This window comes from Rattus rattus, chromosome 12 (assembly GCF_011064425.1).
Source record: "Rattus rattus isolate New Zealand chromosome 12, Rrattus_CSIRO_v1, whole genome shotgun sequence".
Taxonomy (NCBI): Eukaryota; Metazoa; Chordata; class Mammalia; order Rodentia; family Muridae; genus Rattus; species Rattus rattus.
In genome coordinates this window covers 53,378,532-53,522,710 of record NC_046165.1, presented here as the reverse complement: position 1 = coordinate 53,522,710, position 144,179 = coordinate 53,378,532, and the positions used below count along the sequence as shown (strand labels likewise).

The 144,179-nt window shown below is 46.3% G+C and overlaps 1 protein-coding gene across 1 annotated transcript; it reads left to right on the top strand.

Moving 5' to 3' along the window:
- Nucleotides 1-29,213: 29,213 nt before the first annotated feature.
- Gfra2 (GDNF family receptor alpha 2) lies at nt 29,214-126,709 on the top strand. The gene is given in 10 exon segments (XM_032917909.1): nt 29,214-29,915; nt 34,877-35,191; nt 40,743-40,826; nt 63,765-64,119; nt 114,027-114,136; nt 114,843-114,983; nt 116,086-116,258; nt 124,041-124,094; nt 125,280-125,304; nt 125,307-126,709. Coding segments are annotated over 10 exon segments (1,392 nt in total). The 5' UTR covers nt 29,214-29,875; the 3' UTR covers nt 125,402-126,709.
- The last annotated feature ends 17,470 nt before the right edge of the window (nt 126,710-144,179 follow it).

Below are 144,179 nucleotides of genomic sequence, written 5' to 3'. Positions count from 1 at the left end.
CCACATGAGTCCTGCATACTCTGACCTTCTAGACTTCTAGACCTGCTCAGCTCTGCTTCTATTGTGACCCCAACTGAGACAGGATCTCCATCCCTTTTGTATCTCCAGAGTTCAGCATGGTACTCTCTATAGAGCAGACCCATCAAAGTACCCTAGAACACCCCTTTACAAGTTGGAAAGAAAAGACATTTACAGAGTTTAAGAGAGCTAGGAATCCAGGTGGTGTTGCAGAAGTTGGTCCCCACTGACCAAATGCCAGCTTGAGCCCTTGAATGTGTTACTTTCCTTGTAGGCAGGATTTAGATGTGTAGATATAACTAGAGGCTAGGAGTTAGGAGTGACATATGTTACCATGGGCAGTAGCCACAATTCTCTTTCCTGCCACACTTCATGTGACAGGATGCAAGAGGGATAGATTTCTAAGCTCTTGCATGAAGGACAAGCACTTTTTAAAAAACATTATCAGATTGTCATGGACATCATATGAGAAGAAAAATAAATTGTGTAAGATTTCGATTGCTCTGTTATCACAGGGTGATCTATTGCACCCTGAAGTGGATCTGTAGAGGAGTCACTGCCCTGATCTCACCATTTCTGTACCTGTGTGGGCAGTGGGCAGTCTCACTGGTGTGAAACCATTTTCCGTTTCCTCACCCAGGCAGCCGTAGCAGTTCCATTTTGGCTTCTCTCCTTTGGTAGAACAGTTATGCAGACTACAGGTCTGTGGTACTGTTTGGGATGGAGGGCATCAAGTCCCTTTGTTTTTCAACACATAGTTATGAATATATTTTCCACTGTATTAGCATGCAACACACACATATATGAATATGGGCATGCTGCAATTAATATTATCACTGGCAATGTATTCTGATACCTTGTACTTTGTTTTGTTAAAGAACACTCATTATGAACCACTGAATTGATTTACATGACCCTCCAGTGATATACATCCTCCAATGATACATCCTCCATCTTGAAAAGAGTCAATTCAGACTTTAAAGACTTTAAGGGGTTAGAAAACACAGGTAAATACTGTGGGCTATGGTAAAAGGCTTCCAGGAGGAAAGAGCCTTGACCAGCATCCTGAAGGACGGGGAACAGCTGGATCCACAAAGAAGAGCCATTGGAGAAGAGAGGACCGTGAGCAAGGCTTTAGAGGCCATTTGTAGATGTTTGAGTCTCTCTGTGTAGGAACAGCCAAAGGGGCCATGGGAAATAGACAGGCTAGGGTGATGTTTGAAATAGATAACACCTAGAACAGCTTGTGTGTCTGGAAAAGAGTAGTCTCTGACTAATCAAAACACACACCCAAATGACCCCTTAGAGCAGTGGCACTGTTAACAGCCTGACTTTGGAGAGACAAGAAAGGGGAGAGGTTAGTGTGTGACCAGAGGTGGATATAGGGAGGGTGGAGGTGAGAATGGCAGTGTTGGGTGAAGTCCATGTATTATGGGAACATTGCTGTGCTGCATACTTCTTTAAAGGTGTAGCCACAGGCCGGTGGGATTGCTCAGTGGGCTAGGGCACTTTCCTCCAAGCCTGATAATCTGAGTTTGAGCCTTGGAATCACATCATGGAAGGAAATAACTAATTTCACAACTTGTCCTCTGCCATCCATACATGCACTGTTGCCATGTCAATGCACAGCTTGGGTCCCAGAAAACTGACTGGGAGCAGCAAGGAATGAAGAAAAGACAGTCAAAAGCTGAGATTGCATGGACTGGGCTCTCTGATGGAGAAATCTCAGCTTGGGAGCTCAGTATGTTTGTTCTATACAATTGACAAGAAGGCAGGGCAATTACATACAGCTGACCAAGGAGGCAGGGCTATTACATACAACTGAACAAGGAGATGGTTTTATTACATACAACTGAACAAGGAGGTGGTTTTATTACATACAACTGAGCAAGGAAGTGGGGCTATTACATACAGCTGCACAAGGAGGCCGGGTTATTACATGCAGCTGAACAAGGAGGTGGGGCTATTACATACAACTGAACAAGGAGATGGTTTTATTACATACAACTAAACAAGGAGGCAGGTCTGTTACATACAGCTGAACAAGGAGTCAGGGTTATTGCATACAGGTAAACAAGGAGCTAGGGTTGAACAAGGAGGCAGATTCAGCTTGTCTTGGTAAGGAGTCTCTGTAGGGGAGCTTTCTTGTGGGAGAAAGCTACATCTGACATTTTCCTCACACACCATCAATAGTCATACTCAGACCCGAGAAAGGCTTTGCTGTCCCTCTGAGCCTCACCTAAGGAAGGTTCTGCCACTCCCTTGGGGCTGAGTCATTGATCCTTGACATGGCCGTGCCTTTTGTCAAGCTCCATACATTAACTCAGGACTTCAACTGCTGCACACATTGCCAATGAAATGTGATAAAAATTGCAAACTTGGGGTCACACACAGGCATGCGTGATATGACTTGTGGCCAACAAGAGCCACATATACAGAGATGGTCTTATGAGATTATAGTAAGATTATAGTAAGGCTGGGGCATTTCCTTCACCAGGTAACGCCAGTCTTGTATATTGTAGCACAATCCGTTACACTCGAGTTGGTGGTAATGCTGCCTCAACTGTTGCCACTGAGAACATCTCACAATTATGAACAACTCAGGATGCTTGACCATGCTAACAAGTAGCCACGCTGCTGACGTGTGCATTTATCAAGCTCCTCTTTTCATCGTAGCTATTTGGTGTTGTTCTCCTTATTTAAAAAGTTTACTGTACAAAATCGTGTGTGGTGTTAAGCCAGCAGCAGCCCTACACATCTTGTGCTTACTGTGTCTTGATTGCATCAAGAGGCCACGTAGAGAGATTGACCTGGGCCATGCGGGTTTGTGTGTGCACACTTGGCGATATTCCCACAGGGATGAAATTGCTGAGTGACACACTTCTCAGAAGGCATCCTTGTTGGCAAGTGATACTTCACTATAATTTCCAGCTCCTTAAGATTCTGAGCATCGCCGCTTCAGCTGAGGGTCCTGCCTACATGAGAGGGATGCAGTACCCAGCAATGGGAAGTGACGGGTGATCGAGGACCCACTGTGTGTTCCAGGAAGCATACAGGCTGACAACCTGCTTAGCCAGGTATGCTCAATATTGGAGCAAAGACTTTGAGGATAATGAGGACCTGGGTCTTTGTATAGTACCCCAGACTTCTTTTTCTGTGTGTTTTAAAACCTAATGTAGTATTGGGCTGGGGAAGATGACTTAGTTGACAAGGTGCCAAGCAGTACTCTCTCTCTCTCTCTCTCTCTCTCTCTCTCTCTCTCTCTCTCTCTCTCTCTGTGTGTGTATACTTATTTCTAGCAGTGGGAAGATGGAGCTCACTGGTCAGCCTGCCTAACTTGGTGAGTTTCAAACTAGTGAGAAACAAAGACAGATGGCACTTGAAGAATGGCAGCTAAAGATGTCTTCTGCCCTCTAAATGCACAAGCACACATGTACACACGTGTGCACACAGAAACTAATGAAGGAGCTATAATGATGTCCCCTGACACCACAATGGAATCACACCATAAGCCCAGGCTATGGAAGGAGGGATGTCCTCATCAGATTTCTACTCCATGATAAATGCCATGACCAACATGAAGCTGGGGAGGAGAGTGTTTCGTTGGCTCACAGATTACAGTGTAATCAGGGTAAGTCAGGCCAGGAACCTGGGGGCAGGAACCGAGGCAGAAGCCACAGAAGAACACCACTTACTGACTTGCTCTCCATGGCAGGCTCAGCTTGATTATTTACACAACTCAGGACAACATACTGGGGCTGGCACTGCCCACAAGTCAGTTAGAGCCCACCTACTTCAATCACCCATCAAGGAAATGCACCACAGACTTGTTTAGAGGCCAGTCTTATGGAAGGGTTTTCTCAATTGAAGTTCCCCTCTTTTCACAGGAATCTGGAGTGTGTCTAGTTGACAAAAACAAACAAAATGCCCCCCCTCCAAAATACAACAACAAAATAACCAACACACAGTGAGGACCACATTGGCCTAGAAACTTGTGCATGGGTGTGAGTGCCATTTGGGGTGCACTGGGGATGTATTTCTCCCATCTTTCCTAAGAAGGAGCATTTTTATTTAGACAACACCAATATAATGGAACTGTCTGAAGGACATGATCTACGCAATGAAATCTGTGGAATCTAACTCAGAGCTCTCTCAGTTTTATAATAGTGTAAAAATAAAAATTTTCATCAGGTAGAAATAAAAAAACCCCAATACTATAATTGTAACATTTACTGTGTGCTGATTACCTGCCAGAAACTCTGCGAGGTACTTCCCATCTCTTTTAATTCTCACAAGCATCCAGTGTAGTGCATCCTATTATTGCCCTCATTTTGCCGAGAAAAGCAAAGAGAGAATGAGCATGACTCAGCTGGTGATGACATTGCTACTGTTTCACCAGACCATTATAACAGCACCCCTCCTCTCTGGAAACACAGTTGTGTTATTCCCAAGTCCCTAATGGCAAAGCATTATGGGGTGACAACCCTGCTAGCCTTGTGTTGGTCAGTTTTTCATTACTATAACAGGATACTGGAGGCGAGATACTTATGAAGCAAAGAGGTTTACCTGGCTTAGTTTTAGAGGTTCCAAGTTCAAGGTTTGGCTGCCCATCTGGCTTGGTGTGGTTTTACATCATGGTTGGAATACGTGCAGAAGCGAGTCACCCACTTTCAAACTAGGAAGCAGAAAGTAGAAAGGCAGGCTTACTTTTTTAAAATAGCCACCCTTTCTTAAATACCAAGGGGTCATGTAAGAACTACCTTAAGCCTTTTTAAGGGCCCAGTGACCTAATTTCCTTTTAGCAGGCTCCTCCTTTTAAAGGACCCAAAACCTCCCAACACTGTTACTCTGGGGAGAAAGACTTTAACAGATAGGCTTTAGGGGAACATTCAAATTATATCCAAATCCTAGAAACACTAATCTCAATTTGTATGAGGCTGTCTTCCCTACAAGTACATATTTTCTTCTCTTACTCTGTACTCCCTTCCCCTGATTGACTTCTGCCAAAGCTTCTTACCATTTCAAGAGCCTTAGTAGAGGGACACTGAATGGAGCTAATGTTTAGGAGTAAAATAATCCCATCACTTCCTGTCTTCACCCATTTTTCCATTGCTATCACTGCATACTTGACTCTAGATGATTCATAAAGAAAAAGGTTGGTTTTGGCTTGTGGTCCTTGAGGCTGAATACTGACATCCGTGCCATTTTCATGAGGATCTTATGCTATTTCGCATTTTGAAAGGAAAAAAAAAAAAAAAAAAAAAAGAAAGAAAGGGCAAATGGGCTTGTGAAGAAGAGAAAGAGGCTCAAAGTCCTGAGAGAGCTAATGTATTACTGTAAGAAAAACATTAAGGAGGCTGGAGAGACTCTAGTCAGTAAGGTGCTTGCTGTGCAAGCATGAAGACTGGAGTTTCATCCCCAACACCAACATAAGAAAGCCAGGTATGATGTCATTCTCTTGTCTTCCCATACTGGAGAGGTTAAGGCAGTATGCCAGCTGAGGTTAATCAGTGAGCTGGATCCCAGTGAGAGACCCTATTTCAATAAGCAAGGTAGATGACTCACCTGAGGGTGACCTCTGGTTTCCACATGATCATACACACACATGCACATGTGTCTTGCATGCACCTGTATGCATGAGAGCATGCACTCCCTGTCCCCCAATACACACACACACACACACACACACACACACACACACACACACACATCACTGATATTCTCTCAAGGACTCTGCCCTGTGACCAAACGCTGTCCCCCAAGGGCCCTAACACTACAGAGCACATAAATTTCAACATGAGTTTGGAGGAGACAAGAAACTCTGAACTACACAGCTCTTCTCTGATCAATGCCCTCTTTGGTCCAGAACACAAATGGAAGCTGGGAGGAGGTGGGCAGACATTAGGAAGTGGCATTTGGCATCTGGGTTCCTTTTGTTCTCACATGAAGAGCCATCAGTATTGAAGGGAAGTTGTGATTTGAGTGAGAAATGTCCCCAATAGTTCTAGGTATTGGAATCTTTAGTCCCTAGTTGGCAGTGGCGTTTGGGGCGCTTCGGGAAGCGCTGCCTGCCTAGAAGTCTGTCACTCTGGATGAGCTTTGGATGCCCTCCTTTGCTTCCTATTGCTGTGATAAAGGTCACGGAAGGCATCTTGGGAAGAAAAAGTTTACTTTTGCTTACAGTTGCAATCTGTCAGGATGGGAAGTCAGGGCAGGAACTCAAAGCAGGAACTGAAGCAGAGGGCATGGAAGAACATTACTTACTGGCTTCCTCTCCATGGCTTGTTCAGTTCGCTTTCTTATACAACCCGCGACAACCTGCCCATGGGTGAAACTGCTCAGTGGGCTGGGCTGTTCCCACATCGATTATTAGGAACATGCCAATTTGATGAAGGCATATTCTCAGTTAGAGTTACCTACTGCTTTCCAGATGACTCTGCGTGTGTCAAATTGACAAAGCCAAGCAAGCAAGCAGGCAAGCAAATTACCCAGCACAGAGCCAACACAGTCTCGCCTATCTCCTGCTCACTCCTGCCTGTAGGCCTGTGCTTCCTTCTCTGGCCTGCTGCTGCCTTGCCTTTGTGCTATGATGGATGCTCATCCCTCTGGAATAGTAAGCTTTTAGCCATGGTGTTTTATTGCAGCAACAGAAAAGTAACTAATGCAGAAGTATATGTGTCTTACTACCTTCCCCTGGAGATTCTGTGAAAGGCCCATACCTCCACCAGCCTTTCCAGTCTCCCCTGCAGTCTGAAGGGCTTCTCTCATGCAACATGTGATCAAGAACCTAACTGTCTTACTTTTCTATTGCTGTGAAGAAACACCTCTAACAAGGCAACTTATAAAAGAAAACATGCAATTGGGGGCTTCTTACAGTTTCAGAGGGTGAGTCTGTGACTGTCCTGGGAGGGAACACAGCACATGCAGGCAGGCAGGCAGGGCTGGATGTTGGAGGTAGAGGGGAGGAAGGAGATGACTGGGCCTGGTGTGGGCTTTTGAAACCTCATAGTCCACTCCCAGTGACACACCTCCTCCAACCAGATCACAATTCCTAGTCCTTCCTAAACAGTTCTACCAACTAGGGACTAAGCATTCAAACATATGAGCCATGAGGCCATTTTCATTCAAACCACCCCAGCCATCAGTCTAGGGTAGGTGTTTTCCCTTATTGCCCGTTATTGACCTGGGGCAAGTCCCTTCACTGTCTCTACCAAACTGCAGATAATGATGGCTCAGATAGCTGCTATAAAAATTACACATGGTTTATGTAAAATGTTTAGCACAATATAGGGCTTCTATAAATGGCCCTGCTATAGCGGAATAAACCTATCGACAGGAGAACTGAGTTTCTATCCTGGCTTGAGACCTATTGGCTGGAAGGAAGGTTCAACCTCATGTTGTCTGGAGTCTCAGTTTTCTCATACATGGAATTAACAGATAAATCTACATGGGATTTGAGTCCCAGGGCTGCTGATGTCCCCACAAGTCGGGATGAAACACTTCCTTGTGCCCCTTCCCAGACTCAGCTTGAAATGCTAAGAACTAGAGTTCCCCAGTACTCATGTTTCTAAGGGGCTCTAATGAGTGGAGAACTCCACATTTATGAATGGGAAAACAAGAGCCCTGAGTTGCCTAAGTCCTGAGAAGAAGAGGTGAAGGGTGATAGGAGGGAAAAAGGTTGTATCTTAAAAGCAGGACAGAGTGACCTTGAAGTTGAACCTCCTCAGCTGCCAGTCTAGAGATGATGGCTGGCCCTGGTGTTCTGCACTTCTCAATTTAATTACTATAATTCTGAGAAGATTCAAGTCTAAGTCTTAGATTTCCTCCCTGAGGGGCTGTGCCTTCACTGCAGCCACAGACAAGGACACTAGAACACCAGCAGTCAACACTCCATCAACTCACCATGCACGGAGGGCCACGCTGACAGATGGGGTGTGTTCACAGTGTGGCTCCCAGCCTACATGAGCATCTTCCCTGACGCCAGACTCCTCTTTGCTGCTTAGCCACAGTTACAATTACATAGCTATGGAGATGTCTATTCCCACCGTGGCTTGAAGGAGAGCAGAGGGGGGAGAAGGAGGGCAGACTGATTTTGAAAGAGGCACAAAGAAGGCAGATTGAAAAATACTGGGGATGTTGGCATTGGTCGTTTTTGTGTCCATGTTAGAGGGGGCTTGGAAGTTGTCTGACTATAATCTCTAGGGGGTAGTGTGTGTGTGTGTGGGGGGGGGGACAGACGACAGACAGACAGACAGACAGACAGACAGACAGACAATGACTTCAAGCAAGAGGGGCAGGTCACACTGGTAAGATCTAGAGATACCTATCTTGATTGTCAACTTGACACATCTTGGAAGAAGGATCCTCAGTTGAAGATTTGCCTCCATCAGATTGGCTGTGCTCATGGCTCTTGAGGGTTCTTGACTGATGATTGGTAAGTGCTGTGGGTACTGGTATCCCTAGGCAGGAGGACCTGGGCTGTATTACAAAGGTATCTGACTGGGAGCCTGGGGTAAGTCTGTAAGTGTCTCTGCTTCAGTTCCTGCTTCCAGGTTTCCACTTGAGCGCCTGCCCTGGCTTCCCTCAATGATGGACTGGAATCCATAAGTTGAAATAAACTCTTCCTTTCCGGTTGCTTTTTGTCAGTGTTGTATCTCAGCAACCAGAAGCAAACAAGGCTACTTGGCTGCCACTTAGTAAGACCCTTACCTACCCACGGGGCCCAGACAGCCTGTTACCTCTTTGACTCTGCAAGTGGACTATGCTGGAATTTCAATGTGGATTCTTGGCGAAATTCCAAAACAGGATTGAAACGAATGATTTGTGAGTTCTTGGAAAAGAAAGATGATTGCTAGAAGCCAGCACGAGTTACTTAGAACAAAGCAGAACAACCCAGAGCCTTTTCTTCCTTCTGATGGCTGCTTGATTGGTAAATCAGCGAGGCAGGAACTTGTACTCTGCAGGGGTTGCTGGGGGTGGTAGCTGAAGACTTAGGCCTCTCTGGCTGCTGTCAGAATCACAGGTGGTCTTATTGGCCATCCCCCCCTTATTTTGCTATTTTTAGTCTGAGCTTAGTTGGAAGCAGAGGGGGTCTCTGGGAAACTAACAAGTAGGCTCTATCCTCACGCTGGGCTACTACCATATGAGTGGCGGTGGCTGAGGTTTATAGCAGGAACGAGCTGTGTCCTCCCTAAGAGGTGACCCAGGGCTAATGTGGAACTCTAAATGGGTCTGAGGGTTGGAAGGAAGGAGCTATGTATATCTGATTAAAGGCACATACAATATTTGGGTCCTGGGCAGACTTAATGTCCAAAGTTTTCCACCTTTGGGAGCCATTCTGACCCCAAGTTGAGTGGGAATTTATAACAAAGTCAAGCAGTGAGGCTGATCTCTGAATGTCTGCTTTCTCTGTGGCTAGGAGTCAGGTAGCATTGAGGAATGGTGTACAACCCCAGGGATTCCTCAGGATATCTGTGAATCAGGTCATCAGTGAAACATGGGGACCCAAAGCCATCGTGACTTGGATATGAGAGGACAGGAGACCTCCTCTGTAAGCTTGGGAAGCCTATCTGGGCTTGTCCATCCATGAGCAGGCAGTGTAAACATTAGTCCTGGCAGCCTTGCATAAGTGAAAACGTGAAGCTCAGTTGGCAGCGTGCTTGAGTGGTTCGAGAGCTGCAGAGTAATTCTCTCTAAAGGTTGCACCTCAAACCTCAATCTCCTCCACCGAGAAGGGCCCCTCGCCTTGCAGCTCTCTGCCCTGACCCTATTCAATTTCTTGATTTCATCTGTGACGTGGATAGAGGCACAGAGAGCAGGATTATTAAATTTTTAGATGACAGTTAGAAGGGATAATTGAAGTCCAGAGAGAGAGCTGAGTGTTTGGAAACATCCTGACAAGCTGAAATGAAGCCCGAAACAAACAAGATGAAATTTAACAGGGACCAATATTAAGCCCTATATTTAGGTAATAAAAATGAATTATGTAGGTACACTATCGGGGGAAGTATGACTTGGGAGAATTTCAAATTAAAATTCTATGGCTGGGCCGTTGGTAGTGTAGATTGCCTGATGAGGGCAGCAGAGAGAGCAGGCTGATTTTGGTAGCCCGGGATTGCTGGGAGATGAGGAATAGGACAGCCAGGGACAAGGAATCTGCATGGGACAGGTGATCTGGCAGACCTAAGATGGGCAGGCAAGGACTGGGTTGTGGCACTTGAGTATGTGGGTGACTGCTTCCAAGTGAGGCCACGATCCCTACACTGTGGGTCACTCTGTCTCAGACAGCCTGGACTCAAACAGGCTATGAGATCATTTTCGATGGCCACAAGCTCAATGGGGGCAGAGACTGTAAATAACGCAGTGACAGAGGCAGAAAAATAGACTGGGGGGAGGAGGTGAAAGGAAGGATGTGGGGAATCTTTTGACAGTTCTGAATTTGATACATGAATGTGCATGGGAGGTACCCTGGCACAGGCCTACACATATACATTGTATTATTTCTAATTCCTGGTTCTGATACTATAGTTTAGTTATGTAAATTGTTACTATTCCAGGAATGTGATCAAAGGGTCCATGAGACTGCTTTGTACTATTTTTACAACTTCTTGGGAATCTGTATAGTTTTTAATGTTTAATTTAAAAAGCTAAGCCCTCCTTTGCAATGAGTGTGGGGGTGGGGATGGGGATGGGGCAGACTTCCATTCTCTTCTGGGGAAAACTAGCTGTCAGGGCAATCTGGAATCTGGGGCAGCGGGGAGGTTTGTATCCAGGGAGTCCCCTGGTTCCTAAGTATTTCAAGAATTGTGAAAAGGGGGCTTGGGCCTTAAGGACTCTAAAGTTTCACTAAGAGGACTTGGGCATGGTAGCCTGAGTTTGTAATTACCAGTATTCTGGACGGGAAGGTAGATTTTCATGTATGAGGCCAGCCAGAACACAGTGAGTTCCAAGTGATCTAGACTGTAGGGTGAAACCTGACACAAACACCTCTCTTCAAGCCCCCCGGTGGTGATTTGAATAAAAATGGTCCCCATAGGATCTCAGGGAGAGGCCTGGCCTCGTTGGAGTAGGTGTGGCTTTGTCAGAAGAAGTGCCTTAGGGGGCCTGGCTCTGAGGTCTCAAATGCTCAAGCCAGGTCTACTGCGACCTTCACTTTCTGCTGCCTGTGGACCTCTCAGCTAACCTCTCCAGCACCATGTCTGTCTGTACCCCTCCATGCTTTCTGCCAAAATGATAGTGGACCAAACCTCTGAAACTGTAAGCCAGTCCCGATTAAATGCTTTCCTTTATAAGAGTTGCTGGGGGCCATGTGTCTCTAAGACAACTTGTTCATCTTAAACCCAAAACAACGACATCAGCAAACAAACAAACAAATGAACAAACAAACAACAAAGTAAGGAGGCATGCAGTTTTCAAAAAGGACCCGAAGGTAAGGGGCAGGTAGAACACATTCTTGGGCTTCAGGCTGCTGGTGGTTTTTAAAGAGGTGCTTTAAGAGCAATTCCTAGAAGTGACTGACTCAGTCTGGGCAAACTTTCCAGATATTCTCAGAGTTGTTAAAACAAAGCTCAGGTTTAGGCTTGGGAACCCAGGAGGGTTCAGTGTCTATCCTGTACGTCTCAGTCTCTTTCCGCTGTCTGGGCTGAGGTAAACCAGTTAGGAGGTCTCCCTGCAGGGAGGCTAGGCCTTGCTTCTGTTTATGTTCAGCAGAAGATAGAAAGTACAGACAGGTGCTGCCAGTTGTGCCTCCCCTGGCCATGAGTGAATGAATGAATGGTGCCTGCATGTGCTCTGACTGAGCTGGATGTCTGCAGACAGTTGTTTCTCTTCTTTCCTGAGCCCTGGAAAGGAGCATCTACAGGCTTGTGTGCCAAACAAGGGAACTGAAGTGGGAAGTTTTGCAGGTGACAGAGAGGCTGCCTGCCCCTAATGTCCTGGCTGTGAGCCAGGCTGCTTCCCATTCCTCTTCTGTCAGGGGTCTTTGGCTAGAGGACCAGAGGAGGGGCTTCTGCTGGGTGTCCCAGCTCTGGCCTGGACACCTCTTATGTACACCTCACCACATTCTGGGGGCCTCCACCCTATCTATTTTTTATCAAGTGTTGTGTGTGGGGTTCACCTATGTATACATGTGCCTGTGGATACATCTATGTGTGCATGTGCCTGTGCACACGAGTGTGTATGAGTATGGTTGTCTCAGGCTGACTTTGGGACTCTTCCTCCATGAACCCCTCTCCTTACTTTATTCTTTGATGTAGAACCTCTCAGTTGACCTAGAGTTTATGAATATGCCTTGTGTAGCTTGGTTAAGGGCTCACTTGTTTCTGTCTCCTCAACACTGGCTTTAACGCCAACCTGACATTTTCTTGTGTTCTGAAGATCCAAACTCCAGTTCTTACACTTGTGTGGCAAGTGCTTTAACCATTGGGCTATCTCTCCACAATCCCTGACCCCCACTCACTTCCCATTGTCTTTTGCTACAGAGTCCCTGAAGGTTCAGATTCTACAGCTGACATCCTGGTTGCCATGCTGCCTTCCACAGGAGTCCACAATCCACTCTTGTAGTTTTGTTCTCCTGGGCTTGCATTCTTGTTTCAATTATGCTGAGACTGAGTCCATGTGACAGCTCCGTTGACACTTCCATTTCTCTTAGTTCTAGCTGAGACCTGCTGTGTCTTATTGTCCCAAGGCCCAGCTTGTTTGGATGCTCAGAATGCCAAGGAGCTGGTACCATGTGCTGGTGTATTTTGATCTTTCCTGGCAGTGAATGTCCAGAAAGGATTCTGCCAGGGCAAAGGAGGGAGTTGCTGAAGGATCATGTGAGGCTCATTCTTCAGTTAGAGGGAAAAGTCAAAGAAAGGGAGGCTGACCATACGCGAACTAGCGAAGCATTGTGAGAGTAGAAATGGATTGTGTGTTGGGTTCTAGCTCCCCACACCTCTCCCATCCCTACGCTTCTCGGCTTCTGGAGGAAGCTGCTGCTGTACTGCCCTTCTTGGGATAGTGGGCTGCAAATTCAGAAGCTACTGAAGTTTAAATGAGTACGCTAACACGTGGGCACCGATCCTGGGCACGACACAGAGGTCATAGGACCTGGAGGAAACTGGGGAAGTTTGTGTCACCTGAAATTGTTCAGGGACAAATTGTTCCAAAACTTGGTGTCTTCCCAAAGAAGTACACGTACAGATAGAGACTGCCTTCTTCTTCTCTGGACCTTGAATGAATCTCTCCTGGTCCAGGTCTTCGGGGACCATCTATCCTCCCAATTTGGGAATGAAGAACGAAGACTACATTGAGCATCTCTGAATAGTGTTGGACAAATATTGACCCCCTCCTTGTCTTCTTTCCCTCATCTGCCAAATGGGTATAATGTCTTTCTTAACCACTCTGAAGCATCTCTCTGAGGGGGAAGCAAGATAGTGCCTTTTTAAAATTCATACACGGCTTCATTCCACAATGCATTTGAGGCAGCTTCTAAAAATACCTGTGATAGAAAGAGATAAAAATAAATACTATATGAAATCATCCACAATTGTACTCTAAGCACGTTTTTCTTCTTGTCACTCATAGCCATGTGGAAGCGATAACAGGAAGATTCTCAAACTCATTTCCAACTTAACCTTGGCCTTTGGGGGCTCTAACAGAAGAGCTGGTAGCAAATGGGAATCTCAGACCCCAAAGCTGACTAGCTATGAGGCCTGAGGTAGGTGTTGCTCCTAAGGGTTTGGGTGACTGACTGGGAGTGGTCAATTGTGATTCTTAACAGCTCTTGGTGAAAGCGTTCCTTCGTTTTTTCCGTTATCAGCAATGTCCAGTCTCTTCTGCCTGTGACCTCTCTACCGGGCCCTGTATGCTGATAATTAAAACATCTGAGTCTCCTCTACAGGGGATCAAAGGAGTCTTGAGGGGGTGAATGAATGCCACTGATCAGGCTTGGTTTGAGTTGAGGAACTTGACTCATCCCTTCTTGCTTTAATTCTTAGTCCGTAAGATGGGCATAAAGATTCCAACTTTTCCTCCTCCCGGGCAGAGTGGGGAGGATCTGCTCAGACAAATTGCTATGCAAATGCATGGAATCACCAGCAAGCTTCAGCACAATTGAAAAGTGATTTCTAAAATACCCAGGGCCATTTGAGCAGACGTGACCCATAGCCTGTTTCTTAAATACCCCACCAGGGGTTTTCAGTTTCTTTACAAAGACTGGAAATCCAGCCCACAATGTTTGGACATTCCCGTGGAGAACACAGAATGCCTGTTACTTTCAGAGCAAGGAATGAGCCTAGCACTGAGACTGGCAGTCAGTATAGGGTAAGAGTCCATTACCGTTACAGGCTGAATTATGTGACTCACAGGTCCGCAGAGAAGTCAGGCTATGACTGTCTGTACTTGAAGATAAAATCTGTAAAGATATGGCTGAATAACAATGAGAATGAAACTGAAGTTACAGGTGGGCCACTAATTCAGAGTGACTGTTGTCCCCACAAGATTATGAATTTTGGACACATCAAGAGACATTGGGGCTATACATGCATAGAGAAGGAGCATGTGAGACCAGGCATGCTGATACATGCCTGTGATTCTAGCATCCAGGAGACAGAGTCAGGAGGGATCAAGAGTTTGAGGCTACCCTCTGCTACATACTGAGTTCCAGGCCAGCCTGAATTACATAGTGAGACCCTGTCCCCCAAGCAGCGACAACAATAGCAGCAGCAGCAGCAGCAGCAACAACAACAACAGCAATTACTACTACTATTACTACTATTACTACTACCACTACTACTACTACTACTACTACTACTACTACTACTACTACTACTAGTACTACTACCACCACTACTACTACTACTACTACTACTACTACTACTATTACTACTTCTGAGCACATGTGGATACAGTGAGGATGTCATCAAAAACCATGGAGAGAGATCTGAAGAGAAACTAACTTTACCCACGCCTGAGTCTTAGACTTCTAGCCTCAAAAACTTCAAGAAAACAAATATGTGTTGTTTAAGCCCTGCAGTGCATGGTATTATTTTGCTATAGCAGTTTGGATAGACTAATATAAACATATGGGAAAGTATGAACTTCTTCTTTGTTTCTCTAGTAACTAGCTAGGACACAGAAAAGTCAAGGACATACAGAATGATGTGATTTCTGCTCCCAGGAAGCCTGGAGTCCAGGCAGCAGCCTTCTAGATGTGGGGCTGGGATTAACATCATAATGGAGTAGGTTGGCCCCTTATTATGTGTTCATGTGTAATACAGGATGACGTGATATCGAATAGGGCAGTGTTGACTTCTAATGGAAGTTTAGGGAAAATGTAAGTCAAAGACCATGGGAGGGGCAGAGTTGGTGAAGGGAGGGTCAGAGGATCAGGGGAGACTCAGGTTTCAGGGCAGTATAAGTCCAGTAAGCAGTGGCTTCATGGAAGATGCCCACTCTAGGGCACTTGGCCACGCACCAGGAGACTGTCGATGGAGCAGCCACCCTCTGCTGCTGTGCAGTCGCTGAGCCTTGGCTGGCCCTTCTGTGGTTATTTGTTGCTGCTTTTGCAGGCAGATGGGGACTGCTGGCTGTTCATCAAGTTAGCAATTAACAAGTAATTCATTAGACACCTAATAAACAAATTATTAACCTGGCAAGCCATGTCCAGCCTCTGACTGGGGAGAGAAATGGCTATTAATAAGGTCTTGGAGTGGCCGTTGTGGTTTGGTGGTTAAGATACTGGGCAGGGCGACAGGCAATGCGGGTTCTGGTCTCTTGGGCCAAGCTTTCTCTTTCCAGTTCTTCTTTGACTGCTCATGCAGTAGGGCTAATAAAACTCAATTAGTGGGCAAATGGAGTGTCAGGAACAGTCTGTCTGAATGCAGGACATTGGATTACATAAACCCAAAGCCCTCCGCCCACTCTATGCTATTTCTATGCCATCACCATAATTCCCCATCTGGCAAGCATAGTCAGACCTTTATGTCCTTGGCTTCTACATCCACTGATTTTTGAAAGACTACAGATAAAGTATGTGTGTGTATGTGTGTGTGTGTGTATGTGTGTGTGTGATGTAATATGATGTGATGTATATGTGTGTGTATGATGCATGTGCAGATGTATGTATATGTGATGTGTATATATGTGTGTGTGCTCATGTGAATGCATGTGTGCATGGAGGCCAGAGATCAACACTGGGCCTTGAGTATTATTCCTCAAAAGCCATTTACCGCTCCCCCCCCTCCCCGACTGGAAATCCAGACCACAGTGTTCTGACCTTCCCATGGAGAACACGGAATGCTTGTCATTTTCAGAGCAAGGAATGAAACTAGTACTGAGGTGTGTGTGTGTGTTTAATACAGAGCTTATGATATATATGTTTAATACAGGTTTATATATAAACATATATGTTTAATAGTATATATATGTGTGAGTATATGTATATATGTGTGTATGTATATATAAAATGTATATATATGTGTGTGTCTGTGTGTATATGAATATGAGCATGTATGTGCCATTGCATATGTGTGAAAGTCAGAGGACAAATTTTGGGAGTTGACATTTTTCTTCCACCTTATAGGTTCTGGGGGTCAAACTTAGGTGGTCAGACTTGGTGGCAAACACCTTTACCTGATGTGCCTACTCAGCAGCCCTTGTTCTTTTGAGAAATGGTCTCTCACTGTCTGGAGCTCACTCATTAGCTAGGCTGGCTGGTCAGTGGGCCTCTGCTTTCTCCCTCTCCTGAGCACTGGGACTATAAGTGTATGCCAACATGCCTGAGTTTGTCCTCTCTCTGTTTGCTTGTTTATTTATTTATTGTATGCATTCTGGTTACTGTCCCTCCACCCCTATCAATGCCCTCTTCTCCCAACCTATCTCCTCCAGATGTGTGACTTTCGTTGTGTGATTGCTAAATTAAAACCATCCATTGGTGCCTGGTAGGGTCACTGGTAGGCACACAACTGAAGGTGATGACTCCTCCTCTCCCTGCATCTATCAGTAGCAAATGATCCAGGAATGAGGGCAGGACCCCCAAGGTCTCCTCCACCCACTCTGGGCTAATAACAGCCCGATTCTTGTGTATAGCTAATCCAGGCCTCAACAGCTCTGTGTTCACAAGTGTAAGGGCTGTATTCCTATCTTCCAGCTCTTACATTCTCTCTTTCCTCTCCTTCATGGCTTTCTTTGAGCCTTAGTGAGTGGTATAACTGTCTTGTTTCGGGCTGGTCACTCTCTGTCACTTATTCTCAGCATCTTGTTGCAGCCACTTCATTCAACACCATTCACTGGGAAGAGAAAGTCTGTTGATTAAGTCCGAGAGTAGAATTTGTCTTTGAGTATGCGCATAAGTATTTAGAAGGCAGCTCTATGCTGTCATTTTAGCTAAAAAACAATGTTCAGTTGGTTCCCTTCTCAGGTCTGTGACTTCTACACCAGTGTTTTTTGACTAGGTTTACAGTAGCGAGCATAGATTCTTTCCTGTGGAATGGACCTCATTCCAAACCTCAGAGTGGTTGGTTACTCACATAACAGTTGCACCACTATTACAATAGCACAAGTGGGTACATCTTGCCTGGTAGACTGGTCTTGTTGGGTTCACAGCCCGATAAAATTGTTGCCTTTATCCTCTCAGTCCTGGGAAAACAAGTAGACCCCGCCACACCCAACTTGTTTTTAATGTGAGTTCTATGGATTGAACTCAAGTCTCACGCCTGACTGAACTATCTGGTTTCTTGCAAATAGATTTTTTTCAAAGTAATTTGTTGTTGTGGTTGTTCCAGAATGTGCTATGAGGACTGCTGGGGATGGGAATAAAGACATTGTTGATTGCTTTTCTTTTTTTTTTTTTTTTGGTTCTTTTTTTCAGAGCTGGGGACCGAACCCAGGGCCTTGCATTTCCTAGGCAAGCGCTCTACCACTGAGCTAAATCCCCAACCCCTGTTGATTGCTTTTCAACTTGCTTTTTGAGACATGGTCTGTCACTGGACCTGGGTTCATTGACTTGGCAAGTCTGGTTGGCCTCAAAGCCCCAGGGATCCCTTTGTCTTTAACTCCCTTGTGCTAGGACGGTAGCTATCTTTTAATGTGGGTTTTGAGAATTTGAACTCAAACATTCATGGTCATGTGCAAGCATTTTACTGATGGAATCATCTCCTCAGTCCTGCACAATGTAAAGCAGTCGATGATGGGGCTGGGAGCTTTAGAATTTCTCAGTAGAAAGAGGACTGCCAGCTAGAGGGGGAGGAGGAGGGGCCCACAGGAGGGCATGGACTTAAAGCATGATTTCACTTCGTTTTTTTTTTTTCTTCTTCTGATAATAGAAATAACATGTGCTCCCCCCACCCCCAGTTCTGCAAAAAAGGGGAAATTGGAAAGAAGAAGATAGAGATAATCTCTAATCCTATCACCCCCAGATAACTGCTGTTGACATTGTCATGTGTGCCTGGGGCGGGTTTTGACAGATACAGGTAATGGGAGGCTATTCTAGGTGGAAAAGAGTCACAAGTGAAGCATTATGGGAGCCTAAGGAAGGTGATGGTCACTTTGGGCACAGACCAAAGTGGGGTGGAGGTTGAGCGGCAAGATGTAAATAAAAAGCTGGAAGAAAGGAGAAAGTTCTGGAAGCGGTGCCAAGGGTCAGAACGCAGGGATAGGTGGGTGGGAGGAAATCATCGAGACTGGAAACCTCAGGCTCAGGCTCAGGCTGGGCACTTTTCTCTTCAACAGCACCCATGATATGATGGAACTTACTGATATAACTGTCCCTTTCAGAGATGCTGGAAAAATCTCTTTGGGAAAAACAGACAGGTGGAGGCCAAGAGGGCAGGGGTCCATTCAGGTGTGTCTCAGGAGACTAGCGATCTGTCCTGCTTTGACTCCTACCTAACAGGTGTTAGCTAAGCCTTCAGATCCTTGCCTCCTCTCTAGGGGATATGTGATCCACAGGTATATTCTTTGTGTCATTTAATAAATAGCAGGGGAGTTTAGGAAACAAAACTCTTTTTTTTTTTTATAAGCCAGCAAAGGGGATGAATAACAGACATTCCAAGGGCCCTTGTTTAATGGATGAAGAAATTTAGGTACAAGGAGATAACGTGACTTACACAAGGTCATAACTCTAGTGACAAATTCAAGTTGAGTTCTTGGATTTGTAAACTGTGTATAATTAGTGAGCCAGTTCCATGGTATGTATGGTATGGTACAGTCTATGTAGTATGACTTTGTGGCAAAATGGATATGTTTTTGGAAACAGTATCTATGCATAGTATTTGCTCATTAAAGACTAGGAAGAACCTGACATTTGTCCTCCAGTATATCCACAAATCAGATGATTGTCTGCCTACCTGCACATCATTGTTGGTCTCCCTAGGCTATTGCAAGGCTTAAATGAACTAATACAGGTAATAAAGGTTTAGCACAGTAAAAGCTCAATCAATGTTAGTTATGATTCCTGTGATAACTCTCAGAAGTAGCTGGAGTCTGGTAGTTCCTCTTCAGTTCTCTGCCATAATCAGTTGCTCTGCAGTCAGTAAGAATGTGTATTCAGTCTGAGGTCCTAGAAATTTTTAGGCCCCAAGAGTGTCAGATTCAAACATCCTTAAAGATTACTCTGCTTAATCAAATACCCAAGTTCTGCAGGTCATAGAATATCCTTCTCTGGTACCCTGTGATGGTCCACCCCCCCATCAGATATACTCCTTTGTCCTCATGTCTACTGGCCCTGATGTTACTGGGTGGACTGTACTTATTTGTGTGTATAGCCACATCTCCTTTCCAAACCACTGCATCCTGTTATATAGAACACAGAGGCAACATCTTGCAGGTTTTGTCTCTCAGTGTGGCTGAAGTTGAGTAAGTAGGCAGTACACTGTTCCATTGAATGCATTTAGAGGATAGCATGGGGCAGGGCTCCTGAGGCCTACTCTATCTGTCTTGGGCTTTATGAAGATAGTAAGGCTGGGCTGGCTACTAAGCAGGTGATATTGTTCAGGGAGGCTGGCACATCTGTGTAGTCTACTTAAGCACTCCCAGAATACACATCAGAAGTATAGTATCATCCAATGTACCCTTCTGCCTCCCACTTCTGGCTATTCCCTGCAGCCAGAGTAAAGATCTCATTTCCATATCTGAGTTCAAAAGAATAGTGGATGGAATACCTGGCGTGGACATTGTGACCAGAGCCCTGAGTGACAACTTTGTGAAGAAACAGCTGCTCCCTCACAGCTTCTTAGCAGGGATTTCTTTTAATGAGTAGTCAGAGTCCAAGAGGGGTGGTCTTTGCCCACAAACCCCTTACTTCCTATCCCTCCTTCATAAAGATGGGCAGGCATAACAGGTTAGCTTGAGTACCATTTGAAGGATGCAGGAAATGGCTGTATGGTCACCTCACAGCAAGTCCCAGATGGATGGTGACTCAGGATTCATCGAACTGGCACTCAAACACAGAAAGTGAACAAAGAAAGCTCCAAGTGCCTAATGCAGCTGTTTTATGAGCTGCCATGAGTAGTCTCAGCTTGATCAATGAACCTCAAGTATGTGGTAAGGGAGGGAGTGGCCCAAGAAGGCTGTGGATTTGCTTCTTCCTCTCATTCCAACCCTTTTCTTCTTCTGGTGACTGACTTTGTCTGTGAGAGAGCCATTAGCTTGCATTAAGGCTCCGACTCCGTTAACATTTCTTCCAAGTGCACATGTTTCAGGGAGAGAAGTAATAAGAAGGCATTGAGGAATCCAGTGATTGATTGCTATTGATGGAAAAAAAAAGCCCTGATCAGCTTTGCAGGTCCTGGAATATACGCTGCACAGGCAACTTGAACTAAATAGATTATTCCTTTGTTTAGGATCTGTTTACCAGACTTGCTTGCAAAGCTGCAGCTGGCAGAGAGGGAACAGGCAGTGGTCAGTGTCACAGAAGGTGAGGTATACACTCAAGATGTATCTGGCCAGGTTGTCCCTGCAGTGGGATCACAGGGGTGGGGGTGAGTGGGGGTAGGGGGGTGTGGGGATGGGTGGTGGATCAGATGAATGGAGAAACTGACTCTATTAACTCTTGCTTTCTCTTCTGCCCTATTGCTGTTGTCACTCAGCAATGCATGGGGGGAAGGGAATTATTTTTCAGGGAACAAGAGTTCTCTGCAGTTTTCTAATCGCCAGTTTTCTGTGTCCTGAATCCTTCTCATCTATGTGTGTGTGTGTGGGGGGGCTCTCAGGCTCAGAATTTATATTGCAGCTTCTTTTTCCTTCTTCCAACTTAGAAGAACAATTATTGAGGTCCCTGGGTCAGAGCACAGAGGCTGGAGGATTACACCCACTAACATGTAAGAAAGAGGAGGCTCATTGGGTCAAGCAGGAATTCTAAAGGGTTTGACTCCCATTAATGTGCTAAATCTTTATAGAATTAGACTTTAAAGTCAAGAGCATAAACCAATCTAGTTGGAGTTAAAAGAATGTAAGCAGTAAAAGGAAAAAAAATCCTCTGTTCAGGTTTATCAATTTTTCCTATGGAAAACAGGAGGAAGCAATATATTTATTGTATGAGTCACTTAGATCCCAGAGACTTCTAGGATAGAAAAGAGGAAGTGGCGCCAGGCCCAGAAGAGGCATCATATGTCCATCCACCCATCTGTCTGTCTGTCTGTCAGACCATCTATCTAGCATTTCTTAGGGATTTATGTACCAACTTCTGAGGGTGTGGTGATGATGCAGATACAGGTTCTGCTTGCATGGAGCTTTGGGTTGAAGAGGCACAGACAAAACCTCTTCATGGTGTGAGGCGTGCTAAGAGGGTGTCACCCACAGTGGGACCAGAAAGCCTCTGTTTCTCTACCTGTGAAAGGAGAATCTCCTCCATAGAGACCCATGAGCAGTGGGCATGGGAAACTCATTCCTGAAACAGATGCTGGAAGGTGAGCCCCAGGACTCACTGCTCGAAGATGTGAGCTGCCTAAAAACCCCTTCACAGTTACTTGCCCCTGCAGGGTGTCTCATAAACTTCAAAGTGATGTCAATGTTCAGCATCTCCCTTGATCATCCTGCCTTAGGTTGACAGGGTAGGCAACTGAAATCCCAGAGGACTATTGCCAGCTCATTTCATGGGCAAATTAGATGGAAGGTGAGTGGAGGGCCCCAGACACTCTACAGACAGGCAAGAGGATATCTCGGTACACAAACCCTCCTCCATTGTTGTGACAGAAACAACTTCATGGAAGAAGGAAGGATTTATTGCAGCTCCTGGGTTTCGGGGGTGGGGTGGGGAGGGTATCAATCTATTTTGGCAGGGGAGGTGTGTTTGGGGTAGGTTTGGCTGTGGTGGCAGTTGCTTGTGGTAAACCTTGTTTGTGTCTTGCTGGGTCAAGAACTAGAGGGTGCTGTGCTAGAACCACAGGTGCATATCATCTCTGAAGCCTGCCCCACACATTTCTGCTAGTTAGATCACAGTCTTAAGGCTCTACCACCTCCCCATATAGAGCTGCTAGTTGGGAATCGGGTACTCAAACCCATAGACCTGAAGGGAACATTTCAGTCTCACCCCTTCCCTTGCCTGGCAAATCCTTCTGAGATCTCACCATATCACCGTGTTGTGAGCATTGTGCTGCCCTTATACAATCAACCTCCTCTCTGGGCTGGCAGCATTTTACTTGGAAGACTGCAGGAGGCTGAGTTTTCATTGCTATCAGAGTAAAAGCCATGGCCCAGCTGATCCCTTCCCCTTTTAAGAGTAGGGAGAGAACAGGAAGACTCTTATAGTGCTGACATTGCCGTCCTGGGGCCTACCTGGTGAATGTGGTAACTTCCTGATAGTGACTACACTTTAGAACCAAGGTGATGAGGCAGCCTTGTTGAAAACAAACAGTATATACAGCAGACAGGCACCCAGAGGCAGCCGGCTGTCCACAGGGTTGCCTTCCATAATCTCCTGATCACAGTGGATATTATTCTTGTTCCTCACAACCCTGAGTTCCTTGGGCCTAAGAACAGGTGATGGTCATGATTCTTCGTTTAATGATACATTCTTTTGTGTTTAAACACTCTTTCTCACATTTCTGTACCATAGGAAACCCAATAAGATAGTAGGGAAACACTAGCTCAGAGAAGTAGAGAGAAAAATTCTGGATAATGGGAAAAGAAATCCTCAGGACAAGCGGTCAGGGCAATAGGGGAGATATGCAGATAAATGCACATTCGATGAACTCTGGGCACTCTGGGCAGAGGGGAAGACGCTTTGGTTTAGAAAGCAGCACTCTTGTTCTCATTTTGTATCTAAAAGCCCTCGTGAGCTGCTTTTCAGGTCCTGAATACAGGGCTAGGGCCTTTGAGTGACAGTCTGTCCCAGACCTAGTGCTGATGCTCCACCTACCTTGCCAGGCTTGGCTAAATAAAGACCTGGTCCCAGTGGGGAGCCACAGGGGTTGAGAGCTCTCCCAGGGGTGCCAAGAAGCAGGAGCTGTTCAGGAGTCTTGGCAGAAGCAGCTACTGCCCCCCATCTGTCTTAACTGAGTAGCCTGGCAGATGGCCAGTGCCTAGAGAGGCTGAGGGGTTGTTCCAGGCAGCTAGGGGCTGTCAAATCCAACATTAGTCCCAGCACCAGGCTGGGTGTGGTAAATCCATGCTATCCCCAGGCAGCAGAGCAGGGAAGGTAACAGGCAAGGCAATGTCTGAGCTTTTGTCTTGCCATAGCTCTGCAGAAGGGCGGTTTCCTGGCTTATTAACGCTGTGATGGGCAAGCCTGCAGGCAGTAAGGAAGGATTGGGGTGCAGCCCTTTTTGGAAGTCTGGTGAAAGGAGTTCAAATGAACACCAGCTGTGCCCACCTTGATTCATAACCTAAAGACATGACCCAAAGCGCCTTGGGTACCTTTTCTGTGTCCACTTTTCCCAACAGCCACCTGTCCTGAGAAAAATCTTGAGTGATGTAAGCACATCAGCAGGCTAGATTTTTGTCTTTAGTAAGAGTTTATTCTTTACCTCAGGGTGAGAAGGACTGCTTTCTGGTCTTGGATCTGAAGCTTACTGGCTTATGTCATGACCTTGAGTGGGCCATGACCTTAGCTACATCATGAACAGTCTTCAACCCAAGTCCGTCCATTTTAAAGGGAGGCTGGTTTTGGTCATGTCTTCCTCTGGGATGCCATAAGACCTGGATGGGGAGGGTGAGGCTGTGTGAGGTATTCTAACTCCATCAGAAGGTACATGGATTAAGGTTGCAGCTCCATCCTGCTCCCCTCTCTCTCCAAGCAAGCAGGTTCTTCCTTCTCTAATGGGTTATGCTGGAGCTTGAAGAGCTCCTTGGGCCGGGTGAGGTCACAGAGCAGTCCCTGGTCTTGGGAAGAGGCTTAGCAGAGAGATCCCACCCCTTGCAGAGATCCTACCTCTACAGGGAATGTGAAGCACAGAGAATACTGACTGACATCAATTAGAGGAATCAATGCCCAGGAGTGCAGTATGCCTCTCTTCCCATTCTGGTCTCCTGCACCCTGCTGTGAAGCCTTACTCACTCTGAGAGAACTGAAGGTTTAGTTAACCCCCCAGGCTAGCTCCTTTTCTCAGGGCTGTGCCTTGGGATACTAGTTGGAGTTCTGTCATCATTAGAGAGCAACAGAGGCTGGAAGAGAGCTGGGTAAGCTCAGGACACAGGACTACATGGACAGGTTCCTTCCTAGGTCCAAAGTACAAATAACAAAAAGGGTTTTAATTCATTCTCATGATTTTTTTTCCAGACAGGGCAGGGGGAAAGGGATTATCTCAGATGTCCTTAATGCAGGCACAGAATTTATAGAGCCGGAGCTGCTGTCATTTTGTTTATTCACATGGTACCCAGATTGACTAATGCAGAACCCTAGATACCAGCTACCTGACTTTATCCCACTTTGTATGTGTCAAACCATGAACCTGACCCATGGATTTATTATAAGAATTAATGGAGTGTTAAGTTGTATCACGCCATCAAGTTAACTACTAATTTTCTTTTTTTTTCCCACGACAGAGCCCACAAAATGAGAGCTGTTGTCTTTATTCCAGCCTGGCGATTCTTGGGTAGATGGCAATTTCCCTCCTCCCCTTCACTGTAGTCCAAGCTGTCACCAACATCCTGCTGATTCATCTTAGAATGCACTGCCTCTGACAGTCATCTCCTGCCCATGCCCACTGCCATCTCCTGTTAAGGGCCCTCATTACCTCAGGCCAAGACTGTCACAACTGTCTCCCAACTGGTCTCCATCTTTTATACACTTGTCACATCAGTATCACTAAAATTATGATGTCACATACCTGCTCAGCCCTTTAGTGGCCCCCAGGGGCTCAAGTCTAAAGCCTGTGGGCTGTGGTGCTCTACCGTATCTGCCAATTGGATCTATTAGATCTCCTCCTACTGGGTCTCTTCCACTTGTGCCCTCGGTTCCTCTCAATGACTGGATGTCTCAGTCCTTCCTTACCACAGTAGCCTCCCACATCACTCCCATGTCTAAAATGTCCTTAGCCAAATCTGTTCACAACTCCAGAGGGAATCTTACTTCTGTGAGATCCCTTTGAACAGTGATCCCAAAATCTAGTGGCATTTTCTTTCCTCCCCTCACTGGGATCCAGTTTGCCCTTGACTTGTTCCCTTTCTTTTCATAGAGCCTTGACTAACTCCATCTCCAAATGCTTCTCTAGCAGACACCTCAGCCCTACTCCCACAGTCTTTGGAACAGTTCTGAGGATGGGTAAGGCAAGCTTGTTCTGGGTGGCTAATGGTGAATATCCTGGTTTAGGCCGCTGTCCTGTTGAGTGCCTTTCTGGAGTTCCTTGTGTGTCTTTGCACAATGGGGTGCCATCTTATTATTTTTAAAGTTCTGATTGGTTTTCCTTTGGAGAGTAAGAGTCCCAGCCTTCTTCCTAATACCAAATGAAGATCTTCTGAACTATGTGTGGTGGTTACTCTGGGCCTCCCCACTCCTTGCTGTTCTTGCTCTTGAGGGAATCCTCTCCACAGGACAAAGGAGAGAAGGCAGGAAGTTTCATGTGTTCTCTTTCCCTCCCCCTGCATGTTAGATGCTCTGTCTGTGTCTAGGGGGTGGCCACAGGTACAGCAAGGTGGGGTCCATGAAAGCTTAGGTGTGAAAGTGCATCATGTCTCATCTCCCAAAGGACACCGCCCACCTCCATAACTTACTCTGGCAAGAGCTGTTTCCATCTTCTAGAAAGTGCTTTCTGCTTCTATAGAAACCTTGATATTGTCTAATCTCTGCTTCTCATTACTCTTAGCTCCTGTAGCCTCCTTCCCACTATGAACCCAGGAGGAAAGGGGTGAGTTAGGCATTCTATCGGCAGCTTTGGGTGCAGTGTTTTTAAGAAACATCCCCATTTTCTACACTAGCTAATTGAGGCCCAGAGAGATTAAATTGCCCTCTGCCTAATTAGTTCTCCTCAGCAGATCCTGGCAAATGCTGAACAGCAGCTTAGATTGGCAGTTGGCAGACGGTGGTGGATCTTGGTGCAGATGGGAGGGAAGAGGGGGTTCAAGGTAAGTGTGTCCCAGGGCAGATGGTGGTGGTGAATACTTCCCATTGTCCTTTGTGAGGCCTGGGTGGTCCTGAAGACCTGAAGCATCACAGTCACTTACCTCCTACTACCAGAATCCCCTGACTCTGTTCCCATGGGAACTCAGCAGAGCTCATCCTTGGCTGTCTTCTACTGATGTCTCAGCCCACTTAGCTTTTTTTCAGAACCCTCTCCTCTTAGTACTCAACTAGGGCTAAACGAAGGTAAGGTCTAAGTAGAGGGGGGATTGCTAAGCAGTAATTTTGAAGCCTCTAGGGTATCCTTGAAGGAGAGGCCTTTAAGAGAGGTGGGTTAACCCCTGGATTATCAGAAGGGCCTGGAAGTAAGTGAGCGAGTGAGAGGTTTAATTTATTTAGTGGTGAAGCTTCCAGCCTCTGACTTCTGGGCTAAGAGTCCCCAGAGATTATCTCCTTGCTTTTCATCTTTTAACCTACACTTGACTGACATCAGATCCTTAAGTTCTCCAATTTTTGGAAAGAACCTAGGAGACTCTGGGAAGTAAAAAACAGCAGCGGCCTGGAGGAGGGACAGAGAGAAGCCGGCATTCTATTCATTGGAATGCTCCCCTACTCAGCTACCACAGGGGTGTTATTATGGGATGTAGGGTCTAGGACCATTATTTCTCAATGGCCAGATGAGATCCCTGTTCGGTGCCTTCCCGCCTAAATCCACAAGATGGAAGTTGCCCCTCCAGGTTTCCCACTAGCAGCTAAGGTTGCTGGTTTTATGAGTTCCGAGCTACCCTCCTCTTCACACTAAGTACACTAAGCAAATTCATAGCACTTCCTCTATCCCACCACCTTAATATTTAATAATGTGTTTTAAAAGCTACTCCCAAATAAGCTTGGGATGTTGACCATTTTCTTCTTCTTCTTCTTCTTCTTCTTCTTCTTCTTCTTCTTCTTCTTCTTCTTCTTCTTCTTCTTCTTCTTCTTCTTCTTCTTCTTCTTTTCTTCTTCTTCTTCTTCTTCTTCTTCTTCATCTTCTTCCTCCTCCTCCTCCTCCTCCTCCTCCTCCCCTTCCCCCTCCTCCCTCCCCTCCTTCTTCCTTTTTTTTTTTTTTTTTTTTTTTTTGGCAGTGTAGAAAGTTGAACCTGGCCCCTGGAGCCGCATACAAGACATAGGATTGAGAAATGCCAGGGCAGCCGAGGGTGTGCCAGAGAGAAGCATGGAACTGGGGTGCTCAGTGCGCGTGGGCTGTATGATCCCAAGAGCGCTGCTGCGTGTGTGCACCGCCCGTCTGCCTTGCCACCTCTGTCAGCAACCTCACTTCGCCTTCAACCCTTTTCCAGCCAGACGTCTCTTTTTTGGTGCCTCTGGACTTTTATTGTTAATTCTTATAACTAAAATACGCCGGTGAGCTGGGCCCAAAGACAGATGGATCAATTGTCCCCCTTCCCGGCGTGGGGAGGAGTCTCCATCCGGAAGGGTCCCCACCCGCAGCTTCGGGAACCGGGAGTGGCCATAGTTCCCTGACTAGCTCTAGGGAGGAGTCCAGGAGATCTCTGTGTGCGGGCTAGGGGTGGGAAGCTGAGGCTGGGTGCCTCCTGTCTTGGGGCGCCCCAGTGGGGTGGACTGTCAACCTGGGCTGGATACTTCCCGCGCGGTTGTGGCTGGTTCACTGGCCTTGGAGGAGGTAGTTGGGACCCTAAACAGCCTTCTTTCTGGTCTGGTGAAGGAGAGACCAACTGGGGAAGAGAGATCTGGACTGGCCGGAAAGCTGGTGTGTGTGTGTGTGTGTGTGTGTGTGTGTGTGTGTGTGTGTGTGTGTGTGTGTGTGTGGGGGAGCGTGCAGGGGTGGGGTGGCAAGCTAGGCACCAGTGTGTAGTAAAAGTTCCTAAGCTCCGCATGCAGAACACACGTGTAGGAGCGCGGGGTTAGAGCCAGGGAGACAAGGCTGGCCTACAAGGGTATCTTGGGGTTCCCTAGTGCTTTTGGGGAGATGCTCAGACCGTCTCCCAACGAGGAATAAATCAGCTACCGGAGAGTGGTGCTCTCTCATCCAGACCTGGACCACCATGCCAGTGTTTTTCTACTGCCCTGCCCCCACGCCTCCAGGATGGCTCCAGCACCCGGGTCTCAGTGTCCCCCTAGCCTCGCTCAGGCTTCCGAAACCTCATGGCCCTGGGGGGTCTAGTGCGGAGGCGGTGGTACTTGGAGAACGCAAGCCTTCGCCTAGCCAGGAAGAGAGGCTGGATGGAGAGGAGGGGGCGGGAAGCTTGGTAGGTTTGAGCGTGGACACTGGCCGGGGGGATCTAGTCGGTTTCCGGCCAAGGCACAGGCTAATCCCAGCAAGGGCGGGCAGTTGAGCCTAGGGAGCCAGAGGTGCAGCTCACCCCTAGGCTACCGTTCCCGGGAGCCAGCAACACTCCAGTGTTGCTTCCATCACCGGCGAGTCGCTCGCTACCACCGCTGCTGCAGAGTGTAGCTGCTCCGCCGCGCTCCCGCGCTCTGCGCTGCCAGCCGCCAGGGAGCCGGGGCGCTGAGCCCCGCGCCGAGGAAAGGGGCGAGGCGCGAGAGCCTAGGCGAGGGAGCCGCGAAGGGGGAGGGAGCGGGCTGAGGGAGGAGCAGGGAGAGAGAGAGAGTAGGGAGGGGAAGAGAGAGAGCGTGAGGGAGAGCGGAGACCGAGAGCAAAGAGCGAGAGCAAGGGAGAGGAGAGGAGAGGAGAGAGGAGAGGGAGGGAGGAAAGACACGCAAGCACAGGCACACCGGCTCTGGAATTCCATTAGAAAAAAGTGAGCCGAGCAAGGGTTAGCGGGAGAAGATTTTTTTTTTTTTTGAATCTTTTTCTTCGTCTTGGTGCCAAAGAAGCGACTCTGGTCTCCCGTCCTAGAAGCTCCTACTGGATTGCTCCTATTCCGTCGGTGGATTTCTTTCCTATTCGCATTTATTCTGACCCCCTCCCTCGCTGCTTCCTTCCAGCCCTTCACTTTCAGATCGCCTCGCCCCCACCTCTCCAGTCCCCTCCTGGGAAGTGCAGGGGAATTGGACCCACGGGGACTCACGCCTTCCCGGACGCGCGAGCGAAGGGCTGGGCTGACCTCAGGACCAGGCTGTTGGCTTAGAAGGCAGCCAGACACATAGCTACGTGTGTTTGATTTCAGTGGCAAGGGGGGACGTCGAGAGGCAGCCCACCGCCCGCCTCCCACCCCTCCCCCTCCAACCAGCAGTGAGAATCCCAGGACTCGGGATCTTCAACCGGCGGCCGCCCGGCGGGATCTCTGCATTGGATTTGGGGGTCGTTATTGCTCGGCTGTTATTATTATCGTTATTTTATTTTTATTTTTTAAACCTAAGGGAGAAAGACACATACACACAAAACTGTGGGATTTATTTAACATGATCTTGGCAAACGCCTTCTGCCTCTTCTTCTTTTTAGGTGAGTACCTGCAGGTGGCGAGTCTGGGGGCCAAAGGGGCTGCGTGCGTTCAGCCGCCCACTGGAAGCTGGGCATGCGGGGATAGAGTTGGGGGCTGCGAGCGGGGCGCCGCGGGAGACACCGAGAGAGCGCGCCGAGCTGGGGGTCGGGGCTTGGGGCTCCGGGGATGCGAACTGCCCGGGAGGCTCTGGAGGAGGGAGCTGTGCAGGGCTAGCTGGTTGCGCGGAGGACTGAGAAGGAGACTTCCAACATTCAAACCTTCTCCGCAAGCACTCCCGCGCCGCGCGCGCACACACCGATACACACTCTTACTTGCAGGCCGTGATAGCGCTCATTTCCCTCAAAATAATGGGTTCAATTTGCAACAACTTAGGAAGGAAAAAAAATGCAACTCTTGGTGTGAAAGAAAAGAGGGAGGGGAGAGGCTGGCGGGAGCTATCAAGCCTGTCCCTCCTTTCTGTGGGTTTCTGCAGGAGGTCCAGGTTTGGATGTTTGCGGGTAGCCCTTGTAGTCACCTCCTACCTGCCAGTCAGTCTGAGGAACGCACCCTATCTCTCCACTCTCGGTAGCACTTTGCAAGTTTTTTTTTCCTACCCACTGCCTCTCTTCCCAAGCCAGATGGGTAGGTGGAGCTCAGCCTTGCAAATAGGTGTTCAAGGCCTTCAGAGCAAAGCCTTGGGGCCTAGGGTTAGTGGCATAGGAAAGTGGAGGCCAAAGTTTGCCCCTTGGAAAGGAGAAGATGGTGTGAGGAATGCCAGAAAAGGGCAAAAACAGATCTTAACAAAGACCACTTACTAGTCATCCTGTAAGCCCCCTCCCTCTCTGACAGGGGGGAGTGGCTGCCCAGTGGTTCTGAGCTCCAGCAGCGACTCCCCCCTCCCCTTATACTTTGTAAAATCTCAGCTGCTTAGGAAGCAAGGTCTAGGGATAGATAGCGATTTCCTCTCACACAGGTAAAGAAAAGATGTTTACAGGCTGGAGAGATGGCTCAGCCGTTAACGGCTAGGCTCACAACCAAAAATATAAAAGATGTTTACAAGGCTATGTGTGGACCCAGGGTCCCCAGGCAAGGTTACTGTTAGGGAATTCTGAAAAGTGTGTGTGTGTGTGGGTGTGTGTGTGTGTGTGACATCTGCTTTCAGTACAGGTGCTGTTCCGCTTGCTGGCAATCCAGAGTGAGGTAGCTACCAAGCAGGGATCAAGAGATCTCCCTTACCTTCAGCAGAAAAGGGCTCTGGAGAGTCCAGACAGGGAGGTAGACTTTGCTTATGGAAGATGTGCATGGTCTAAGAAGTGCCCTCCAGGTTGGCCCTGCGGATTTGTGGTCAGGGAGAGTCAATATTGGCTGTTTCTTGGATCCTTTGCCTGCTCACAGACTTTCTACCTCCCAGCTTTGCATTCCCAGGGGATATAGCCCTGCCCTGGGGTGTGGTCTTCACCATACTTGCTTTCCCCACATGTCAGTAACCCTGTGGGTAGGAGGGACAGGGTAAGAGGGTTGAAGATGCTCTGGGCTCACTCTCATCCTGCCGCCCTTTCCAGCAGCCTTGGAGAAGTGAACTCTCATTCTGAATGAACTGTCACAAAATTTGACCTTTTTTTTCATTAATGGCCTGAAAACGCAGCTTTCTGGGGTCTTAGAATGATCAGAGTCAAGAAGAAAACATTGCATTCCAGGTAAAACCAGCCAGATTGCCTGCTGTTGAGTTGCACCCCTCCCTCATAAAGGATGCATGCTTCCAGGTATACGGGTCCCCTCCGAGGGGCAGTAGTAGATGAATATAGTCCTCTCCAGTGTCAGACCACAAGTTGCACATCGGGTGATCCTAGCTGAGGAGTCAGCTCTCCTCAGAGGTGGCAATGGGTATCCTGCCCATAATGGGTGTGTACGGGTGAGTGCACGTATGTGTGTAGAATATGAGCAGGGCCCACCACTGCCTGCTCCCCAGGGGCGAGATGGGAAGTGGAGGAGAGGGTTGCCTGATACCTCCTTGAGTTATGACCCTTCAGTTCCCTATCCCTTGAGAAGTCCCTCTCCAAAGCTGGGCACAGGTGACAGAGCAGGGGATTCTGAAGGGCTCTGATGGAATGGGATGATGGTGTGAAGGAAACTTAAATCCAAAGGCCTTTTCCTGGCCAGAAGACTACAGTTGGGAGCCACTTGGAAAGTCTGTTTGATGTGGAGGTTCCTTAGCCGTTTGAGATTTCAGTCTTAAGTCAGCAGTTTGGCTGGGGCCATGGTGAAGAGTGCCCCACCCCCTTCAGAGGCCTTTTCCAAAGGTTCTGAGTGAGATCTAGTGTCAGAGGACTGTGGTGGAGAGAAAAGGCTTTTTAGCCCAACCATCCAGATTTTCAATGTTGGCATAGGATGCAGTGGAGAGAGAGAACAGAGTGGGCAGAGGACCAAGCCCCCGCTGGTCTTCTAGCACACATTTTGTCTATTGAGGGAACTGTAGATGCAGGAGGGCAACCTGGACTTCCACCTTCCCCTCCCCGGTACTCCCTAGAACTGTTCTACACTGTGTATTCTTGATAAATCCAAGTTTCCTTCCCGCAGGCCATGAAGGTAGCCTTTTCTTCTGATTCTTGGCTAGCCTCTCCAGGTTACTGTGATTTCCTTCTCTGATTGGGCTTGGTTGCTTCTGGGAGTTTTGGAGCCGAATCCCAGAGATAGGGACAGTCCTTGAAAGGATGTCCTGGTCCTCTGCAGAATATATCCTTGCCTTTCATGAACACCAGTTGACAGGATGAGGAAACCCTTGATACTGGCATGGGAGCCAACAGAGGCTTGCGTTAAGGACGTCAAGGGGACTCTTGGCTCTAGCTGTAGACCAGGCTGAAGGAGTTGCTTTCTTTCTGCATTCCCTGAAATGCAGACTGACGTTAAACTTGTGTAAATTCTGAGCCCATAGAAGGCCCAGGATGCTGGCGTGTCTCATCCTGAGGCCCTGTGTCCCATTCTGTGTTCCCCTTTAGCTCAGTCAGGTGGAAGGTGAAGTCCTGTGGAACCCTGGGACAAAGTCAGTGAGAATGCAGAGCTGGCTGGCTGACCAAGAGAGCAGCTGACAGGTGCACGTTGGGGGCGTGGTAGTTCAGCTGTTCCTGGGTGGCCCAGAGGCACTGGAGTCCTGCAAAGGGATGCAGGAATCTGCTGAAGCCTTGAAAGAAAGCTGCCACCTCAGCTGTTGTGGAGGACACATCTCAGGCTAGTGCCTGGGCAGATCTTGTTTTCAGCAACTCCCACTTTGTACACGTTTTGACCACTTGTCTTGTTTTAGCGTGGTTGCGTTCTTCCGCTCTTTCTGTTCTGGGGTGGGGGTATGGTCAGCAAGAGAAGTTTTCCTTTGCTGTAATTGGAGCCTCCTCCATTGGGAGTCCAACTTCCTTCCATCTCCTTTGCTGTTTCCTACTGGGAATGATCTCCACCTCACCCCACCAGCTCTGGGGAGTGACAGGCTTGCTGTGTACAGCTCTACCTGTAGGTGTCGCTGTCTCCCTGCAGTAACTCCCCCATGAACAGGGCCTCCTAGGGAGAAGGCCTGAGAGTGGCAGCTCTGGATGTGGATGGGTTAGGGGGATTCTGCAGTCTTCTGAGACTGACCTAGAATTTTATTCTGTTTTGAGGTGGGAGGGAGTGGAGGAAGTCTCTCAAATTATTCTTTGGGTCTTGCAGAAGGCAATCTTTGCTCTGGCAGAGATATGTGGCTTTTTGAGGGGCAGGGCCTGGAGTTAGGGCTTTAGGAAGGACAGGGAGACAGGAAGATGTCATCTGTATCTGGAGGGAACCATTTTGGAAGCTTGGCTTTGAAAGGGTTGGGCTAGCTTCACTCTGCTGCTCTTCATGTCCAGTCCTCAGGCTCCTCCCTTCTGGGAACACTGTGGGAGGCAGATAAGAGGGGGGTGGGCTGAAGTCTTACTCAGGCTAGAAGGCAGGGCTTGAAGCAGGAGAATTCTTTCCTTTCTCGAGTTGATTTATTATTTTGCTTTTGGGAGGGAGGAAGAAAACAAGAGGAAGAGAGAGAAAAAGAGAGAGAGAGAGAGAGAGAGAGAGAGAGAGAGAGAGAGAGAGAGAGAGAGAACATATTTAAATGGAAAAAGGAAAAGGTAGTGAGGTCTGTTGAGAACAGAATCCTTGGGAGACAGGAAGCAGGACATGATGGTGGAGGTGGGAGAAGCAGGTCCTGATGGGGAAGGAGCACAAGGGAGTGGATTTGTTCCTGAGCTCTGGCTAATGCAGTCTCCTTTGCATGGGGCTGGGGAGGAACTTGGCCATGCAGACACTTTTTCAGGCCTCTGTCTGGTGTGAAGTTGGCAGATACAAGCAAGGCCTGAAAGGGGTCTCAGCTTCTCTCTCCTGGGCCTCCTGGATTGAGTTAGGCTTGCTTCTGGCTGTCTTCTAAAGGCACGATGATACAGAATGATGAGACTAGGCTGGAGGGGGCTTTCTGCTTCTCTGTGTGTGACCTTGAGCTATCTCCCTTCGTTGGATCCGAGCTTTCCTGGAATATGAGGTTGAATATGAATATGAGTGCTGCCTAAGGTCCAGACAGGCTCTGAGGGTTAACTGACTTTTGGAGCCTTCAAATCAATACCTTGGATGGAGCGGGGGTTTGTCCAATGGGAGTTGAGGCAAGATCCCTTTGCATAACCCTTGCCACATCATGTTGAAGCCATGCCATTCTGTCTGGACTATTGGCATCTTACCTTACCAGCAGTTTCAGTGAAGGCCTTCCTGGATTTATCATTCTGTGTTCCACTGCCTAGGATTGTGCTCAAGAGGAAATGAATGTGAACCATGGTTGTAGGGGAGTATGGCCAACCAGGTTGGGTCTGTGTTGACCTTGGTCTTGGTGTTCTTTTGTGTAAAGTGGGTGAGAAGTTCCTTCAAGCCTTAGGCCTACATTGGGGTCAGAGACTGTGGTGGCCCTCATTCATGCTTGTCTTCCCTTCCCACTACCCAGACGAAACCCTCCGCTCTTTGGCCAGCCCTTCCTCCCTGCAGGGCTCTGAGCTCCACGGCTGGCGCCCCCAAGTGGACTGTGTCCGGGCCAATGAGCTGTGTGCGGCTGAATCCAACTGCAGCTCCAGGTACCGCACCCTTCGGCAGTGCCTGGCAGGCCGGGATCGCAATACCATGCTGGCCAATAAGGAGTGCCAGGCAGCCCTGGAGGTCTTGCAGGAAAGCCCACTGTATGACTGCCGCTGCAAGCGGGGCATGAAGAAGGAGCTGCAGTGTCTGCAGATCTACTGGAGCATCCATCTGGGGCTGACAGAGGGTAAGCCTGGGTGGGTTCCAAGGAAGGGTGGCAATGGGTAAGGGGGCTGTATCTGGCCAGGGATCCAGAAGGAAGGAAGAACTTGCTAAAAGGGTGACCTGATTTGCTCTCTATTTTGAATCTAGAGACAGTAGCTACCCCTCCTAGGAGGTCAATGGTGATTGAGGAAGGGAGATGACAAGGGTAGAGAATGAACTGGATGTCGGATGCCAGCAAGGGCAGCAGGAAACTGTGCCCATGAGAGGAAAGAGACACCAGGCAGATGTATAAGTGAGAATGGGAGGTATCAGCCCCTGACACTCTGATGCCCTCTTCTCTGGAGCAGAGCCCAGAGTCTCCTTCATGTGGTCTCTGGGTCCAATGGCTGACGTAGGCACTTTACACAGAGCTTAGGATTTCAGGAATGGACATAAGCAACAGGTTCTATGACTCCAGGCAAGCTCTCTTGAAGCCTGCCCAAGGCAGAACTTAAAAGCCCCTCCCCCAATGACACCTCGTCAGTACTCCTCAGTCCAGGCAGGGACTTGAGATTTCGAGCCTTCGGATGATTGGTCAACTTGGCAAGATGTTTATTTACTACCTCAGCAAATATGTATTGAGAGTGCACTGTTTGCTGTGCTTTATCGGAATAGTCTACGATCTGGTGTAGCCTTTGCCTTTATGGGACTTAAGGTCTAGGGTGGGTTCAGTAAGTGAGGTGGTGCTTGCCCTTAAGTGTTATGATGGAAAGACTCAGAGTATGGTAGGGACACCTCAGAGGAACATCAAAGCCCTTGTTATAAAGTTAAAGAGTCAGGGTTTGGGGTGTGTGTGTGTGTGTGTGTGTGTGTGTGTGTGTGTGTGTGTGTGTGTTGTCTCCAGGCTGGGATGGAATCACACTACCCAGGGAAAGGACACACTAAGAGAGGGTTGGTGGAGGGAGAGCACATCAGGGTCAGGCCTGAGAGTTGAATCTTCATGAGGAACTAACTATAAGTAGCTGGACAATCTAGAGCGTGGGTTGGAAGGGTCAGAGGCTAAGAGGAAAGAGATCTGGTGGAACAGAGGAAGCCTGAACGTTTTTAATTCAGATTTCAAGGGATCTGATCAGATTGATGCTTCAGAAGAATTTCCATTGTAGTTTGGGGACAACAGTCAGTTGTAGGGATTGTGACCCACGGAAGAAGTAACGGTGGCAGGAACAGGACAGGGCAACCAAGGAGAAGATGGAATCTAAGTGCTTCTTAACAAGGAGAATCAACAGATTTTGGCAACTACTGCCTATGAGACAGGAAGGGAGAGAGTGGAAAAGGAAGGCACCCCAGCTTCCTGTGCTGCACAGTAGAAATGGGCAGGGGGCTTGCTGTTTCTCTGGGGCTCCCTACCTGTCATTTGTCAAGCCCTGCAGATATACAGGCAGAGAGCTCAGGGGAGGATACGGTCACAGAGCAGTAGGCAGTGGAAATATCCCTGGACCACTGTCCTTAAGGGACAGGCTGGAGAAGAGAGTGCAGAGAAGGCTCTGGAAGAGAATTGGGAGGACCATCAAGGAAACAGAAAAGACTCAGTAACAGCTCACACACTTTAGGTCAGGCAGGAGAAAGACTGAGGCATCCCTGTGCCACTCTGGTAAGCCTAGGTGGCTTCTAGGGGAAGGGCCGTGGTTAGGGGAAGAATGGAAGTAGGGGATTGGACATGATGGACATAGATAAGTTTTCCCAGATTTTTTCTGTGAAGGGGACAGAAGGATGATTTAATTTTTCTTTTAAAGATGTCTAAACTCCAAAGGGGGGTGGATGGAGAGGCTAGGGGACGGCAACAGGAAGTTCTCTGTGCATTTGTGCCTCTGGGGGTGAGGAGAGGAGGTGGGTCCAGGGCTAGTGCTGGGCCACTAACCTAAGATGAGAGTTTCCTTGCAGAGTACCAGAAGGGAAGGATGAAAGGAGGAAGTAGAGTCCCGAGAGAGGGATCTCCAGCAGTCACCAAAACGGCTCAGATAGGCTCTGAACATATGCTAGGAAATGCGGGTATTTAGTAATGGTATTTCTGCTGTCGAGATCAGAATAGTCCTGTGGCTTTAGTGGCCACCTCTCCCTAGCAACTGCATTCTGAGAGCTAGAAGCACCGAGGGAGGTAAGGCTGTCCTAACACACATGTACTTCTCCATACATGACACAAGGGACCGTTTACCTAATGGTCTGCCTCTAGCATGTACATCGTGATGCCTCCTGCTTCTGGAATTGGATAGTTCTGCTGTTTGTTTTCATTTTCAGAGCTTTTAAATAAGTATTTTTTTTATTATTTTTAATTATGTGCAGGTGTGTATGTCTGCATATGGTTATGAGCACATGAGTAGAGAGGTGCCCATGGAAGCCAGAGGCATCAGATTCTCCAGAGTTAAAAGAGTTTCAGACAGTTGTGAACCTGCTGAGAACTGAACTATGTCTTCAGACAGCCAGCAGAGGTGGGCTGGCTTGGGCTGTGTAACAGGAGACAGGGTAGGTGATAGGAGAGTTGAGTAGAGGTGCCCGAGGGTTGATTGGCTTTCTTAGCAGGAGCAGTGCTGTCACCTTGGTGGCTTCCTTTGGCATTGTTCAGGACAACCTGTGATCAGAAGCAGATGAGGCATTTCTCTGTGGTGGTAGCAGTGAGCACAGTGCTTGTTCATTTGCTTGGCAGTGCCAATCAGTCTTCAAGGCCCCTTTGGACTTGAAATATCTCACTATACATCTCTCTCTGGTTCCATGTCTTGAGATGATTTTTGAGTTAATTTTCTCAATGACAACCTGTTAGCACTACTTACTATATGCCTCAAAGGAGAGGATATTGGCCCCACTGAAACTAGTACCTATGCTCTCCAGTGAGGGTTCCAGAAATACATCCCATCTTGCCCCTTCCTACAGAAGCGTGCCTCTTCTCTCTAAGAGATTGCTTCTTCTCCTAGATCTCAGGGCTGGAGATTCCCCATGAAGAGAAGCCAGGAGGCCTTTGAACCTGTGAGTGATAAGGTCTACTCAAGAGTTAGTTATTCATGGTAAGGTTGAGCCATTTCCCTAGACGAGGCTGTGGGTACCTTCTCCCTGCACATTAATAATACTTAGTTGGGCTGGGTCTGGGGCCAAGGGGAGGGTAAGACCCACTGAGAGAGGACAGGAGAGAGGAGAGATGATTGGAGGGATCTTACTCCAGTTTCTGGTTTCTCTCTGATGCTGAGATGGATGGGACTTGCTTAGGTTTTTGCTTCCTCCACCCAAGGCCAGGACCTACACATGTAGTAGGAGCTGAGGTTGCACTCGAGGAAGGAGAGCTACTGTATCAGGCACATGGCCTCTGAAGAGGTGGCCGCTGAATTTAGGGAGTCAGAACTGTAACACATTAGAACTGTAACACATTAACCTTGGTTGTAGGGGAAGCTGAGGCACAGGGGTAGAATGGCTGTCCAGGGCATACAGCAAGTTGGTAGCTGAATTCAGGGGCCTTACACAAGGTTTCCTTCAGTTGTGCTGAGGGCAATTCTCTGGCTGGGACAGTGGTGTGGGGGTCTCCTTTCTCCTGTCATTACAACTGTGTATGGCCATGGTGGATATCACCAATGGCTGCTCCAAAGGTGACTCTGAAGTTCAGGGCCCCTAATCTTTAGACCATGAAGAGCAAAGGCCCACCCCAAGTCACAGTTCCTAGGACCTACATCCTGGATCTGGCTTCAGTGGCCCTGACATTTCCTGGTGCACCCAGCTGCAGGACCATTTAAATGACAGTGGGTTTAGAGAGATTGAACTCTCGATCAGACAATGGTATGTGCTGCCCTACAACCAGACACATGGCTGTGCTACACATGGCTGTGTATGGCAAGGTGGCAGTTGGACCATGCTGGGGAACAGTCCAGGGGCAGCAGAGCTCTGACCATAGGGCCTATCGAAGGGCCACACAATATTTTAGAGAGTGGCATAGAGTGAGAGAGCACTGGGCTCTAGGGTCCCTGCTCTGGGTTTAAAACCAGGCTCTGCTGCTTACTAGGTGATGAAATTAAATCACTCTGGAGCAAGTTACTTATCTCTGTGCTTCTTGCTCCTTGTCGCACAGTAGGTGAGCAATAGTACCTGGCTTGCAGGGTGGCAAAGAAGTGGGTTAGTGTGTCAGAAGTATGTTTGGTGTGCAGAAAGTGCAAAACAGCTTTATGTTTTCCTCCTTACAGCAACTCCCACGCTCTTATATTATTTGACTCTAATACAAGGCAGTGCCTGGGGGCCCCACCCCTAGGACTCTCCTAGGGAAGAATAAGTAAGCCTCAGTGGGTAAAATGGATGGCACTTAGACCATGAAAGGCAATGGATCAAGTTTCGATTCTAGTGGGGCACACACTGTGTGTGGTGGGTGCTGCCTGGCACCCAGCATTTCCCATGAGGCAAAATGCAGGTTAGAGATCCTCTTAACAGGAGGAAGAACGCTTCTTCCCTATGCTCTGGGTGTCTGTGGCCAAGGTTCTGTAGTGAGGAAAGTACTTAGCAGCTGTGAAGCATTCCAGAGCTAGCTGGATCTCCAATCCTGGCTCTCTGTGGCCTCTTGGGCTAGATGAAGGAACCTCTTGCAGAGGTAGTCTCTGCTCCCTCTGGTAGGGACATCCTGCATAGATACTGCTCACTCAGGCTCTCTGTAGGCCAGGGTGCCTGCCTGTGGTGCCAGGCCCTGCCGGATAGAAAATCAATGTATGAGGCTGTGGGTCAGCCCCTGTCTGCCCCTCCCCATCACCACACACACAGTCTGAGTGAGTTTGCATTGATTTCTCTTCACTGGTCAGGTCTCCTGAGGATATTTCCCTTTCTTGCAAGGTGTTTGCAGAGGGCATGGGATTCTTGATAATGTGGTGGGGGTCTCCTGGGCATCCTGGGCCATTTATTTCCTGTCATTCACTTGCTTTTCTACTACAATCCTCCGATGTCCTCAGAAGCTCCGAGGAGGCACACGAGTTAACAGGTAGAGGAGAGGTTAGAAGCATGTGTGTTAGAGGCTAGGCAGATAGGAGCATGGGGTCAGACCCGTTACCTAGTGGCTTTTAATGTTTCCAGCTAGACTACTTTTCTGATGACATGATGTGAAGCAATGGGGGAAATTCTGAGTGTGGATCCCCAGGAGACCAGTTTAGTACTGGGTCTGCCGCATGAAGCTGTAGGACTTCTCCACCCCCAGGTAAACATTGCTGGGTTACCCCAGAGCCCTCTCTTGTGAAATGAGGAAATTGAATTAAAAACATCTTAGTAAGACCCCTGTCTCCAGACTCTGTGATGTGTACTTGACCTTCTGAGGGCTAGCGTTCTTCCCAGACTCCTTTGGAGAGGGTTGGTCCTGCAGGGAAGTCACATGGCAGGCAATCATACCTGGTCTAGTTGGTGAGAAGTAACTTGTCTCTGCAAAATGAATTCTCACCCCTAACTCACTGTCACAGTGTTTTCCACCTTGGCAAGAGCTGCCCTCGTTCTCATCCTGGGGTGTGTTAATGAAACTGTCTTAGGTAGAGTTGCTGTCTGAGGGGGTGCTTTGCCTGAGGGAAGTCTCATGTCTACCTTTCTTCCAGGTGAGGAGTTCTATGAAGCTTCCCCCTATGAGCCTGTGACCTCGCGCCTCTCGGACATCTTCAGGCTCGCTTCAATCTTCTCAGGTAAGTGACCCTTGCCCACTTCCTCTTCTCCCTGGGGTGTGGCCCATTCATCTCTTGGACTCGGGTGCTTTTCCTGGTCGTCTCTTGGGTCTGTGCTTCACCTGCCTGCTCCTCACCAGTTTTCAGCTCTAGCTCCTGGCTTCTGGGAAGCCATCTGGCCGTCTTCCTGCAGCGGTGCTTGGAGTTAAGCGTTTGCCTGATTTGTTGGTGGTCATAGATAGGTCTTGAATCTGAAACCCAGTGCTGTTCTGATGTCTCCTCGGCCATCTTACTCCTGCTTCCATTTCTGCTTCTGTAGCTCCTCGGTTTGGCATTTTCTTTGGCTGTGTTGCTCACTGACCTCTTTGTGCCTCAGTTTCCTCGTTTGTGAGGTGAGGAAGCCCCCCTCTGCTTGGGTGAGCAGTGAGTCAGGAGACTGTAAAGCACATGGAAGGCCGAAGGATTCTTGTGTTCTGGAAATACTGGTTATGTTTGTTGGTATAGATTTAGGGTGTCATCTTAAACATCCAAATCCAAAATGCTCTAAGAGCTCAAGTGTGTCGAGTAGTGAGATGATGCCTCAGGGGCAAACTCTACAGCTGACCTGATGTGATGGGACATAGCTTATAACGTAAGGGTGCCTCAGGTTGTGTGTATCCGTATGCACGACGCAGTATCATTTTGTGTTTGGGTCCCAGCTCTATACATCTCATTATGTATATGCAAATATCGCCAAACTGGCGACCATCTGAAACACTGAGCTCGCCTGGTCCTTAGCAGCTCAGGTAAGGGATCCTCTGTTATATTTGTGTCACCACTACTCAGTTTGCTCCAGGTTTTCTTTCCATTTAGTGAGCCACCAGAGAGGCATCTGCAGCAGGAATCTCCTACTCCTGGGTGATTCCCTCGAGGAATGAGAAAGACCATGCTGGGCTCTCGCTTTACCTGGTTGGGTCTATGATTAAGAATGAGAGGAGAGATTTAGCCAATAAAGCACTGGCTTTGCAAGTGTGAGAACCTGTGTTTGATTCCCAGCGCCCGTGTGAAACAGTTGAGCGTGCATGGCTGTGCAAACTTCTCATCCCAGTGCTGGAGAGGTGGAGGCAGGAGGATACCTGGGACTTGCTTGCTTGCCAGCCTAGCCTGTAGGGTGAGCTCCAGTCCAGTAAGACCCTGTCCCACTCTGTCCCCAAGAAGGTGGTTAGGACTGCTGAGGATGGTGTCTAATGTTATCCTCTGACCTCTATATGCACACATACCTGTACGTACATGAACACACATGCACATACTTGTACATACATAAAACCTGTGTACACACATACACATTAAAAATATTAGCGAAAAGAGCTATATGAGGTTTGGGACTCTTTCTCCTTTCCCTCTGGCATTTGGGAGACACTGGAGCTGGCATGCTCCATCTGTACTCTTTTTCTTTGCCTCTCTCTGTGATTTGTGATTATGTGTATGTGTATTTGATTGTGTGCATATGGGTAAGTGTGTGTATGTGTGATTGTGTGTGTGTGTTCAGCTCTTACAGGTTCTCTCTCTCTCTCTCTCTCTCTCTCTTTCTCTGTATGTGTGGTCAGCTCTTACAGACTGTGTGTGTATGTAATTATGTGTATGTGTTCAGCTCAGTTCTTACAGGTTCTCTCTCTCTCCATCTCTCCCTATGTGTCTGTCTTACTGTCTGTCTGTCTCTCTCTGCCTGTGTCTCTGTCTCTCTCTGTCTCTCTGTTTCTTTCACTGTCTCTCTCTGTCTCCCTGTCTCTGCTTCTCTGCTCTCTCTGCTCTCTCTCTCTCTCTCTCTCTCTCTCTCTCTCTCTCTCTCTCTCTCTCTCTCTCTCTGTGTGTGTGTGTGGGGCCAGCCTTTACAGGCTCCAGTGGCCAGCCCACAGCTCACTCTCTGAGTTGCTGAACATAAGGATGTGAGCTCCAGGCTTTAGAACCTTCTAAGGCTCTTGTTGCTCTGAACTCTCTTAATAGCAGCAATAGGGACATTTTGGCTTTGCATTGTAGAATGTTTAGCATTGTCCCCAGAGTTGTCTACGGACGCACTTATATATCCCCAAGGTGTGACAAGCACAAATGTCTCCAGACACTGTCAAATGTTCCTGTGGGGTAGAGTCATTGCTTGTTAAGAAGCACTGCTCCAAGCGGTGAGGCAAGGCTTCCTAGTCTCTAGAACAGTGCTTCTCAATTATCTTTATCACTACCTCTAAGGAGCGAGAATTGTTCCTTCAGGTAGAGAAATTAAGATTGTGTCAGAGGCTTGAGTTTTGGATGACAATCAGCCACTTGGAATGTCTGTTTACTTTTGTTCATCCAAGGACCAAATTATTCTGCTTTGACATGCTCCCTTCCCTTCCACTGGGGATGCCTCCTTTACATGATCCTGAGGGATGTTCCTGCTGGGAGAGATCCTGGGTTCTCACAAGAAGGGAGTACCAGCAGGTGTGTTCCTTGAGTCCTAGCACTATAAAACACTGATGTCACTAGTTCTCAGAGGAAAGGTTCACTCCATATCACAGGTTCTGAGGTTTTAGATCACAACTGGTTCACTTGCTGCTGGAGACCCATTATAGTATGTTGGGATGCATGTGGCTGTGGCATGGAGCCAAACTGCTCCCGTCATGCCTGGGAAATGAAATAGAAGAAGAGAAAGAGATCAGGACCCTGTAGTCCCTCTGAGGGCACACTCTCAATGATCTAAAGACCTCCCACTAGGTCCCACCTTGTAAAGTTTCTACTCCTTCTCATAGTGACAATCTGGGGTCCAGGCCTTTCATATGTGAGCATTTGGGGCTATTTAAAGTTAAAAAACTATAGATCTAGGCACAGTGGCACATGCCTTAAGATAGAGGCAGAATTGCTAGTTTGAGGCCAGCCTGATCTACATAGTAGATTTAAAGACATCCTAGACTAACAGAATAAGACTCATCTCAACAAAACAAAAAAAGATATTTAACCTTTACTGTAGTAACTAGAGAATGGTCATCTGGACACAATCTTGAGTCTTTGTGGTGGTGGGGGATGGTAGAAGTAGATGAGGATCTTAAAGCTGGGCAGTTACATCACCCTGCCTTTAGGTTCTACTACTGTAGGATCCTATAGTACCTGTTAGTAGCTTTGGGCTTAGAGCAGGCTTCCTTCTGGCTCTGCCTGTGGGTGATAGTGATAACTGTTTTATCATTTTGCCCATCCTATGTGGCTAGATCATAATGATTGACTGACTAAAGCCCCTTCCCACTGACATTCTGAATCTCAATTTCTGATTAGTATAAATCCCCATGGGTTGGTTCTTCTGAGACTATGCTCTGAGGCTCACACACAGAAGAGGACGTTGTTGGCCTATGTCTGCTGTGGTGGGGGCATATTGGGGGTCTAAATGCATCCAATGTACCTGCTACCCATTGGTCAGATACCAGTTGATTTCTATAGTGTAGAGAAGTGCTTTTGGGTTTGATGTGTGAATGCTGGAGGTCTGTGGTCCTCACCTTAACCTCAGCTCCTATTGCTTCCTGGATTATCTTCTAGCAGAAAAGTCTTTATGTAATAGACACTTGCACTCTGTGACACAAGGCTGTTGACAAGACAAACGGGGAGATCACTGGTTATGGAGCCAGAAGCTTGCTAATGGCTCTGCTGCTTAGTGATAACCGAGTCATGTATGGCTCTAGAACACTGTGTTCCAGTCCACTGCCCACCATTAGGACCAGGCATTGGAGGCCGTGGGACTGCATTTTAGTTTGGGTGTGACATGTTCCCATGTGTTTGAAGCCTGGTGGTGCTTTTGGGGAGAGGGTAGCATGATTGGTGGAGGTAGGTTATTCTAAGTAGATTTTAAAATCTAGACCTGCTTCTAGCCCTGGCTTCCAGATTCCTGACCCATGCTATGTGCAGCATGTTCCTTCAAGCTCCCATTTTCATAGACTAACCTACTCAAGCCCCCTTACATTCCCTGCACACATGATGGATTGTATCCCTTTAAACCACAAGCTAAAAGAAACCTGTCTTCCTTTGTGTGGCTTCTGTCAGGTATTTGGTCATGATGACAAGAAACTAATGCACAGTTTTGTTGACTCGACAGACAGTGGACTGTACCACAGAGTTTTAGGCCATATCCAGCCCAGTTAGCCATGAGAAGCAGGTAGCAAGATGCTGGCTGGCTCTGTAAGCTGCACATCCATTGATGTCTTCATTTGTCTTGTCAGCACCCTTGAGGAAGGTTCAGTGAGACCAACCCTGATGTTGTTTGAGGGAGCAGCACTCTCTGGAGAGGCAGCTAGGTGGGGGGCTGGCCAAAAGATCCTACTCTAAAAGGTCTCTACACTGGTCCTACTTCAAAAGACTAAGGAAGCCCTTATGGGGCGTCAGCAGAAAGAAGGTAGGAACCAGAATCAGTAAGCCAGGCGCCTGTGTGATGTGTACCAAACACCCATAGGAATTTGGACATATGGCTTCCCAGCTCCAGATCTGAGATATTTTTTTCTCCCTTGAGGGATAAAGACATGAGTTTGAGCTCCCTCATCCTTTGTCCCACAAGCTTGGACCTCTGGCTGTCATAGGCCCCTGCTTGGCTCTCTATAGATTGGTGAGTCCTTGGTCAGTGTGGCCTGAGATCCTGTACCCGAGCACTGAGTCTTAGTGGGTGCTACCCTGTAGGATGACATGTCATTGACAGGAAGTGGCTCCCCACTTTCACGTGTCTTTGCTTGGCTGTGTGCAGCCTCTCTACCACTTTTCTGAGGCACCTGTGTTGGGGAGCATCAGCTCTGGGTGACCCCCTCTTGGGTTTACTACTACAAGCTGTGGCCTGTGGAAACAGAGAGGTCGTTGTGTGTTAGGACGTCCTCTTGCCTTTATCTTCTTACCATTTCCTCAGCGAGGTTTGATGCTGTGTTTGTTATAGAGACACTTGGAGCATGAATTCTTCATCTCTGTTGGGGTTCTTGGAAAGTCCTTCTGGGAATCAGTTGACAAGGAAGGCTGCCAGAATTCTTATAACACCCTCTGCATGCCTGAGACCTTGGGGAGGGTATAGCCTAATCCTTACCCTCCCTTCTTCATAGTCCTACTTGATGCCCTGGGTTCAATGATAGATCAAACAGTCCCAGCTCACGGCCAGCTAGGGGCAGTGTGTCTGTTACTGACTGACTGACCAATAGCAACAGGGATGTTGAAGCATCTAACTTTACTTTAACATGAGATGAGAGATTTCATGAAGAAGTTGGGATTGCTTTGGTCTTTGAATTTGAATTGTCCTTGAAAACATACACCAGAGCATTTGGAGAGGTATCTGGTATAGGGGTCATGGGCATGGGAGTCATGGATCAACAACAGTCCTGGGAGCAAATCCTGTCTTGGTTGTTGAATGCATTAATCAGTTTTCTATTATTGAGACAAAAGACCTGAGACAAACAGTTTGGAAGGAAGGAGAGTTTATTTGGGCTCATGCTTTCACTCCATGGTTGCTTGATCCTGATGCATTGGACTTGTGGTAAACAGTAGCACACCATGATGGAAGTGTGTGGTGGAAGGAAGCTCCTTGCCTGATGGTAACTGAAATGGGCCACAGTCCTAATACCCACTCTGTGGGCATGCTCTCTGGCCTGACTTCCTCCCTCCGGGCCCCATCATCTAAAGGTTTTATCAGCTCCAAGCATCATCATCAACTAGAGAAGTGGCATCTGGGCTTTTGGAGGACTTTTAACATGTAGAGCATAACAGATTGTGTGTGCTTGGGCCTCACCATGGTTTTTTTTGCACTGAGGTGGCTACATCTGTAAACTGGGCATATGCTGTATACCTTCAGGTGTGGCAAAGAGGCTTTAGTGAGAATGGCCTAGGGGATGTAGCTTTTACACATGGAGACCAAGTTGGGCTTACTAGTCGGTCACCTTCTCTCAGCTGGAGCTGGGCAATGGGGGGTAAGAGGCTGTCTAGACAGGATGCAGGGTGCTGAAATTGAGGGATCACCTTGTCTCAGGCTTCTGTGATCCCCTAAATGCAGCTAGGGAGGCAGGCAAAGGTGGAAAAGGTAGAGAAGAAAGCGAAAGCTTTTAAGCAGAGAGCTCCTGTTGAAAAGATTCTAAGACGACCTGGAGCTAGCAAGTGTGTGGGTTCACTGGAGGATGAAGGATGTGCCTGTGTGTCAATGAACAAGGAGTATGGTTTGGGTGGGGAAGGGTGTCTCTGACAGCTATGGGGCCCAAACTAAGGAACACAGAGAAGCGATAGGTAGATGGAACTATGTCATTAGGCTTTGCCTCTGCATTCTGGGTGGGACTCTGGGAATCTCCACAGTCAACATCCTATAAAGGCATTGCTTAAGACAGAGGTTCGAAGCATGTTTGCAAATCAACTATACTCTCTGCTTTCTGTTAAGAAAATTGGGGTTCAGAGAGAAGGCATGGGCACAGACTAGGGTGGAAACCTTGAGCTCTGCCTACCATCTCCTTAGAAATGTGCATGGGCCAGCAGAAATACCCATCTTCTGGGATTTTTACAAGGACCAAATGAGATAACACAGGTAAGCACTTTGCCTGGCGTGTTGCATGGAGATGTTAGCTATTTAGAAACGATCACAGAGTAGCTTCTCCAAGGTCAGATGGTAGATGGTGGCGGGGTCAGTCTAGATAGTATTTGAGAGGTTGCTGTGGACCTCTTGTTGACTTGGCATTACCTCGAACAGCAAACAGAGCTTGTGGGGGCTGGAGAACAGAGGTGATAGGGGGATTTTTTTTAGGGGACAGTGGCACCCTAAGGCTTAGTTGAAGTCTCATATAATGATAGCTTTCCAGTTACTAGTTGGGACAGATAGTGGATTGTGAGAGACCTGAGCTCAGAGGCTTTCTGTGGTTTGAGGGTAAAAGGTTGACTGTTCTACTCTAATTGGCCATCTAGCTTGGATGGATCACAGAGAGGTCTAGGGACATTCTTGTGGATGGCCCTCATGGTCTCCTTTTTGGGGTTGTGGAGTAGGAGACAGCGCATGCCCAGGCATTCTTGTGTATGGCTGAGAGGGAACGCTGCTCTGTTCTTGGTTCCACGGCACATTGCTTCATCATGGTGTTCATCCTTAGGTTTCAGGTACATGTGCATGTCTGTCTCCTGTGTGTGTATCCTTCCCCATGCCTCCTGGGTACATGCCTCTGTGCTTTGCACCTCTTACACCACCCTGGAGAGCCTAGAATGAAGGATGACATGTGGACTTTGAGGTTGGTTAGTTTTAGCATGGAATCCTGGTCTTGCTCTACTAGCCCTGTGATGGCTGGGCTACTTAGCTCTCCTGAATCTCATTTTCTCATCAGTAGATAGGATAGATCACTTGACTTGTGCATGGTAATGACATAAGATAGCTTCTCATGTGGTAGTGGCACATTGGAGCCCCCTAGATGGTGACCATTGAGGTCACTGTCTGGATATTGGAGGAAGAAAATGATTCAGTCTGAGTGTTAGACCTGCCCAGGAAAAGGTAACTGAGGTTCCCAAACAACTCTGGGATGTTTCATGTGTGCTGGATCTTATGAGTTTCTGAGGTGCAGAGATAACGTATACCTTGCTGGGGCACAAGAAATGGTCACAGAGAAGGTGGGGTCCAGGTGGCTCATGAATATCATTTAATTCAGTCAGGGTGTAGTGTGTCCTGGAGAGCCATGTAGTCCACTGCTGCTTGTGCAAGGTGAGACCTGTACCCCCAGTGTACAAAGGAGTGTCCACTCAGCTGAGGCACCCTATAGATCGTTCACTGTCCATGTGGTTCAAACCAAATGCTGCCCCAGGATTTCAGGGGAAGCAGAAATCGGCAGTGCCTGGGGGCTATCATGGAAGTCTTAATAGATGAGAAAGGGGAATCTGGGAGTAACATTTCTCTTTTCTTTCATTCTTGTCTCTGTATACCTGTGTATGGAGGCCAACCTTAGGTGCTGTTCCATAGGTACAATGACCTTGTTTTTGAGATAGGGTCCTTCATTGTCCTGGAGCTTGCTGGGTAGGTGAGATTACAGGGTCAATGATCCCAGGGATCTGCTTGTCTGTGCCTCCTCTCATACTGGGATTACAAGTATGTGCCACCATTCCTGGATTTGTCATAGTTGTTCTGTGGTTTGGACTCAGGCCCTCATGCTTGCATAGTAAGGATTACTGACAGGTCCCCCTCTCTGCTCTGGCATTTCTGACAGCATTATGGCTGGGAAGCCTGGCTAAGTTTGTGGATAGGGAGACCCCATGGTTTCTGAGCATAAGCTCAGGGAGCATTGGGTACTGCCTATTGTGGGAAAGCAGTGCTTGAGGCAGTTGCTTGGTCAAGAAGGCTCAGCCCTAAAGACGTGGGCTGGGCTATCCTTGGGAGAAGGGCTTTATCCCTAGGCTCCAGAGTCAATACACTTTGAAGAGCTCTTCAATGGCTCTGGAGGGAAGGTGGGGCCCTGTTGTATGTCTAGGGAAACCCCTGTCATTGGCCTGTTTCTTCTAGCTCCTTGGCCCACTGTGGCAGGTATGGATGGGCTATGCAGAGTGATGAAAGGCTCAGTTTTATTGTCCAGCAGCCAGACTGTACAATCTCGAGACTCCTGTGAGGCAGCCACAGAAAGGAGGACATCAGCAGGTGGTGTTGGGGGAGGAGCTGGAAGAGCAGAGCCCCTCCCTGCCCCCTTCATGGTGGCTCAGGCAATAAACTGCTTATCCTCAGGTTGTCTCTATCCTCAGGTTGTCTCCCTGAGCCGAATGCAGAAGTGTGTTATTTAAATTTCAAAATCACATTCTTCTTCTAACAGCTGTCAGAGACTCTGAGTGTCAATGGAGGTTGGGCTTTAGCAGTAGCTCTGTCAACCCTTCTGTCTCCCTCCTGACTTTTACGGAGAAGTCTGCTAGCCAGAGAGAAGAAGGGTGACTTGGTGGGGACGAGTGACCCATGGCTGTGGCCGTGCTGATAGGTGGCTGGGACCATCAGAGAGTTAGCCAGCATCTCTACCTAAGAGTACTGAAGCTGTAGAGATCCGGATGCTTCTCTTCTCTTTCTATTTTCTGTAAAAGGTGGGGGGCTGTAAAAGGTTTCTTCAGTCTCCCATCAGTGGGTGAAAGGATTTGCTGGCACTGAGGTGTAATCAGGGCATTGGTGACTTCATCGATGGTTGCCTTAGTGTTCAAGGAAGAAATTCCTGGGAAAAAGAATCATCAGAGAAGAAATGTAACCTTCAGGCATGAGTTTAGTGGTAGACCTTCAGGGGCTGAGGCTTGGGTGGGTCTTTTTGCAGGTGAAGGTATTTTTCTTTTGGTTCTTCATTGCGTAGGCAGCCACCTGATTGCTTCTTTTGTGTTTGATGGGCTCTGCTGGCATGTGAGGTGGCTCTTGGCTGGACACTTTCTGCTATCATCAGTTCCTAAGCTGGCTTTCTTGGGATTCTGTAGTCTGTAGTTGGTCCCTGCTCAGTCACTAACTGCATCTACTCCGGTTTATCCTGATAGAAGTCAGGAGTGATGTGAGTTCCCACACTGGATTCACTCCTCCCCACCACATCCACCCATCTATATGATCCTGGGCCAGCAGGGAGCATAGAGAAAGGACCACAGCAAGTTCCATGTGGTGACACAGAGTGGAGTGAGAACAGGGATAGTGTGTGTGGCATGCATGTGTGTATATGTGTACATCCGTGAGGTGGTGTATCTGTGCCAATGTGTATTGATTCATGTTATGTGTGTGAGTGTGTTTGTGTGGTGGTGTGTGCATGTGTTAGTCTTTTGTATGTATAAAGATATGTGTGTAGTGAGTATGTTGTGTGTGCAGTTATGTGTATGGAGTGTATTTGTAGTTGGATATGTGTGAGTTAATATGTTGGGTTGTTTGTGTGACTTTATGTGGCTAGTAGAATTGTGTCATGTGTTTGTGTAGTGATGTGTGTGGGGTGTTGGATATGTTTAACATGGCATGTCAGAATGTGTGTAGTAGCGTGTATGGGAGTGGCTGTGAATTTAGGGCAGTGACTTTCTGTCTGCAGATAGAAAAGGAAGGAGAGCGATAGGCCAGAGCCAGGGTGGTAGAAAGATAGAGATACACACATGAGGTGGTGTATGAGACATGGCTCTCCCCAGGTCAGAACAGAATCCAAACTGCTGCCCTTCAGGGCACTCTTCCCAGCCCCCTTCCTTGTCTTTCTGGAAAGTCCTTAGAACATGGTTTAGGGATGAATCCTGGGGTGATTTAGAAGATAGGAAGACATTTTGGTTTGGCCTACAGAAACAAAAACAAAGACCAAGAAGTAACTGGCCTTAAGAGTATATATAATTCGGGGCATTCTTACCTGGGGGCTGTTTTCATGAATCCTCTTCTTGAGGATTCTTGTTCCCAAATGTTTCCAGAAACCCCTGGTGTCCCATGTCCTTATTTAGGTGTAGAAGATGCACCAATAACTTGAGCCAAAGACTCTCTTTACTTATGGAACTGAAGTACTATAGATAGGGAAAAACAGAAACAGGCCAAGGAGCAAGTAACAGGAAAAATATAATTGTGACAATTGCTAAGCCAACACTAAAGACAGATGTTGGATGAGATTATTATGAATACCCGGCTATGACTCCCAGAAAGAACCTACCCTGGGAGAGATCAGGGGAATGGCAGGTTTGAAACAGGAAGGAAAGGCCCCCAGTGGGCAACACATGTGTGATGGCGGGACCTGCAAAAGGCCATGTGGCTACACTCCTGAGTGTGGTGGAGAGTGGTGTTGTGGGGGAGGGGATGCTGAGGTAGGTGGCACTGTAAGTCATGCAGACCAGGTAGTCAGGAGTTTTAATTGAAAAGTGATGGGGAGCCCTTGGGAGGATTTTAGATGCTTGAGCAGCACATTACGACACATGCTCTTGAGAGTTACTCTTGCTCAGTGGGAGAGAGGATGGTGAGGAGGAAGCAGGGCTGAGGTCAAGAGTGGGCCAGTCAAGATGTTAATGCTGAAGTCCACGTCCCGGACAGACAGTCAGAAGAGACTGGAGCAAACACAGGGGCTTGTGATAGGTTGCATGGGCATATGGAGCTAGAATTATGGCTCAGTCACGTTTGGGCTTGTACATCAGTGTTGCTGCCATTTACCAGGATGGTAGTGATGAAGGAAAGGATGGAGTGTGGTGGAGAGCTAGAAATCAAGAATTTGGTTTAGTCTACATTAGGATGAGATGTCAGGTAGATTTTCACCGGGAGATGCCAAAGTCAGGGGGGCAATGTGTAGAGAGATGTTGGTATACAGATGGCATTTTCAGTGATGGAAGCAAAAAGTTTATAGTCTGAGAGAGAGAGAGAGAGAGAGAGAGAGAGAGAGAGAGAGAGAGAGAGAGAGGCAGGCAGAGACAGACAGACAGACAGACAGAAGGAGTAAGGCTGGGATCTAAAAAGAAGAGGACTAAGGTGCAGGCTGCAGAGGGAAGAATCATCTGGGGAGTCAGGGATGGGGTGGGAGTCAGGGATTGGGTGGGAGTCGGGAAGGGGTGGGAGTCGGGGATGGGGTGGGAGTCGGGGATGGGGTAGGAGCTAGTTGGAAAAAGGAATTGAAGGTTACCACGTGTGGCCAAAGTCAAGCAAGAGAGTCTTGGAGACATGGCCACATGGAGCTATTCCAATCTTCTGCTGAACCCGTAGGGAGGGTGAGATGGGTAGTTGGATTTGATGGGGAAGGGGAAGGGGACATCACCCTCTCAGGCTTCATTATGAAGAAGAGCAGCTTAAGAAGGGGACTGGTGGGCCAAAATGAGGGTTTGTTCTGTTTGGGGATAGGACAAACACAATGGCCTTGTGTTTGTTCTCTGCACTGGTTGGAACATGACAAGGAAAACTTGGAGGGCACAGAGGGGAGTGGAGGGGGCGAGAGGGATGTCCTTGAGCAGTGAGGAGGAATGAGAGCCACATGGCACGCACGAGCACAGGAGGCCAGGTGGCCTCTGGCAGGGACACTGCTGCTCCATAATAACAGAAGGCAAAGCTAGGTTGCAGGTGAGATATGCTGGTTGTTGCCAGGGAAGGAAGGTGAGGGAGTTTCTCTTCAGCTCCTTTGTTTCCTTATAAAACAGGAAGTGATGTTCTGTGTTCTGAATGTTTGTGCATGCCCTACATTCCACCCAGATCATGTGCTGAAATCTTAATTCTGAAGGCGATGATGGTATTAAGAGGGCTTCCACTTACTATTTTATGTGATAGTGTGTGTGTGTGTGTGTGTGTGTGTGTGTGTGTGTGTGTCTGCATGAGTTTATGTGCACCATGTGTGTGAAGGTACCCGTGGAAGCCAGAAGAGGTCATAGGATTCCAGAGGAAAGTGAGTAATGAAGGGTAGGTAGGTCCCCTTGACTTGAACTAATGCTCTTTAAAAGGTTGCCCAGAGAACTCCCTTGTGCCATTGGACAAACAATGGTATAGGGAGACATGATTGTCCGTGAGCAGAAGGTGAGTGCTTGCTAGCTAGACGTTTTAGATTTCCCATCCTCAAAACGGGAATTCTGTTACTTACTGGCCACCTGATACGTGTGTGTGTGTGTGTGTGTGTGTGTGTGTGTGTGTGCGTGTTTGTATGTATGTATTTTTGTAGCAGCTGAACACACAAAAAAACACAGTGTTGTCAGATTAGAACAAAGAGAGAAGAAATACCAGCCTGGGGAGAGTAAGTCAGGAGAAGCTGTGAGACAGATTCTTTTAATAGGATTTTTGAGACCTGAGTACAGGAATTTCAAGTGAGAACAGCCATTTTGGGTGGTGTGTCTTTGAGTGACACTTGGTTGCTGGGCCAGCATGGAGATGGAAGATGGCTTTCCTCCCCTCCTTCTGGATTCGTGTGTTAGAAGAGGAGCCAATGAGGTGATGTGTTGGCCTGGAGGACTAGAAAGTTCAGCCTGTAAAAGGAATATTGAGGATGGAGTGGGTTGGTGGATGGGGTCATCAGGATAATGACCAAGTCTCAGGGAAGATGACAAATTTTGCTAGAATAGGAATTCCTGAGAGAAAGCTGTGGATGTGGAAGAAGGTGGTTCAAGGTTGGGATGTTGGTACAGATGCCAGTGAAAACAAGCCTGGATCATGACTATGGCTATGGGGAGTAGAAGAGTGGGGAAGAGGTAACATGATATTCAAAAGCATTCAAATTGATTCTCGTTGATTTCCATTGCCTTTTGCCGTTCATAAAATTGACTTCTGGTGAGCTGGTCTGATTTTAAAATGTCTGCCTCCTCTAAAGGGTACTCAGGTGGTCGTGGTTTTGTGGGGTCACTGGGCTTGAATTAGGAGTCTCAGGGCATGTCTGGGGAGGGCTGTGCTCTGGACATACAGAGTAGTGGAGGATGGGGAATCAAGTCTTCTTAGGACTCTTGGCTTTGGATGACAACGGAAGGAATGAGAGGTGGAATGCTGGAATAGGTCCTGTTGTCTCTTGGGGGAAAACTAAGGTACTATTTTCTGTAGATTGATTAGGAGCTTCAGGGGTGGAGGACAGATGTGAGAAAGGCTCTAAGGTCCTGCTTTGGCCAATTTTCTGTATGAAGAAGAGGAGCTCTGGAGATGGCCGTTTGTTCACGGAGTGGGAGACTGAGAGACTGTCTTTTCTTTGAGCATAGTGTATAAAGGCACATGGACCCGACCTGTTCCATTGGCAAGGTGTGGTGGATGTTGCCAAGATGGAGAGATGGGAAGAAGTACTTTCTAGCTAGGGATCTTATTTTTAAGCAGACCCTTGCTGCTTATATGCTATGAATAGGATACTCTGAGGGCCATTAGTAATGAGCTTTTCATTACTATTAGAAAAACACTAGCAGCAGAAGATTATACAAGAAAAAACTCATTTAGCGCAGAGTGTGGGCAGGTCCAAGTCCAACTGGAAAGCAGACGGCAGTACTTCTTCATGAGGGACGGGCACGGAAACAAATAGTTACATCTTAAACCTGAATAAAGAGGCTGATGCCAAACTCAGGCTTTTATGACAAGCCTCCTTCTCTCTAAAACCACTAATCCATATGTGCTACCTTCCAAAAGCATGTACTCAACAAAGAAGAGACCGCCCAGTAACCCCCACCTCCAAAGGTTCTGCCATCTCCTAGTAGCAGGGGATTAACCAAAGTTTCAACCCATGGGCCTTAGAGGACTGTGGACCGTGGATACTTTAGTCCTCACCATTCTGCTTTACCTTGGACACTACCTGTATGTCTAAAGGAGAAGCACTGTGGCCCCATCTTGCAGACAAGACAGATGAGGTGAAGAGAGGTTCCTATAACCTCTGCACACTTTTTCTGCTAGCCAGAAACCCATGTCTAGTTTCATCTCCCACACTACTTCTGAACCAGGGTGCCCACTCTTAACAATAACCAGAGGCAGACAATGAAACCTAGGAAGCCAAGGGAATTTTTTGTCTATCTAGGGTCCCCATCTCCTTTGTTCTAGACTTCGAGCTCCAGGCAGCTGGGAGCCTTCTCAGGTTAGTGTTGTTATGGGTCCAGTGGTCCTTGACCTGTGATGGGAGAGAGTTCAGAGACTGATGGCTGTGAAACTGAAGCTGCAGTTGGATGACCTCTTGAGGACAAGAGATTATAGCACAGGCTCCCTGCTTCTGTCTATTCTCCTGCCCCTCTGCTTCCCCCTCTGTCTTTCCAGTCAATCATCCTGCTCTGGTAGAGCTGGTTATCTTTATCTCATTGTTAGTACACAACGCTATTTGCTTGAGGTCTGTTGATCATCCACTTGACTCTCCTTCATGTTTGGAACTCTTGAATTCATGAAACTAGACCCTCTTGATTTCTTCCAACTCAGGTTCCATCGATTTTCAGTCTACTAAACATGGGCACACATGGTTTTGCCCACTTCCCCTTTAATCTCTCTTCTCATGATCAACCTAGGCAGTCTTGTTGAGTTAGGTACCCCCATGTTAGTAATGGCTAGTTGGGTGTCTCTAGCCCAGATGGCTCTCTGATTTTTCTGTCTTGTCACTTCTTCCATTTGGGCACTTAGGAATTCTCTCATACTAACCAGGTTTCATCCTGAAACAATTCTGCCCTCCTCCTTTCTTCCTAGTATTCTTTGTTTAATGAATCATCACTATCGACCTGGCATTTGAAATGCTAGTCTTCTCTCTCCTCCCACTCAAAATCCAGCCAGTCCTGTTTTGCTGTTGTTCTCCACTTAATGTGCAGAATGAAAATGGGCTACAGTGACTATCCTCCCATACCCTCCCCTCACCCTCCCAAGCCTTCCCCCCTCCAGTGAGACTCAAACAGCCCAGCACTCATCGCTTTAGCCTGCCTCACTCATATCCCTTCTTAGTGTACCAAAAGTATACTTAGTATAGCTCATTCCATGTATTGACGAATGAGTTACTGTGTCTCTTCCTTCCGGTGCTTATCATTAGAGTAGAGCCTGAAGTTCTTACCCTGTTCTACAGGAAGCTTCAGACACTCCATTCTTCTTTTTTAAATTGGGAACATGCCAAACCCATGCCTGTCTCCAGGCATGTGACCCCCCTTTTGCTTGTAACTCTCGGACCTTGGATTTTCATGTGTGCTGCTCTCCTGGTCATCATTCTCCAAATGACGCCCCCTCCAGGAAAACATTCCGCATCTTCGTCGTTCCTTTTTCTTCTTTTCTGAAGTTTCCCCTTCCCTTCAGTACACTTGCCAATCCATTACATTGCTTTATGTGTATGGGTCTTACTACCAGTTTTCCTGTCACTGGGATGAACACCCCCTGGAGGGCAGGGGCCCTGTCTTTCAAGGCCTTGGTGTTTAGTCAGTTCCTGAAAAATATTTGAGTGACTGCTGATGGCCAGGCCATGGTGCTGTTGGTGGAGAGCCTTTGTGTGCACATGTGTATAAATGAGGCTGGGCACAAATGACCCAGTGGGCAAGAAGGGAAGTTGAAGCATCTAGGTCCCTGTGATTTGTAAGTATCCCAGAAGGCTGAGACTCTTGTTTCTGCCATCTGTGTGTGGTTAGAAAGTCTGTCTTGATGGTTGTGGGTAGGGAGGAGATAGGAGGAACAAAAGAGGTCTGAGAACTGTCCTCAGGTGACAACAGAGCTCGGTGGCACTGCTCAGTGGTGAGCTACGGGTACTAGGTGTGTGCGTTTGCAAGTCCATGAATATATGTTTGGTGCCAGTGGTCAGTAGCTCCTGGGCCTTGTCTCTAGGTTGGGCTCAAACTTTGGAAACCAGCTTAGAATCATAGGGTAGGCACAAAATCCAAGTGCCAGCCACAAGGCCTGTGGCTCAGTGGGTCTTTGGATACCTGAGATTATGAAGTGTGAGCACCTCCGCTCATAGAGTTTCCTGGTCGAGAATGCACGGTGCAGCTAGATTATGAGTTGTATATGATACACAGCTAAAAGGGAAAATAATAGCTTTAGTATGTCAGCTCCAGAACTAATGGGATATTACCATGTAAGAGAGATCTGTAAGAATTGAAGAACTTAAAGACTGAATTGATTAAAGAAAAACTTAGAAATTCCACTTAAGAATTAAGAGAGTTAAGCCAGGTTTAGTGGTTTAGGATTGGAATCCCACTGTGTGGGAGGCTGAGGCAGGAGGATCACATGTTAAAGGGGGTCTCTGGACCATAAAATGAGTTCAAGACCAGTTTGAATAACTTGGTCAAAATGGCTAGGGGAATAGCTCCTTGGTAGAACACTCACTCATTCAACGTACAGTACCTCCCTTATCCCCACCTCCTTAAAGAAAAATATCATTAAATATTTACTGAAGCTATAGTGTCAACAAGGCTAAAATTGGGTGGGCTGGGTGACTGGTTTGGCAAACTCAACTCTATATTAGATGCAGAACGGCTATTTAGGGACTATCGGTGCCACGACATGAAAGGTGCTATGGTATCTGGGGACAGCCTAGTTTTGCAGATAGACCAGCTCAAGAGAGTACTCCTGGCAGGCAAAGAGAACTGAGGCTGGGGTATGGGAGGCTGGTGTCAGACCTTTTGTGGTAAGGTTCATTACCCATCTTTTCTCATCCCTTGCAGAGGGAGGAACAAAAAAGTCTCTGGGGGTTTAAGCTGCTGTAGGAGAGATTTATTGAGGTTTTGGAAAGTGCCAAGTGCAATCGAATCCTGCCACCCTCTCCCCTGGGCAGCTGTGCACCATGTACATCTTGGCCCATCTCTGCTCCTCTTTCTACAGGCCCAGGGGACTCATAGAGGACATGAGTGGCAACATCTGTCAGGGATGGGCAGTCCTGGATCAGAGGGCATTCACTTTTTAGTTTGCAAGTCTCTGTTGAGGTCTGTGTGGTCTGTGCTGTCTGCACAGTGGAATGAGTGGAGACTGAGAGGGCCCAGGCTTCCAGAGTCTTTATCTCTGTTTCTGTACATTTTTATTTTTATTTTTATTTTTAAGGTGTAGGCTGAGGTTGAGGGCCTCCGGAGGAAGAAATTTATGTGTGGTATCCTTCCACTTCATCCTCAGTGGGGACTTAACTTTCCAGGCACTGGGAGAGAGGCCATGGGGGTGGGATGAAATATAGTAGGCAGGAAGAGGCAGCCTGTGCCACAAAACTGTCACCTAGGCCTGCATGCACCTGGCTGTGTGCTGAGCCCCATTCTTTGAGCATGACAGATGCTTAAGTCAGTAGGCAGCTAGGCCAGTTCTGAGGGGGTAGCTTTCACAGTGGAGCACCCACCAGCCATCTCTGTGCCCTCTGCAGGCTCAGGGTGGGGATCTTCCTCACAGGCTGCACTTGCTGTTCACACTGCTGCACTTCTTGATTTTTTTTTTCTAGGAAATTTACCAAGTTGAGGCCCAGAGGTTTACATGTCCCACCCCATAGCAAACGCTTTGACTATTCAAGCTCCAAATGGAAGCCACTGGGGCTATAATTACACTGGCATTAGCTATGAACACTGCTGTGAGGAGGGGAACAGAGCACCTGGGGGGACCTAGATGCAGCCACAGGCCTAAATTAGCTGTTGCTCTGCTAGCAGTTGTCAACTGCTTCTCTGCAGCCACCCCCCACTCCCCCTTCTCCCTGGCCCCAGGCCACTCTCTCTCTGTTCCTGCCAGCCAGCAGGCATCTAACAAGTGCAGGGAGCACTGTCTGGTACAGGAGAACACCCCCACAGAGGCAGGCCACACCAGCCTTTGTGCTGACAGGCATCCTTGGGTCCTTGCACAGCCTGCGGAATAGTTGAATAGCAACTCAGAGGATTGCTGCCGAGGTTGAGGCAATGGCATGGCTGAGTCCCCTGCCCAGCTGACCAGCATTCTCTTTCTTGTTTCCTTGCTCCTTTTCTCATTTCTAGGCATGCATTTTTTTTCTGTTCTTCTCAGCCTTTGACTGTCCCCTTTGCCTGGGACCTCTTTTCCTACTTACTCCAACACACTTTGTGAGTTTTAGCATAGAAAATCAGTATGTCCATGTTCCCCCCGACTCTAGACAGGCCCTTTGCACTCTTCCAGGAGAACTCAGCATTAGCATTTATACAGATGGGTGGCATTTCTGTCCCCAGCTGGTGACTGGGGAAGTACCTGGTATATACATGTGTGTGTGTGTGTGTGTGTGTGTGTGTGTGTGTGTGTGTATGTGTGTATTCCTGTACATATTATGTGTGAATTTATTGAGATCCATATGTAGTTTATGTATATAAGTGGTGTATATGTTCTCTCTGTGTGCATGTACACATGCAGACACAGTGGCTGTGCATTTAAAGGCCAGATCAACATCCAGAGTCTTCCCCAATCAATTCTCCACTTTATTTTTTTAAATAAGATCACTCTTGGACTCTAGAGCTTATTTCGACTTCTGGTGATGTGCTTCAGGGCCCTTCCTCCCTGCCCTCTCTGCCCAGGAGTCCTGGGCATCCAACTCAGGTCTTCATGTTTGTGTAGGTGATACTTTACCTGTTTTACCTGCATCTCCTCAGCCAAAAGCTGTTTTTTTTCTTTGAGCAGAGTCTCCTTCTGTCACCCATGAGGGCATGGGACTCGCTACCCAGCTGAGGTTGACCTTGAACTTAGGACAACCATCTTCCTCAGCCTCTCTCTCGAGTGCCGAGACTGCAGAAATGAGTTATCAGACCTTGCTTCAGCTTTCATTTTAAAGCAATTCAATGTTTTTAGGGTAGGTTCACCCTCAGGCATGATTGAGGGAAGACATAAGATCCCCATAACACCCTGCTCCCCACCCTCCTCACTGCCAACACCCTACTCCAGGTGATGCTTTGTTACAGCCAATAGCAATGGTACTGTGACCACCAGAGTTTATAGCTGCTGGTATCAGGATCCATTCTTGGTGTATCCCTTGCATTGTACCTGCTGACCATTGCAGGATCATGTAGAGTTTTTCATTGCCTTGAAAATATCCTGTGTTTTGCCTACTCATCACTCCCTCCTCCAACTTCTGATAGCCACTGATCTTTTCACGATCTCTATTGTTTTCCGTCTCCCAAAATGTCATGTTCCCGGTATCTTATGCCCTGCTGCTTTCGTGAGTTTCTCATGGTGTGACAGCTCATTTCCTTTTATCACCAAATAATCTTCTGTTGTCTGTACTCCCTTCCTCTTTATTTCACCACAAAGAGAGGGAACATTGCTCTTTCCAGTATTACAAGGTTGCTGGTGGCAAAGCAGTGATGCCATCAAAGTGGATGGTTCACCTCTGAGTTCTTCTACTTCTGCCTTCTGATCCCTTCTTGCCTAGGCCACCATTAATACTTGAATAAATGCAGTCTTGTCTACTGTTCCCTGGTTTATGCCAATTTTGCTTTTTCAAAATATAAACAAACTTTCAAGCATTTGCTGCAAACCAAGATTGTTCATGTTATATTTGTTCTTTATATGGAATACTTACTCAGCATTCATGTATCAACCTTTTGACACATGACGTATGCGTTAATTTGATACAAGAAATGAGTTATGTATCTACACTGTGGTTGCTGTGCTGTGTGCTATGGGGAGAACAGACCATTTGGGGGGGGTAAATGTAGTACAGGAAGTGATTTGGATTGGTAGATGAGAACTTACAGATCAGCTAACCTTTGAGCAGAGACCTGAACCAATTAATCCATATTGCTGTATGATCATGGAATGGAGAGCCTTGTAGACCAACAGCATACCAAGCACAGAGGCCCCAAGGTCAGATCACCATTTACCTTTCCCAGGAGGATCAAGGCAGCTGCTACTGGAGTAGAGTGACCAACAGGGAGGAGAAAGAGGAGGAGAAGGAGGAGTGGGAAGAGGAGAGGAAGGAGCAAGGTTAGACAGAGCAGTGCTTCTTAAAAGAAACGTAACATGCCATGCAAATGGAATTCTGAGTGTTCTAATACTTAAATTAAAAGGAAAAAGAGATAGGTGAAATTAATTTTGATACTGTTTAACACTTCATGTCCAAAATATTATTCATTCAACATATAATCAAGGTAAAGAAATTATTACTGAGATACATATTTTGCTTAACAGTCTTTTAGAATCTGGTGTGTGTTTCCTAATCTTCCAGTTCAATGTCCAATGGTTACAATTCTGGACAGTGTTCATGATAAAGCCATCGAGTGAAGCCAGTGGATATCCTGGAACACTAGTATTACATATCCATGCTTTAGATTCTTAGAGTCTACACCAGTTGTGATGAGAGAAGATTATTGTGGGGTGCTATGAAAACTGGGGTCTGGGCATGGTGCTGACAACTTGGAGGAAGCTGGTAGTGGCAGTGAGAAATGTGTTCTGGGCATGTTTTGAATGTAGACTTCCCGACTTTCCTAATGTGCTTTGTGAATGAGAGAGGAGTCAAGGACTGAGTAAAGGCATTGATGGAACTGTGTTGTATGGCCGCTTACAGAAAGATTAAGTTGACTGTCAGTTGAGCCACTGGGGTCTGGGTTTGTCACAAGGGTGTTGGGTTTTCAGGTAGTGGTGTTAGGTAGAGGCAAACAGATGAGTCTGAGGTTTTCAGGAGAGGCCTTAGGAAATAGAAGCTGTTTGATGGTTTTTAATGGCATGGGATGAAATGATAGCACCAGGTGTCCAGAGAGAGGGCTGGGTCCTGGGGAGCACAGACAAGAACCAACAAAGGTACCCCAGCACTGAGGTATCAGGGAGGCCAGAATGAAGACAAGTGAGGAAGGAGGTTCAGGTAGATAAAGATGCTGGGAAAGGGTAGACCTGAGGGTTCCTATGAGTGGTGAGGGAGAAGAGCAGCTGCCAGGCTGGTGTGGGTCTGAGGGAAAGTGAGGAGAACAAGACACATATGAGGGGGACAACTAGTGGGTCATTTTAAGGGGAACAGAAAATGGGGCAACTTAAGGGAGCTTACGGGACTCATATGACTATGAGGAGAAATATCTCTCTGTTTCTCTGTCTCTGTCTCAGTCTCTCTCTCTCTCTCTCTCTCTCTCTCTCTCTCTCTCTCTCTCTCTCTCTCTTTCAATTAATGATACCCACTCACATAGCCAATACTCCAGAAGACAGGGCAAAGTCATGATGCAAGGGAGAGAAAGTTATGAGTAATTTCTCATGTTTACAAGGTTACTCAGTGATAGGTCCTATTTTTGTAGACAAGGAAACTGAGGCCAAAACTGTTTGTTCAGACACCCAATGAGCAGCTAAGCCAGGACTTGAGAATGGGCTCAGTTCTACAAGCCCTAGTGTTGGGTCTGGTTCTGTCTCTTGCTTTCCTCTCTGGAGTGGTAGGCTCTTTAGTTGGTGCTTCAACATAGCACATAAGAGAACTTTACAGGTCTGGGACTTTATAGATGCTTAATGAACAAGCAATCAGAGGACCAGGGACTACATATGCAGATGTACAATCACCATGGATAGCCATAGAGGAGTCCTAGTCTGTACCAACCTGGTTTTGATTCTTCTGTACACCATGACTGGTTCTTGTCTATAGAGAGATACACAGGGAAGACGGAACATGGTTGGGGGAATAGATTACCTCTGGTCTAGGCTGATTGTTCTCCCTAGCATGTGATGGTGCTGAGTATTGCTCTAGTGTTCTGTCAGTGTTCTGGATGGCTATAGCAGCACCAGGACTCATCCAGAATTCATTTTCTTTATCTGTAAAATAGAGGTTAGGTTGAATGATCACCCCTGTCTCCCCAGAAGATCTCAGCTGGACATGTGCAGATTGGGGCCCTACCCTTCCCTATGTCCATATCCAGTGGGACAAGAGAATCTCTCTAGATAGGAACTACATGGCTATGGAGTCAGATGGTTTCTGTGATAGGTGGTACAGCTAAGGTCTGAGGGGTTGGGACAGCCACTATAGAGGTGCCTTGTGATTCCTGAGAACCCTGCTGTGTACCTCAGACATTTCCTCACAAGGTGGTCAGTCGAAATCCACAACATTAGGGCAAGAGAGCCAGCTCATCTGCCTCATGGTTGGTCATACATCCAGCAGTGTCAGAGTTCAACTTGGGGTAGCCTTTCCTTCATGCTTAGAGGACTAATGCTTCCCTTTCTGTGGCGGCAGCAGCTATATCCCTCTGGATACAGGTTTTGGTGGTTACAGGGGTGGGTGCATCATTGTTGACAACACTCAATGATGTGTGTTCCTCATTCCAAATGTCAGTGGTGCCACTTCCCCAAAATCCTGTTGAACTGCTGGGAGATAAGATACATGCATGGGCTCCAAGTTATGTGGCTTTGAGCCAGACACATTATTTCCTGTCCCCCATAAACAGGGCCATGACACCTGCTTCCATATTTCTGAAGCAAACAGCCACTTCCAAGTGTATGAAGCTGGGCTTAGTTTAAGACTCTGGATTGAGACTCTCCTTCTGAATCACTCTTTGTCGTTGCCATGGACCCCTTGCAACTCTCATGTACATTGGGCAGATCAACATCTTCAATGGTCCCTACAGTCATATGTTCTTAGAAATTATCCTTACTTCAAGACAAGGAAACTGAGGCACAGAGAGGGCATATGGGAGAATACCACTCTTGAGCGGCCATAAATATCCTTTCCTTGTGTCCATGTATATCACTGACTTGTGTTCCCCTTTGCCTTCCAGGGACAGGGGCAGACCCAGCGGTCAGTACCAAAAGCAACCACTGCCTGGATGCCGCCAAGGCCTGCAACCTGAATGACAACTGCAAGAAGCTTCGCTCCTCTTATATCTCCATCTGCAACCGTGAGATCTCTCCCACCGAACGCTGCAACCGCCGCAAGTGCCACAAGGCTCTGCGCCAGTTCTTTGACCGTGTGCCCAGCGAGTATACCTACCGCATGCTCTTCTGCTCCTGTCAGGACCAGGCATGTGCTGAGCGTCGCCGGCAAACCATCCTGCCCAGTTGCTCCTATGAGGACAAGGAGAAGCCCAACTGCCTGGACCTGCGCAGCCTGTGTCGTACAGACCACTTGTGCCGGTAAGAGCTGCTGAAGCTATGGATGTCTACTAAGGGTGCTCATGTGCTTGGCCTCTGTTACAGGGTCACTTGGATTATGATCATAGATGAGCCCAGCAGAAGGTGTTGAAAGGTTAACATTGATTGATAATGGGCAAAATCATTTCACGTATCCATTCATCTGTCCATTTATAGCAGATTTATCTGTTTGTCTCTCACCCAGTTATTCCATTCAGCACAGGTTTATTATCTGTCGAGTGAGCTCAGCTTCGTGCTAAGTAATTCAAGGGAAGACACAACAAAGTACCCAAGGAACTTATAATTTCAAATAGTGAATTTCTAACAGAAGGAAAGGACCGTCAGAGGATTTTGTTCCATTTTTAAGGAAGGTCTGTGCCTATGTCCCAGCAGCAGAATGTGACCTAAGAGCTGGTTCATTGAACACTGAGCGCAAGGCCAAGCTCGTGTTGGGTGAGGACTAGGTTCTGCAGTCTGACAGTGCTGGGTTCAAATCCTGACTTTGACACTTACAAGCAGTGTGACTTTAAGGAAATGTGGTCCCAATTCAGTGGAATGTGACTGGGACTCCCAGAAAAGGGAGAATAGGAGAGGGCCATCTGCTTGAGTCTAGAAGTCCCGAGGGAGGTCACTGAGTTGATGGAGGCTTGAGAACTGAGGAGAGGGTCCAGGAATGAGTCAGTCAGGAGAGACTTGAGGAAGAACTTGGGCATATGGGAAATTCAGAAGTCGGTGACAGGGGGCTGCTGGAGAAGGGATGATTGCAGTTGTCTCAATTGTCTGCTGTGTTCTGGACACCTCTGAAGGCTTCGTGCTTGTAACCCACTAACCCTGCAGAAAGTCTCTGATGTAGGCATTGCTGCCATTTTTGAAGGGAAGGAAACAGACTGAGGAAGAAAAACTCTTGCCCCAGGTCATGTAACAGATATTTCATAGCTATGATTGTTTAAGACTCTTTCTTGCTACTTTGGCTGTTAAAGTATGTAGCCTGAATGACAGCAGGTATATCACCTTGGACTAAGGTAGTGTCTGTAGGGATAAAGTGGATTTTTTCACTAAAGATGATAAGAAGACTTGCCCTGCACCTCTTTCTGCATTCAGAGTGTGACCACAGGGAATACTCAACAACACACTAATTGGATGACTGTGTGGTTTGTTTCCTAGTTGAATAACGATGGGACATTGTAATTATTCTGTGGGGATGGTGTTGTAAATGTAATGTTTGAGGGACCAGGGTGACCATTGCCTTCCTGTCCCAGCAGTGTCTCAGGTGTTTGAACTAATGACTCCTGAATTCAGTCATGTAGTTGAGAGAAGGGATGGATATAGGTGTTCTTGGGTGCTTGGTTATGATTAAAGTCCAGTCATGTAATTAGGAGGGTTAATAGGGCCTATGAAGGAGTCCAGGCTGGAGATGTCCACTGACTGGAGCATCCTCAATGGTCAGGAGAGAAGTGGAGCCATTGGTGTGGGAAGCAGGCTTGACTCTACTGGGAACACCCATGCATACACAAGAGAGAGACAAAGACTACAGCAGAAGACAGGAAGGCTGAGGAAGCTACAGAAAAATGAGGAAGTAGTGACTCAGAATCCTGAAGGAAGGTGGTTCAAGATTATAGGATCTGCCAAGCCAGGTCCTCAGATTGTGTGCACGTGTCTGTGTATGTTGAAAGTCAAATGCAGTGGCCCAGGCTTGGTGAGAAGCTAGAAGAAGAGGAACTGGGTCTAAACTGTTTTATTCAGAAAGCAGAGGTCTGAAGCCAAGTCTTCAGGAGGACATAGAATGGAAGAGAGTATCTTTTGGACCCTGGAGATCTGGGCCAGTATACAGCTGGAACGAGAAGCTCCACTTTTGTTTGGTTTGGAAAACAAGCTCTCACTGTGTTTAGAGAAGGGATTGAGCATAGAGCTAGCTGTAGGCTCAGGGAAAGCCTTGTAAAGAAATGGACGTTTTGCATCTGCTTTTAAAAAGAGCATGCATTTAGATACAACCAATGAAGCAATTTGAAATAAGCCTGTGCCTACTATAATAGAGGAGTTGGCAGTGGCAACCAGGAGCCCTAGAAGGCAGGAGCAGGCATGTTCACTGCATAGCCTGGCAGAGCTCTGAACATTAGTTCTTAGCTTCCTGGTGACTCAGATTAAGGGGAAGCTGGATGGACCATATAATTCTTAAAACGCCTTGGAAGAAGAGCGAATTCTAATTCTTAGGTGGAGACATAGTCTCCCCTGTGGGCTAAATGCTAACCTGAGCTTGCCAGACTCTGTCATCCACAGTACTTGGAACAACAGAACAGATGAACAGCAGAACCTTGAAAGAGTTGGTCTGAGCAGCATGAATCCAGGCTCGGGACCTTGCACCTATAAGTGGGCCAGGCATATCCACAAAGCCTGTGGGGTTCCTATGCAGGTAGATGTTTAGGGTCAAGCTACTCAGATGCCTTGAGTTAGTCTCCAGCAGACATGTGACAGGCTTTGTGCTTACTTGACAGGTTTTTGTTTGTTTGTTTTTTTTCTGTAAGGAAGGATAACCATAGGATATTTGGCTCCAGTAGTTGAAGTCATGTGTGACTGGAGTGTTTTGGTGGCTTCTTAAGGAAACAGAAAGATTTTTGTTTATTTTTCTGGACATGGGGCAGCCATGATCAGGAGAATTTTGTAAAAAACAGCACAGTGTGGAATCAGAATAGATGTTTAAATACCATTAGGCATTGTGAAGGTCCAGATGGAGGACTCTGAGGAATGAAGGACTGACCAAGAAAATGAGCCCCTTGCATTGGGATGTGGACTTCAAGGGTCAAGGACCACTATCTACAGGGATCCATAGACAATACTGCATCAAGATTATTGACTTGGGGTTATGACCTGATTTATCAGGCTTTGGGTAGGAAGTTCATCTTGCCCCAAGATCAGGTCATGTGATTTCCTTTTTCCAACCAAGATGTTTCTTGAGCCTGTTTTTGCCTGTCCCATCACCATATCTTCCAGTGTGCAGATGTCACATGGACTCTCAGAGAAAGAAGGGCAGGAATGAGGAAAAAGCCTGCATCTTGGGTCTGACAGGGCAGTTGGGTGATGTCAGAGCACAGCCAATTTTCCTGCATGGGACTTGGCCCTCAAGTCAGAGCGAAGCTGGGAGGTATGTGCTGAGGAGAACCTAGAGATGCAGATGTGGAATGACAGGCAAGTGGTGGATGGAGTGGGTGGCACACCAAGTCGGGGAGACTTTTGTGTGATCTAAGTAGCTTTCTACTGGGCTATATCTTTCCCTGGATCCTTGGTTTCTACACTAATCAAGCGAAGATGCTTATCCAAGTCATTTCTTGGGATCTTTTTCATTGCTTGGATCTGTGGGCTAAAGTCTTACTACTTGGTTTCTGGGCATTTCTTGTTCCTTCTGGTACCAGCCTCAAGGGCTTTCTCCCCAGGGTCTTCCCAGGATGGAAAGAAAGAGGGCACTATCTTCTATCTAGCTCCTACATGTCTGACATCTGACCCATGTATCACTGCCCAGCAGAGCCTGGTGGTCCTGTTGGTGCTAATCTCAGTTCTGTGAGGTTAAAGATGAAAGGTCATCTGGAGAACATCAAGTTGGGCTTTGACTCTGCACTGTGCCCAGGAAGGTGTTCTGTGCTCTTCCTTTCTCTGGCTTGGCCTTTTCTAAGTTTCTGCCTTCCAGAACAGGGGCACACATAGTGGTGCCAAATGTCATGGGGGTTTGGAACAGGAACTGAAGACCCTCTCTTTCTTGGGTATGTTAGTTAAGCTGGTTAGATGGGGACAACAGAAAAACATCTTTGGGGATTGAATCTTTGGGAATGGAGTTTCCATCCTGAGAAATCCCCTGTAGCCTCCCTCCACATTCTACTTCACCATGCTCCACTTCCGTAACATTCAGTCCTGCCTCAGCCAGTCCTGCCTCAGCCAGTCTTGCCTCTTTTTCTGTGATGGGGGCCCAGGTATCTCCAGGCTTCTTGCTGAGTCAGTCTTGGCCCAGGAGCTCTAGAGTGGAGGGAAGTAGCTTTGTCAAAGCCTAGTTGGCATGACTTGGGGGTTGGTCTATTGATTTGCTGGGAGGGAGGCTAGACTAGTAGCAGCCTGAACTTCACTTGTGTGAGGTAAGGTAGATCCTGCTGTACTGCCTTGTTAAATGTCACTACCAGTGAGCCTTTTGACCTAGCATTTGGAGAAGCATTGACTAATCAGAGCTATCTTGAAGTCATTGGATGCCCTTCTGAATTTTCCCACTGATCTTCTAGGCTGGGTCAGATAGACTTTCTGGGAGTACAAACTTCATGCAATACTCAGTGTACCTGGCTGGGAGGTCATCCTTAAGAGTCCAGGTTCTGCTCTCTGCTTTTGTTCTATTTCCACCCTAAACCTCAGGGCTGTGGACTTAAACTAACTGAAGATCTAAAAATGAGCAGGAGAGACATTTCATTTAGAAGCATCTGATAGGGAGTCTAGAGAGCTGGGAGCTTTTTGGAACAGGTCTGTGGAAACTGACTGGATTTTCTTCAAGTTCCAGTAGGTCATGAGCTACTTTTACAGTTTTAAACACAACTGTTTATATCTTCTTGGCTTGCATCCATTAAGGATATGCTCAGTTGCATGCATGTGTGCATGCATTTGTTATTGTGCATGCATTTGTGTGTGTGCTTTTGTGCATGTGTGTGCATGTGTATGTGTGTGATGTGATGGCTGTGTGTGCATTTGTGTATGTGTGTGGGGGTGTGGTGGCTGTATGTGTGTGTTTGCATGCATATGCGTGTGTGCATGTATGTGTTGTAGTGGCTGAGAAGTTGTGGGGATGACAACTGCTGTATTACTATCTCTTGCAGGCCACATTTGGAAATGGCTCCTGAAGTTCTCTGTCCCTCCTGGTCTGCCAGGGGACTATAAATAACCTCTTGCTGGACCCATGCCATCTACAGAGCTGTGATTTAACCTCTGGGTGCTGAGAATGTGCATAAATAGACTCCAGCCTGGGGCTATCCCAGTAGTCCTGGGCCACTCTTGTGCTGTGGCTCCTGTCTTTGTCCTAAAGGAGAAGATGGCTGGGATAAGCAGTGCAGGGAGGTAGTTTCCTTCTCTCAGGCTGTTCTGAATTGGGGTTTGGTTCTTGACCTCCTGGGATGTGCTTCTCTGTGACTCCATAGGATCGGTTAGCTGGTGTTTTCAGAAGACCATCTCTAAATAGAAAGAAAAGACTTATTTCCAAAGTGGTAGAGAGGCTAAGGATTTCCAAGCTTTTGTGTTTGTTTGTTTGTTTGTTTTTAAAGAAGACCTTGTGTATCTTGATGTGATATGCCAAATTTTGGGTACACATTCTGGAAAGATCCTTAGGTCTCCTATAGCTTTAGAATCTCGGTCTTCTCTGGTAACACCATCAATTTCCTGGGGATGGATACAGAGTTTCCCTCTTGCTATGGTAGTATAGAGAGCTGTTACTGACTAGTGATGTCTGCAGCTGGCCTGGGAAGTTAGGCTAGGCCTTGGCTGGAACCCAGCCAGTCCTTCTTAAGGCAGTCAATTGCTTCTAGCAGGGAGAATGGGGGTCTTGTGACAAGACTACATTCATTTCATAATACCCTGCTGGTCATCTGTGTCAGGCCTAGCATTGTAAGAATTGGAGAGTTCATGACCAGGGAATTGGAGGTCCTTGGAGTCTCATGGAGCCACTGTATTGGCTGGCTCTGCAGAGACAGTGGGGACCTCCATCCTTAGATGAAGGGATTTCTTTCACTAGATTTTTCAGGGAACCCCCATTTTTCTTTGCTTCCTCATAGGTCCATGCTGGTGTTACTGGAGAACATCCCTCTTAGGGAAACTGGGATCTAGCCTCATTTGAGGGCCTTCCTGGCCTGGATCAGAGAAAAGCTTCACTGCTGAGATTTCCTGAGGAGGGAGGAGCTGTGGGCCTGCAGTGTGTGTGTGTGTGTGTGTGTGTGTGTGTGTGTGTGTGTGTGTGTCTCCTTTGTGTGTGTGTGTGTGTGTGTCTGTGTGTCTGTGTGTCTGTGTGTGTCTCCTTTGCCTAGCAGCTTTCCTCCCCAGTGACCCATGATGCTTTCATGGAGCCCCTGTTCTTCTTCATTCCAGGTCAAGGGAAGGGCTCTTCCTGGAACTTCCTTTGACATGTTGATGCAGGGTAGAAATGTCAAATATTACTTTACAAAAGGCCTGGGGATATCAACTCAAATATGCTCCAGCTTAGATACCTAGATTATATGATAGAGTCTCTGTGACTTCCTGCTGTGGTTGCTTTAGGCAAAGCAGCATTGAGGAGGGGGTGCCTTTAGCCTTCCTCATCCATCCCCTATTCTGGACACCTGGGCCCCACAAAACTTACACCCAGCACTGATGAGGTATGGTCCCTGGGTCGGGGAAGGCTCCCATTGAAGAGCTGTGATTAAGGCCCTGCTCATCTCAGTGGGTGGAAGAAGAGGATCAACTTGGGGATGCTGAGGATGCAGAGAGTGTCAGGATATAAGCCCACATGGTCTATTCTCACCAGAGCCTCTCCTATAGGTGTGTGTGTGTGTGTGCATGTGCATGCGTGCTAGTGTCTGCATGTGCATGCATGTGTGTGTGTGCCTATCTGTGTCTACTCACACTGGGCCAGACTGCCTAAGCTTTCAGCTACCTTGGCTTCAAGTTGTTTGTATTGTATCTATGATTGTTTCTACTCTCATTTGGGGTGAGCACCCTGCCTGGTATTTTAGTCACTTTTGGATGCTATCAGAGTACTATACACTGCATGACTTAAACTATGCTGTTTTCTACCAGTTTGGGAGGTGGAAAGTCTCTGATCTGGATGCCAGTGTGTTATATTCCTAGTGAGACAGTCTTCTTGGTTATGTTCTGTAGTCTTGTCCTTGGTATGTGTGTGACACAACACACACACACACACACACACACACACACACACACACACACATGCGCCAGAGAAAGAGAGAGAGAGAGAGAGAGAGAGAGAGAGAGAGAGAGAGAGAGAGATTTTCTTTTCTCTTAGATCACTAATCCTATCATGAGTAGTGCCCACCTCCATGGCTTCTAATACTACTCATTCCCCAAGGGCTCCCTCTGCAAAGTGCACATTGGGGTTTAGGGTTTACGCTTCAGCTCACCCTTTGTCAAGCCTGTCTCATCCGCACTGCTTATCCCCCTTCTGGCAGCTGCCTCCTTGTGTGGATTTTCTATTGAGCTTCTCTGTATCCTTCACTTGGTACTTGGTGTTTTCCTTCTTGATTAGACCATCCCCCCCTTTTCATATCCTTATGTTACCACTGTGTCAGTTTACTTATTTAATGAGCGTGTGTGGTGCCCTTGCTCTGCCCCAGGCACTGTGCTAGACTTGGAGGTACTTTGGAAATCACAGTAGGCATGACCACACCTCTTTGGAACAGTCTGATGGAGGAGACAGTGGATAAGTAAGTAGACAGGTTTATCCAGGTTGAGCATCCCATATCTGGAGATCTGAATTGCCAGATGCTTTATAATTGAGACCTCTCTGAATAGCAATGTGACTCTACAAGCAGAACATTCCATACTTGACCTCAGGAGATGGGCTGCGGTCCAAACACAAGAGTGCTAAAAATATCTCCAGGATGTCTGTTTAGCATGTACATGAAACAAAAACAAATTTCCCTTTTGGACTTGAATCCCTTCCTCATTATCTCTTAGCATCTACATGCAAATATTCCCAGATCTGAAAGCTGAACCACTTCTGATCCCAGGCATTTTGGATAAGGTATACCCAACCTTAATAGAATACTTACAGTGAACAGGGTATAGAAATAGAACATTATAAAGGCAGAGAGGTGGTGGTGGGGGTGGCTTATCTGTACAGAGGTCAGGAAGACTTAAAGGAAATGACATTTGAACTGAGACCTCGGGCTGCTGAGATGGTTTGTGGGTAGAAGTTTTTGCCACCAAGCTTGATGATGTGAGTTCTACCTCTGGTGGAAGGAGAGAACCGGAGGCAAGTTGTCCCCTAGAATCTACACATATGCCATGGCATGTGCGCTCCCTGCCACAAAAAAGTAAATGTAATAAATTTAAACAATAAGCTGAGACATGAGGAGCAGAGCCAGAGACAGATGTAGAAGAAGAGGAGTATTTATGCAAGGGCATGTGCCATGGACATAGGCTGTGGGAGGGGAAGACTTAGCACTGCCAAAAGGAGGGATGCGGCTGCAGCTTAACTTCACAGAGGCAGGCTTGGGGTGCTCTGGAGAGGAGTTCCGATTGATTCTGGGGACAGGTGGAAAGGCGCTTTTGGAGCTGAACAGTAACATGATGAAGACTGAGCGAGAAGATAGCTGATGCTGTGTAGGGAGAGCAGGAGGGGCACACGTGACCGCAGGACCCTGAGAGCAAAGGATGCTTGCTTGTATCACTAGGTCAGCAGTGATGGTGGCTCAGAGTAGGGTAATATGGGGATAAGATAGGGAGGGAGGTTTTAGAGGGCATGGGAGTGTATTGAAGACACCCCAGGATGAATGAAGGGGTACATATATACAGTGGCATGGAGCCACTTTTTCAGATGGTCAAGAGCTTGGGTTGAAGGTAGATCAGGAATTCTATTTGGGACACGGTAGTACTTTGGTGCTTCAGGACAGCTCTGGTGCTTGACTGGGTTGGTAAATTTGGGGGGTCAATAGCAGGGTGGCAGTATCTAAACTGAGGGATGTTGAGTTCCTCCTGGGAAGTCTCTGGTGGGAGAAGAGGCAACGAGGACATGTATGGTTTGAAATATGGTTTGACTTCTGATATTTCTATCCTATGACAGGCTTATGGGGGATATAACTGCATTTTAAGTTGAAGAGCACTCATGTTATAATGGGGACTCTGGCACACCCCCACCTGGCTCTGAAGGACTTTGATAGGGTCATCGATGACTTTGCCTCTCGAGGTCCAGGCCCAAGTCCTTCAACTGTGGAAGATATCTGTCTCTGGGTCACTGCTTCAGGAGCAGCGTAGGAGGCAGTCTCTGCTTTTCAGCCCTTCTAGTCTTCCACAAGGAAGCATTTAGTGTTTTATCAAAGAGCTTTGATGGGTGTTTGGGGCTCTTGTGATGGGATTTTCTCCAAGGACTTTCCTGTGCCCAACATCAGGGGCTTTGCCTTTCTGTTCAGTAGAGCTAAGATAGCCTTTACCTTATGAGTGCTGTGAGCTCTGTTGTCCTTGAGCTACATGCTGGCTTCATGTCCTCTGACAGTTGCTTACACATTGCCATGATGCAATACTTGACAGAAATAGGAGAATGATTTATTTGACTCATGATCCGCCATTGTGAGGATGGCGTGACAGACTAGTTAATGACAGTGGGAACGTGTGGCACAGGCTATTTACCTCATGGTAAACCAAGAAGCAAAATGTGGCAGGAACTAGGGAATATAATCTTACCCTCAAAGGCCTACTCCACGTGACGCAGAGCCTCCCAAATTAATGCTAGCAATTGGTGAAAAAGCTTTAAAAACTGTGGACCTATGGAAATAGTTTCAGATTCAAACCATGACAGAGTCCTTTTAGGGGTGTCTTGCAAGACTCAGAGGACTTTCACCAGCAGTGCTACAATGGAAGGTTCTCTGATTTGGCTAAACATCTTAGGCTGCTAGTGACTCCCACCTTCTTACTGATGTATGGGGACTCTTTAGGATTTTATACGAGTCCCCTTTCATACAGCTACTCATATAGAGACATTTGCAATACCTGCTTCCATCCTGCCCGACTCAGGTCTTCCCAAGCCAGTGAATCCTTTCTGTCCTTGGTGGGCTGGACTTTGGGTACCAAGATGTGCTTAAGAAAAGAGTCAGAGAGCTGTATCATGAGTGGGTCAGACAACCCTGAGTCTTGGTCATGAGCTGCGTGAGTATGCGGACATTTTTTTCCTTTACTCGATTGAACAGCCTCTGTTTGTGAGTGCAGTGGGTTGGTAGCCTATTTCTCTCTGGGTATTCAAAGGTGCTTCTAGGATTGTTAGGGCTTTAGGTGGAAGGCTAGCCCTCACAACCGACAGGTCACTAGAGAAGCCCTCTTGGAAGTGATTTATCTCCTTAGTTTGTAGTTTTGTATTCTGGTGTGATCCTTCTGTTTCTTTCAAGGGAATGTATCAAAGAGGTCTATGGCAGAAGAGGCAAAGGGGCCAGCTTATCCCAGCCCCTCTGTACTTTCCTAGCAAGTTTGGTTTTCTCTGGAAGACAATGAGGAGTCATGAAGTAGTTAAGCAGGAGGACAACGTGACCCAAACTGCTGTTTTAGAAAGATGCTGCTGTGGATAAAATAGTTTGAGGCTGGAGACAGAGGGTCTGATAGGAGGCCTTGCTGTGGCTTGTGATAAAGGGGAAAGGCAGGTTGTGAACAAAGAGAAACTGGTCACAGGGATGACATAGGATCCGTTGAAGGTCAGTTTCTGAGGATTTACTGGAGGTGAATAGTAATGGGGAATCCAGGAGGCTACCAAGGTCTCTAGTGTGGCAGTTGACTGGTTGGTTAAAACCATTGCCTTGAGAAGGGAGGAGGAGAAAAAGGAATTTGCTAAGAAATGGCACAGGTGAGGAGTGGGGAGAATGTTTGGGTTTCAGAGCTCTTGTTTGCAAACCTTTGAATGTGCAAGTGTCAATGTCAAATACAAAAGGTATTTGTTATCTGGGAGTTCAGCGGAGAGGCAAGCACTTGGGTGGAGATGGTGGGATTAAGGGAAATAACTCATGAAAGGCTGTGAGCAGCAGCCTGGTGCATGGGCACGTAGAGAACATGAGCTCCTTCAAAGAGCTCTAAGCTCATTTGGGGAGGCAGGGCTTGCCCCTGTGAACCAGCAGCCATGAAGAGGAGGCCTGCTTTAATTAAGAGTTGTGAGGATTAAACTGCACGCTGCAGGCAAGCCCTGGAGAGCTAAGGAGGGCGGGTGCTGAGGAGCATGAATCCAGTAGCAGGGCCAGGAAGGAGGGGGTATGCCTTAGGGCAGAGGCTTCAGGGAGAGAGGGAGCTGAGGAGGAAGAAGGGCATGGCTAGTGTGCACCTATCCCCCCGCCCCTCTGTGTGTGTGTGTGTGTGTGTGTGTGTGTGTGTGTGTGTGTGTGTGTGTACACGCTCTCCTGCACAGAGGAGAAAGGGCCAACAGAATGAGAAGAGCTTGCTGTGGAGTGAGGGAAGGCTTGAGGCTGTGCCTTTGAGATGACTTGGAGGACTTTTAAAAGATGTGAGCTCTCCTCCCCCATGTGAGGTCTCTTATCTGCCAGCTCCCTAGCTCAGCAGGTTAAGGATACCCTCAACTTGTTGCCTGATAGAAGGACAATGGAGTCAGGTGGTACAGGCCCTAGTATATTGTGAGTTATACTAAATCCTAATTAGTCATTTTGGCACTCTGTGTCTACATCTAAATTCCATAGCCATTGATTTAGTCACTCATAGATGGAAGGACTGTACATATACACACATATATCCTTGTGTGTGTGTGTGTGTGTGTGTGTGTATGTGTGTATATGTGTATTCATTCTATCTGTGATATATAGGATTATATACATTAAATACAGAACATATACCTTTTTATATAAGTGACTATATATGTATATGTATATATGTATATATGTATGTATATATTATATATATGTCCTTGGATGTCCTGGAGCTGGTCTCCTGGAGACACTGAGGGACACCTATGGGGACCCTCTTATAGCTGATGTGGTGACATTGAGAAATTAGATCAAGTAGCTTTTTTAGGTGTTCAGTCCCTGTCCTCAGAGATGCAGAAAGAGTCAGAGGCCCCTCTCAGCTTTAGGTGACTGTGGGGTCCGAGGTGTGTCATAGTCCTTTTCGAGGTAGTCTGTCAGATTACCATCTCCTGTCTTTCTGGGCAGTGGCAAGGAGCCAAGTGTGTGTCCTAGGGTGATGCTTGCTTCACACCTATCACCTATTTTTTTCCTGTTTTAAATTCTCAGAAGGACATTGAATTAGTTTTGGTTTTTATAAAGGTACTATGAATTCTTGTAAAGAATAATTGAAAGCTGGGTGAGGTGGCTCACATCTGTAAACCCAGCACTTATGGGGTGGAGGCAGGAGAATTATAAGTTCCAGAACAGCTAGTCTGGACTATCTAGAGATCTTGTCTCAAAACCAAAAATAAGAAAGAGACAAATAAACTAAACTAAACAAACAAACAAACAATAACAACAACATCATGAAAGATCATTCAGGTCAGACACAGGTATAAATTATCCTTAATACGAATGCCCTGAAATAAACTTTGGATGTCACTTTGGGGGAATGTATATTCTCAGACTATATTTAAAAGGATGTTCATACATTTAAAAAAAAGTGATGTCACATGTGCTGTTCTGTAAGCTATTTTGTGTTCTCTAAATAGGTGGTCCACATTTTCCCCCGGTCAGTACAGTATGGCGTTTTTCCCGTGTGAACTGTGTCTCCATGAATGGCTTTCACAGCTTGTCTGTCTCCTTGTTTGTACACTGCTAGCATCTAAGGAATGTGTATCTGGGTTAGACGGGAGGGGACAGCCATATTCTAGGTCCTCTGGGGAGGGGATGCTCAGAATATCCTCAGAGAATTTTCGGGACTGGTGTGCTACTTTCCCTAGGTGAAGGGGAACCATGAGCTAGAATTAAGCAGCTGCTATTGTCTTTATAGCAGGCATGAGGTTTTCCTGTTTGTTGCTGGGACTGCTCTCTTTGCTCTGTGGTCATTACAGAGGGCAGAGTTTGCTTCCCTCTGACTACGGCAGTGCTCTGCCAGTACTGGTCTGAGCATCTTTAGAATGATTCAGAGACCTTCTTAGCTGTAATCTTGAGACTTTAGGAGAGATGATGCCCAAAACAGAATAGTTGAGAAATATATCTGTGTGTTGATATCATTAAATCACCAACTGGCTAGCTGTGTCAGAATGGGACTCTTGAGAGACATATTCAAAGGGGGCGAGACTGTCGATCATACTGGGCCTCTGAGGTCTGAGGTATACACATTTTTTGCTCTGTTTTCTTAAGACTTTTGCTTCTTTGGGAGGTGTCTTATTTATTTTTAAAATAATAATAATTGTCATCCTTGTTGTCCTCATCGTCATTGTCACCACCATCATCATGCCTTTTGAATGTCTCACTTTGCAACCCAAGCTAGCCTGGAACATACTGTGTGGTCCAGGCTAGCATTACTCTTGTTTCAGCTTTCCAAGTGTTAAAATTATGGTTCTGAGGTCCCTTTAACCTCCACCCCTCATCACCGATACTAGGGGAATTTTAAATGAGTAAGGGTGATTGCCTGTCTTTGGGTACCTCTCCCCTAGTTCTTCAGGGACAATTTGAAATCCCCCAGACACCAACAAGTAGTAGACATCAAGCTGATGAACCCTGAGCATGGAAGACTCCAGGTTAGAGCTGTAGTTATTAACTATGGCTTCCCTTTCCTGTGCCCCATCCTTTCCATGTACCTTCCTTGCTCCTCTCAAAAATCATGGTGTTTTTTTCCTTAATGTACACATACATGCATATATATATGTCTAAATATATAGATACAGCATGCTCAGTCTGTTAATATTTCTTGTGTGTGTATTATTTCAGCTCTGCCCTTGGGTATTGCATAACAAGCTAGATGGCACAGCCCTGAGGAAGACAGTTTTCCTCACTCTCTCAGTGTTACTCCTCTGCCTGTATTTCTGTGTCTAGGGCTGAGTTTTCCCTCTTCCCCGTTAGAAGGTCTACTGCTGTTATCACTGGTTTTCGCCAAGGCTGCCATATTGTTGAGGTATGAAGGTAGTAGTCCCTGTCATTTCCAGGAGACACGTTCCCACTGCAGATTTCTTGATCCTCTGGCACTCAAAATCTTTCTGCCCCATCTTCTGCTATGTTCCCTGAGCCTTAGGTGTACAAATTGTGTGGCAGGTGTGTCAACTGGGGCTGCGTACCGCACAGTCATTTGTTTTTATGCTCTTGGAGTAGCTGTGGTTTTCTATAACGATCTCCTGTTGGAAAGAGAAATGTTTTTTCTGAGTGGTGAGAGCCACACTTCTCTGTGGGTGTAAGGATATAGCTTAGGCTGCAGTTGTGTATTACACTGGTTTAGTATAGTGAGTCTGGTAGGTTCTACTCTAAGCTCCATGACCTCACCATCCCCAGGTAGTTGGCTAGGTTTCTAGTACCAGGCATGATTTCCCTCCTATTGAGTGGATCTCAAGTGTAATTACAGAGCTGTTGGTTACGGCCAAGTTATGAGTGTCATCATTGTACCCTAAGGGTTGCCGGGCTTCACTGGCCACTGTTGTTGTTCATAGGTATTATAGCTGGGAAGTACTTATTAGTTGTTCTCCTCTCTAGTAGCATCTCCCAAATTATAGCACTCCCTCATTTTGCCCATTTCCTGCTTCAAATCTCTTTTTTTTCAAATCCTGCTATTCTGCTCTGTAGTGCCCCACCCCATGGGCCCTTTCCTGCTTCAGTGGTTACTCAGCGTATCTGCTTTCTACTTGTGTGTTGTGGATCCCATCTCTGGCCCTCATGCTTGTACAATGAGCACTCTGGAACGGTCTCTCCAGGTTAGAATGCTGCAGGGTTTAAGAATGTAAAGTGCCCAGCCCTACTGCTGGCCTATAGACCCTGCTCTATCCTAGTGGGAATGTGGGTGGGGGTGGCAGAGGGCAGCAGGTTAGGTAGATATGGGCAGAGTAGAGAGGCAGGGAAAGCTTGATGCTTGGCTACTCACAGAGCTCTCGAGGTGGCGTTTGGCGTTTAGCTGTGGGCAGAAGGTCGAAGACCAGTTGGACCTCAGGTCAGCCTGGGCCTCGCAAAGGGGAAACCTCTTCTTTCATCTCTAGCCAAGTGAATCTGACAGACCTTTGCGTCCCCACAGTACTGCCAGAAGCCATCCAGCCCACATGGTGCTGACTGAAGACTGGGTGGGGAGAGCTGGGGATCTCAAGGAACCCATCAGCCGGGGTTCTTCAGCCTTCAGTTCTCTTCCTTTCTCTAGGAGGCTCAGGCCTCCTTTAGTCTCCCACCCATTCCTCTCCCCTTTGGATCAAACTGCAGAGGTCAATGGCAGAAGGGAGCGGGGGTGGGGGGGGTAAGCAAAATGATGATGACTTTGATTTTTTCCCTTCTTCTGTCGGAGCCTGGGGAGGGCGGTTGTTTTGCTTCCTGGACCTCAGTGGCGAATTCTCTGCCAGACAATCATCACAGCGCTTTCATTGCCTTCTGATGCTCCTCTAACTGCGCAGGGTCGGCTATTAAATGGTCATCAAACCTCAGCCTCTATCCCATCAATAGTCATAAAGTTGGGGAGATAAAAGCCATCAGTTTTCCATTATAGCTGAAAGCAATACTGTGGATGGCTATTTTCTGAATGCTGCAGATAGATGTATTTTAACTAGAGCATGGTTTCCAGTGGGCCCAGCTCAGCTGTGGGCCCTGCTGGACTGGGGATAACTTGCCAGGTATAGAAAATGCAGGCGTGGCTGGGCTGTTTCTTGGTCAGTCTCCTCTCCTTGGAGATTCAGATGGGCAGATCCTCAGGGTGGGGGCAATGGGTGGAGGCTGCACTGGTGCCACTGTATACTCCCAGTCTCCGTATTAATGAGATATAGTGGGTCGGTGTGGAAAGTTGTGATAATGTCCAGTTGGATGGAAAACAGCCTCCCCCTTGCAGGATCCCGGGCTTCTGAGGGGCCAGGGGAGGATACGCTGGAGCACATGCTCACCTGTGGGGAGTTTGGTGGAACCGTTATGACCTACAGGCTGGGCCCAGTTAGATGTGGAATGGTCCAGTGTAAGGAAACTGGCACCAGGGTTGGGAGCACCAGAGTTCCTGCAGGGTACGTGGTGCCTATAGTGTCTTCGCAAGCATGCCATCTGGAAATGGATTTTGCAATTACATAGTTTGGCAGTGAGCAACCATTGGCTATGTTTGTTGAATGGATTTTCACTCTCCCACCATGCTCTAATCCCAGAGCTTCCGACAAAAGTTCCAGAAGAATCTGGGCCCTGGCAACCCCTCATGCCCACTGCTGTTGGTTTCTCCCTGAATATGTAACTCGCTTCACTTTTCCTGTCTCTGGGCTCTTGCAGGTGCAGACCCCTTGTTTGGATGTCCTGCTAGTGCTGTAGGGAGTGCCTAATCATATTAGAGGTTCTTTGTGGTTACCCCCTCTTTGTGCATCTCATTCTCTTCCAGAAAGTTGCCTTCTCTGTTTCCTGCGCTGCCAGACTGATGCACTCTGGTCCCATCAGAGCAGTTCTTAGAGGCTTCACAGTTGTTGAGTGTGTGGACTTCACTCTACACTGCTCCAGGGACAGCTCATGTTTCCTGGTGTTTTTGACTCTACTGCAGCTGACTCACTCTTCTGCCCAGCTGTAGGGATGTAGACCCATCTGCTGAAACTTTGGGTCTGGGGCCTGCGGGACTCATATAGATGGGAGTCAGTTTTCAGTCTGTGTTTCTGCTCCTCTGGCCACCCTCATGGGGTTGATTTTTTTCCCCCATGGGACTGTCAGTATTTGTTGAGTGCTTCTGCACTAGGTGGCTTCCATGTGCCATGGCTGTGACAACTACTGGCATCAAATTTGCCTAGGGATATTCCCTTCTACCTCTCCCCTAGTGAGGACTCTCAGGACCACAAGCCCCTGTGCTCTAGTTCCCTTTCATTTGTATCCTAGCAGTGGGACTCAGGACAGCACAACATTGAGCTTCCTGTTCCACACTGAGGATCAGTTGGTCCACTTAGCAAGCCCTGATTATCTCTAGCTTTTGACCTGTCTTCCTGGGGTCTTCAAAAAGTTACCCTTTGTTTTAGCCTTATGGACACTGAGGCTTTCTAGTCTCAAAATCTTACATGCTTCCTGGAATGGCTAGGTGACGTGTGTGTGTGTGTGTGTGTGTGTGTGTGTGTGTGTGTGTGTGTGAGAGAGAGAGAGAGAGAGAGATTGAGAGAGAGAGAGAGAGAGAGAGAGAGAGAGAGAGAGAGAGAGAGAGAGAGATAATTTTCCCATTCTTTTCCCTCTGCTGTACTCTCAGGATGGGAAGACTCAACTGTTTTTGCCATGTTGTCTGTCTACATGGGACTCTCCTCATAGTGTCACTGAGAGATCTGGACCTGATGGCATAGTGGCCTGGTGGCTTAGTGCTGTGGTGACCTGGTGGCCTGGTGTGACATGGGTGCAGTGAACATGTATGGAGTTCTTCAGTGCTCTGTCTCCTAAATTAGAGACGTAGTAGGCATCCTAAGCTTTAATTGAGGACATGGATCAGCCCGGGTGACTGGGTAACGTGTGCACTCGGTGTCTCTGATGTCTATAGAATATTGTAAACATACTGTAGATTACATAGTACATGTTACACATTACTCTGATTATTGCCAGAGCTGGAGTTGCTCAGTTGTTTGCTTTTCTTTTGGTTTCTGTCTTCTCTGTGCCTGCCACTGGTTTGCGGGAGGTTTTGTCACATGTGCGTCCCTTGGTCACCGTTCTCCTTTGTATGTTTTCCAAGAAACAGAGAATGAGATAATGGAGTGTGTGGGAATTGAGTATGCACTGGGGGTTTGAGGATCTCAGTGGAGGGAGAACTGATTTTCTTAGGAGCAGAAGATCTCTTTTAGTGGACAAACTTCATCTTGTCTATTCAGGTGATTTCCTTGTACTTGGAAATCTGCCAGATGAGTGACCTACAAATGTGTTGTATGGTAGAGACCTTTCTATTAAAAACATATTTTAAGATGACTTTGGAGGCTTGTGGGAGGGATGCAGATTTGGCCATTAAGATGGATCAAGTTAGCGGACCCCTCAGATTCCCTCCACGTCTCTGTAGGACGACATTGTCCTTAGTGTCCCCAGATGGCCAGTATTAGAATAACTTCCTCTGTCCTTTGCTCACCTTCTGTGGGTCCAGGAGTCAGAGTGAGGATAGCTTTGACTTCATTGTGTGGAATGGTGACACCAACACAGATCATTGGTTGTTGCCTTGCCAATGGGATTGCCTTGCCAAATGATGCCTGGGTTGTCGGTGATGGTAACAATAACAACCATTCTACCCAAGGCTACTGGGGTCTCAGGCAGAGATGCTGCCTTATGAAACTTCCCATTGCAGACAGCAGAAGTGTAAGGCTGAGTGAGGGCTGGCAGCATTGGAAAGGAAGAGCCCGGGTCAGAACTGTCAGGTCCTACCTGAGCTTAAACCTAGCCATCTGAAGCCTTAGAATATTTTTTTAAATTACACTTTATTATAATGTTTTTCAATTACATAAAAACATCACAGACCAAAATTAATCAGACCCAAAATCTTTGTGAGTCAGTGACCTTCTATACCATTAGAAGAGACTTTCTGAATGGAAGTCATGGAGGGTCACATTAAATTTTACACTTTTAGTTGAGTATATTAAATGTACTCTGCTATTATCCAGAACAAGAATCCTGTGACAGAATTAGAACAAGAAAAACGAGTAGCTTATGTTCTTTGAATAAGTCATATCCCTTATCTGCATCCAGTCATCCCTCAGCTATGTATGTTTAGCCTCTCTCGGCCTGTTTTCTTCATGCTTTGCTGTACTCACATGTACATTTGTTTGACTATGTACTTAAATTGTTGGCCAGATCTGCATAGGTTGAGAGGGCACACAGTTTTTTCTTTCTGAGACTGTATGGCCCCACTTGACACGATATATTCTTTTTTTATTTTATTTTATTTTTTTTTATTATTAACAGGTATTTCTTATATACATTTGAATATTTATTCCCTTTCCGGTTTCGGGCAAACATCCCCTCCCCCTCCCCTTCCTTATGGGTGTTCCCCTCAACCCTCCCCCATTGCTGCCCTCTCCCCAACAGTCTAGTTCACTAGGGGTTCAGTCTTAGCAGGACCCAGGGCTTCCCCCCTTCCACTGGTGCTCTTACTGGGATATTCATTGCAACCTACCAGGTCAGAGTCCAGGGTCAGTCCATGTATAGTCTTTGGGTAGTGGCTTAGTCCCTGGAAGCTCTGGTTGGTTGGCATTGCTGTACATATGGGGTCTCGAGCTCCTTCAAGCTCTTCCAGTTCTTTCTCTGATTCCTTCAACAGGGGTCCGTTCTCAGTTCAGTGGTTTCCTGCTGGCATCGCCTCTGTATTTGCTGTATTCTGGCTGTGTCTCTCATGGGCGATCTGCACTCACATTTTGATCATCCGTCTTGAGTTTCATTTGTTCTAGGCATCTAGGGTAACTCAAGCATTTGGGCTAATAGCCACTTATCAATGAGTACATACCATGTATGTCTTTCTGTGATTAGGTTAGCTCACTCAGGATGATATTTTCCAGTTCAACCATTTGCCTCAATTTCATAAAAGTCATTGTTTTTTGATAGCTGAGTAATATTCCATTGTGTAGATGTACCACATTTTCTGTATCCATTCCTCTGTTGAAGGGCATCTGGGTTCTTTCCAGCTTCTGGCTATTATAAATAAGGCTGCGATGAACATAGTGGACACGTGTCTTTTTTTATATGTTGGGGCATCTTTTGGGTATATGCCCAGGAGAGGTATAGCTGGATCCTCAGGCAGTTCAATGTCCAATTTTCTGAGGAACCTCCAGACTGATTTCCAGAATGGTTGTAGCAGTCTGCAACCCCACCAACAATGGAGGAGTGTTCCCCTTTCTCCACATCCTCGCCAGCATTTGCTGTCACCTGAGTTTTTGATCTTAGCCATTCTCACTGGTGTGAGGTGAAATCTCAGGGTTGTTTTGATTTGCATTTCCCTTATGACTAACGATGTTGAACATTTCTTTAGGTGTTTCTCAGCCATTCGGCATTCCTCAGCTGTGAATTCTCTGTTTAGCTCTGAACCCCATTTTTAATAGGGTTATTTGTCTCCTTGCTGTCTAACTTCTTCAGTTCTTTGTATATTTTGGATATAAGCCCTCTATCTGTTGTAGGATTGGTAAAGATCTTTTCCCAATCTGTTGGTTGCCGTTTTGTACTAACCACAGTGTCCTTTGCCTTACAGAAGCTTTGCAGTTTTATGAGATCCCATTTGTCGATTCTTGTTCTTAGAGCGTAAGCCATTGATGTTTTGTTCAGGAAATTTTTTCCAGTGCCCATGTGTTCCAGATGCTTCCCTAGTTTTTCTTCTATTAGTTTGAGTGTGTCTGGTTTGATGTGGAGGTCCTTGATCCACTTGGACTTAAGCTTTGTACAGGGTGATAAGCATGGATCGATCTGCATTCTTCTACATGTTGACCTCCAGTTGAACCAGCACCATTTGCTGAAAATGCTATCTTTTTTCCATTGGATGGATTTGGCTCCTTTGTCAAAAATCAAGTGACCATAGGTGTGTGGGTTCATTTCTGGGTCTTCAATTCTGTTCCATTGGTCTATCTGTCTGTCTCTGTACCAATACCATGCAGTTTTTATCACTATTGCTCTGTAATACTGCTTGAGTTCAGGGATAGTGATTCCCCCTGAAGTCCTTTTATTGTTGAGGATAGTTTTTAGCTATCCTGGGTTTTCATTATTCAGATGAATTTGCAAATTGTTCTGTCTAACTCTTTGAAGAATTGGATTGGTATTTTGATGGGGATTGCATTGAATCTGTAGATCGCTTTTTGGTAAAATGGCCATTTTACTATATTAATCCTGCCAATCCATGAGCATGGGAGATCTTTCCACCTTCTGAGGTCTTCTTCAATTTCTTTCTTCAGTGTCTTGAAGTTCTTATTGTACAGATCTTTTACTTGCTTGGTTAAAGTCACACCCGAGGTATTTTATATTATTTGGGTCTATTATGAAGGGTGTCGTTTCCCTAATTTCTTTCTCGGCTTGTTTCTCTTTTGTGTAGAGGAAGGCTACTGATTTATTTGAGTTAATTTTATACCCAGCCACTTTGCTGAAGTTGTTTATCAGCTTTAGTAGTTCTCTGGTGGAACTTTTGGCATCACTTAAATATACTATCATATCATCTGCAAATAGTGATATTTTGACCTCTTCTTTTTCGATCTGTATCCCTTGATCTCCTTTTGTTGTCTGATTGCTCTGGCTAGAACTTCAAGAACTATATTGAATAAGTAGGGAGAGAGTGGGCAGCCTTGTCTAGTCCCTGATTTTAGTGGGATTGCTTCAAGTTTCTCTCCATTTAGTTTAATGTTAGCAACTGGTTTGCTGTATATGGCTTTTTACTATGTTTAGGTATGGGCCTTGTATTCCTATTCTTTCCAGGACTTTTATCATGAAGGGGTGTTGAATTTTGTCAAATGCTTTCTCAGCATCTAATGAAATGATCATGTGGTTTTGTTCTTTCAGTTTGTTTATATAATGGATCACGTTGATGGTTTTCCGTATATTAAACCATCCCTGCATGCCTGGGATGAAGCCTACTTGATCATGGTGGATGATTGTTTTGATGTGCTCTTGGATTCGGTTTGCCAGAATTTTGTTGAGTATTTTTGCTTCAATGTTCATAAGGGAAATTGGTCTGAAGTTCTCTTTCTTTGTTGGGTCTTTGTGTGGTTTAGGTATAAGAGTAATTGTGGCTTCATAGAAGGAATTCGGTAGTGCTCCATCTGTTTCAATTTTGTGGAATAGTTTGGATAATATTGGTATGAGGTCTTCTATGAAGGTCTGATAGAATTCTGCACTAAACCCGTCTGGACCTGGGCTCTTTTTTTTGTTGGGAGACCTTTAATGACTGCTTCTATTTCCTTAGGAGTTATGGGGTTGTTTAACTGGTTTATCTGTTCCTGATTTAACTTCGGTACCTGGTATCTGTCTAGGAAATTGTCCATTTCCTGTAGATTTTCAAGTTTTGTTGAATATAGGCTTTTATAGTAAGATCTAATGATTTTTGAATTTCCTCTGAATCTGTAGTTATGTCTCCCTTTTCATTTCTGATTTTGTTAATTTGGACACACTCTCTGTGTCCTCTCGTTAGTCTGGCTAGGGGTTTATCTATCTTGTTGATTTTCTCAAAGAACCAACTTTTGGTTCTGTTGATTCTTTCTATGGTCCTTTTTGTTTCTACTTGGTTGATTTCAGCTCTGAGTTTGATTATTTCCTGCCTTCTCTCCTCCTGGGTGTATTTGCTTCTTTTTGTTCTAGAGCTTTTAGGTGTGCTGTCAAGCTGCTGACATATGCTCTTTCCTGTTTCTTTCTGCAGGCACTCAGCTATGAGTTTTCCTCTTAGCACAGCTTTCATTGTGTCCCATAAGTTTGGGTATGTTGTACCTTCATTTTCATTAAATTCTAAAAAGTTTTTTAATTTCTTTCTTTATTTCTTCCTTGACCAGGTTATCATTGAGTAGAGCATTGTTCAGTTTCCACGTATATGTGGGCATTCTTCCCTTATTGTTATTGAAGACCAGCTTTAGGCCGTGGTGGTCCGATAGCACGCATGGGATTATTTCTATCTTTCTGTATCTGTTGAGGCCTGTTTTTTGACCAATTATATGGTCAATTTTGGAGAAAGTACCATGAGGAGCTGAGAAGAAGGTATATCCTTTTGCTTTAGGGTAGAACGTTCTATAAATATCCGTTAAGTCCATTTGGCTCATGACTTCTCTTAGTCTGTCTACGTCTCTGTTTAATTTCTGTTTCCATGATCTGTCCATTGATGAGACTGGGGTGTTGAAATCTCCTACTATTATTGTGTGAGGTGCAATGTGTGTTTTGAGCTTTAGTAAGGTTTCTTTTACGTATGTAGGTGCCCTTGTATTTGGGGCATAGATATTTAGGATTGAGAGTTCATCTTGATGGATTTTTCCTTTGATGAATATAAAGTGTCCTTCCTTATCTTTTTTGATGACTTTTAGTTGGAAATTGATTTTATTTGATATTAGAATGGCTACTCCAGCTTGCTTCTTCTGACCATTTGCTTGGAAAGTTTTTTCCCAGCCTTTCACTCTGAGGTAGTGTCTGTCTTTGTCTCTGAGGTGTGTTTCCTGTAGGCAGCAGAATGCAGGGTCCTCGTTGCGTATCAGTTTGTTAATCTATGTCTTTTTATTGGGGAGTTGAGGCCATTGATGTTGAGAGATATTAAGGAATAGTGATTATTGCTTCCTGTTATATTCATATTTGGATGTGAGTTGTGTTTGTGTGCTTTTCTTCTCTTTGTTTTGTTGCCAAGGCGATTAGTTTCTTGCCTCTTCTTGGGTATAGCTTGCCTCCTTATGTTGGGCTTTACCATTTATTATCCTTTGTAGTGCTGGATTTGTAGAAAGATATTGTGTAAATTTGGTTTTGTCATGGAATATCTTGGTTTCTCCATCTATGTTAATTGAGAGTTTTGCAGGATACAGTAGCCTGGGCTGGCATTTGTGTTCTCTTAGGGTCTGTATGACATCAGTCCAGGATCTTCTGGCCTTCATAGTTTCTGGCGAGAAGTCTGGTGTGATTCTGATAGGTCTGCCTTTATATGTTATTGACCTTTTCCTTTGCTTTTAATATTCTTTCTTTATTTTTTGGCGTTTAGTGTTTTGACTATTATGTGACGGAGGTGTTTCTTTTCTGGTCCAATCTATTTGGAGTTCTGTAGGCTTCTTGTATGCCTATGGGTATCTCTTTTTTTAGGTTAGGAAGTTTTCTTCTATGATTTTGTTGAAGATATTTACTGGTCCTTTGAGCTGGGAGTCTTCACTCTCTTCTATACCTATTATCCTTAGGTTTGATCTTCTCATTGAGTCCTGGATTTCCTGTATGTTTTGGACCAGTAGCTTTTTCCGCTTTACATTATCTTTGACAGTTGAGTCAATGATTTCTATGGAATCTTCTGCTCCTGAGATTCTCTCTTCCATCTCTTGTATTCTGTTGGTGAAGCTTGTATCTACAGCTCCTTGTCTCTTCTTTTGGTTTTCTATATCCAGGGTTATTTCCATGTGTTCTTTCTTGATTGCTTCTATTTCCATTTTTAATTCCTTCAACTGTTTGTTTGTTTTTCCTGGAATTCTTTCAGGGATTTTTTAATTCCTCTCTGTAGGCTTCTACTTGTTCTCTAAGGGAGTTCTTCGTCTTTCTTGAAGTCCTCCAGCATCATGATCAAATCTGATTTTGAAACTAGATCTTGCTTTTCTGGTGTGTTTGGATATTCCATGTTTTGTTTTGGTGGGAGAATTGGGCTCCGATGATGCCATGTAGTCTTGGTTTCTGTTGCTTGTGTTCCTGCGCTTGCCTCTCGCCATCAGATTATCTCTAGTGTTACTTTGTTCTGCTAATTCTGACAGTGGCTAGACTGTCCTATAAGCCTGTGTGTCAGGAGTGCTGTAGACCTGTTTTACTGTTTTCTTTCAGCCAGTTATGGGGACAGAGTGTTCTGCTTTTGTGTGTGTAGTTTTGTCCCTCTACAGGTCTTCAGCTGTTCCTGTGGGCCTGTGTCTTGAGTTCACCAGGCAGGTCACTTGCAGCAGAAAATTTGGTCTTACCTGTGGTCCCGAGGCTCAAGTTCGTTCGCGGGGTGCTGCCCATGGGCTCTCTGAGGTGGCAGCAACCGGGAAGATCTGCGCTGCCTCTTCCGGGAGCCTCCGTGCACCAGGGTTCCAGATGGCCTCCGGTGTTTTCCTCTGGAATCAGCAATGTGTGTAGAGAGCAGTCTCTTCTGGTTTCGCAGGCGTGTCTGCCTCTCTGAAGGTTTAGCTCTCCTTCCCACGGGATTTGGGTGCAGAGAACTGTTTATCCGGTCTGTTTCCTTCAGGTTCCGGCGGTGTCTCAGGCAGGGCTCCTGCCTCACCTGGGCCCTCTCCCACGGGAGCCCAGAGGCCTTATACAGTTTCCTCTTGGGCCAGGGATGTGGGCAGGGGTGGGCAGTGTTGGTGGTCTCTTCTGCTCTGCAGCCTCAGGAGTGCCCACCTGACCAGGCGGTAAGGTATCTCTCCCACGGGTTCTGGGAGCAGAGAGCTGCTGCGGGCCGGGATCCGCGGGTGTGGGGCTTCACGACACGATATATTCTAATCATAGCCATTTCCTGCACTTTTATAAACCTTTTCCTTTAGAGCTGGGTAGTATCCCATTTTATATGCATATACCAAATTTTCATTATCTGTGCATCTGTTGATGGGCACCTCAGTTGAATGTCACAGGGAATGAGTGCATGCAGCCTTTCAGTCTCTGTTTAACAACAGAGAGTTGGAATCAGATAATACCCTCCACAAATCCGGTGTCTCCTGAAGAAAGACTTGGCTTATGTATGGAATTTGGGAGTGAGAGTGAGTGAACATAGAATCTGTATTACCCATCTCATTTCTGTGACTAAATACTTGGCCAAAAGCAACTTATAGGAAGAGGGTTTGTATGGGCTCATGGCTTGAGAAAGCAGTGCTTGCCATGGAGGGAAAGACGAGGTGGGATCTACTCATGGTGGTGGGAGCATGAGGCTGGGACTCCTTACATCTTGGTGGATCAGGGCAGAGAATAAAGAGAATATTGGTGTTCAGTTGACCTTGTCCTTTCCCCTTCTTTATTCAGTCTGGAGTACCATATCATGGGATGTGGGTTGGGTCCGCTTTTCCCCAGTTAAAATCCAGAGGAATGTCTCCCAGGTGATTCTCAAGCCAGTCAAGTAGACAATAAAGATTGACTGTTAATCATCACAGGATCTGAGGAGAATTGTGGGTTTAGGACTTAAATAATAAGGTTTTTATTTTCTCCCTACCCAGCCAGGTAGATAAGTGAGGACTTTTGCATCTCATCGCCATTTGTATGTTTTGTGATTCTGGAAGTTTGTGTAGGATGCTGTGGATGGTATATGTATTTGTGAGTACTGTGTGTGTGTGTGTGTGTGTGTGTGTGTGTGTGTGTATCTGTATATGTGTTCAGTGTATGAGTGTATTTGTGTGTGTCTGTATGTGTGTATTTGTGTGTCTGTGTGTGTATGTGTGTGCTTGTGTCTGTGTATCTGTATGTGTGTGTCTCTGTGTGTCTGTGTGCAAGTGTACGTGTGGTTATGTGTGTGCGAGAGAGGGGGGAGGGAGAGAGGGAGAGGGGGAGGCAGAGACATGGATATGAGGACAGTGCTTCAGGGGACAAACTGAGGAAAAGACTTCTTACTCAGCTTTAATGCAGGCTCTAGCCTTTGCTCTCTCTGACTCAAGTGCAGGCCAGAACTGGAAAGGAGACCTTGGGTTGGCTACTTCCTTTCTGGACATAGCTTCTTCATTAATGGGGTGAGGAACTGGGTTAACTGATTCCATATGTTGCTTCTTAGCTAAAACACTTAGCTAAACTCCTTTGTACCCCATCTCTTTTGTGACTGGGGGTGTATCTGCAGCTCTTTCTCTTCTTTAGAGTTTCTGGGGTAGCTTAGTCATGACTGGTAACCTTTCTAGGGCATACTGGGTCTTGCATCTCTGAGTTAGCTGGATTTCACATATTTAACAGCAGGTACTGGCACCACCTTTTGTGTAACATAGATCTGAAACATAGGACCTTGCATGTTAGGGAGAGATATGGTCCTAAGGCTTTTGGGCTGGAAGATCAGAGAGAGGTTTTCTGGTGGTTCATGAAGCTCATTGTGAGGTCACTGTCCTGAGCAAACCAGAGTGTAGAGTTCTTGAGGGAGGTTATCTGTGCAAGTATGTCTGTAGATTTGCCAGTGTGTCTTCTCAAAGGATCTACGAACTGTAGGTATTACCTGTAAGGAAATGGTCACGCATTTAATAATCACATTCACATTCCATTTAATGGGGAGGCTACACCTGAAAAACGTAGTACTAGGCAATTTTGTTGTCATGTGAACATCTTGGAGCACAGTCATACAGACAAAGATGCTATGATGTCACGGAGTAATGGAATCTTGTTGGGATTAAGTGCTGTCAAGTGTTGACTCAAACACTGTGTTATAAAATGCATCTCTACACTGAAGCTGAGATCCTCTTTGGTTATAGACACAGAAAATCTGGAAGGAGGCAGAAGGGTAGTGGTTTCTTAGCCCCAGTTTTATCTTCTAGAATCTTTCTGCAACTTAAGAATTGCTTACAGATAATCATGGGAACTCCGCATGGATCTGAAGTGGAGGTGCAACCCTGGCACCCCATAGCATGTAGGCATCTATGAAGGAAGACCTGTCCAAAATGCTCCAGGCTATGGCCAGAATAGGCAGATAGGCTAATTTATTGCTACATCAAGGTGCAGAGATGAGGTGATAAAGTGGCTGCCATATCCTGATCCGGCCCTGTCACAAGGTCCAGCTTGCTCCCTGGGGCTGGCAGATACATACTTTGGGTCTTGATCTTCTACAAGTGCTAGGCATTGTGAATCTGCCCGCTGGCTATTGACCACCCTCAATGTACATAGTAACAAAAGAAATCTGAACATGCACAAGATCCTCATAACCTTCACTGTTTCTCTAGGCAAAGACCATTGACTTCACACATCAGCCAGTTGTGGTTCTGATCCCTGATCCCAGTCTCTCCTAAAACATATGGAGACAAAATCTTGGGTTGCGGGGCTTAGGAATCTATTTTTTCCCCTGTGCTTTCTGGACAGTTTTCTTTTTTGGAGAGGGCTGAGAATCATTACAGGTTCGGGGCTTGTTCCTGGGGTCAATTCTGTACCCAGGCTGGGAAGGAAGTCCCCATGGGGTTAGGGAAGTCTGAATTTTCTTGAAGTCTGCCCATGGTAGATGAAGTATACCTGGGTTGCAGCGTGGCCCAGATTTACCCATCATCTACCTTTATGAACTATCCAGACCTATTTTAATCATCCAGTTTTTTCTTATTGTTCAAATAACCTCATTAGCATATCCCTGGGAAAACAAATCAAAATATTTTCTGAGTCTAGACAGACCTTGGAAATGGAATGTCATTTCGATTAACTGTGTTAGGATCAGAACAGATGGGTTCTCAAAGACTGAGCAAAGACCCAGCATGAAGGCTTCAGTCTGTGGCCAGGGGGGCCTTAACAATATCTGCCTTTCTTCCTTGGCTGACCATTACCCTTGTCCTGTGTGAGACCAAACACTCCTAACCTTGGGGAGTTAGGAAAGGAGTGTAGAAACCTGAGAAGTATACATGGTTCCTTTTTGCCCTGTCTCTTCAGGTATTGTGAAGGGAGCCCAAAGGCAGGCTCTCACACAGTCTTCCTGGAAGAGCTATAGAAGTGGGGGAATTAAAATAGAATTCACTCCCCAGGATGTCACCTAGAACTGTTAAGGTGGCCCTTACCAGGGGCCAGTCACAGCTGGGCAGTAGAAACTGGGACCCTTGGAAAATTAAAATGCTGGTCCTGATGGGGGCTATGCACACAGAAGACTGAACTTCAGTCTGATTCAAGATGGGATTAGGATGGGATCCATGAAGGTGGAAGGTTGGGCCTCTCCCCAAATTCACGTCTACCCAGAACTTCAGAACTTGCCTTGTCTGTAAACAAACTTTTCAGTCAGAATCGGTTAGGGTGAGGGTATCTTGTTGTAGACTGGGCCCCAAATCCAATGGCTGGTGTCATTGTCAGGAGAAGGGAGGATGTAGGAACACAGGAGAAAAGTTTGTGGAGCAGACCCAGAGATTGGAGAGATGACACTAAAAACAAGGAATGCTATATCATCTGCAGCTGGAGACGGGAAAGATCCACCATGGAACCATCAAAGGGGGCCTGACCTTCAAAAGGAGCTTGAGCATCTAGTCTCCCAAGTTAAGAGAGGACTAGGAACTGTCATCTCAATCCACACACTTCGTGGTAAAGTTTTAGGTTTGTTCCAGGAAGGTAATAGAGTTGGGTAGGTGCTCCTACACTTCATGGGAGTCGCCAGGCAGAAAATAATGAACGGTTGTCACTGTGTGTTCTCCTTAAGATGGGACATGGCAGATCTAATAACGAATATGGGGCTTATGGGAGGGGTGTAGATGGGAGTAGGTGCTGCTAGAGAGCTGGGGAAGGTTTTCCCAGGAAGGGGTGCTGGAGAAGAGAGATTCATAGTAGAGTAACCTAGGTGGAGGAAATGGTTAGAGGAAGCACACTTTTGAGGACAGAGATCTAGAGAATGTGTGTGGGCTGTCACTGTAAGTCACTTTCTTCAATATAAGAAAGTCTCAGAAGCCCCTGGGTGGAGTCTAGATGTGGCCCAAGGAAAGAGCTATAATGTTCAAGGTCAGGTAGCTGTGGCACTGCCTTTGTGACTATTAGCCCCATCGTGGTATCTCAGTAGGATTCTGTTACTACTGCCCTGTTCCCTACCCTAAAGACAATGCTCAATGGATGCTGAACAGCAGCCAACTCTCCTATTCCTCTGAAGGAGCAAACAACCTTGTCCCTGCTCTGCTTATAGACCAGAGTTCTAGTCCAGCTTCAGCACACTGCAGTGGAGCTGTGAGTCAGCGAGCAACTGCGAGTGTTGCCTTTCTTTTCTGTCAACTGGGGCACTTTGTCATACCTGTCTCTCTCAGGGTGTTTACTAGTGTTAAACATATTAATGCTTTTAGAAGTGCTTAGAGAACATAGTAAACACTCAAAATTGTTAGCTATGATTATTTATTATTAGTTTGGTAGGTTTCTCAGCAAATGCAAAGGCAGGGCTAAAAAGAAATAATTATAGAAAACACAAACAGCATAAACGTGTCAATGTGCAAAGTACAGGTTTTAGTTCAAGTACCTGGGCTGGCTCAGCCTGGCCCTATCCCCAACCTGGCACTGAGCACTGGGCTTCCCTGTAGGGCTTCCACTCCGGCCTCCTTCCCTCTTGAAGCTACTCTGCCTGTTCAATCTCACTGACTACAGCAGCCCATTGGTTTATAGTCAGAGCTGAATTTTGGGATTGGGAGGCTTTAGAATTTTCTTTGCTGTAGGTGGATACTAATCTCTATCTCTTTAACATCTTTAGACTGGCTGGGTAAGCTAGTGGATGCACAGTCCTTCCTCTATTCTCTTTTGGAGTAGGGCCAGTCAGGAATGATGAATTTTCAAAGAGTCGAGGTATGAAAATATAATATTAATGTTCTTCATTGTCAACTCGAAATCTATAGAGCCCTGGGGGACAGGCCTCTGGACATGCCTGACGGGGGATTATCTTGATTATGTTAATTGAAGCAGGAAAACCCACTCATTGTGAGAGGCATTGTTCCCTGGGATTAAATCCTGGGCTGTACAAAAAGGAGAAAGTGAGTTCAGCACAGCATCCACTAACCGGCCCCACCCATGTTTCCTGACATGGATACAGAGCGACCAGCTGCCTCAAGCTCCTGCAGCCAGAACTTTCCCACCAAGATGGACTGTACCCTGGAATTGTGTGCCAAAAACACACTCTACTTTAAGTTGCTTCATTGGGGCCATCTTACCACAGCAACAGAAAAGTAATTAATGTAGTCTTAAGTGGGAGAAAAAAATCTTAATTTGGAAAGCCAGTAGTCTAGAGTTATGCTTGGGTCATGCAGTATCATCATAGCCTTATTGAGACATGGAAGGTATCCTACAGTCAGTCAGTCAGTCAGTCAGTCAGTCAGTCAGTCAGTCAGTCAGTCTCTCTCTCTGTCTCTCTCTGTCTCTGTCTGCCTATCTACCCCCCCATGTGTGTGTGTGTGTGTGTGTGTGTGTGTGTGTGTGTGTGTGTGTGTGTGTCTATCTCTGATGCTATTATACATCCATTGGTATTTGCGTCACAGGGGTGTGTTTTGAGAGAGGGTATCCGGACTTAGCAATTCCTAAGCACCCAGACACTGTTACTCTTGATTGCATTTATGTTTTGTTCTGTGCACATAGACCCACCTTGACACCATACCAACCCATTCCAGATCCTTTTCGTGCAGACCAGCAGCTACCTGATCTTGACATGTTATGCCAGGTTTGTCTTAGAGTTCAGAAGGGCTCTGATTAAGGCTTATCAATGTGTTCATCAGCCCATTACTGGCAGATGGACCAGGACACAGAAAATTATATCAGCTTTTCAAAGAGTAGCCCTCCTGTCTGGCCATGTGGCTGACTACCTTCCTTACTGCTGTAGACTTTTGCATATCAGAGGTCATTGCCCTCCAAGTCAGAATGATTATTACTCACTTCTATTCTTGCTTTCCTACATGACCACTTCCAGAAATATCTGTATAAATGCAGACTTCCTATTAGAACATACACAGAAGACTTAGTCAGGGGCAGTAAGAGGGAACTCGAGAAATGTTTAGGTCCTATAGAGGACCATCTGCAGGGTCATACACACTTCCTTGTAGGAAGTAAGAGGATTGTTCCATGGGGCCTGAGGTCAGAGGTTATCGGCATGAGTTACTCCCAGCACCCACTCCTTGCCCCTGTGATATTGAGGATGTAGTACATCTGTGTAGGCCACCCTCTTGTTTCCCAGGTCTGGGCTGTGGTTTCTGGCTTTCTATCCATTTTGCTTTTTTCTGCCTTGTTTGGCATTCTCTGCTAGGGCTGTTTGTTGAGTGAGCCCCTGCCTTCTGTCCTGTCAGGTACTTCACCCTGGATTACACCCTATGATGTCATTTCTTATCTCAGATCCCTTTTCAGAGGTGGACTGAAAGAACTGCTTTGTTTTACAGGAAGTGCCAATGTCCATTTAGGATCAAGGCTTGACCTTTTGTCAGATGACAGAGAAGAGCATGAAATGAGCAGTCTTGGGATGTACCTTCTGAGTGAAAGTTTCTATTGGGGCCTAAGGCTTTCCAGGTTGGCCCAGAGATTCCCTTCTATTTATGTTCTTAGAGAGAATGAAAGCTTGGTGGTGGACACTCAGGGCTTCCTTCTTCCTATGGTGGAGCCTAGCTGTCCTGAAAGGGCTTCTGCGTCCTGATACTCTAGGGGATCTTCTGATTCAATTTTCAGAACCTACCTACTCAACCATTCTTGCTGATTAATTTCCAACTCTCTGGTACCTTTGGCCTTGCTGGGGTCCCATGCCCAGTCATGTCTCAGTTCCCATTCTGGATTTTCTTTCATTTGTATCTTGTTGTGTCCTGCATCTATCTTTTGGGCCTTTGCCATGTCAGGCATGTATGAAGGATGTCAGTAGACATGAGGAGTTTGTATGGTACTTGAATGTGAAGGCATAAGATAAAAGTATTTGAAAATACTTAATAGGCTAAGGAGTTGCCTCCTTGCTCTGTCTTGCATGGTGTTATGTCATCACACAGCTGTCAGCATTTTTGGTTGAAGACTGCTTGGATGAAGCTAGATGTTTTAGTTTAGATCCTCAGAAGCTCCAGGGACCTGATGCTTGGTTCTGCGTGGTAGAAGTTTCTAGAGGACAAAGGTTTTAGTTTGAAAGTGAAATGTCCTCCGGATGTGTTTGAATCATTGGTCTCCAACTAGAGGAATAGTTGGGAGAAGTTGTGAAGTCTTATGTATGTAGCATCCTAATGGATTCAGGGCCAAAGGGGTGGGCTTTGAGGATTATAGGTCTGCCCAGCTTCTGGTCCAGCTGTCTGCTTCCTGTTTAATAACATACAGGCAAAGTCATCCCATAATTTTTTTGATGTCATGGACTGACACATTCCAGCCTCCATACCATCCTCACCACGATTGACTCTGTTTTCTGAATTGTGAGCCAAATAAACACTTCCTTCCATAATACGATTCTTTCAGGGATTCATCACAGTCACAAGATGAGTGACATAGCAAACACTTTATCTTTTGGGTCTTAGTGACTACTTGCTGTCCTGGCCTGAGTCATCTGCTGTGTCCTCTCTAATCTGTGTCTGGTCCACTCTATGATGGGAGCTGACCATCAGTGTCTAGACTCTCTGTAGTTCTATGCAGTCATCACTATACACACAGCCCCTGGGCTTTCCTGTGACATCAGAGGGAGAGAGATAAAGGGAGAGATGAAGAGAGGACTTGAGATGCAGAGCTTAGGGAAAGGGCTTCTGATTGCTGTGATGTGGTATGGTAGAGGTGGGGGTGGGATGAAGGCTTTTGAACTAACGGTAAGTAACCTAGGATCTCTAAGAGGTTGGACGCAGGGCATGTGTGCATGTGTGCATGCGTGTGTGTGTGTGTGTGTGTGTGTGTGTGTGTGTTACCAGAGAGAGAGGGAGGGAGGGAAGAAGGGAGGGAGGGAGGGAGAGAGAGAGAGAGAGAGAGAGAGAGAGAGAGAGAGGCACTTCCTGTGTGCAGGTAAGCCAAAGGACCTGTACTCTATTCTGAATGTTTGTGTGCTGACCTTATGCTGACAGGTTGGAAGCCCCTAGTTTATGGATTTTATTTTTGTCTCAGAGCCCCCCTTATCTGTAAAACACTAACCTCAGCGAAGGAGAAAGAAGGGAGAAAAAGAAGAAAAAAGCTGAGTTCAGCAACGACAGTTTGCTGTATTTTTCTTCTTGCATCAGCAAGTTGGGACCACAAATAATCTGGTCTTCTATGCTCCAGCGCTACTGTTTAAGACCTTGCCCTCCCAAAAGACAGCAATCTCCCAGGAGGGAGCAATGCTCTCTTTCCCAGGCCCTTAGCTTAGGTGCCTGGAGGTGGGTGGACGTGGTGGGGATCCAAGGCAGAAAACAGTACAGAGAGGAGAAAGTCCTGGCCAGCAAAAGGGCTGGTAATTAATTTCTAAATGGTTTCTGGAATCAGCTGTAACATTTCCTTTTAACCAGTTCCTCTAGCTTCGAATCCTTTGTTAGTTCAGGAAAAAAAATGTCATTTATAATGGATGTTGCCTTGATAAATTGCTCCCGAGAAGCACAGTGTTCTCATTAGTCTATATAATGAGAAGGACGCCTAGTGGTGGCGTAGCTGCCCGGATATTTGCCTGATTGGAAAATATTTGTTTATGCAGTTCATTTTAAAAAGCCAGAATGGAAGTTCAAGAGGAGGGAGCTGAAGGTCTAAGGGTTCCTGTATTTTCTCAGAACAGACCCCAGCCATACCTGTTCTTTCCAGCTTCTTGGTGGCTCCATGCTGTGCCACAGGCTTCTCCTATGTTCTGCCCTCACCTGTCCCTTGTCCTCCCTCCAGCTTCTGCACAGGGCTCTTGTCTGTCCAGCTAGGCTAAGATGAGAATTGAACTGACTGTTCCCTGTTTATTGCTCCTAGAAGGAAAGTGTGATCCTTGTGTACACAGTGCATTTCACTTTGTAGAAGTACTTTAGTATATGGTTGTGTCTTATCCCCCAGTGTATCTTCTGGGCATTTGTGTCATAGCTACAAGTCACTAAGAGGATGCAGTAATGCTTTGAGAGTTTGTGGTATGTAAGCACAGGTGTTTGACCCCAATACTCTGCTCCATCAGTGGCCCCTTAACTCTTCTGCTCGTTGGAGAATGGATACTTTAACTAGCCTTTCTTCCCCATAGGGACACATTGGCTTCTCTTCTGTAGGTCCCCAAGGCACTTCTTCATGTTAAAAGTGGTGCTTAAGGATGCATGTTAATTCTTGTAGGCCACCGGGGTCTCCTTTAGTGGATGGCTATTACCAGAGATGGCAAAGAGACCTTTCCAAGTCTTAAGAACCACCAGGCAGGATCACAGGAAGGTGAAAAGACAGACTCAGGGTAGGGAGTATTTTGGGCCCAAGCTTTGACACACTTTGCTATGCTGATAGGATCTGCCTGCAATTTTATTTCTCAAGGGAAGCAGGGTTCTCAGGTTTCTTGCTTCTTAGAGGAAAGCTCTCCTTTCTTTCAAGCATAGCCCTCATTAATCTATCTACTCACCCACCATTTCTCCACTCACATCCATATACCTACCTACCCATCCTCCTGTCTACCGATCCATCCATTCATTATTTCATCTAGCCCTGCATCCAGTGGCTAATGAGTCATCATTGTGCAGCAGATAAACCTCTGGGCACTGAAGATTCAAACATGGATGAGACAGTTTCTGTTCTGAAAGAACCCATAGTTTAGGAAGCGAAACATGGCAAAAATGGGGTGTTACTTGTGATGTAGAGGCAGGAGACTCAGGAGTTTGAGGTCAGCCTTGGGTACATAGGAAAGATGTAAATTATGATAGATGATACAAGCCATGACTGGAGTTTATGGAACACATTCAGAGACAGATAAAGGTATTCAGGCTTTCTGGAAGAGATGGTATGTGACTGACCTGAATTTAGAAGAGTTTTAAAGGAGGACATGGCTGGGAGAAGGTATTTTTAGCAAGTGGAATGATAAAGGAGATTTATGAAACAAGGTTGGGAAATGTACCACTACGTTTCGACTTGGCTTTGGGGTGGGGTAGGGGAAGGAGTTGAGGATAGCTAAGGTGATGGAGATTTCTCCAGTTATGATTAGAGGTCATGGCGGTGCATGTTGGGTTTCTCCTAGATGGGGCGTTGGGTTACTCTCAGTATACAGAGGGCTTCTCTGGAAGGCTGGGGCCAGTGTGCTAAGCATGAGTCCCAGTTGCTCTGTGGTAATCTCTGTTGCTCTTCCTAGAATCCAGTAGCATCCTTTAATGGATGTGGTGCTTACTGAAAGTGTATGTTTGCAGATTCCAATGATGTACCTTTGTGACTGACAGATGGGGTTTGGACCATGGTGACTTGGCTTCAGGTCGCTCACTGTATCATTCTATGTCTCTAGTTGGTCTGAAGTTGAGGTGAAGTTTCCCCTCTGTATTTGTGTTCCCATGATGAGTTTGCTGTAATAACATGTCTGAATCTTCATACCCTTAAGACAATATGTTGTGGAGTGATGACATTTGTTTGGGATGCAAAGATGGAGAAACATATTCTGAGGGAGGGATAATGCTGGGAATAACAAGACAAGTGAAGGCTTTGGGACTTTTAGTAGGAGGCCCTCAGAGTCAGAAACAGGAAGAATAAAGGCTGGAATTGCTGTACTAAGGAGAGAAGAATTGATTGGGTGAGAATTCTAATGTTAAGTTCTTAGGGCAAATTACTTATCCTAGAAAGACCATTTGAAAGGTCAACCATGCAGGATCACCTGCTGCCCCCAACTAAAGAGAGATGGACTTGACATGCCTTGCTCTGAGGCTGGAGGGAGGTAGGGTTGGGGAGGGAGAAAGGAAGAAACCTAACCTCACACTACTAGCAAGAACCATATTACCATTCAGAGAAAGTTGAAAGAAATCTTTCAGCTGGCTGGCTACCTAGCTCAAGGCTAACCACACTCTTAACACAATAATAAGTCAATCCTCACTGAATAATTAAATAGAGAGCCTTCATAAGTATTGACTTAATGTGACAGCAAGTCTATAGTGACTTGGGGTTTGCTTATGTAAACACAATCTCCTGTTCAGCTTACTTAGCAGTTCAATGAAATAGAACAGTCCTTCAATTAAAATCAAATGATGCATACATTTAATTCCTTTCTCCTCTTACCCAGAAATAATAGATTTGGAACACAGGTGAAGGGATGGAGAAGAAGTGGAAAAACAAGGATATATCTTTGGAGGATGTGAAGAGGTATATCCAGTGACAATCTCTTGGAGAAAGAAGTAGCACGTGGGTCTCCACCTGGAGATCCACGTGGGCTTGGGTTGGCCTTTGTCCTACCTTGGTCCTGCTGGCTCTTTCCAAGAGAAGATGTGGGTCCCTCACTGGGGTTGCCATACAGGTCTTTCAGTGGTAGACTAAGTTTGATTGATTGGTTTTGGTTAGCTGGTGTCCAGTGGTTGTAACCACAACCACTTCCAGGTTATTCTTATTTGCCATGGGCACCGTCTTGGCTCACCCAGAGGAGAGATGGTGTGCACTCCAGACTGGATGATGAGAAAGGAGGAAGGTGGCACACAGTTATTTCTGGCTTGACCCCAGAAGAGAACTATGTCTCCGTGGCTCGAGAGTGACTGTGGTAGGGGAGAAGTGAGGGACTGAGAAATGTGAGAGAGTTCTAGCCTGCACAGCAGGGAAAACCTGCTGGGTTTGGATCTGAACTTAAGTCTCCTGGCCTGGTGCTGTGCTATTCAGTGAGTTAATCTGTCTTTCTAGGCCTCCATTTCCTAATCTGTAAAACATCAATAATGATACTGAATTTGGAGCACTGTTGTCAGAATGCCATATGGTGAGGTTGGTAAAGTGCTATGTGCTACTTTACCAGGTCAGGGGGATAGTGACTCTGGTGTGGAGGAACAGAGTTCCTTCCTGGTTAGTGGCACCCATCATATTCATCCTCATAAGAGCAAACTCTGGCAGGGTACTGGCTGTGCCTGAATCTGTCCGGATGCTTCCACACCTGCATCAGATAGCTCATTGGATCCTCCTAAGGCCACATCAGCTCAGTACCATTGTTACTTCCATTTAGCAGTCGAGGAAACCAGGGCCTCATTGAATGACTTGAGTAAGCCATTCAGACCAAGCTGAGCCAAGGTTCAAATCCAGCAGATGGTCATGGCAGAGACTGGGTGCCTGACTGGGTTCTTTCACAGAGGATCTGGAGGAGGAGAGGGATCCTTGGCAGCTCCATGCTCAGAATGGTTTGGCAGCCTTTTGTGGGCCAGCACCAAGTCTCTCCTCAACGTGGCCACTCCCAGGAGTTGGGGCTGCCAGAGTGAAGAGCAGGCCTTCTTAAGAGTGGGACTTTTCTCTGTCTCTTTATCACAGGATAGAATGGGCTGAATTTGCTGATACTTTCAGAACTGAGGACATTTTCTCACTAGAAGGCCTAGAGAAATTATTGTTCACAATAAGGCAGGATTCCCAAGTCTTCGTTCAATTAAACTTCAAGAAATAATTACAAGTTCTAAGCAAGTTTGGTAAAAGAGAACACAAAGAGTGTCTTTTGAAATTTCTGTATGAGTTTGCTCAAGTGTTCCGCATAACATTTTGCCTGTTTGTAACCAGGGGGCATAAACCATGCTGGCTGCTGGTTTTTAATCCCTTAACATGATTTTATATTTAAAATTTTAGATACAGATACAACTCACATCCTGGTCACTTTGATAGTGATGTATCTTTCCTCAGTATTCAGGGCTTTCTGGGTAGCCATTCCCTGAGTAAGCTGGCCAGACATTCCACAGGCCAGTCTGATCTGGTCAATCCCTCAGTTGAGTCTCTGTCTTCCAGGTGACTCTGAAGTTAACAGTTAAGGCTAACCAAGAGAATGTTGAGGGCTGAACCCTCAACCATCTTTTATTATCAGCATCCTGTGCACCCAAGGGTCCCTGCATTCACCTCCATTCATTACAAAGAAAGGCTTCTCTGATAAGGACAAGGGTGTCCTTTGACTGCGGGTGCAAACACATACATTTAGAAGGTGATTTGCTGCTATGTCACTCTAGCTAAGCAGCAGTGGATTCTTCCCTGGGGCCCAAGAGCTTCAGTCATAGTTTTGGTTTGCAGTACTAGTGTGAATTCATATTTATTGACGTAGGGATGCTGACCTATCCCTGCATTGCTGGGATGAAGCCAACTCAATCATGATGGGCGATCTTTTTAAGGTGATTTGGAATTCTGTTTTCGAGTATTTTATGAAAAAAGTTTGTAACTGTGCTTATCAGGGATAGTGCTGTGTATGTTATTGTTTATTATGGTGTCTTTGTCTGGTTTTGGTATTAGGATAATACTGGTTTTACATAAAGAGTCTGGAAGAACTTTCTCCTTTTCTGTTTTGTGGAATAAGTTGAATAGCATTGACTATAGATCTTTTTTGGAGGTCTGGTAGAATTCTGCAGTGAATTCAATTTGCTAGCATTTTATTGAGAGTTTTTTTGCATCTGTGTTAACAAGGGAGAAATTCTGGGATTTCTGTTTGTTACTACTTCTGTCTTATTATTGGTTATAGGTCTCTTTGAATTCTTTATTTCAACTTGATATAATTTTGGTAGGTCATATGCATTTAGAAATTCATTCATTTCTTCTATATTTTTCAACAAAAAGGGGGAATATATATATACATACATATATATACATACATATACATATATATACATATACATATATACATATATACATACATATATACATATATATACATATACATACATATACATATACATATATATACATATACATATATATACATACATATATATATATATATCAGGAGAGCAACTCCACCCCATCTGCTTCCAATATCCTGTAATCGCTGTTCTCACTGAAGCTCTTTAGGTCCCATATTTTCCTCATTCCCCTTCAAGTTTACATATGTATAGTGGAATATACATTTTTAAGATACGTCATGGTTTTTCTGAATTTCATTGCTATCTGTTATGTCTCTTCATCTCAGTTTTATTAATTTGGGCATTCCTCTTGTTCCTTTAGTTAATATGGCTAATGACTTAGTCTTGCTTATCTTTTTTTAAAGAACCAGCTCTTTTTTTTTTTTTACTCATTCTGTATACTATTTATATAATTTCTATTTCATTAAATTTTGCTCTAATCTTAATTATTTTCTCCTGTCTACTTTTGGATTTTGTTTATTCTTATTTTTCCAAGGCCTTACACTACACCATTAAGTTTTATTTCATTTGAAATTATTTAGAACTTTTTTTTTTTTTTTGGTTCTTTTTTCGGAGCTGGGGACCAAACCCAGGGCCTTGCGCTTCCTAGGCAAGCGCTCTACCACTGAGCTAAATCCCCAACCCTATTTAGAACTTTTGATATAGGTATCTAGCACTATAAACTTTCCTTTTAGGATGGCCTTCCTTATGTCTCATAGGTTTTGGTATGTTGTGATTTCATTTTCATTTAAATTTAGGAAAGTGTTTATTTTCTTCTTGGTATTTTTTCAGTGACCCAATTATCATTTTATAGGGTCTTGATTAGTCTCATGTGTCTATGTACTTGGTGCAGTTTTCTTATTCTTGATGTCAAGACATTCCATTGTGTTCAGACAGAATACTGGAAGTTATTTCCATTTTCATATGTATATGTATTTATTTAGCTTTTATTCATAACCATAAACTTAACTTGGCAAGCCAGCTAAACTTGAAGGGGAATGAGGAAAATATGGGACCTAAAGAGCTTCAGTGAGAACAGCGATTACAGGATATTGGAAGCAGATGGGGTGGAGTTGCTCTCCTGAGCTACAGAAGGAATGGTTTGATGTGTAAGATGCCCGCAAGTCAAAAGAAATTAGAGTTGTCCACAGTTGGAATGATATTTGTTAAGGCTTGCTTTGCGTCCTAAATTACGGTCTGTTTTAGAGACCATCCTGAATGCCACTAAGAAGAATGTGTATTAGTTGCCTTTTGGTGGAATGTCGTGTAGCTGTCTATCAGGTCCACTTGATCATGGTGTCTCTTCATTCCAATGTTTATGTATCTAAATCTCATTTGGGTGACCTGTCTGTTGCTGAGATTGAGGTTTCCAATTCCCCACGTTACCATGCTGGGTTAATGTGTTGCTTTACATCCAGTAGCCCCTGTTTTATTAACTTGGGTGCACCTGTGTCTGGTGTATAGCTTCTTAGAGTTGATATCCTCATAATGAATTGACTGTCCCTTTGTGAGTAAGCAGTGTCTGTCTTTATTTCTTGTGACCAGTTTTGGATTGAAGTCTATTTTCGAAGATATCGGAATAACTATGTTTGCTTGTTCCCTAGCTGCATTTGCTTGTCGTACCCCTTCCCATTCAATAACTTTATTCCAGGTGATGTTTCCCTTGATGGTAAGGTATGTTTCTTGGAGCAGAAAAAAAAGATGGATCTTGGGCTTTAATCCAGTTTGCTAGTTTGTGTTTTTTTTTATTGGGGGATCTGAGACCATTAACATTCAGAGTTATTACTGAAAGGTGTATATTAATTTCTGTAGTTTTGATGACTTTGTGATGTTTTCTTAGTTTCTGTGATGAATTGTCCTGGTATTGTATATTTTTCTCTATAGTCTCTTGGATGTATTTATTTTCCTCTTCAGTCCCAAGTGTTTTTTCCAGCATCCTCTGTAGAGTCAGCTTAATGGTCATAAATTCTTTTAGTTTGTCTTTTATCACAGAAACTTTTTATTTCTCCTTTACTTATAAAAGATAGCTTTCCTGAGTTTAATATTCTGAGTTGGCAGTTATGATATTTCAGAGCTTGGAATATATCTTCCCTAGATCTGGCTTTAAAAGTTTCTATGAGTAATCAGGTGTTATTCAAACAGGCTTGCCTTTATGTGACTTGACCTTTCTTGGACATTCTCTCTCTCTTGGAGCTTTTAATGTCCTTTTGTGGTTGTTGTTGGTTATATATATATATTTTAGCCATCACATGTGGATGAATATTCTTTTCTGGTCCTGCTTGTTTGGGAGTTCTCCGAGCTTCTTATACATGTATGGACATACTTTCTCAAGGTTGGAAATTTTTATTTTATATTTTATTGAAAATACTTTCTAAGCCTTTGATCTGGGATTCCTCTCTTTTTTCCCCTATACCTATAATTAATAGATTTGGTGTTTTATGGTGTCTCACAGACCCTGCATGGTCTGTTTGTGCATTAAAATTTTATTTTTCCATTTTCTTTGGTTGAATGGTTCAGTTCCTCTAATTTGTCTTTAAGTCCTGATATTCTATCTTCCAACTGACCCCTCTGGTCTGTGAAACTATCCACCAAACTTTTCATAGTGCTAGCTGAGAATTTCACTTCTAGCCTTATTTCAGGTTGAATTTTCTTCTTTGGTATTTCTGCTTCTACATTGACTTCTATTTTTCATATCCTGGATGAACTTCCTTATTTCATTAAGATGTTTGTTTGTGTTTACTCAGGGTACAATCATTTTATTCCTGTTTTCAGTTCATTCAACTGTTTGTATTCTCTAAATCCTCTGACCTCTTTGAAGTGATTTATAATTGTTCTTTTGAATTCTGTGTCTTTAATTTCATCTAAATAATTCTCATTGCAGACCGTGACTATGGACTTTTATTTTAATTTAATTTTATTGTTTGTGTTTTTCTGATGAGACCTGGATATCTGTGTTTGATGTGTCTTGCTAAGTGTTTTCTGCCCACAGAGCTGGAGCCTGGAGGTGCAGAGGCCTGGGGAACTTGGAGGAGACTAGGCAGAGAAGACGTGGGTAATAAAGGGGAGGTGCTTCACTGGTCCGTGCCAGGTTGAGTTGCTTAGAGCTGGTCAGTTGGGGGAGTACTTGCCATCTGCATCTGTGCCAGGCCAGGCCGGTGTGTGGTGGTTGATTCAGTTGCAGAGTACTCTAAGCAGGGGGTGGCAGACTACACAGTTGCAGGGGGTGGGGAGCTGCTTGTCTGGGTTCCTGCTGGGTTATACCTTTTGTAGTAAGTCTTGTTGGAGGAGGCTTCTTGGATGGAGGAGGGGTGAAGCTGCTTTAGATCAGCTATAAGCTGGGATGTATTTGAATATTGGGCTGGAGAGAAAAAGTTGCAGATGTCTGGTGTTGAGGTGTTGCCAGTCTAGTATGCCAGGTTGGGATATGTGTGGTAGTTTGGCAGTAGTGGGCTCCAAGGGCAGGTTTTTAAAATTTATTAATTAATATTACTTTTAATGTGTGTCTGGGGGGGTGCTGGTGGCTAGGGGCGGAGCACATATGTTTGGGAGTTGGCTGGGGGTGAAGTGCATGTGTTTGGTGGTTGGCTGGGGGCAGGGTGCATGTGTTTGGGGGTGGAGCACATGTGTGCATGTCCAAGGGTGAGCTCAGGTTTCATTTTGTTTCCTTCATCTGAGAAAGGGTCTCTCATGGGCCTGGAGCTCACTTATTAGGCTTGGCTGGCCAATGAGCTCTAGGAATCCTCCTGCCTCTGTCTACCCAGCCCTACAATTACAAGCAGATAATATCATGTTTAGTCCTTGTTTGTGAGACAAGCCCACTGAGCCATCTCTGTGGGCTTCTGCGTAACCTTTTTCATAGTGTGCTTTTTTCTAATTGTTTCAAGTTGGCTAGAGAAAGCCTTTTAATATCATCAGAGAGTGAAGTTAAGTAGTAATCATTTTTTAAAATTAACTAACAGAGACACAGCTAGGTTAAAAATAAAAGTAATTGATTGGCTCATAAAATAAAACTTAGAAGAGATAGTGTATCCCAGGGAGCAAAGGAGGGAAACTTCCCCCCTCTTCCTCTCTCCTTTCTCTCTCTTTCTCCTCCCGCTCCTCCCCCCTTTCTTTATTCAGATTGCTATGTAAGTGTTTTTAATGTGACCCCAGGGACAACTGTGAACCTGGTATGTTTGTGCTCAAGCCTGGATAACCAGGAAGCAGATAATGTTCTTTCTTGCCTGCTCCATTAGGAGAAGCTTAGTCAGGGCCTCCTTTCTACCATAATGGCCAAGAGAAAGGGTTTTACACTTGATCCAATCTGGGCCAGGCCTCTCCAGGTTCCAGAAGGCATTGTTTATATTGCCTATCCTGAGCCATTTTCTCTTCTTGGGAACACTTTACCCTTCTATGAAATGTTTGAGTGTGGTGTCATCGGTACCGGTCACTGGTGCTGGTGCTGGTGCTGGTGTGGTGCTGGTGCTGGTGGTGGTGCTGGTGCTGGTGCTGGTGCTGGTGCTGGTGCTGGTGCTGGTGCTGGTGCTGGTGCTGGTACAGTTCTGATTGGCAGGCCCCTGGCCATGGTGTACAACTACAAACAGATACTCGTTGACTCCCATTCTAGCCACATCAGAGCTACAGCTTGAGAACTGCAAACCAGAAGCTGTGCGTTGGCCGGCATTGCAACACTCTGAGGATATGACTGAGAAATTCATTTCCTGTGTTAGTTTCTCTGTAATACTTGAACAAAATACCTATTAGAATTAGTTGACAAAAAGAAAGCTTTATTTTCATTCATGAATTGTGAGGGTCTCTGCCTGTCTATCATGGCTGGGAGAGTGTGGCAGAACTCATGTGGTAGAGGCTTCTCACATCACTGATGGGCAGGAAGCAGAGAGTGGTCAGAATTCGGGATTAGGCTAAAACCTTCAAAGTCCCATTTCTAATTGGCTGCTAGGTCCCACATCCTAAGGCGCCACAGTCCCTATAGACAGCACCAGTAGCTGGAGAGTGCGTGCCTGATGCACAGGCCTGTGGGGACTCTTCACATCCAAATGTAGCTATCTTAAGCAGACTTGTAAAGGTGTGGTAGTCTGGGCCAAGAAAGAAAGTTGCACTTTGGGAAAGCCGCTCAGGAGACAGCTATATCAGGCTCCTGTCAGCAAGCACTTCTTGGAATCCCCAATAGTGTCCACAAACTGGGTTTGGTGTCTGTATATGGGATGGATCCCCAGGTGGTGCAGTCTCTGGATGGCCTTTCCTTCAGTCTCTACTCCACTCTTTGTCTCCATATTTCCTCCTGTGAGTATTTTTGTTCTTCCTTCTAAGAAGGACTGAAGCATCCACACTTTTGTCTTTCTTCTTCTTGAGCTTCATGTGGTTTGTGAATTGTATCTTGGGTATTCTGAGCTTTTGGGGCTAATATCCACTTATCAGTGAGTGCATACCATGTGTGTTTTTCTGTGATTGGGTTACTTCGCTCAGGATGATATTTTCTAGTTCCACTCATTTGCCTAAGAAATTTCATGAACTCATTGTTTTTAATAGTTGTGTAGTACTCCATTGTGTAAATGTACCACATTTTCTGAATCCATTCTTTTCTTGAAGGGCATCTGGGTTCTTTACAGCTTCTGGCTATTATAAATAAGACTGATATGAACATAGTGGAGCATGTGTCCTTGTTATATGTTGGAGCATCTTTTGGGTATGTGCCCAGGAGTGGTATACCTGGGCCCTCAGGTTGTGGTATGTCCAGTTTTCTGAGAAACCTCCAGACTGATTTCCAGAGAGGTTGTACCAGCTTACAATCCCACCAACAGTGGAGTACTGTTCCTCTTTCCCCACATTCTTGCCAGTATCTGCTGTCACCTGAGTTTTTGATCTTAGCCATTTTAACTGGTATGAAGTGGAATCTCAGGGTTGTTTTGATTTGTATTTCCCTGATGACTAAGGATGTTGAACATTTCTTTATGTGCTTTGTGGCCATTCAGTATTTCTCAGTTGAAAATTCTTTGTTTAGCTCTGTACCCCAGTTTTTTTCCCATTTTAATTAAATTGGGTATTTCTTATTTATATTTCAAATGTTATTCCCTTTCCCGGTTTCTTGTCCATCAGCCCCGTAACCCCTCCCCCTTCCCTTCTATAAGGGTGTTCCCTTCCCCATCCACCCCTCCCCTTTACTGTCCCCTAACAATCTCCTACACTGGGGGTCCAACCTTGGCAGGACCAAGGGCTTCCCCTTCCACTGGTGCCCCAACAAAACTATTCACTGCTACATGTCTAGTTGGAGCCCAGGGTCAGTCCATGTATAGTCTTTGCTGTACCCCATTTTTAATAGGGTTATTTGAATTTCTGGAGTCACTTCTTGAGTTCTTGAGAACAGAGTCCCCAGTGGAGGAGTTAGAGAAAGGACTCAGTTAACTGAGGGGGGCTGCTACCCCATAGAAAGAACAACAATATCAACCAATCAGGCACCTCAGAGCTCTCAGGAACTAAATCACCAACCAAAGAGTACACATGGAGTGACCCATGGCTCCAGCCATATATGTAGCAAAGGATGGGCCTTGTTGGCCATCAATGGGAGGAGAGGCCCTTGGTCCTGTGAAGGCTCAGTGTGCCAGTGTAGGGGAATGCCAGGATGGGGAGGCAGGAGGGAGTAGGTAGGGAAGCACCCTCATGGAGGTAGGGGGTAGGGAGATTGGCTGGGGGTTCCTGGAGGGGAAACCTGGAAAGGGGGTATCATTTGAAATGCAAATAAAGAAAATATGCAATAGAAGAAAAGAAAAAAAAGACAGAATGTCACCAATAAAGGACACGAACCTGTGTCCCTATAGCTGTGTATTGTGTCTCTTTGGATGTAAGAGAGAGAGAGAGAGAGAGAGAGAGAGAGAGAGAGAGAGAGAGAGTATTATATGTATATAGAAGCATGCATATTCTGCATGCAGCTACAGTCCTCCTAGAGTTTTCTTTCTTCCATGTCTGAGGCATAAAGCAGGAGTATTTAAACCAGAAGGCAGGATCTGTGAATATTGCCACACTTCAGACTCAGAGTGCGCCATTTCAGTTCCTGGAGGCCTGGTAGTGAGATTTCCAGCTGTGCTTCAAAGTTTTAGGCAGGGCATGTTTGGGGCGGAGCATAGAGAATTTGCATGTCTAGCAGTTTCTGGCCAACAGTGCTGGTAGTCTGTTTGCTATACTTTGAGAATCCCTATGAGGAGGTTTGGATGGTGCTGCCTTGCTGGCAGAAGTGTCTCACTGGAGGAGGGGAGAGGTTTTAAGTTCTTATAGCCTTACCCTACCTGTACTTTGCTTTCTCTGCTTTGGGACAACCTTTCAAGAGGTGAGCTCTTAGTTTCCTGCCTGTCACCTGCTGGCGTACTCCCTGGTCAGGATGGGCTCTTATTCCTTCTGGAATGGTAAGCTCAAACAAACCTTTTCCTATATGGAAAAAAGGAGAGAGAATCACTTTGAGAAGTGTGCTATACGGGTTGCTTTCTGCATCCCACTCTGCTCTTTCTCCAGTGGCCAGGGCACCTGTGGTAACAGATTAAAAAGATAAGATGCCCAGTAAAACAAAAACAAAAACAAAAACAAAAACAACCCCCCCCAAAAAACAACTTTTTTTAGTATGTGTGTCTGAGATGTAAGATAATAATAATATTACTAATATAATAACATTCATCTGAAATTCAAATGAAACGAGCATACAGCATCTAATATGGCCACCTTTTCATCAAATTAGGGTCAAGTGTCTCTCCCCTGCTGCGTCCATGTGATTGATTAAGCCACAGCTGTTGATGAACCAGGCCCAGAGAGGGCTTGTGATTTTGGGGCACTCCACCTGCTCCCCTGAGCTCAGCTGAGAGGAGCTTAGTTTGTGTGCATTTCAGCTCACTTGCTGGCTCTCTGCTCTTTTCTATTTATCGTCCCGTTTTTTTCCCTCTCAGGATTTCTTTACAACATCTCTTTTCTGGGGAGGGGGTGTGTGTCTTAAATCTGTGAAGTGGGGGACTGATCTGGTAAAGTTCAGCTCTTGGCAGCAGAAACAGACTCCAAGGGACCGGTGACATCCCAGGGACTAGGGGATGAGTGACATTTTGCCTAGAGGAGGTGGCAATCACCAGCTGGCACCCCACATATATGGTTTGGGCTAGAGTGCTCACGTGGTTGTTCTCATTGTGCTGGAGTTGGAGTATGGAAAGGGCCTGAAGGAAATCCACTCCACTTGGTCTCCTGTACTGGCAGAGGGGGCTCACTGCTGTGGGTTTATCACAGATTGAGAGGCAGAGAGAAACTTGAGCAATCAAAGGCCTCCTGGAGACTTGGACTTGGCAACCTCCTAAATGGCCCCATTTGTCCCCTTTGCTTGCCAAGCCGCCTTGATGCTGAGAATGGCGAAGACGACAGCGGAGGTCTAGCTGCTTCCCTCCCTTCCCATCCCCTCACCAGCCGGCAGCCCAAATCCACATCCTCGCCTCTGGACAGGGTCACGTCTGGGGTTTCTGGCACTAACCACCAGACTTCTTTTTGAGGGCAGTAGACTGCAGCCACAGGAGACTAAGATGGTGTTTTCCTTATACATTAACATGGGGGCCTGGCTGTGGGGCCCCGTGCACATTTCCTCGTTTCCAGAGCCTCTGCTTTTTCCCCTTGACATTCCTTTTTCATCAGGACATGGGAAAGATCAGTGGTTTCAGGAGGGCAGGGTCTTCCTGGGGTCCACCAAGCAGTCTCTGGTGCCTTCCTTCCCATGATACGCTCACATTGCCCACACAGGACAAAGTGGAGTGCTTCTGTTTTCTGTGCGCCATGAATAGTCATTTCCTGTTTGCACTTGCCAGGCAGAGTGCTGGGGGTAAGGCAACAAAGATGATGATTGCTAACTGAGTTGGTAGCTGCTTTGTCCAGTATCTTTCACCGCTTTATTGAAGCTCTGGGCAAGCATAGCTTTCTATTTAAGTGGGGACACTGAGTACCAGAGACATAGCTAGTGAGCCCCAGGTCACGCAGTAGAACAAGGGCTTGAGCACCATCATGTGACAGATGGCTCTCTGGGCAGCTGGACCAGCATCCTTCTTGCCAGCTTGGGAGCCCCTCTGGCCACAACCCTTGAAGGGGTCTGTACTCTTTCACCTTCTGTTCTCTGGCTTGCCTCCTCATCCCCACTTCCCCTACAGAGCCTGGCCGATCTCTCATTTGCTAGTGAAATGTTCTAGATCTCTCAAACGACATTTTTCATATCCACTCTCCCATTTATGTGTCCACTCCTCCAGCCTTTGAGTTGGTGATTTTGAAAGACTCTTTGCACTTTGAAGCCAGCCAAAAGGTATGCAGGGTTCCCCAGTGTCCTGTGATCTTGGACCCAAACTTGTTAGAGAGGAGAAGGCTGCTCTGGATGCTGGTGGTGATTGGAGCAGTTCAAGAGGCTTCTGACAGCTACAGGTCTTGCTGGAACCTTCAGCTCAGTTTTGGGCAGATGATGTTATTTGTAAGGAACTGAGACGATAGTAACACTTCACCAAAGCCCTGTGCCCTCATCAGTGGGTGGGGAGTGTGCTGCCTTGAACATGTCCCTGGGGTTCCCTTCTGATTCCATATTGACAATCTTACCATCCCCATCTTGACTCTGTCAGTCACGTGCCAGGGGATATGCTCCAAGCTGGAGCCAAGATGAGGGATATCTACCATCCATGTTTAACAGGGTCCGGGAGGATATGGGTGAAGAAAGAAAGAAAGTTGCAATGGATGTTCTTATTGGGGAGACCACACAAAGCAATGCCAGCAAGTCTCTGTGCTGTTAGGTCTAGACTTTCTGTGTAGTTGCATTGAGAAGAAGGACAAATCCACATGACCATGGGAAAATACCTGTGTCAAAGGTCTCAGTGGCTTTGGGGATGCAGGAAATAGGACATATGTTCTACACATGCCTACATGGAATTGAAATGGATGCTTGCATTTCCATCAGGGTGTGTTTAAATAACTCATAGAGAAGATGTTTAAACAACTTCATACAGAAGATGGTGAACAGCAGTTGCTCACAATATAGGATTCTACAGGATCTTCATTCTGCCTTTATCTTCTCTTATTGCTTCCTTCCAGAGGGGGATTTGGCTAAAGTGGAATCTTTGAAAACCCTATAGTGTCTCCCAGGGATGTACTAGAGTGCCAGACACCGGGCAGCTTATGGTAAAAATAGACTCTTCTTACAGTTGTAGAAGCCAGAAGTCTGAGGTTGAAGTGTTGGTAGGACCATGCTTTCTTTGTGCTGTTAGAGCCGGAGAGGGACTGATCAATGAGGTCACATGGGCAGGACACTCCCTGTAGGTGGTGATGGTTGTCTTAAACAGGATAAAGGGGAAGCATCCTCCTCAGTCCAGGCTGATGGAAACCTCTGCAGCCAGAGCACTAGGGCGAAAGGGAGCTAACTAAGGGTGTGACATTGTCACATTTAGCTCTGAGGCTGGGGTTAGAGAACAGGCCTGGACCTGCTCTTGGCTAAGTGTGACTGAGCTGTGCACAGTTGGTTACAAATGAAGAGAAACATTTAAAAGGTGGGCTATGCCTGGTGAGCTGGGGAGGTAGGGAGAGGGGCCACTTGTTGGCCTGCTTTGTGATGAGGCAGAAGATCAAGGTGAGAATGAGGAGATGCCTCACTCTAGGGAGACCCTTCCTTCTTTCTGAGTTCTGGCTTCTTCGAGCAACAGGCTAGAGTAGGGCCCTTAGATCCACTTTGGGTTGGGAAGAGCAATGTATTTCAGGATACAGACATCATTCTTCAAGGCTCTAGCTGTCAGGAAGTAGAACCTCGTTCCCTGTCCCAGATCTGGATACTGTCTACCAGCATAGCCCCACCCTGCTCTGTTTTTCTGATAGTAAGAACCATTTAAAGAATGGTTCTTACTTTTGCTCTGTTTTTGTGACAGGTCTCACCCCATGTTCCAGGCTGGCCTGGAACTCACTATGTAGCTCAGGTTGGCCTCAAACCCTCCTGCTTTAGCTCTCCAGTGCTGGTATTACAGGTACATGGCTTGGGCTTTTAAATTGCACTATGCCCAGCTCTATAGGTCTCCCTTCACTTTCTACTCCCCCCTTTCCTGGCTTCCTTAGGTCCTAGGATCAGCAGTGTGGAGCCCCAGGCAGTGTGGAGGAGGCTGGAGCAGGCTGCCAGACTAAACTGTTTCCTCCTTGGGTCTTTTCCCTACACCAGGTCCCGGCTGGCAGATTTCCACGCCAACTGTCGAGCCTCCTACCGGACAATCACCAGCTGCCCTGCGGACAACTACCAGGCATGTCTGGGCTCTTATGCTGGCATGATTGGTAAGCTCCGAGTACATTTTCTGTACATTCAGTAGTTTCCTCCCTCACCCCCTTCCATTCCCCCAATCTCACTGGGGTGGGAGTTAGCTGCAGCCCAGCCCAAGGCTGTTAGAAGAGACTGACAGCATAACCTTGCCTGCGGCAGATTCAGACAGAGCATCTAGGAGAGAGGGAGGCTACCCTCTTATCAGGAGGGGCCTTGTGCCTTTGTTACAGGGCCTTGGAAATTAAACTACAGCCTTCTAGGTACTGCTGATGAGTCTGTGGAGCTTCCTCTAAAGAGTGGTTGATGTTTCTATTTCCCAGGCAAGAAAACTGATACTTAAGAGAAATTGAGTTCCTTGACCAGGTTCACTTAGTTGGAAAACGCTAGCACTGAGATCTAACCCAGGATGGGAGCCTTCAACTCCTTGAGTCTAGAAGAACCACTCTGCATGTTTGTGAGGTAGAAAGCCAGGAAGACTGAAGGCTGGGTGGGAGCTGCTTTTGGGCTCTTTGCTGCCCTCCTGATGACACAGAGTCTGGTGGTTCTCAAGGCCTTTGGTCTTTCTGTTCCTGCTGACCTCATAGTCGCCAGAGGTAATCGTGCGCAGAGTTAAGAGTGTAAGTTAGGGCATCTGTGTTTGGGGGTGGGGTGGGAAGGCAAATGTGAATCTTTGTTCTATGGTACCTGTGCATCTTTATTTCTTCCCTTTCTCCCTCCCAGGGTTTGATATGACACCCAACTATGTGGACTCCAACCCCACGGGCATCGTGGTGTCTCCCTGGTGCAATTGTCGTGGCAGTGGGAACATGGAAGAAGAGTGTGAGAAGTTCCTCAGGGACTTCACGGAAAACCCATGCCTCCGTAAGTCTGAGAAAATGTTCCCGTGCCTTTATGTCCCTTCTGTCCTCTACCCAGCATACATTTCGGCTACCTGGGAGGGAACCTAGAGCTGCCCACCGTGGTCATTTCCCTCCCATCTTTCTAGGATGGCCAGTGACATCTGTGGGGCTACTGTATAGAACTTTCTATAGAGACCTGAAGTTTTGAGCTCTTAGAGATTTCATACTAGAACTGTCAGTGGGCTTCCCAGGTTTATTATGCCCATGGAAGGTCAATACTGAAGGATTTTAGTTGGCTGTTCTGACAGCATCAGCCAGTTTCTCTTAGAGTTTGAGTCTTCTCCCGAGGACCACAGGTACTCTCTCAATGTAGTGGTTCTTTTGTATTAGAACTGAGGACTAAAAAAACCCCCCAAAACAAAAAAACAGTCCTTTAACTATTGGTCTGAAGGCTGCAGGGACAAGAAATCCCAGTCAAATGCAGCCTGCTTTTGGTCTTTACAGCCTGACATCCCTTGCTGATAATTCTACCTGTACATCTTTCCTACCATCCCCACCTCTCTCCTTTCTTCCTTCTGTTCGTCTGTCTTTTTTCCTTTCCTGTCTGTTGAGGAATTCAGAGATAGGTCCCAGTGCCTGTCATTAAAGGACATGTAGCTAACTGGAGGTAAACTTGAGTATTTACCTGCGATCCTAGCATAGTTGGAAGTTGTAGGGTACAGTTCTCTGTGGTGTCAGAGTTCAGATACCCAAGTCCTCCTGGACAAGGGAGGACTCCAGGCTTCTCAGAGGCTTTGTCTCTTGAGGACAGCTGGGTCATCTGAAAAGGCAAAGAACAGCTGATGTTCTACTCTGACAGGGTTCCCAGGCCCCCTAGAAGAACACAGACTGATGAGGAGATTACACAGCAAAGAGCCTTGTCTAGCTTTCCTCTTGTATTTTCCTCACCAACTGTGAGAACATTTTAAGTCTGAAAGGAGCTTTAGCAAAGTCAAATTCTAAAATCCTATCATTTTTGTCTTCAGTTTCTGCACCCTTGTGGGAGGGCAGTGGTTAGGAATACGTTCACCAGGCATGATGGAAGTGGTTTCTGATTTTGCTGTTTCTATCTGTCCTCTTTTCAGGGAATGCCATTCAGGCCTTTGGTAATGGCACAGATGTGAACATGTCTCCCAAAGGCCCCTCACTCCCAGCTACCCAGGCCCCTCGGGTGGAGAAGATTCCTTCACTGCCAGATGACCTCAGTGATAGCACCAGCCTGGGGACCAGTGTCATCACCACCTGCACATCTATCCAGGTGAGGGGTGTGTCCCTGAAACTTGGGAGCTGGAGCTTGTGACAGCTTAAGATCTAGAATACATCAGACATGATGTATTCATGATATGGGTGTCAAACATGATATGGGAAACCACTCAAATGGAGCCATTGAAGGAACGTTGAAGGTTCCTTGAGTTTAGGAGTTTAGGTAGGGAGTTAGGAAAAAGAACCTTTCTTACCTCTTTGTTAATTTAGGCATTTTCTTTGCAAATATCAAAACACCTGTTACCTAATGGCATTGTATTAGACATACTGGGGCACAAGAGAAATGTAATAGTTACCAAACAGCTACTGTCTGGCAACTATCAGCTACTATGCTGATAATTCTCATCTTATTGAATTCACAATGAGGTGACAACATTCCTATTTGACATTGAGGAAAGTGATCCAGAGTTCTTAGGTGACATACTGGTGCTAACTGTTGGTGACCTGAATTTTCAAACCTTCATCTGACTCTAAGTTCATCTGTCCATCCATCCAACTATCCATTCATCCATGTATGCATGCATGCATGCAATGTGACTCATAGACTCAGTTCATACTGGGTCTTATATGAGCTTATAGGGAAACATTGATGAGTGAAGTTGATACTCTTTTGGGTTGTATAGTGCACTGGCTAGATTTATGTCAACTTGACACCAACTATAGTCACCTAAAAGGAAGAAACCTCTATTGAGAAAATGCTTCCATAAGGTCAGGCTGTGGAGCATTTTCTTAATTAGTGGATGATAGAGGATAGTATAGTCCACTGTGGGTGGTACCACCCCTAGGCTGGTGGTTCTGGGTTCTAAATAAAAGCAGGCTGAGCAAGCCATGGGGGCAAGCCAGTAAGCAGTACTCTTCCATGGCTTCTGCATTAGTTCCTGGCTCCAGGTTCCTGGTCTGTTTGAGTTTCTGTTCCTTTCCTGGCTTGACTACAATGTGGAAATTTAAGTCAAATAAACTCTTTGCTCCTTAACTTGATTTTTGGTCATGATATTTTATCATAACCATAGAAACTCTAAGACATACAGTCTTTATGACTTTGATGGTCAAACAATGACATCCTTCACGGTAATAGTGTGTCTGCTAAAGAGGTTGTCCCTAAGCAAGTCAGATGCACACTCACTTACACACATGTAGACACAGACAGACTCACAGACAAATACAGAGACAAACAGATGTACATGCTGCATGCACGCATCCGCACGAGTGCGCACACACACACATGCACGCACGCACGCGCGCACGCATACACACTCCTCTTGAACAAAATATTTGGAATAAAATATAGTCTAGAATGCAAAAACAAGTAGAGAGTAAACAGTGAGGTGTGGGTAGAGGCTACAGGAGATGTTACAGGCAGGAGTTGAGAGTGACTGGCTGAATGCATTGCTGGGATCTGGATCATGAGCAGTGACACAGCCTACGAGAAGGTTTGGGAGGACCAGAGATAGTTGGCTGTAGGCTTCTCCAATCAGTAGACCCTAACATTCATAGTACTGGAATGAAAACTTGAACAAGTTCCTCATGGGTACCCATCAAATCACAGCTCTGTGCTAGTGACCCGCGTGTTTAGGGAAGCCACTGTTTCTTCTGCTCCTTGCTGGGGTCTCATCAGCAATCGCTACCTTTAAATGCCTTCAATTAGACCTTTTCTTGTTATTTACTTCCTCCATTAAGGCACCCTCCCTGGTTTGGGAGGATGTATTCATGTCATCTTTCCTTCCTCTTAACCACATTGGGCATACCTGAATGACTGCCCAGGAGGGTTCAGGTTCTCTTGCCACAGACAGCTGTCAGCTCAACTTTATGCCAATGTGGTAGACAGTTAGCTTAGTCAGAGTTGTGCCACTTGACAGGTGACCAGACCCAGGCAGGATTCTTCTGTCCTTCTATGCTTTCCATGACTCCAGCGGATACCCTTGATCCCAGGCTTTTGGGGGAAAGCTTACTTGTGGGGTAGCTACATTAGCCCAAACTTGGTGTTCCTATACCTTCCCTGTGATCCCTAGTGGGCACGGAGAAGTTCATTGCTGTGGCATGAGCCCTCATGCAAGACTTTTCAGTGCCTAATAACTCCATGTCTCATTATTTCTTAGAAAAAAATTAATTCTTTATGTATTTACCAATCAATTAATTATTATCTGCGACCCTGCTTGTGTATGATGTGAATACACAGGTGTACATGCAATGGCACATATGTAGAGGTCAGAGGATAACTTTGTGGAATCAATTCTCTCCTTTCACCACTGTGTGGGTTTCTGGGGCTCGAACTCAGGGTGCTAGGTTTATATCTTTATTGGCTCTGCCATCTCAAGGACCCCATTCTTTGTTTGTGTTTTAGGTTGCTAAAGCATCCTTGCATAGTTTTTTCCCTCACCTACATCATAGACTTTCACAGGCTCTACTCTCGGGGCCTGTCTTAATCTTGTTTTGATTCCAGGGAAGACGATGGACAAGCTGTATGGGAGATGATGTGAACATGCATTGTATACTGAAGCTTGCTGCTCAAAGACAAGGATTTGGGAGTTCTGTGGCTGGGTGGGGAGTCTCATTAACAGGTGGTTCTTTCAGGCCCAGCCCTAGGGCTTGTCAACCTTGCACCCATTGGCTAAGTCACTGAACAGTATACTAGGGATGGCCATTCTAGAAGACAAAGAAGAAAATCAGTTAGTTAGGAGATACTTGTACACCATTGCTCCTATCCTCCCTTCCTTGGGGGAAATTCAAGGGACTCCCTAGAGATAGCAGCCTGATGGGAACTCAAGGCATGTCTAAGTGTTAAGCCTGCATGGATCCTTTAACAATTCTTCGTCAAACCTGTTTGTGATCTCATGGCCACTTGGTGGCTGAGCAGGACCAGGACCTCTGGGCCTCCAGTTGCCTTCTGCTTCCTCCCTCTCAAGTCTGCTCTGCACAAAATGTAGATGTGGTGTTGAGATCTCTCATTCTAATTGAAGGCCTGCTGGATTGGGATGCAGGAATGTTATACAGCCTAGGGAGCCCTGAGTTGGTACTTTGTCCAATGTCTTTGATGTAGCCTCAGGTTGTTTCTTAGAAACAACCCGACTCTGGCCCCCTTTCTATGGCTGTCTGGCTCTGGAACTTTGAGAGCTTTTGATATGTTCCAAGGTGGTCTCCAGCCTCAAGATCTGTCCATATCTGAACCTTGTGTGGATGTCCTTGCCTTTATCCCCTAACCCACTGGTCTCTGGCTGGGAGGCAGGCCAGTCTTAGATAACCAAGGTCTTTGTTTCTGAAGTCTGAGGCAGGAGGCTGCCTTATCCCAGTTATCTTGGACAATTGAAAAGGGGGACTAAAGGATTGTGTAAGACCCTCACCTGATGCCTGAAGTAGGCCTTGAAACAGTAGCATTTCTGTCTTTACTCATCCTATACTCTTACTTTATGGCTTTCTTTCCCAGGCCCATTGGTACTGGAGCACAGGACTAGGGAACACATTAGCACATGTCATCGTTTGCTTAATAGAAACTATAACTCTATACTGACTCCTGAGACTGAGAACTTTAATCAACCAGTACCCTGTTCCTGAATAGACAGGAATCCCATTTAGATGATTGATCTACTTGGGTTTAGGGTTGGGGGGCTTGCTTTGTATGGCAGTGAAAGCTAGGGACTAGCCAGTAAGGGAAACCTGCTGCCAGGGCTGGAGAAATTAGATGGGCATCGAGTACATAGTTTGGAGTAAACAAGGGTGTGGCAGGCAGAGGGAAGAGCTGAGCTGATGACTTAGGGTGTTTGCATATTGTCCCTGTGCCATAGGAAGCATTGTAGGAAGTTGTAATAGTCATTCTGGCTGCCAAGCCTAAAATGGTTACCACTGGCCCTTTATTGAAAACATTTACAGACCCGTGGCTTTGATCTAAAAATATTATAGTTTGTCAGGACACAGAGTGCTGTGTTGGGAGGGGTGGGTCCTGTACACATGGAAGTGGTAGAAAGTAGTGAACAGTGAGATCTTGACAAACTCTGGCCAATGCTCAGAGCCAAGATTACAGGGGCTAATCTGACAGTGGGTGGAGATCACTTGGCAAGGGAGAGGTGCAGAGAGTCAGAAAGGCCTGCTGAAGATTCTTACAATACTCACATTCACAGGCTTGAACAGAGAGCGTATAACTGAAAGAGAAGGTCAAGGGCTCAAGGTTGGGGATGGGGCCGAGAACAGACGTAGGGATACAGGGAGAGAGCTGGCTTGCTCTGCTTGGCCAGCAGGCTAGCACTGGGCCTTAGTCACTAGTACCCGGGCCAAGCCAAAGACACTCATGGGACTTCAAGACTTCACTTTAGGACGTAGCCTGGGGACTTTCTGGGCAAAAAGGATCTCTCTGGGAGAAAGTTCTAGAAGGATGAAACTTGCAGGTGTGCGACTCCTTCCCTGTGTCACCTGTTTCCTCCCATGTTTCTGGTGGCCTTCAGGATTTAGCTTTTCCCACAAAGCCACTCTCTCCTACCTTCATGTAATAAGAGTAGTTATTGGAAGTGCTATGTCTGCCTGTCCTAGCAGCCTGGGCCTGTGTCCTTTGGGATATCCAACATCCACAGGCTCTGATCCTGCACCATGAGAGGTTCTGAGCAGGGCAGGAGCAGAACTCAGACCAGCTTTAGTTGACAGAGAAGTGTGTGTGTGTGTGTGTGTGTGTGTGTGTGTGTGTGTGTGTGTGTGTGTGCGTGCGTGCGTGTGTGTGCGCGCGCGCGCTCATGCATGTGTGAGCAGGACTGGGGGAGGATGGGTCTCCCTCCTGGGATTAAGTCTGCCCAAAGACCCTTGTGTATAAGCTTGTTTTTCTGATTTTGTCCAAGCCCCTTGAGGCAAGGATGAGATTCTCTTGTATTTGCCTTTTTTTATTTCTATGTGTATGTATCCAAGCCATGTCACAAATGTAAACATCAGAGAACAACTTGTAAGAGTCAGTTCTCTCTTTCTACTGTGGAGTTTGGGGGATCAAACTCAGGTTATTAGACTTTGTGGCAAGCACCCTTACCTGCTGTACCATCCTGCTGAACCCTCAGGGCTGAGATACTTAAGAAGAGAAAGGAGCAAGCCACATCTAGTTATGGAGGGAGACAGTGAATCTGAATCTCTGTGTTCTGGTGTTAGGTAGTAGAACTTCTATCTCTCCGCTCCTCCTTGCCCATGTGCTACTTTTAGAAAAGCCAGGCTGGGACCCTCTCCCTGCTGTTTTGCATGACTAGAACTAGGTAGGTTAGCTGTTGGAAGCCACTGTAGCCATTTGTCTCTACTGTTTTCTGGAAACAGGAGGGCAGAGGTTTTTCTAGCCTTTTGCCTCTAGAGTTGTCATTGTGTAGAGAGGGTAGAGGAGTTCTTGGAGAGAGTGGGATGCTGCCCTGTGTTACCCATCACTAAGTGACTCCAGACTGCAGGCTTCCTTGGGTTGCACCTTCTGATCTTAAGGCTCCTTTCCTGTCACTTGGGCTCTTGGCTCTTGGGTTTTGCTTCTGGATACAAAACTACTTTGTTCTTCTTTGTGCTTTGTGCTATAAACAGACAATCTTGAGATCTGTGGGGGCATACACACACCTCACTTGCCTCACATGAGCACCACAGGAGCCTAGTGAGGTGTGTACATATGTCTAGGTTATTTTTTAGCTAGGAAAACTGGGCTCAGTAAATTTGTCTTGGGCAATGAGCAACCAAGCCTTGAACCCAGGGCTCTATCTTCTTGGGTACCTGCTTCTTATTCTGTACCAGACTACCTTGGATCAAAGATTTAGGTCCTGAAGTGTAGACAATGAATGGGACTAGGCAGGTAGAGAGTTCTAGAACTAAGTCTTATAGCACATTGGCAGTGTGGGCAGATCTGACAGATAATCCTCACTGCATGGGTATGGCTTCTCAAAGCCATGGAGTCTACTGTCCTTAAATTTTGAATGATTTTTCTCTCTGTTTAGGATAAGTTTCTGGGCCCTGAACACTCTTAGGAGGAATGTAGGCTTAGGTCAGGAGCCCTAGAGAGCATGCATGTTCAAATCCTATCTCTGCATTTCTGGTAAAGCTGGAGAACAGGGTTCTGGCTTGAGCCTGGGAACATTCTTGCATTTTCTTGTGACTTGATCTTGATATAGAATCCTGTATAGTCACCAGTGTCTAAGTCTAAGAGCCTGCATAGGATACTGGAGTATCTGTCCAGTCACAGTGTTGTGACTCTACCACCTTCAGAAATGTTTTAGTTGAGTTATTCTCTCAGATTTTATTTTTCTTAAAGTAATAGGCCATTTAAAAACAATTTTACGTGTAACTCTAAAATACATTAGTGAAACAAACACAGGATGCCTTTAATTGGACAAGGACCTTGAAATCCCATGGGGCTGCCTGACTGATTTATATGGATTCCATATTTAGCAAACATTGAAAGGAGGGAGAGGACATAGGATTGCCAGGAAAACCCTAAAGGCAGGCCAGGCTTGACACACCTAGTAATTAAAATAGAAAGTGATTCGGGGTACAAGTAGATTCTTGGCGGTGCACAGGAAGGACAGATGTGACATGGCGAGGATTAGAGTAGGGGAAAGTGCCAAGTAGGTGACTATGAAGACACCTCTAAGATAAGATGACATGTTCTCTCTGCAGTGGCTGCCCAGAGCATGGCTAGAGTGGCATTGTGTTTTGAAGAAGAGAAGCCTGACTTTGGGGATTCAAGGGCCTAGAGCTCAATGCCCTCTAAAGAGAACAGCAGTTGGTGGCTTGACTGGGCCAGATCGTGCCACATGGGAACCCTGGTACTGTGGTCTTAAGCAGGCTCTTCCTGGGGCTGCTTACCCTTGGTACTTCAGTCTGGATGGTCACCACACTTTCTTGGCTTAGTTTTAAGTGACAGCTGGGGCTGCACTCGATTGACCAGATGCCCAGGATAATCAGTTGCCTATGGTGTCCAAGGGATTATTGATAATTCTGGCCAAGGACAGTGACTTCTGCATAATTTCCTGGGCTTTCTAGGTGCGTCTAGTGGCCAGAGTGTCCCCACAATTGCTGTGAGAACCAAGCCTTTTGAAGCCATGTCCTCGGTTTATTCTCTTGGGTCTCTAGCACAGTGCTGGCAGCAGGGAACTGTTGATTGGGAATATCCTTTGGTCCTGCTGCCAAGTACTTAAGTCAAGGTAGAGCATTCTGGAGCATTACCAAGCCTGCTTTTCTTCTCACCCCTCACCTCATCTGCATATTGCTCAGGTGCGCACATGTGTTTTGGGGTGGAAATGACCAAGCACAGTTGCCAGATCCCTAACATTAGTGACAGGCATCACTAATCAATCACAGCTCTCTTCTCTCCTGAACTCAGATGAGGGCTCATAATCTTTTCCACCACAGCTCTCCAGCAGCAATGGCAAATGATGAGGTGGCACCCGGCGGCCATTTTTCTCTGTGGCATTTATTTATTTGCACTTGCTTGCACTTAGTATAACAGTCGCCGAGTTGCTGTTTGGAGCCAAACACTGCTCAGTGCAAGGGAAGGGCATGATCTTTGTCTTTGGACAGCAGTGGAGTAGTATTCAGAGATGTGACTGGCTGACTAGTGACCACAGAATACCTCAAACTGGAGATCAAAGTTTTCTCTGGGAGCCCACAGGAACCAGGATAAAAATGCTGAGTGCTTCAGAGTGAGCAGGGTGCTTTGTGCTGCATGGGACCCAGTCAGCACCATCTGGTATGGACCCTGTGCTTAAGGGCGCCAGCAGTAAGTGACAACACTGGATAAAACCTGGACCCAAACAGCCTGCTAACCTGTCCTGCCTTCTTTCTGTAGGAGCAAGGGCTGAAGGCCAACAACTCCAAAGAGTTAAGCATGTGCTTCACAGAGGTGAGTAGGGGCACAGTGGGGGGATGGGTACTTGAGTCTGACCAGGAGGAACTGTTATTTAGGTGAACTTTGAACTCAGAGCCCTTGGGTCAGCTGAACTTCTGACCCAACTTGGGCCAGTGAGAACTCACTCTTCTGGGGTGGTATGGGTTTCTCCTTGTAGGTAACAAGTAGCTACTCTGAGCTGAGCCTCCCACCCCAAGTTTCCTCTAAGATAAATGGGTTGAGTACTTGCCTAGCCCAAATTCTGTGATGGTTACAGGGCACAGAAGTAAAGAAAGACCCAGACTCTTTTTTTTTTTTTTTTTAATTCTTTTTTTCAGAGCTGGGGACCGAACCCAGGGCCTTGCGCTTCCTAGGCAAGCACTCTACCACTGAGCCAAATCCCCAACCCCAAGACCCAGACTCTTAAAGGAGTCCCTTGTCCAGAGTATAGGAGTGACTCATAGACCTAGAATAATAACTTAGTGAGAGAATGGAGGTACGTGATTCTGCAGAAGAGTGAGGGAGAAGCTTTTCAGACGTGCAGGGGTGGGAGAAATTGTGGAGGAAGAGCATCCTAGCAGTCGGGAGCAGGGTGAAGGTGACCTTCTTTCCTGTTAATAATCAGGCCCTTATGGACCTTGAAGGGCCTGGAATCTTTTTTTGTTTGTTTGCTGATTTCAAAATATGATCTTATCTTATGGTCCTTACTGGCATTGACCTCATTTTGTACCCAAGGCTAGCCTTGAACTTATGATTTTCCTATCCCCATTTCCTGAATGCTGGGATTCCAAGCTTGTGTCAACAGGCCTATTTTCCTATTCTTTGCTGGGGCACACACTACTACTCTCAGTGTATGTGTGCGTGTGCGTGTGCGTGTGCGTGTGCGTGTGCGCGTGCGTGTGTGCGTGTGTGTGTGTGTGTGTGTGTGGCCTACTAGCCCATTTACTGAGATGGCTGCCCATTGCCTTAAGGCTTAGAAGAGACAGAATCCATCATTTGCTCCTGTCCTGCTCAGTTCCCTGGAGACACAGCTCAGCCCGCAGAGTGCCAGGGAGAGGCAAGGGAAGGTTTCTGTGTGGCTAGAGGGGCAGGCTAGAGAGCAGACAGTTTTCTGGTGTGTCTTATTTCTTTGTCTGACCACAGCCCTGCTGTTTTCTGTTTTCTTTGTATGCTTCTCCTCCTCTGCCTGCCCTGGATCAGCTCACGACAAACATCAGTCCAGGGAGTAAAAGGTGATCAAACTTAACTCAGGCTCCAGCAGAGCCAGACTGTCGGCTGCCTTGACTGCCCTCCCACTCCTGATGCTGACCTTGGCCTTGTAGGCCTTTGGAACCCAGCACAAAAGTTCTTCAAGCAACCCAGATATGAACTCCCGCCTGACAAAATGGAAACACACGATATACACACACACACACAAACACACACACACACACACACACACACACACACACACACACACACACACACACACACACACACACACACACACACACACACACACACCCCTTGCAAAAACACTTTTTTTCCTACATTGTCTCTGAACCTTTCTCCTCCCAAGTTTCTTCTCTGGAGAAGTTTTTCTAAACCAAACAGACAAGCAGGCGGGCAGTCAGAAGCCTGCCCAGAGGTCCCCTGCAAGGGACACCCAGCACCAACGAGGGCTCAAGGCTCTTGAGAGACTCTTTTCTCTTCACTGGTGTTTTCTCTCTGGACAAGATGAGACCCTGATGTGGAAGGTACTTTGCTGTGCCTGGTGTGGACTGGGGAAAGGACAGTTGCAGCTGCCTACTCTGGGGACCTGCCCAAGGGTTCACAGAGAGTCTCAGTCAGCAAGGAAGCAGGGCTGGCCACAAGGACTTTGTCACCTCTTCCTCTTGGCTTCAGAGATGGAAATGGTTTGCTGCCATCCCCAGCCATTATGTGGCCTAGTGGGTTTAAGTCTGGAGTAGGAAGCCTCATGGCAGCTTCAGGCCATGGTGCCTGTAGTATAGCTGGGGTTGGGAGCTGTTACAGGAGGAAGCTTCTTTGGGGAATGAGCAAGCCTTGGTTGGGCACCAGCTCCAAGATGTACCTTCCTCCTTTATGCCAGGAATCTTGAAGTCAAAGAGAAATGATCCTCTGTTGGCTCTTTTTTGTTTGTTTTTGAATTTTTTTGTGGGTCCATTTGGCAGGTCTCTCTTGGGGAGAAGGGCTGTTGAGTGGGGCTGGGGAGACCCTAGCTGGGTGTGTGTATGGAGCACTCTGGTGGGTTCCCAAGCTTGCCCCTTCTCTCTTCTTGTTTCTGCTTTCTCTCTCATTTCTGAGACATTCATGCACTGTCTGTACATACTGGGTCTCCTTTCTCAACATATGTGTATATCCATATCCATATATCCTGTGATTTTACTCTTTCTTTCATTTTTTTTTAAAGAAACAAAACTATGGAAATAATACCCTACAGATGAGCGAAAATGTATTATTGTAAAGTTTATTTTTTTTAATAATGTTGTCTATGATGGGAAGAAAGGTACCAGGACCCCTGAGCCCTGGTCCAGTTGGGCTGATGGGGCTGTGGCCGGGGACTCCCGATTGCATTCACTCTTAACCAAGCTCCAATAAACGTACTAGGAAGCGAGTTGCCCTGTGCTTCACTCCTGTGTGACTTCGTCTATGCTTTGTTTTGGCCCAGCACCACCTACTTAATGTTTACCCTAGGGTCTTGCTCAGTCGGGGGATTACTGGTGTGTTTGGCCCACATGTCCAGGTATGAATGGTGGATAGAGATTTCTTTTACTCAGTGGGTCTGAGGTCCGTTGTTATATTGAGTCTGTGGGGTCTTGTTCCCTTCTGCCTCACCCTCTCAGTCAGCACTGATGTCTGTTGTTGGGTGATTGGAAGAGAGTGGAGACAGAAAAGACCCTGACATCAATCTTGGGTCATATGTCTATTTTTAAGTAGCCTGGGTGGTCCTGTCTACCTTCTATATAATGGAGTGGCATCTCCTTAGGATTCACGGTCTACTGAAGTGTGTGACTGGAACTTTAATCCTTAAATCTCACCACAGAAGGATAATTCTTAGTGTTTGGGGATTGGGGTACAATAGAACAAGCGGGTTTTCCCCCTTCTTTCTATCCCTTTCATCAATCCTTCTACATTTGCCACATGGAACCTAGTTGGATACTGGGATTACGTGTAAGTATGTATGTATGTATGTATGTATGTATGTATGTATGTATGAATGTATGTATATGTGTGAAAATATAAATATGTGTGTGTATCATATACATACATACATATACATAGACACACATATATATGCATGAGATCAGTAGGACGGAGCCAGAAAGACTATCCTATGTCTTCAGGCTGCCCGTGGTCCTCCCTTGTCACCCTATTGGATGACTTCTTTTTTCAGTTTCTCAGTCCTGGTTCTGCTCAGATGGTTTTTATTGATTGTACCCATAGTGAGTAACATTTGTTCACAATGGTGACACTGGCATGTTATGCTCCAGCTTCAGCTTGGAGGAGGGACAATGGGCCAGCTAATCCTCTTCTCGGCCACCTCTGCCTTACTGTGATGGCCAATTGAGAATGCATGGTTCTTGTAAACAGCAAAGACTATAAAGGTTTACAAGGGATATCCTGAAGGCTCTGGGAGATGAGGGCTCACAGAATTGGAAGGTGACCCAAAGAAGGCTGGGGAGGAAAGCAGAGAGCACCTAAAGAATGCTGGAGCCTGGGCATTGAGATAGAGGCTGGGACGAGGAGCAGGCGGAAGGACCCACAGACAGCAATTTTAAGCTGCTGTGAGGTTATCTGGTGGCCTAGATCCCTATGTGCTTACCTCAGTCACCAGACATTATGACATTCGCTTCCTTAGCTACTGGTTCCTGAACACTTCTCATCCAAGGAATGTGCCTGTCAACAGGGCTATTATAGTTCACGTTCCCTATGCCAAGACCTTGGCAAATCTGAAGCTACATCTCAATGCTTCCCTGATTGCTGAGGAAACATCTCTCATGGGTGGTTTGACTCAGACAAGATCCTGGATATCAGCTTTCTGTCAGCTCTTGTCTCATCAAGCCTTGGTTCTTATAGTACCAGACCAGGCTGAGGGTCTGAGAAAGCCTGTGGTGGGGTTTGAGGAGGTCTGTGTTCATGAGCTCAGTGTTCTGGACATCTTGGGAACAATGCTGCTTGTCTCTGTCTAATCATGTGTTAATCTTCACAGCCAGATCTCTGCCTTATGTTGAAACTAGTCACAGGGGAATTGTCTTAATTCCCGAGGCCCCAAACCCTGCCCTTGCAAGGAAAAATAGAACAGGTTTCCCAGGGATGGGCTCAAATCTGATTTTACTGTTGCTTCCTAAGAAACAAGCTTTGTACATGATATTCAGTCTCTGATGTGTCCAAAAGACCCTCCTGATACTGGCAAGCCAGGGCAGTGGCCTTCTGTCATCACTAGGCCCCCTCTAAGGCTCCCCTGATTTCTGAGATGCTCACTGAGGAGTCCGGCTTCAGCTGTCTAGTGCCGAGCCTGCTGATCTCTGGCAGTTGCTAGGCCACTTGCTAGAGCCTGACTTTATCCCAAAGCTGCTTCTTTTTGTGTATACATGTGTGTGTATGCATTTATGTATCTTGGTTTCTAGCTATGGACTGCCAAATGCCCAAATGAGGTAGGCATTCCTTTGCTCCCAGAAGAGCAAAGTTTCAGGGTTGCATCCTGGCTGGAGAATTTTTTGGTCCACATTTTTTTCAATTTGTCGAGTGGGTTTAAGTCAAGCCCTACCAAGTGGGCTAGGGTGCCAGGGGATCAAACCACACTCCATGCTAACACAAGTAAATGTATTCCTGGGCTGCTTTCCACTCTTATGAGTCTCCGTGGGGGTTGGTGTTTATCTTCTAAAAATGATAAAATTTTTAAGGAAAAGTCAAAGCCATTTGGAACCAAAAGTGACAGATAAGACAGGTGATATTCTTTGTGGTAGGTGTAAGTAGTGAAAAGCTGCCTTCTGGTCACTTATGGGAAATCCTGTCATCTTGTTCAACCTTGGTAGCCTCATCTACAAAGTCCTATTAGACAAGCACTTGGATTGTAGTTCTCAATTCTAAATGAGCTCTGAAGGAGAGAAAGTCACAGCAATGGGAAGTGATGGAGAAACCAGCTCTCAGGCTGCCTTAAGCAATCAGTTTTTCTGATCAGTGTGTCTGCCACTCCTTAGACACACTTCCAATATTCTGGACAAGGACTGCATATCCAGTTTACTGAAGAATGGTTTAATTTTTTTTTTCTGAGACAGGGTTTCTCTGTGTAGCCCTGGCTGTGCTGGAACCTACTCTGTAGACCAGGTTGGCCTCAAACTTGGAGATCTACCTCACTCTACCTACCAATTGCTGAAATAAAGGTGTGTGCCACCACCACTCGATGGCTTGAAAGTTTTAAATGTTGATCTGAAAACCCAGTCAACACTACTTTGAGCATCTCCTACATTAGAACAAGTAAGTACACAGAAAGAGCTTTGCCATCTCAAAGATGTTAGCAAGGGGTGATGCCCATTGAGGAGATGGCTCATTGGTATAATGAAATGGCAGCTATGCACCCACATTAACTGTTTGTGATGGTGTAAATTAGTCACACAGTGTTGAGGTTGAGAAGATGGGTGGATCCCTATGGCTTGCTGGCCAGCCGCTTTGGCCAATCAGTGAGTACTAAGGACAGTAGAAGACTTTGTCTTGAAGGATAAGATGGAGAGCGATCAAGGAAGACATCACATTGACCTGTGGCCTCCACACACATGCATACACATGCATGTACACATGTGCACGTGTGAAGACACACACATACTATCCACACATATACATAACAAAACACAAGCTGTGCAGAGCATCAACTCAAGAGAGCATCTTTACCACATCCTGTTTTTAATGCAAAGTAGGTTTTATGCTGTACCTTCCGTGGCAGAAAAAGACAGTCTTGCATTTTGAAAGGATCATAATAGGATTATTGAAAACAAAACCCAACACAACGAGGAGGCTTTGAAATATGCATATCTATGATTTTACAAATGCTCGTGTATTCCTGGGCAAGATGCTATTTTGAAATTGTGTAAACTCGTCTCTATCCATCAGGACTCAGCAGGTTGATGCCATGTCCTTGTTGTATACACTGAACTAAAGATGTTTCTACCATATTGAAGAAGATGAGTGGCAGGACTCAGACTCAAATTCAGTGGCTAGCACCAGAAGTGTGCTCCAACTGTCCCACAAGGCAGCCAGCTTGAATCATTGTGTAGATGACCTGCCCATACTGGCCCAGAGCTTCCCAGGTAGGGACAATCACTTGCAGTGGCTTGTTGCCGCACCTTTCTCTCGCTTTCCATCATCCTCATCATTTGCATAGCTATGGGTACCAGACCATCAGAAGACAGAGGGCTGAGTGTACCTTAAGGACCCTGCAAGGCAGTGGGGAGGGAATTCTACAGACAGTATCATAAAATCAAGCATAATGTATACTTGAAAGAAAAGAGACGAGGAAGGAGGCTTCTACTCAGTGGCAAAGGACCTTGGCTTGAGGCCTTGAGGGTGGGCAGGGGGAATGGAGATGGGTAATCTGCATCAGTATCACCACCTCAGATTTCCTGGAATAGATTAATGGCCTTGCTGAAAAATGGATTTTAAGGGAAGATGGACCCTTTAGGAAAGAAACTAATGGTCTGAGATCCTGCTTTCTTGACCTTAGACTGTTCAGTCTTGATGCTTAAGAGGAGAAAGACTGAATTTGGGACTCAGAGAGATGTGATTTGAATTCTAGGGAGGTTCCTCTTGGGCCAGGAATGTGAGCAGAAGTAGTGGTCTCCCCTGAGCTCTCAGGATTGTCCACAGTTCTGAGAGTACAGCTCTCTCTCCCACAGGATTTGGGTACAGAGAGGTGTGGGACTGGGTCAGCTCTGGGCACAGGCAGAAACTGGAAGGGTCCTGCCCCTGAGTACTCCTAGGTTGCTGTGTCCAGAGGGTACTAGGTGGGTTCCTCTTGGTCCAGGAATGTGAGCAGAAGTATGTGATTTGAATTCTAAATCTGCCACCGACCAACTAGGATATCATGTCCCACATCATGATATCAAGCTATTGCACCTGGGGGCCAATATGCCAGGTCTCCCTGGTTCCCTCAGTACCTGCCTTGATGTTCAGGCTCATTGCTTGAGATCACCTTTGGAGATTCTTCTCTTTTGTTCTACATACTAAGAAGCTTTTTTATGGATTCCCTGGAATAGACAGGGATATGACTGTCATTACACTCCAGGGAACTGCTCTTGGAAGCCCTGCCAACTGGAGTTGGAAGGGCAGGGAGAGTGGGGCGAGCAGAGAGCAGAGAGCAGACATGCTTGTGTTATTTGTAAATTACAGTTGATTTGATCTGAGAGTCACCAGGGACAGTGGCTACAGAGCATCCAAATGTCACATTCTCTGGAGTCCTTTGATTGGCTGTTTCTTCTCCAAGCTTGAAGGCAGAGGACGTACTGCCTGGGCAAGTGTACCAGCATAGAACCAAGAACAGGACACATTGATTAGACACAGAATTGAGCTACTGGTAAGGTCAGTGCCTACTGGAGGCTGACTGCCATGTGGTCCCTCATTCAGCCTAAGGCGAGAACAGAGACTGGAGCTTCCTGCAGGGATGGAGTCCTTCCTGGGCTTCCAACTCCAGCTTTGCAGGGCTTGTCTGCATGCCTATTCCCAAGGCTGGCAAGAAGGTAAAGTTTCAATACATCAAAATATCAAAGGATATTTTGCCTTTTAGGAATTTAGGTCATCCTAGATCCAACCTTGAGTCAAATCTTGGCATCTATTGGCTGGTGACATCAGCTTAGCCAGTGAGCTTTTGGGTCCCTTAATAGTTTCTTTAGACTGTAATAGCCAAGTTATTTTTTACATTTTATTTTTATTTATTTATTTTGCACTGGGACTTGAATCTAGGGACTAATGTATGCTAGGTAGGCACTATACCACAATGTTATATTTAAGTAAAATTATTTTGAACCAGGTTAGAGACTCAGTAAACTAAATTGTCTAGGGTGGCTCTGAACTTTCTATCCACCTTATTCTCCCAAGGGGCTGGGATTACTGGTTTACGCCACCAAACTTGGCTAGCAATTTTTTTCTGATGGGCCAGAAAGGATACATAACAGACTCTGTGGTCCATGCTATCTTGTCAGTTCTGTGCTGTAGCCCAACAGCTGTCACAGGCACCATGTCAAAACCAGACTAGGCTATGTGCCAATAAAACTTTATTTGCAAAAACATACTGGCTCCCTTTGGCCTATGGGCTGTAGTTTGCCAATCCTATCTCAAGACATTTTCAGAGTGCAAGCTGTCAATCCAAAGCAGCTGGAACACCACTCCCTGATGGTAAGTAGTGGCTGACAATCTATGGGGCTGAAATAAGCCTGGGGAGGGGGTGGAAGAAGAGTGGATCAACTAGCGCAGGAAGGGAGGTGAATTCACGGGCACACTGGCAATGGAGAAAACAAGGAGGAATGGTGCTATAATGGGGCCAGGGGTGCAAGTGAAAGAACAGGCACATGGAGGCGGGGGACCGCTGAAGACAGTGCAGTGAGGCTGTGCCCTTATACTGGAACATTGGTCCAGCAGGGTGAATGGGGCTAAGATCCAGCCACTCTCAATTCATCCACCTGTGCACCTGCTCTGGGCCTCATGATAGCAAGCCCGTCATTTCCTAGTTTGCACAGAGACTTGCTTCTATGTGCTGGCATAGGGATGGCTGCCTCCAGCAAAAATAGCTGCCAGTTAGGGATTGGAGGGGAGAAGATGCTCAGAGATGGCTGGGTATATCTGCAAGGCTCTCAGCAAGTCACCTCCGACCCCACCTTCCTGGTTTGCAAAAGGAGAGGGCAGAAGGCATGCTTGTTTACCAGGTTTCTTCCACAATAGGACTCTGAATCTGTGTTGCCAGCTACTGAACTCATTGGTCTACTGCAGAACGACTTGCAAGGAGACAAAATCCATCTTTCTTTCAGTAAATAGTGACACTCCGCTTGGCTGTGTCAATTTTTATTCCACGAGTCTTGAGCTCTGGATGGCTGCCCCAGTGTTCACTGTAGGTATAGGTGACAAATTGTGTACTTCTCTCAATGGCCTCTCCCTCCTCCTTCAAGATGGTTTGTCTAAGGAGGGCAGTGCTGGTGTCTCATGGAGCTAAGATCAACTGGAGACTTCTGAGGCTTCTTTACCTGGGAAGTCCACACTTGAGTCTCTACCTTAGCCCCATAAACTACCTAGTAGTCAGAGGTCACAAAGTCTCTTGCTTGTGGCCCACTCAGACAGAGAATGACCAAGCCCCCTGATACATCTCTGTAGGCAGGAGTTTGCACAACCACTGAGGCAGATCTGTGAGTGTGACTCAAGGAGTTGGAGCACCTGCAGCCCAAGGGAGGCTTCCAGGAAAACCACTCCTTTGCTTTGTCCTTAGCCTTCCTTCTCCTTGCCCACAGTCCACAGGAGGCTGGCAGTGAAAGGCCTGCTTTCCCTCCATTCTGTCTGAAGGCCCGCATCCGTCTGCTTGGCTGAACAGATCTCATGGGATGACACCTGCTGGCTCCGTCCATCCTTCATGCTTATCCACCGAGGAAGATGAAAAGGCTTTTTGAGGGACCCAGTGACCTGAAATTACTCACAATTCTCATTTTGTTAGAAAGCTGGTTGATGGTGACACCACTGCAGGAAGGGATGGGAAGCAGCACTGCCTCTGGGAAGTGTACAGCACTGATGTATGTATGATGGGCACTGAGGAACCGATGCTCTCTTTGCAATGGAGGTTTGACTTTGTTGGCAGTTTGAAGTAGTCCAGGAATACTGTTTGATTATAACCGTGATGACATTCTATTTAGCTTCTCAAACTTGCCTTTCTCTATCTTACTATGTGGGTTTGAGGCAGAGATAGAAAAAGACCAGGCAATCCAAGGAGTGTTGTTTGTACACAGCCATCCCCTTTAGGAGTTCTTATTGTGAGTGGAAAGCTGGGTGAGACTTGTGCCTCTTTGGGTCTTAGCTGGCAGGTCAGTAAGTCCATATCCCTTAGGATATGCCTCATTGAGGTTGCACCTTGCAATAGGCTCCACCCAGAGTAGGAGCCAGAGTAGAGAGGGCTTCATGGTATGTTGTGAGGGTTCACTTTCACATCAGAGAACATTTTTCTTCATTTATGTGAGCCTCCCTTGAAACTTTCCAATTAATTCAAGTTAAATCTGTGAGGTTTTGCCCCAGCTTGTAGCGTGGGTGCAAATGCTGCCTGATGAAATTTGGAGATGCTGAATACTGGAAGAAATGTAGCAATCTTTGGGGGAAAGCATGTGGGTGGAGCTAGTGGCCTGCCATGTTGATGCTACCTGGTGGGACTCTGCCCTTGACTCCATTCCCTTCCAAGGGCAGGATTGAACAATGGGCAGAAAGCAAGACAGGTGTGACCTCACAGTGTGACCTTACTGACCTCTTCCCTAGCTGCCTTTCCTGTACACTCTACTCCAACCATTGCAGCTTCTACACTGGTTCCTGCACAAACTGGGCCTTTGCTGTGGCTATGCCATTCAGCTAGTATACTCTTCATGACAGTGACCTCCTCCCCATCACTTCCCTCAATGTCCCTACTTAAGAGGCCTTGTCTGTCCAGGATACCTCTCTCTCTTTTCTCTTTTTCAGGGCTTCCTATTTCTAATTCTTCCCCCGAGTATAACCACTCTTTGACAGATCATGTATGTACATGTGTTCACATGCAGCCATGCACTGCTTAATGACAAGTTTATGCTCTGAGAAATGCATTGAGAGGGCATTTCCTTGTGTGAATGTCACCAAATGCTGACACTAACCCTACACAGTCTGGGTCACTGGTGATCACGACCTCTTCATACAATCAAGAGGGACACTTAATTGGTTGCCGAGGGAGGCTGTTGCTAAAGCCACAGGGCATGCTGATTTATAGTCAACCTTTTTGTTTATCGGAAGGATATTCTCTAAACTAGCAATGAAAGGACAGCAAACACATAAGGCAGGAGCAGTTGTTTAGTCTTATTTATCAAATGTTATGTACTGTGCACAGTTGCATGCTTTGCAATTTTATGTGGGTTTGTTTATATTTCAACCACAAACAGGAGCAATGCACTGCCCTCTGGCATCATGACAGCCGTTATGAATAGGAGGCAGATCTTTCCCAGCTCACTGGAGTCTCATGATACATTCATTATCACATATGTAGTCTACCATTGGCTAACATCACTATGCAGTGCAAGACTTCTCTCCTCTCCCACCTCTCTCTCTCTCTCCTCCCCCCCTTGTGTGTGTGTATGTGTGTGTGTGTGTGTGCGCGTGCGTGTGTGTGTGCTTCTTACCTTCTCACACTAGAATGTAAGTTCCAAGAGGTAATTCTTAATTTTTCTTTCCAAGATTTATGTTTAGCTCCTGGAACAAGAGCTCTAAGGGGGGAGGGGGTATACACAGAGAGAGACAGAGAGGCAGGCAGAGACAGACAGAGACAGAGATAGAGACAGATAGAGAGATTACTGCTAATATTTGTTGATTGATTGAAAGAAGATTAGCACAGACTTGCAGGGAATTCTAACATAGGGTTCAGGTAGCATGTTGAGAGGACCAAGGCTTCTGAACTAGCCCCTTTCTTGCTATTGATACCAATCCAGAGATGCTCCCTCGCTGCAGCCTAACACCAGGGCTAACCTAGGACTCTGGAGTTTATTTCTCTTTTCTCCCGCCCTGGAAAATAGCTTTATCTCATAGGTAGCTGCATGAAAACCACACAGTTTAATAGAAAATGATTAATGTGCTTAGGAAACTTTTCTTGACAAGATGAAAGTTTAAGTCTAGCCATCAAAGCCCCACCAGTTTAGACTCAGGATAGGAACAAAGTTGGACCAGACCCTCCAGGGTGGGAGGATGTTCACTGGTTCAGATTTGGATACATGTTTAGGCAAGATCTGCTGAGTTCTGCTGCAAGAGTCCACATTACTGTCAGGCTCTCAGCCACCCTGTTCTTTTATCCTATCCCTTTGCCCTAGCCTCACCTTCCTACTAGACAAACAAACAAACAAACAATCAAACAAACAAGCAAATAGAACATCATGTTCCAGGCCAAAGACTGTCTCCTTGTGCATTCTAATTTCTGAATTTATCTGTGCGCTTGCCTTGAATCACAGCTACTTTATTTAGTAAATGCACTGGAGGTTAGTGATGTGCCTGGGCCTACAAGGGTTAAGTTGCCAGTTGGGGAAGAAGAAAACAGTTGGGTTTTATTTACTGATGACAACAGGAGGGGAAAACCACATCATTCAGGTTGTGTGATTGAGGAAGGCCATCGCAGAGGGCTGAGGTACTTGTTAGAAATCACCAGGCCATTATAACAGATCAACAGCTGCCTCTTGAAATGGAAAGGAAATAGACACTATCTCTGGAGGATGATCAAAATGATCAAAATGAAGGACTTCAATGTGTCTGGCAAACAAACAGAACTTCATAAATAGATTCCTTGGGTGAACAGTGTCTTTATGATAATGATGGCCCCTGACAGTTGATAATGGGGCATACAGGTGTCATTTTAGAGACAAGGGTTGGGAATCAGAGACAAAGGGGCAAAATATCAGCTGAAGGAAAATTTGGGCTTCTTTCCATGTTTTGGAGACAAAGGAGAGGAGAGGAAGCACTGGGTCTTTAACTTCCTATATTCATCAACAGTTCTGTTCTCGAATGTGTTCAGTGTGTGTATGACACTATCTTGTCCCCCTACCTGGGGAGGATGTTTCTAAAGGTATTGCCTCCTACAGCATAAAGGGCCAGCTCCATGATGTCCAGGTGACCATAGGGCTTTTTTCAGCCTCCTACACAATGAGTGTGCACTGAGTGTGCACTGAGTGAAGAGAGAGGGGCTGTGTGTTTACTGTCATCATGCTGTGTGTGAATGTATATACACACAGTCAGAAGTCTCTTGGTGGCAAAGATTAGAGAGTGGATAGAATCCTTTGCTATTCTCTGAACCAAAACTTGAGTTCCTTTGGGGAAAGTTGATTGACTGACAGACCAAAGAGAAGGTGGCTGGAAAATGACTGGCTCATAGAACCCAGACCTGCTCCACTGGACCATGCCATAACCCAGCTGTTGGTAGCCGGAGGTGACCACGCTGGCCACAATAGGGTCTGGCAGAGGTTGGGAGAAGCCACCCTGCAGATTGATGCTTCTGGCTGTGTGTTGTCCTCCTGCTTCAGGGACAGTAGAGAGCCTTCTGGTCTAGGCCATCTCTTTTGATGGCCTCTGCAGTTAGTGGAGAATTTTGCTAAGTGTCTTATTGGCTGTACAACAATGTCCTACACTGCTTGACCATGAACTTGGAGAGAAATCAAGGGAGAATGGTGGGAAAGACAGAAGCATCTCCAGAAACATTTGAGGAAGGCCCCAAATATTCCCCCCTTCCAGCAGCTTCATGTTCCCTCCTGCCCATGGCAGATGCTGTTTAATAAAACATGGACAGGGCTGGAGACAGGCATCCTTTCAGATGGGGTCCAGGATGTGCCTGCCCTTTGGGGGACATTCTAGGTATGGCCCTTAGCTATTTGGAAGTGACCATGTCCTTGAGGTGGGGACAGACATAGGTCATAACTAGTTCCCTGGTGAAGCAACATTTGTAGAAATCGTAGGAGCCACCACTCTGTAGAGATGAGACCTGCTGCTAAAGCTATCTCAAGAAAGCGAGGTCCTGGTCACCCACTTAGCTTTTTTGTCTGCCTCAGTTTCCTTCTTTGTCAAATAAGTGGTTTGGGATAAAGAGTTCCAGGAAACTTGGAATGCATGGTGAGGATGAGAGCTGAGGGTGGCCAGCTCACCACATAGATCAACTCAGTGTTGAAGTGACCTTAAGGTCTCAATTTGTTACTCACGACATGAACTTGGAAGAGCTAATGTATGTGAAGCCCCTGCTGCAGGACCTGCTGCATAGCAGGCCCTTAAAGCTTAGCTTCCCTTTGATTTCCTTTGGCCTTTAAGCTTTCACTGCCCACTCCTCTGTTCTGTCCAGTTGCTGAGTTAAGTCCGACCATTGGGAGGCCAAGCAGGGATTTATTAGCTGAACTTCCTCCATCAGTGTGTACTTGCAAATATCCCAGCTCCCACACTTGGTTTTGTTGTGAGATGCTGTAAATCACAGCCATTTCCTGAGAGGCCACACTGCATGAAAACCCATTCTGTAGGACACTTTCCATTCCAGGTAGTGTCCCATCAATTCTGACGTATGTGATAGTTGACTTAGCATGGGAAAAGCCATCATATTTGATGTGAGACCAATTTTGGACCAGATTATGTTTCCCTTGTGTGTGTTGATGCTGGGAAACTCAAATTAAACTTTCGTTCTAGAACTATAATGCCCCACCCAACCTCTCCTCACACATCCTTCTTGCTACATTCTCTGATTCCCCAGGACTGCAGGAGAATTGCTTCAGTGCCCTTGGATGACCCAGGCTCACCTCTAAATGGAACACTACTAGGCTGATTGCTTTATTTCCTGTTTACCAACACAAAGAACTCTTTGTTTCTATTGTTCTTTTTCTCTTTCTCTTTCTCTTACACACACACACACACACACACACACACACACACACACCTCTTTAGGTTTCTTGAGGCTAGGGATCGTGTTTTCCACCTATGACACACATCATAAAACATGAAGTATCTCAAATTTGTGACATGCTCAAGAAGTGCTTGTTGCATCAAGAGGCATATGAGTGAACAGATAGTTAAAGAAGGCATTTAGTTCAGCTTTCCCATACAGTTCTCCGTTCCTTTTTCTTCTATGGGTTTTGATCTTTTATAATAAGTATAGTGCCCAGCATGATGGTGTATGTCTGCAATTCCAGCACTTAAGAGCTAGGGCAGGAGGATCAAGAGGCCGTTCTGGACTACAAAGCTACAGGTGCTTACCTTCTATTATAAACACAACTTTAAGGCTGTTAGGAGTTATTCAGGGAGGATGGTTCATCTTGTCAACTTGGTAGGATTTAGAATCGCCTAAGAAAAAGACCTGTGGGGATTTCCAGACAGGTCAACTTTGAAGGCTTTGGTTTGTTTGTAAGGCTGTGTTCGGAAGTCAAAGACTTCAATAGGCAGGAGGGGAAATTCCATAGGGAATTCTGAATGTGGATAGCACCATCCAGTGGGCTGGGATCTCAGAATGAATCAATAGGAAAAAGTGACTGTAGTGTCACAATGGACTGGTGTGCACTGATTGCAGATTCAATATGACCAGACACATCACACCCCTGACACCATGCCCTCCTCACTGTGATGGCCCAGGAACGAAATAGATCATCCTCCTTATTTTAATTTTGTCAGACATCTTTGCATAGTAATAAGAAATGTTACTAATACAATAGTGTTGTGGTGGTCTACAGAAACAAGTACCTGTGTGTCTTCGTGCAAAACCTTCTTGGCAACTTCCAGCCAGCAAGCCAATGGGGTTCAATACATAGACTATAGAATAAATAGAATTTACAACATTGTGCCGTTGTCTAATTTAACATTCATCAGAACCTGGTCAGATCCTTCACTTCTATGACTTACCCAGTTTATAAGATATCAGTGATATATAAAAAGACACGTATTTTCATCGCTTATTCATAATAGTAGAAGCTGAAAGAACCCAGATGCCCTTCAACAGAGGAATGGATACAGAAAATGTGGTACATCTACACAATGGAATATTACTCAGCCATCAAAACAATGACTTTGGAAATTAAGGGAAATGGTTGGAACTGGAAATTATCATCCTGGGTGAGCTAACCACAGAAAGACATACATGGTTCATTGATAAGTGGCTATCCCAAATTTGAATTACCCTAGATGCCTAGAACAAATGAAACTCAAGACGGATGATCAAAATGAATCCCTCCATCCAGAATACAGAAATACAGAGGCGTGAGGACCCCTGTTGAAGGAATCAGAAAAAGAACTGGAAGAGCTTGAAGGAGCTCAAGACCCCATATGTTAGCAATGCCAACCAACCAGAGCTTCCAGGGACTAAGCCACTACCCAAAGACTATACATGGACTGACCCTGGACTCTGACCTCGTATAGCACCAGTGGGGAAGCCCTGGGTCCTGCTAAGACTGAACCCCAGTGAACTAGACTGTTGGGGAGAGGGCAGCAATGGGGGAGGTTGGGAGGGAACACCCATGGAAGGAAGGGAGGGGGAGGGGATGTTTGCCCGGAAACCGGAAAGGAATAACACTAAAATGTATATAAGAAATAATCAAGTTAATAATAATAATAATAATAATAATAAAAGATATCAGTGATGATATTTTCCTCAGGTAGAAGATGATGCAAAATCAGGAGAGTAGGGGACAGAAATTTAGGAAGTCCTAGCAATTCTTTATGATGGAACAGAATCCCTCCATCAGAGAGGGTGCCCTTCCTCTAATGTAAATGTTAGCTCCTTGACCAGGCTGGAGATCTGGTTTTCAGGTTACAGAATAAATGGTGCTGGCAAGGAGTCTTCCTTACTGACTTGGAGATCTGAGGCATGGTAGCAGCCATGACAGGAAGAGTCTGACTTTGACTCCCTCAGTGTGCAAGGCACTGAGCTGACCCAGCTGGCCTTAACTCTGGGCCCTGGCTCTACCAAGAATGCTTCCCCTCCTTTGTGTTGCCAGCCCTGTCTACCAGCAGAAACCCTCATCCAGCACATGGAGCCTGACTCCGTCCTCACAGTAGTGGCTTCTGATACTACCCAGAAGCAGTAAAGCGATAGTGGGATTCAAGCCAGCTCTGGATAGTATAGAGTGATGAACCATGTGTAGTTACAGATACTCTGCTTTCAAAATGCAGTTTCCTGTCTGATCTCATCTCATCCTTACAGGGATGATGTGAGACTGACTGGGCAGTTGTTTTCAGCTGGATTTTATGGGAGAAGCTTGAGAATCAGAAAGGTTAAATACTAGGATGGAGGTGATCTCATCCCCTCCCCCCCAATTCCCCCACCATGCAGTCAGTGGTAGAGCTGGGACAAGAACTGTAGCCTGAGGCCTGGTCAGTGCTCTTTACCCTGTGTCCAGAGGAACAGTACAAAGGGTTATATGGAGCAGATAGTTCCGCTCTGATGCTTGCTTTTGTGTCTGACCCCAACTGGTCCTGCCTGTAGGAGCTGAGAGGGCCTCACTTTCTTCTGGTGAAGGCACCTTTGCCCTTGGCTGACATGATCTGATGACTCCAGGGGAAGACTAGGGGTCAACTTTGAAGGCTTTGGTTTGTTTGTAAGGCTGGGTTCAAAGTCAGAGACTCCAACAGGCAGGGGCAGAAAAAACAGAATTAGTGATGGAGTGGTGGGAAGAGGATGCATGCAGAGAGGAAAGACTGAAGTCAATCTCTGAAGCCCGAGCAGGCACGCGCGTGCTTGTGCGCCTGTGCGTGCGCGCGCGCGCGCGCGCACACACACACACACACACACACACACACACACACACACACACCTCCCCTCTCCCCTGGACATAGGCACCGATGGCATTTATCAGCCTTCGGATTGTGACTCTCAGTATAAAATTAAACCCATACTCAAGGGCTGTTTAAGCACAGCCTATTTATTCAGTGTCTTTTTATGAAGCACTCACCAGTTTATTACCCAGCGGTAACTCACTCCACATGGCTGAGAGCTGGCCACCCGCCCTTCCTAGATAGGAGGAAAGCATCTTTTGCTGCATGCATGGAGCAAGTCTTGGCCTCTTGGAGCTCTGGGACAAAGGAGGGGTCTGGAAGATGGTCCTGAGTCCAGGGGGCTGGGGGCGACCTGCCTGCCATCCCTCCTCACACCTTGATGACCAACTTTTGCCTGGTGCCTTGGGAATCTCTATTGGCCTGAGATATGGGGAGAGATTTATTTATTCAGAATCTTTTATTCACAGCCTATGGGCTGATCCTTGTGGGTCTCAAGGCAATACTTCCTCAAAAGTCCCTAAGGAGGCTGGACTTGATGATGTATACTTATAATCCCAACACCCAAAAGAACGTAGGTAGGGACCTAGTCTGTTGTACACAGCAAATTTAAAGCCAGCATAGGCTGTTCCTCCTAGTGTTTGGGAATCTTACCCATAAACCCCACAGACAGGCTTCCCCCTCCCCCCTATCCAGAGAAGTGAAGTGGCAGAGGAAAGCAGCACAGGAAAGCCCCTCCCAGAAGAGTCCTGAACCCTGACCTTACTTCTGTTGGGTTAGCAGGCAGTCGTCTGATGCTTTCAAATTTCATTCAATCTAGGGAGCAAAATTCTTGCCTGATTCTTGGCCTAACACAGGAACTCTGCGGTCTCCTTCTAGAAGACAGAGCGGGGCCCGAGGGGCTGTTTCTTCCTCTTCTTCTGGGGAGCAGTTGTGCTAATTATCCACCGCCTCACTTACATAACCAGGCCTTTGTCAGCAGTTTTCCGGTGGGACCGTATGTGAAGTTGGGGTTTGCTGTTCAGCAAGCATTTCTGATGAATGCTCTGGAAAGTTCTTGGCGCCGTGATGGTGTTTCTTCCCTGCGGGGTTTCCGGGGCTGCTGGGGTGCTAACTCACACTGCAGAACCTTTGTGGTGTCCTCAGACACTCTGTGAACAGGCACCTGCTGGAAAGGGGGAGGGGAATGGGGGATGCACCAGGAAACCCTGAGTCTGCAGAGGCAGGAACTCTGCACATCTGGCTTGGGCCACAGCTGGAGAGGGGATGATCTGTTGGGAAGGAGCAGAATACACCACTAAGTACCTGCCCCTGTCTGTGGCAAATGTCCCTGACACTTGAGCCCCAGCGCAGATCTTTTTGTTAAACATAATGCTCAAGCTTGGAACTCTATTAACTGAACTATCGTTAGTGACATTGATGACAGTGGTTGTTAATTCAGTGCTTTCTCAGACACCGGATAGCAGCCCAGGCATTTAACACAGTTATCTTATTTAATCGTATAAATAGTATCGAGGGTGTTTTATTATTATCTGAATTGTATAGGCATGGAAACTGAGGACGGAATGTGTTTAATATCATTGGATAACTTTCCTTGGGGAGATGGGGACAGAAATCTATTCACCCTGAATAGGGCACACAGAACAGAATAAAGAAACGATTCCATCCAAGCCTAGTTGGGTGAACGATTAGGTTTAATTGGGATTACTTACAGGAACATGGGCGATTTAAGGGATGCTACATCATCCAAGAAGAATTTGTCTCCCTACTCAGCAGTTATTCGTCAACTGTATATCCAAGGATGTAGGGCTTTGTGCACCGTCTCATGAGCTGTCCTCTCTGTTTCCTTGGTGGACTGTTAATGGGTCTTGTCTTGTGAGGATCTCATGCAAACAACTATAGTTGTTTTGCTTTTAAGACAGCAAAGAGCATGGTATGGTCAGAGGACAGAGTTCCACAGCAGACACCGTGTCCAAGGTCACTTAGTCATAGTAAGAGTACATGGTGGTAGGAAGGAAAGATTTACACCCAGGGCCTTCTCTTCACCTGTTTGATTGCTTGTTCATTTTTTAAAACAAACATATATTGTATATCTCCTATAGGCCATCATTAGAATACAAATGAAGCTTTGCCTAGAGAAGCTCTGGGTTTAATGGAGGAGACCTCCTTTGATGAAGGCAGTGTGGGTAGAATACAAAGAGATAGACCCAGTACACAGCATGGGGTGCTCCAGTGAAGTGGTGTATTAGGCTCCATCACAGAAACAAGCATCAGGAAACACAGAAACTGGAATTTATTATAAGGAATTAACTCACATGACCATGAGGACTAAGTCTCATGGTCTGCCATCTGGCAGCTGGACAACCAGGAAAGCCAGTGATGTAATCTTAGTTCAAGTCCGAAGGCCTGAAATTCAATGAGCATTTGGTATACCTGAGCTCATAAGCAGAAAAACCTTGATGGATCCATTCCAGACATTCAGCAGAGGGAGTGTACCCAACCTTCCTCTACCTTTCTAGTCTTCAAGGGTCCTCAGTGGGTTGTATGATGCTGAATCATATGGAAAAGGGCAGAATCCTCCTTCGTTGGCTTAAAGAACAAGGTCTTTTGGAGATATCCTCACAGAAATAG